Raw genomic sequence first — 115,346 nt, forward strand, 5'->3', positions numbered from 1 at the left:
AATTAGGTACACTTGATAGTTAACTGTACGGAGGCAGTTAATAAGAATTGAAAGTCGTGCTTTCTTAACTAGTTGTGTTGTGTTAAGAGACCAGGTGAGATCTTCAGTGAAATCTGAAAGTTTTCACTCTCTCTACTGCCGTCTGATGAATTAGCAGTGGTTTGCGCTGCTCTGCCCTCCTCTGATACTCCACAGTCATCTCCTTCGTTTTGTCAACATTCAGGGAAAGATTGTTGACCTAAGCTACCTCATCGCCCCCAGTGAATAGATCCATGACAGTGGGATCATCAGCAAATTTGATGATGGTGGTGTTACTGTGGGAAACAACACAGTCATGGATGAACAATTTTCCCATTATCTGAAGGAAATCTGATGCTCAAGTTTGGTGAGTTTTTCTTGTTTGGTGAGCTATTAGAACCTCTGTGATATGAGATACACACACATGGGTTAAACATTCACAAAGGTTAATAATAAAGCATTTGGTAAAATGAGTAGGGGGTGCAGGATATATGTAGCAACAGAAAACAACAATAGCAAATGAAATAAACCAGCTGAACCAAAGTAATGCAAGTACTCTAAGACATCTCTCTATATGTACACTATACCGCCAAAAGTATTCACTCACCCATTCCAATCATTGCTCTGCTGGGCTGCAGGATCTAATATTTAATATTTTTCATTTAATACTATGTAGGGAGCCGGGAGCCAGGAGCTGTTTGAGGTTCAGCCCCAGCGTGAGGGATTGGTGCTAAGTAAGTCTCACAGAGGTAATTTAGTGACTAAAAGAACTTCTAAAGCAAATATTTTTGCATTAAACAGTGCTGTGTTTTCATATGTTCACTGTTATCCAAAAAAAGTTTTTAAATTCCTGAAATGACTGCAATAGACAGCAATAAGTGACTGACCATTCTACTCTTTCAAGGGTCCATGGATGCATGGCAATGAGGGGCTCATTTTCACGAGCCATTCAGTCCCTGTATAAACGGAGCAGGAGCTTGGTTAGCATAGCCTGCAGTAAGTCAGACTGGTTTCCAGTCAGGGTTGGACTTTGCCAGGGCTGACCATTGTCACCGATTCTGTTCATAACTTTTATGGACAGAATTTCTTGGAACAGCCAAGTGGCAGAGGGTGTCCAGTATGGTGGCCTCAGGATTTCACGCATGATGTTGTCCTGTTGGCGTCATCAGGCCGGGACCTCCAGCTCTCTCTGGACCAGTTTGCAGCTGAGTGTGAAGTGGGTGGGATGAAAATCAGTACCTCTGAATCTGAGACCATGGTCCTCAGTTGGAAAAGGGTGGAATGCTTTGTCCAGGACGGGAGTGAATTCTTGCCCCAAGTGGAGCAGTTTAAACATCTTGGGATTTTGTTCACGAGTGAAGGAAGGATGGCGCTAGAGGTTGATATGCGGATTGGTGCGGCGTCTGCAGTAATGCAGACCCTGTACCAGTCTGTCATGGTGAAGAAAGAGCTGAGCCAGAAGGCGAAGCTGTCAATTTACCGGTCAATCTACGTTCCGAATCTCACCTATGGTCACGAGCTTTGGGTAGTGGGTAGCTTTGGATACAAGCGGCCAAAATGAGCTTTCTCCGCAGGGTCGCCAGGCTCTCCCTTAGAGATAGGGTGAGAAGATTGGCGATTCGGGAGAGGGTCGGAGTAGAGCCGCTGCTCCTCCACGTTGAGAGAAGCCAGTTGAGGTGGTTTGGGCATCTGGCAAGGATGGCCTCTGGATGCCTCCCTAGGGAGGTGTTCTAGACATGTCCAACAGGGAGGAGACTCTGGGGAAGACGCAAGACACATTGGAGGTGTTATATGTCTCGACTGTCTTGGGAACGCCTCGGTATCCCTCCGGAAGAGTTGGAGGAGGTGGTGGGGTAGAGGGAGGCCTGGGCCTCTTTGCTTAGGCTGCTGCTCCTGCGACCCGGACCTGGATAAGCGGTTAAGGGTGGATGGATGGATGGACAATGAAGTTGGTCAACCGAAACATTAAAAGGCATTTCTTTGTACTTTTGTTGTTTAAATAAAAGTTCAAGTGGATTAGCTACATGGATACTTTTATTGCATTTTACAAAACTTTGCTGGACGTTTAGTTTGTATTATTATTATTATTAATAATAATACTTAATATACTTAATAATAATAATAATAATAATAACAACAATTCTAATAAACCTGGGCACCAGTCCAACAGGACAAAATAATTAGGTACACTTGATAGTTAACTCTACGGAGACAGTTAATAAGAATACAAAAGAATCCTACAGCCGCGAGGAGCTACTAAACATCAGAACAACAACCCCTACAGACATTTCACCAGTTTTTCTAGTGCCTGCTGCATTATTAGTGCACTTTATAAACAAAAAAGTGAGACGCCGCCGAAGAGGGAAGCAAGCTGGTGTACTCGTGTGCCTTCGCACACGGGGGATGCGTACGCCCCTACCTGGGATTTTCCTCTCCAACGTCCGCTCACTCTCCAATAAAACGGACGAGATAGCGCTGCTGATGAGAAGAAATAGCGACTTTTCCTCCTCTAGTGTGTTGTGCTTCACCGAGACGTGGTTGAACACACACACCCTGGACTGTGCACTCCATCTTGAGGGATTCCAGCTCCTCTGCGCGGACAGACAACGGGAACTTGCCAGAGATAAAACGAAAGGTGGAGGAGTCTGTTTCTATATCAACAACGCCTGGTGCTCCGATGTGACAGTGATTTCCCAACACTGCTCTCCTTCTCTGGAATACATTTTCATTAACTGTAAACTGTTCTACGCTCCACGTGAGTTTTCCTCATTTATTCTGGCCGCTATTTACATTCCACAGAGCGCCGATGTGCACAAAGCTGAGCGTGCTCTGGCGGACCAGATTATGAACGTGGAGCGGTTTTTACCGGACTCCCTTGTTATAATCCTCTGAGATTTTAACAAAGGGAAACTTAGTCATGAACTACCGAAATACAAACAGTTTGTCACATGCCCGACCAGAGAGGGGAACACGTTGGATCACTGTTACACTACAGTGAGTGATGCTTACCGTGCTGTGCCCCGTGCGGCTTTAGGACTCTCAGATCATGTCATGGTTCACCTGATCCCTGTGTACAGACAGAGACTAAAGCTCTATAAACCTGCCGTGAGGGCATATAAAAAGTGGACCAGTGAAGCTGTGGAAGAGCTACGCACGTGTTTGGACACCACAGACTGGGACATGTTCAAGGCTTCTACAGACAGCTTAGATGAATACACAGATACCGTGACGTCATATATACATTTCTGTGAAGACAGCATCATCCCATCACGCCCCAGAATCACTTTTAATAATGATAAACCCTGGTTCACACCAAAACTCAGACAGCTTCGCCAGCAGAAAGAGGTTGCTTTCAGAGAGGGAGACAGAGTCAGCTACAGAGGTGCAAAGTATGAATTTAGCAGGGAGGTGTTAAAGGCTAAATCCAAGTACAATGCTCGTCTGAAGCAGCGGTTCTATGCTAACGACTCTGCCACTGTATGGAGGGGGCTGAAAGAGATCACCAACTATAGGCCCAGAGCACCTCATTGTTCAGAAGATTTCAAACTGGCTAACGACCTTAACGCCTTCTATTCACGTTTTGAAGTCATGGGCTCACACCCCACATCCCCCCCTCCCCCCACACCACAATACACTCAACCACTTTGGATTGCCCATCTGCCCCCTCTGCCACCTTGAGACACTGTGCTGATGAGCTGGCCCCAGTCTTCACGGGAATCTTCGACTCTTCCCTGGAGTCATGCCATGTCCCAGCCTGTTTCAAGTCCTCCATCATCGTCCCTGTCCCAAAGAAACCACGTGCCACAGGACTTAATGACTACAGGCCTGTGGCCCTGATGTCAGTAGTCATGAAGACCTTTGAACTTCTGGTTTTATCCCACCTCAAGTCCATCACCAACCCCCTTCTGGACCCCCTGCAGTTTGCCTACAGAACCAACAGGTCCGTAGATGATGCCATAAACCTGGCCCTCCACTTCATCCTGCAGCATCTGGACACCCCAAGAACCTATGCTAGGATCCTGTTTGTGGACTTCAGCTCTGCATTCAATACTATCCTTCCCACTCTGCTCCAGGACAAGCTCTCTCTGCTCCATGTGCCCGACTCCACCTGCAGGTGGATCACAGACTTCCTCACGGACCGCAGTCAGCGAGTACGGCTGGGGAAGATTGTCTCGGACACGCGGACTTTAAGCACAGGATCTCCTCAGGGCTGTGTACTTTCCCCTCTGCTCTTCTCCCTGTACACCAACTGCTGCACCTCCATCCATGACTCTGTCAAACTGATTAAGTTTGCGGACGACACCACCCTCATTGGACTCATCTCAGACGGTGATGAGTCTGCCTACAGGAAGGAGGTGGACCGGCTGGTGACCTGGTGCAGCAACAGCAACTTGGTGCTCAATGCCCAGAAGACAGTGGAGATGACTAGCCACAAGCCCCCTTGCCCCCCCTTATCCTTACCGACACCCCCATCACCACTGTGGACTGTTACCGGTTCCTTGGCACCACCATCACCCAGGACCTCAAGTGGGAGCTGAACATCAGCTCCCTCATCAAGAAGGCTCAGCAGAGGATGTACTTTCTGCGGCAGCTGAGGAAAGCCAAACTGCCGGTCCAGCTGATGGTACAGTTCTACACAGCCATCATCGAGTCCATCCTCAGCTCCTCCATCACAGTGTGGTATACTGGGGCCACTGCCAGGGACAGACAAAGGCTGCAGCGCATTGTGCGCTCTGCTGAGAAGGTGATAGGCTGCAGCCTCCCATCTCTCCAAGACCTGTACGTCTCCAGGACTGTGGGGAGAGCGGATCGGATTATAGCAGACCCTTCTCACCCCGCACACGGACTATTTGATCCACTCCCCTCGGGCAGGAGGCTTCGGTCCATTCGGACCAGAACCTCCCGCCACAGGAACAGTTTCTTCCCCTCTGCCATTGGACTCAAGAACAATATATAATCACGTCACTTACCTCTTTATAACCCTGCCTTGGTCACTTTACTTGAATTGCACTACTCCACGTGCACTGTTGTATATAGTACTGTTGTACATGCCTTTTGTATTTTTATTCATTCTATCTATATCTTATATTTGCATAGAGTATTTATTATGTGGACTTAATTTTGCATGCCTATTACTACTTGTTTTTATGTTGTACCTTCACGCCAAAGCAAATTCCTAGTCTGTGAATCCTGTTCATTGACAATGGCAATAAAACTTCTTCTGATTCTGATTCTGAATTGAAAGTCGTGCTTTCTTAACTAGTTGTGTTGTGTTAAGAGACCAGGTGAGATCTTCAGTGAAATCTGAAAGTTTTCACTCTCTCTATTGCCGTCTGAAGAATTAGCAGTGGTTTGCGCTGCTCTGCCCTCCTCTGATACTCCATAGTCATCTCCTTCGTTTTGTCAACATTCAGGGAAAGATTGTTGACCTAAGCTACCTCATCGCCCCCAGTGAATAGATCCATGACAGTGGGATCATCAGCAAATTTGATGATGGTGGTGTTACTGTGGGAAACAACACAGTCATGGATGAACAATTTTCCCATTATCTGAAGGAAATCTGATGCTCAAGTTTGGTGAGTTTTTCTTGTTTGGTGAGCTATTAGAACCTCTGTGATATGAGATACACACACATGGGATAAACATTCACAAAGGTTAATAATAAAGCATATGGTAAAATGAGTAGGGGGTGCAGAAAATATGTAGCAACAGAAAACAATAGCAAATGAAATAAACCAGCTGAACCAAAGTAATGCAAGTACTCTAAGACATCTCTCTGTATGTACACTATACCGCCAAAAGTATTCACTCACCCATTCCAATCATTGCTCTGCTGGGCTGCAGGATCCAATATTTAATATTTTTTATTTAATACTATGTAGGGAGCCGGGAGCTGTTTGAGGTTCAGCCCCAGTGTGAAGGAATTGGTGCTAAGTAAGTCTCACGGAGGTAATTTAGTGACTAAAAAGCAAATATTTTTGCATTAAACAGTGCTGTGTTTTCATATGTTCACTGTCATCCAAAAAAAGTTTAAAAATTCTTGAAATGACTGCAATAGACAGCAATAAGTGACTGACCGTTCTACTCTTTCAAGGGTCCATGGATGCATGATACCACACTCTATGGGAACTACATTTCTTGGTTGAATACTTGTTTATGTTGATTATTAATAACAACTCAAATTATTTTCTGAGCAATTGTGCATTTTATCGTATTTTATGTTGGCTGCCGTTTTATGAAAGCAGTAAGTCATTTGAGGCCGTGTGTTGCTGCAACTTTATCACAAGGAAGGGAGTTTTAGGCGCTTCACATTGGCCATTCCTTGGCCTAACAAGACCCTTCCCTGTAGTAAAATCACAGTAACCCACCACCTCAAATGGCTTATTGTGATGAACTATTACACACACAGTGTACATAATACTGTATGAAATAAATCAGTCCACCAACCAAAGATATCCAGCTAACAGCGTCCTGTGGGCAGTGTCCTGTGACCACTGATGAAGGACCACACAAACTGTGCAGCAGCAGATGAGCTGTCGTCTCTGACTTTACATCTACAAGGTGGACCAATAAGGTAGGAGTGCCTAATAAAGTGAACAGTTAGGGGACACAGTGTTTAAAAATTCCACCCAACACACACTAACACACCACCACTACGTCAGTGTTGCTGCAGTGCTGAGAATGACCCACCACCCATATAGCACCTGCTCTGTGAGGGTCCATGGGGGTCCTGACAACTGAAGAACAGGGTAACAAAGTATCAGAGAAACAGATGGACTACAGTCTGTAACTGTAGAACTAAAAAGTGCACGTATACAGTAAGTGGAGCTAATAAGATGGACAATGAGCGCAGAAACAAGGAGGTGGTCAGAACGTTCTGCCTGATCAGTGTAGCTCTTACGCAGGATAAAGGAGGAAGCCAGTGAAAGTGGTCGAGTTATTTGAATTGTCAAAGAGTTTATAGTTTGCTGAGAGGCTGGTGTAAACTACATCTCCCACCTCCAGCTCCAGAGCGATGCCATTGTTTATAAACTCATGGAGGCCGTTGGTTTTATATGCACCAGTATGCATGAGTGTTCGGTCATTCTTATGTAAATTAACAGCCATCGCATTGGAGCTCAGGTAACCGAGAGCTGTGAACCAGAAATAGTAGATTCCCTTCCCTGGAGCTGTGAAAACTCCTACAAAAAAAAAAAATCTCATTAACTTTATTAATAATGCACATTAAAGTTATTTGTCCTCTCCATGGATCACCACCTTATCGTGGTGGAGGGGTTTGCGTGCTGGAATGATCTTAGGACCTATGTTGTCTGGAGCAAAAGCTCCTGGTAGGGTCTCCCAAGGAAAACTTGTCCTAGGTGACAGGTCAGACAAAGTGTGATCCATAATTATCCATCCATTCCATCCATTTTCTCAGCCGCTTCTCCGTCAGGGTCGCAGGGGGTGCTGGAGCCTATCCCAGCAGTCATCGGGCAGAAGGCAGGATACACCCTGGACAGGTCGCCAGTCCATCGCAGGGCAGACAGACAGACACAGACAGTCACTCACACACTCACACCCAGGGGCAATTTAGCATGTCCAATCAACCTGACCGTATGTCTTTGGACTGTGGGAGGAAACCGGAGAACCCGGAGGAAACCCACGCAGACACAGGGAGAACATGCAAACTCCACACAGAGAGGACCCCGGTCACCCGGTCAGGGAATCGAACCCAGGCCCTTCTCGCTGTGAGGTGACAGCGCTACCCACCGTGCTGCCCGATCCATAATTACCCTTATGAAAATAAGAAGAAAACAGGACTTGTGTACCATGCCCGGATCAGAATTACCAGGGCCTCACCCTGGAGCCAGGCCTGGGGGAGGGGTTCCTCGGCAAGTACCTGGTGACCAGCCTTTACCCATGGGTCCCGGCCGGGCTCAGCCCGAAAGAGTTACATGGGACCACTCTCCCGTGGACCCAGCACCCATCAAAGCGGTTCCTGACCAACACTGTATACAGTGGGGCTGGGGGGCTGATGACTTCGGCTGGGAACGTCACCGGACAGTGGAAGGAATACTTCAAGGATCTTCTCAATCCCACCAGCGATCCTTCCCCAGAGGAAGCAGAGCTTGGAGATCTGATGGAGGGTCCGTCCATCATCGGGCTGAGGTAGCCAAGGTGGTTGGAAAAATCCTTGGTGGCAGAGCACCGGGGGTGGATGAGATCTGCCCGGAATTCCTGAGGGCTCTGGATGTTTTAGGGCTGTCTTGGCTGACACGCCTCTGCAACATCACATGGACATCTGGGGCAGTCTCCCTGGAATGGCAGACCAGGGTAGTGGTCCTACTTTTTAAGAAAGGGGACTGGAGGGTGTGTTCCAACTACCGGGGGATCACACTTCTCAGTCTACCCGGTAAGGTCTATGCAGGGGTACTGGAGCATAGAGTCCGACCGATAGTTGAATCTCAGCTACAAGAGGAACACTGCAGGTTTTGCCCAGGTTGTGGAACACTGAACCAGCTTTTTATACTCACCAGGGTCCTGGACGATGCGTGGGAGTTCGTCCAACCAGTCCACATGTGTTTTGTGGATTTGAAGAAGGCATTCGGCCACATCCCTCGAGGGATTCTGTGGGGAGTGCTCTGGGAGTACGGGATGAGGGGCTCATTGTCACGAGCCATTCAGTCCCTGTACAAACGGAGCAGGAGCTTGGTTCACATAGCCAGCAGTAAGTCAGATTGGTTTCCAGTCAGGGTTGGACTCTGCCAGGGCTGTCCATTGTCACCGATTCTGTTCATAACTTTTATGGACAGAATTTCTCGGAACAGCCAAGTGGCAGAGGGTGTCCAGTATGGTGGCCTCAGGATTTCACGTCTGCTTTTTGTGCATGATGTGGTCCTGTTGGCATCATCAGGCCAGGACCTTCAGCTCTCTCTGGACCAGTTTGCAGCTGAGTGTGAAGTGGGTGGGATGAAAATCAGCACCTCTAAATCTGAGACCATCGTCCTCAGTCGGAAAAGGGTGGAATGCTCTGTCCAGGACAGGAGTGAATTCTTGCCCCAAGTGGAGGAGTTTAAACATCTTGGGATTTTGTTCACGAGTGAAGTAAGGATGGCGCTAGAGGTTGACAGGCAGATTGGTGCAGCATCTGCAGTAATGTAGACCCTGTACCAGTCTGTCATGGTGAAGAGAGAGCTGAGCCAGAAGGCGAAGCTGTCAATTTACCGGTCAATCTATGTTATGACTCTCACCTATGGTCACGAGCTTTGGGTAGTGGGTAGCTTTGGATACAAGTGGCCAAAATGAGCTTTCTCCGCAGGGTTGCCAGGCTCTCCCTTAGAGATAGGGTGAGAAGATTGGCGATTCGGAAGAGGGTTGGAGTAGAGCCGCTGCTCCTCCACGTTGAGAGAAACCAGTTGAGGTGGTTTGGGCATCTGGCAAGGATGGCCTCTGGATGCCTCCCTAGGGAGGTGTTCTAGACATGTCCAACAGGGAGGAGACCCTGGGGAAGACGCAAGACACATTGGAGGGGTTATATGTCTCAACTGTCTTGGGAATCCCTCCGGAAGAGTTGGAGGAGGTGGCGGGGTAGAGCGATGCCTGGGCCTCTTTGCTTAGTCTGCTGCTCCTCCGACCCAGACCTGGATAAGCAGTTAAGGATGGATGGATGGATTGACAATTAAGTTGGTCAACGAAACATTAAAAGTCATTTCTTTGTACTTTTGTCGGTTAAATAAAAGTTCAAGGGGATTAGCTACATGGATACTTATACTGCATTTTACAAAACTTTGCTGGACGTGTAGTTTGTATTATTATTATTATTATTATTATTATTATTATTATGAATAATAATTCTAATAAACAGGGCACCAGTCCAACAGGACAAAATGATGAGGTACACTTGTTAGTTAACTCTACGGAGGCAGTTAATAAGAATTGAAAGTCGTGCTTTCTTAACTAGTTGTGTTGTGTTAAGAGACTAGGTGAGATCTTCAGTGAAATCTGAAAGTTTTCACTCTCTCTACTGCCGTCTGATGAATTAGCAGTGGTTTGCGCTGCTCTGCCCTCCTCTCATACTCCATAGTCATCTCCTTCGTTTTGTCAACATTCAGGGAAAGATTGTTGACCTAAGCTACCTCATCGCCCCCAGTGGATAGACCCATGACAGTGGGATCATCAGCAAATTTGATGATGGTGGTGTTACCACCATCATGGATATATGTAGCAACAGAAAACAACAATAGCAAATAAAATAAACCAGCTGAACCAAAGTAATGCAAGTACTCTAAGACATCTCTCTATATGTCCACTATACCGCCAAAAGTATTCACTCACCCATTCAAATCATTGCTCTGCTGGGCTGCAGGATCCAATATTTAATATTTTTTATTTAATACTATGTAGGAAGCCGGGAGCTGTTTGAGGTTCAGCCCCAGCGTGAGGTATTGGTGCTAAATAAGACTCACTGAGGTAATTTAGTGACTAAAAAGAACTTCTAAAGCAAATATTTTTGCAATAAACAGTGCTGTGTTATCATATGTTCACTGTTATCCAAAAAAAGTTCAAAAATTCCTGAAATGACTGCAATAGACAGCGTGACCGACAGTTCTACTCTTTCAAGGGTCCATGGATGCATGATACCACACTCTATGGGAACTACATTTCTTGGTTGAATACTTGTTTATGTTGATGATTATTAATAACAACTCAAATTATTATCTGAGCAATTGTGCATTTTATTGTATTTTATGTTGGCTGCCATTTTAGGAAAGTAGTAAGTCATTTGAGGCCGTGTGTTGCTGCAACTTTATCACAAGGATAAAGGCGCTTCACATCGTGCCTAACAACACCCTTCCCTGTAGTAAAATCACAGTAACCCATGACCTCAAATGGCTTATTGCTACATAATACTGTATAAAATAATACAGTCCTATCATAAAGAAGTGGTACATTGCCCAACTGGTACAATTGGTGATTTCAATCTCTGTAATGTTTTAGCAGCCTCTTGTGGGACAGAGGTAATGAGTGTAGGGTTGTCGGGTTCTGGGACCATATTACTGAACAGGTGCTTACGTCGGTGGAGTATGTGGCGACGTGGTGGTTGAAGGGAGGGCGTTTGAGGGCAAGGTGTTCAGAGCCCTGTTGACCTGTGGGTGGAAACTGTTGATCTGGTGGTCCTTGATTTCACACACCTATCTATCTGCCAAATGGAACAAGTGTGAAGAGTTTGTGTTCAGGGTGGGTTTCATTCTTGATGATCTTCTGGGCCCTTCTGCGGACCCCGGAGGGGTATCTGTCCTCCAGTGGTGAGAGGGTCATTGCTGAGATTGTCTGATCGGCCCTGACCACCAGCAGCAGACACTTGCAGTCCAATTTCCAAAACAAACTGGTGAGAATACTTTCAGAAATGCTTCGAATTGTGGCTGACATGCCAGGTTTCTCAAGATTTTGCAGGTAATGCAGTTGTTGTGCTTTCTTTGCCAGTTGTGCTGTGTTATGAGACCAGGTGAGATCTTCACCGATGCGGACACCAAGAAATGTTAAGGTTATCACTCTACTGCTGTTTGATGAATGTGCTGCTCTGCCCTCCTCTGGTAGCCCTCAGTCATCTCCTTTATCTTGTCAGCATTTGAGTAAAGACTGATGACCTGCCACCGGATTTGCCCGCTTCGGCCTATAGGCTGTCACATCACCTCTGTGAACAGTCCCATGAAATGGTATCACCAGCAAATTTGATGATGGTGATATTTCTGTGGGAGGCAACACAGTCATGGGTGAATGGAGTGTGCATGGGATAATGGTGTCGAATGCTGAGCTGTAGTCAATGAATTGCATTCTCACATAGCTTTTTGCTGTGTTGCTGTTCTACAGCTTCTGTGGGTCCAGCATGTCTGGTATAATGTTCTGAATATGGGCCCAGATTAGTCTTTCAAAGCATTTAATAGCAACTGGAGTCTACAGTCGTTAAGACAAGTCATGGTGCTTTCCTTTGGGAGTGGCCATTCAGGTCTAGGTGTAGGGTGTCCTGATTCTTGCTGAGATAGGGGGGAAGGCTGAAGTGTTAGGGCTACATGGCTCTCCGAACTGAGATTTTTCACAGACGCACTCTATAGAGACTCCAAATGGTCCTTCACTAAAAAAAAAAAAACCTAGTAGTATACTGCTGAAATTTAGCCAGCTACATTTCCCGGTCCACCTTAAATGGAGTAGCAGTTACATTCTGGTGCTGCCTTTTCCATTTAACGTGGAGCTGGAAAATTTGACCGAAAAGCTGACAAACAGAGTTGATGGAGAAATAAGAAATGGGACTGGGCCTTAAAGGTTTCTATGGGTTTTCTTTAGCAGGGTTGTTTGTTCATGATTCTTCCAATTGTGCCCATCCGTCCTGTTGGCTGGTCGTCCGTTTCCTCTTTTGCCTTTAACTTTTCCAAGCATAACCATCTTTTCCAGTGCACTCACATTAACTCAGATCTTACAGACACTTGGTTTGAGAAATGAGTAACAGTCCACTCTTTCCACCAGTCTCTTGTGAAAAGTTGGGAAGTTTTTTTTTAGCATAGCTACAGTTTCTATGCTACGAAGGATCAACAGAGTGAACTAGTTTGCTCCAGTGCCACCCTGAGGCAGTGTGGCATAGATAGTTATGAATATTAAAGAGAAGAAGCTTGCTGACTGTGAAGTAGAATAAACAATTAACTTTCCCTGAATGTGTGTTTGAGTGTCTATGAACAGCATAACTTCATAACAAGTTATTTTTCAGGGACCCCCAAAACTCTGGGGTCCAAGAGATTAATTATGAGGTCCTGGACCCTCTCCAAATTAAGCATGTATTATTATTTTTTTATGTCGTTTCAATGTATTATGGGCCTTTTCTTTGTGAAAAGATGGCATTTGCATCGTCACTGGGGAGAGCTCATGTGCTGTTCAGCCTTACGCTGAGCAGTTTATAGATGTCCACTCAGTGAGTTTGTGGTACGGATAATTTTATTCAGACTTTGTGAAATTTCTGTGTTCAAAAGATGCACAAGACTCAGAGTAAAGTTAGAAACTGATGTAGTACCACAGCAGCTCACTGGAGGGCAGCAGTGACTGAATCCTCAATGAATGGGAGTGAAAAAAGCAAAACAGCAAATTCACCAGCAACTTTTATCAGACTTTACTCAGAACATTAGCATCACTGCTACTGAGAGCTGATTGGTTAGCATTAGTGGTACTGAGTGCTGATTGGTTAGCGTTACTGCTACTGAGAGCTGATTGGTTAGAGTTACTGCAACTGAGAGCTGATTGGTTAGAGTTACTGCTACTGAGAGCTGATTGGTTAGCGTTACTGCTACTGAGAGCTGATTGGTTAGAGTTACTGCTACTGAGAGCTGATTGGTTAGAGTTACTGCTACTGAGATTTGATTGGTTAGCATTACTGCTACTGAGAGCTGATTGGTTAGCGTTACTGCTACTGAGAGCTGATTGGTTAGCGTTGCTGCTACTGAGAGCTGATTGGTTAGCATTACTGCTAGTGAGTGCTGATTGGCATTACTGCTACTGAGTACTGATTGGTTAGCATTGCTGCTACTGAGAGCTGATTGGTTAGCATTGCTGCTACTGAGAGCTGATTGGTTAGCATTACTGCTAGTGAGTGCTGATTGGCATTACTGCTACTGAGTACTGATTGGTTAGCATTAGTGGTACTGAGAGCTGATTGGTTAGCATTAGTGGTACTGAGAGCTGATTGTTTAGCGTTACTGCTACTGAGAGCTGATTGGTTAGCATTTCTGCTACTGAGTGCTGATTGGTTAGCATTAGTGGTACTGAGTGATGATTGGTTAGCATTAGTGATACTGGGTGTTGATTGGTTAGCATTACTCCTATTGAGTACTGATTGGTTAGCATTAGCGGTACTGAGTGCTGATTGGTTAACATTACTACTACTGAGTGCTGATTGGTTAGCGTTAGTGATACTGAGTGTTGATTGGTTAGCATCACTGCTACTGAGAGCTGATTGGTTAGCATTAGTGGTACTGAGTGCTGATTGGTTAGCGTTACTGCTACTGAGAGCTGATTGGTTAGAGTTACTGCTACTGAGAGCTGATTGGTTAGAGTTACTGCTACTCAGAGCTGATTGGTTAGAGTTACTGCTACTGAGAGCTGATTGGTTAGCATTAGTGGTACTGAGTGCTGATTGGTTAGAGTTACTGCTACTGAGAGCTGATTGGTTAGCATTAGTGGTACTGAGAGCTGATTGTTTAGCGTTACTGCTACTGAGTTTTGATTGGTTAGCATTACTGCTACTGAGAGCTGATCGGTTAGCGTTACTGCTACTGAGAGCTGATTGGTTAGCGTGGCTGCTACTGAGAGCTGATTGGTTAGCATTACTGCTAGTGAGTGCTGATTGGCATTACTGCTACTGAGTACTGATTGGTTAGCATTGCTGCTACTGAGAGCTGATTGGTTAGCATTGCTGCTACTGAGAGCTGATTGGTTAGCATTACTGCTAGTGAGTGCTGATTGGCATTACTGCTACTGAGTACTGATTGGTTAGCATTAGTGGTACTGAGAGCTGATTGGTTAGCATTAGTGGTACTGAGAGCTGATTGTTTAGCGTTACTGCTACTGAGAGCTGATTGGTTAGCATTTCTACTACTGAGTGCTGATTGGTTAGCATTAGTGGTACTGAGTGATGATTGGTTAGCATTACTGCTACTGAGTGCTGATTGGTTAGCATTAGTGGTACTGAGTGATGATTGGTTAGCATTAGTGTTACTGAGTGTTGATTGGTTAGCATTACTCCTATTGAGTACTGATTGGTTAGCATTAGCGGTACTGAGTGCTGATTGGTTAACATTAGTGGTACTGAGCACTGATTGGTTAGCATTACTACTACTGAGTGCTGATTGGTTAGCGTTAGTGATACTGAGTGTTGATTGGTTAGCATTACTACTACTGAGTGCTGATTGGTTAGCGTTAGTGATACTGAGTCTTGATTGATTAGAATTACTACTACTGAGTGCTGATTGGTTAGCATTAGTGATACTGAGTCTTGATTGATTAGAATTACTACTACTGAGTGCTGATTGGTTAGCATTCGTGCTGATTGTTTGCTGAGCTGCTCAGCTTATTGGCTGAGTAAAGCCCTTCGTGTTCACCCATATCATGAATGTACTGGAAGCACTCTTAGAAAGTCCTATGAATGGCGTTCAAATGACAGCAATAAATATTTTCTCCCTTTTTTGTTTAGAAAATGAATTCATGTTTTCTGTCTAATGATGATTAAAGCCTTTATAAACGACTGGTTTACACAAATGGCATCTATTAAATTTGGACTCATTCAAGGGCGCCCTCTAGCGCTGACAAACCCAAAGCACACCCACAGCACTCTTCTCATTCCATCACAGAAGTGGAAGCCCCATAAACAAAATGCTAAAGCAGGTTGAGTGATGTCACAGTTGGTTACTCAGTCTTTAATATTGATAGTTGATTGAGTAGTTAATCAACAGTTCAGGACAAGACAAGCCTCATAGTAATTTTAGCACATGTGGTAGATGAGGAAGCCACTAAAACTAGTGCGGAAGAGTGAATCATCATAGACCCCGTAGTTCGCTGGGAGTTTCGTGTACACCTGATCTCCCACCACCAGCTCCAGAGCGACTCCACTCGAGACATGTTTAGCATAGCCGTCACTGCCGATTTCACCCAAATGCATCAGAACTTGCCCGTTTTTGTACAGATTCAGTCCTAGATTGAAGCTGTCGCTGTCATACAGGCTTGCTGTGAAGCGAATATAGTAGACCCCTTTGAATGGAGCTGTAAAGATCCCTGCAGTGGAAAGAAACACAGGTTAAGGCAGCAGGTTCCAGTGTTTCTCAATCTCAGTGGTTGGAACCACGATACAATGTGTTTTACAGTAATTATCAAGGCCTGAAATGATCTCAGCAAGGGATTTTAGAGCAGAGGATGTTATAACAATGGAATAAACACCAAAAAAAATCTGCAGTTTAGATGCATGTGATGTGAGCCATGTTCTTTTCTTCATTAGGCATAAGACCTCTATACACTCACCGGCCACTTTATTAGGTACTAATACTTTAGTAAAAGGTTGGACCCCCTTTTGCCTTCAGAACCGTCTTAATTCTTCATGTCACACTTTCAACAAGGTGCTGGAAACGTTCCTCAGAGATTCTGGTTGGTTATTTGAGTTCCTGTTGCCTTTCTATCATCTGGAACCAGTCTGCCCATTCTCCTCTGACCTCTCACACCAACAAGGCATTTTCGTCCACACAACTGACCTATTCTGATGCTCGATCTGCACTTCAGCAAGTCGTCTTGATTGCCTCTACATGCCTAAATGCACTGAGTTGTGGCCATGTGATTGGCTGATTAGCTATTTGTGTTAACAAGCAGTTGAACACCTACCTAATACCTAATACCTAATAAAGTGGCTGGTGAGTTATGCTTGTTGTGGGGAATTTACTCATTTCCTAAAGCAGCACAGCTAAAGTTAAATGTATACAAACAAACAACGGTGTACCTAATAAAGTGGCCAGTGAGTGTATATCGTTTGCGTTCATTTTGTAACTGTACCTGAAGATGGGTTGTAGGCATTCCCAATGTTTGTTAGGACATTTTTGTAGATCAGAGTAAGCTCAGTGTTAACTGGGCCTCTCGATCCTGCAGGCAGGCCTATAGCAGCTGAGAAAGCCACCTTCTCTGTAACATAAGAATGCACAGAGTTAAAACCACCAAGTGTCTAAACCAGTGTAATTCATTGCTGTAGAAACTGGAATCATCTACAGATCAAGCAGGGTGCTTCCAAAAGGGTAGGTTATATGCAAATGTCTGGACACCCTTATCAAAATGTAATATTTTGTTGATTTGAAGTGAAAAGAAGTAAAGGCAACCTCTGTAGCCAAAAATAAATAAATAAATAAAGCCAAAGCTGAAGCAGAAAAGAGGCTGGCTTCTGCATTGTATAGCAAGACAATGATCCAAAACACACCTCAAAATCCACTATGAATTACATCAAAAAACACAGGCTTTTGGGCTGGCCCTCCCAGTCCACTGATCATCAAAAACGTGTGGCTAGGTCTTAAATATGCCGTGCATATGACCCGGAAAGAATTAAAGAAAATTCCTCTAAAACAAGAAACAGAAAAACTCCTAACTGGCTACAACAAGCATTTGTAACCTGTGATATCTTCCAAAAGGGGAGTAACTGAGGATTCTCAGGGAGGAACTGAGATTCCGAACCCATTTTTTTTTTAAATCAAATAAAATGTACCCATGCATCAACATTCGCAATGAAAAAACTAGTTTTTTATAGTTTGCTGCAGAGATTGTGTTTACATCAAAAATCATATAAAACCTGGGACTATTGCACACAACTGTATGTGTAAACTACTTTCAGAACAGGTCTTGCTTGGTTCGCGTTTCGACACAATCAATATTACCTGATTACAGTGGAACCGTATCGGTTTCATCGGATGATTCATCGCAGGCGATTCTGAGAACAAACCTTTGACGAAACGTTCCATATCAACAGATATTCAAAGCCAGTACGGTGCCGTTCAGACCAGCCCTACAGTTAAAAACGATGGTTCTTCAAGGGTTCTTTAGTAAAGAAAATGAGTCATGAACAAGAACCCACTGTATAATTAAAGTGTCCTTTGCACTGTGAAAGGGTTCTTCAGATCGATGGAGAACATGCTGGAAATGGTTCTATATAGAATCTTTTTGAAAATGTTTCTATATAGCAACAAAAAGGGTTCTACTCCTGCTATAAGCTTGACATTGAGCCTTTCAACCATGCAGAGGGTTCTTGGAGTGTTCATGGTTCTATAGAGAACCATTCTCTTTACTAAAGAACCCTTGAAGAACCAGCATTTTCATCGTCTTTGCGTTTCAACACAAGTGATGTTAACTGAGCATGAATTTGCATTTACTTTCATTGGCTTCCTTCAGTTGTTCCAGTTCCCTCTTCACGGCTGAGAGCGCAACTGCTTGTTCTTCGGGGAGGAAAACAGAAAAGCCTTTTAAGATCATCGATATCTGGCTGCCTGTCATCCTCAGACAGTCATCATTTCTTCAAATAAAGGATTTTCAGTGTTGGGTTAGAGTGACGCTTCTTTCTTAAAGGGATATTTAAACTTCCAATTACTTCAGATGTGGACGTTCAACCAAGACACAGTGTCCACATTGTGCTTCTCTAGTTTCGCACTAAAGCTACAAGTACACTAAGTACATCCCAAAAACCTCTCGAAACCTGCTTAAATTGCTTTCAGGTCTTTACTAAGGTTGTACACTTCTGTTGATGTGATGTAAGACCCCGTTTGAAATGATTTCAAATTAAAACCATGTATTTTTTTTGTTGGTTTTGCTGAACCCCTCCTTCAAGAACATGTAGAGCAGCCAAAGTTAATAACTTGTAATTTACATGGAAGATCTCTTACCTTCATACTCTTTCTTCAAACTGTCCATGTTTCTCCTCAAATCTAAAATATCCAAAATGTAATTGATTACAATTTCACTTTATAATTGTTGTAATGTTAGTTTTTTAATTACCCCGATTGAATCCAAGTCAGGTCATCCCATTGTGTCCCAGCTGTCACAACATAGCTACTCACGAAGATGAAGAGCCCCAGCAATGTCCTTACACTCTCAAAAATAAAAGGTACTAAACTGTCACTGGGTCAGTTTCCCTCTGGTCACTGGGATGGGACCCTCAAAGCTCATCTCAGTCCCTTTAGTCAGGGATCATAACTGAACCATAATCCACTGAAATGATGTGTTCTAAGCTGGACTGACTCCACACGCCCCGCCTCGCCTCCAGGCTTTGACACTACTGCTCTGATATAAAACATTCGGTTTTGAAAAGGAACAAATACCAACTTTTCACCTGGAGGAACTGATTTAAGGTTCACAAATCAGACCTTACAGCCACTGTAGAACCTCTGAGGGAACATTTACACTGTTTGTACCTTGAGGAACGAAAAACCTTCATTTCTAACAGTCTGCTGTATCAAGTCTTCTACAGAACGCAGCAGAAATCAAAAACAAAGACTAATTTTATGATTATTTCTGTGTTTGCCATCATGTAAAGGCCGATTGATGTGTATTAACAGATTTAAAGAAAACCGACACGAGCCAAGAAAAAGCATTAAAATCATTTCAGTCTCCAAAGTCAGTGTGTTGTACTGGAAAGTGACAGATTTATGTATTTCAAATCACCTGTGTCGTCTTTCTCCAAGAGGCTCACTTGGAGCTCAGTCAAAGCGAGTCCTTGCTGAAAGACCAGATCTTTAAGCTGCTTCAGTTCAGCAGAGGAATCCAGTGACTTCCCTAAAACCTCGGTGTCCTGCAGGCTCTTTTGCAACAGCATCATCAGAGCAACAACGACAACAGCGGTTCTCTCCATCGGCACAGTTACTCGCTTTCTTCTCTCTCAGTGTCTGACTGTGTCTTGCTGATCCATAACTGATGTACATTCACCAACAGAGCAGCTGTATAAGAAGATGATGGAGGGGCGGGGTCAGGGGTGGGGCCACAGGGCACCGATTCCTGTAAGCTTTGTTTGGCCCTTTTAAAAAGAATAATAAATCCGACCCAATCCTTTTTTGGTCTGAAGTGAACCGTAACCCAACCTTAACCCTGACTCAGCCTGAACTATGGCAAGGCGCATCTATGTGGATGAGCCAACCAAAAGGGGAGTGGGCCTTTTAGAGGGGGGCACATATGCTAACTCTTTGTGAAGCCCTCGTCCACATTTGTCAGTTACCGGAGTCTTATTTAAATTTATCATTCCACCTTAGACGCGTCTGCAGTCATATATCACCACCGCTTCATCGAAGCTTGAATGGTAATTTAAAAGAGGGGGAATAGGAAGTCAACATCATGCTCGTGCAGAAAATGAGTCTCAGCAGCTGCGTCATCCCAGAGGATTCAAACGACCTAACTGGGTAAAACAAAGTCACTTGTTAGGGATGTTAATAGACACCACACTGCACCATTATTTGGTTGTAGAGTCCACCTCTATTCAGTTGTAGACTGCACCTCTTTTCGGTTGTAGACATTTAAAAGATAATGTGAACAGCCAAACAAACAAGTCGGATTTGGTGAGAAAATCCGATTTGGGTCACTTTTAATTGCTGTGTAAACACGGCGTTAGAGACACAAGAAGCATAAGGTTCAGTTTATTTAATATGTAAAGCCAGCATAAATACAGCACACATTTTCATTTACTTTTATATAGATGCCATTTTTGTTTCTATTCTTTTTTATTGATTTAATGTTTTGTAATAAAATCTTAAGCCAGCCCCTTCATCAAACACAACTGAATGGAGATACAAGGTTTTGTTCCAACAGTAGAAATGTGTACATATTCATAACACACACACATACATATTATATATATATATATATATATATATATATATATATATATATATATGTATGTGTGTGTGTGTGTGTGTGTGTGTGTGTGTGTGTGTGTGTGTGTGTGTGTGTAATTAATATAGAATTAGACTAGAATTACACTACTCATCTATTTACCCTCATTTTTTGGTGGCCCTGGTCTCCAACATGCCTGATCCAGGCAATCAGAGATTTACAGCATGTGAATAGAATAGTATGTTTGGCACTGGAAACAGTCAAAAATGCGAACTGGCCAGAAGCTCTGTCCTAAAATACTGATTCAGAAATGCATGATCAAGAGAAGACTCTCAGAAAGCCTCTAGATGAGTGTGGAGAGATCTGTGAGTGTATCATACAATACAATCATCAGGCCCAACGTTCTGACCACCTCCTTGTTTCTGTGCTCAGTGTCCACTTTATCAGCTCCACTTACTGTATAGCTGCACTTTGTAGTTCTTCAGTGGTCAGGACCCCCATGGACCCTCACAGAGCAGGTACTATTTGGGTGATGGGTCATTCTCAGCACTGCAATAACACTGACATGGTTGTGGTGGTGTGTTAGTGTGTGTTGCGCTGGTCTGAGTGGATCAGACACAGCAGTGCTGCTGGAGTTTTTAAACACCTCAGTGTTGCTGCTGGACTGAGAACAGTCCACCAACCAAAGATATCCAGCCAACAGCGTCCTGTGGGCAGCGTCCTGTGGGCAGCGTCCTGTGGGCAGCGTCCTGTGGCCACTGATGGAGGACTAGAAGATGACCAACACAAACTGTGCAGCAGCAGATGAGCTGTCGTCTCTGACTCTACATCTACAAGGTGGACCGACAAGGTAGGAGTGCCTAATAGAGTGGACAGTGAGTGGACACAGTGTTTAAATACTCCAGCAGCACTGCTGTGCCTGATCCACTGAAACCAGCGCAACACACACTAACACAAAACCACTACGTCAGTGTTACTGCAGTACTGAGAATGACCCACCACCCATATAGCACCTGCTCTGTGAGGGTCCATCGGGGTCCTGACCACTGAAGAACAGGGTAACAGAGTATCAGAGAAACAGATGGACTACAGTCTGTAACTGTAGAACTACAGAGTGCAGCTATACAGTAAGTGGAGCTGATAAGATGGACAGTGAGCGCAGAAACAAGGAGGTGGTCAGAACGTTCTGCCTGATCAGTGTAGCTCTTACACAGGATAAAGGAGGAAGCCAGTGAAAGTGGTCGAGTTATTTGAATTGTCATAGAGTTTGTAGGTTGCTGAGAGGCTGGTGTAAACTACATCTCCCACCTCCAGCTCCAGAGCGATGCCGTTGTTTATAAACTCATGGAAGCCGTGGGTGTTATATGCACCAGTATGGATGAGTGTTCGGTCATTCTTATGTAAATTAACAGACATCGCATTGGAGCTCAGGTAGCCGAGAGCTGTGAACCGGAAATAGTAGATTCCCTTCACTGGAGCCGTGAAAACTCCTACGAAAAAAAAAATATATCATTAACTTTATTAATAATGCCCATTAAAGTTATTAGTCTGATAAAGAAGCTGTTTTTAATGGGGAAAGATGATGATTTTTAATATCTGGTATACGTACCTGTGGCTGAGTTGTAAGCTTGGCCAACATTTGTGAAGACTTTGCTGAAGACCAGCTTAGTCTGAACATCGAAGGGTCCCACTGTTCCAGAATCAGTCAGAGCAGCTGAAAAAGCCACCTTTGGCCTCTCTGAAACCACAGAGGTAATGAGTAACTCTCCACTGGTGTCTCATTAATAAGAATACAAATAAAAGACAGACTTGTATCAGTGACGCTTTGTTTTGAGTGTTCTCTGTAGATGAAACAGACTGTCGGTATCGTATCAGTGATGTAGCACATTCAGTATTCAGTACATTTTCAAGAGATTTTTAATTATATTACGGTTGGTTAGTGTAGTGGTTAACACCTCTGCCTTCTACGCTGTAGACTGGGGTTCAATCCCCACCTGGGTAACCACCCTACACTATACCAATAAGAGTCCTTGGGCAGGACTCCCAACACCACCTTCACCTACTTGTGTAAATTGATCAAACTGTAAGTCGCTCTGGATAAGAGCGTCAGCCAAATGCCATAAATGATGTAATATAAAAATAGTTCAAATGTAATTAACTTCCACACAAAATGTGTTTACAATCTGCTGAATTTGGTTTTTCACTTTGTTTGGATTCCTGTTCAGGTCTGTAGATGTTGAACTGAGAGAAACCGAAGATTAACAGGTTTAATAAGACCATCAACATCCTCAACCAGCTCATACAGACACACTGACACCATCCTGGACCTGGAGCTTCACCGGATTAGGGTTTGGTTAGGGTTAGGATTAAAGCCAGGGTGAGGGTTGAGGCTAAAGTGAGGGTTAGGATTAAAGCCAGGGTGAGGGTTAGGATTAGGTTTTAGTTTGATATTAAGATCAGGAATAAGGCCAAGGTGAGGGTTAGGATTAGGTTTTAGTTTGATATTAAGATCAGGAATAAGGCCAAGGTGAGGGTTAGGATTAGGTTTTAGTTTAATATTAAGATCAGGAATAAGGCCAAGGTGAGGGCTAGGATTAGGTTTTAGTTTGATATTAAGATCAGGAATAAGGCCAAGGTGAGGGTTAGGATTAGGTGTTGAGTAGAGGTTAAGGTTAAGGTCAAGATTAGGGCCAAGGTGAGGGTTAGGATTAGGTTTTGAGTAGAGGTTAAGGTTAAGGTCAAGATTAGGGCCAAGGTGAGGGTTAGGATTAGGTTTTGAGTAGAGGTTAAGGTTAAGGTCAGGATTAGGGCCAGGGTGAGGTATAGGGTTAGGTTTTAGGTTGAGGTTAAGGTTAGGATTAGGGCCAGGGTTAGTATTAGGGCCAGAGTCAGGGTTAGGATTTGGTTTAGGTTGGGATTTTCTTAGTGGAAGTCTACATCTAGTTAATGTAAGTAATGTATCAACAGTACATCTTGAAGATATTTACTCCAGTGTACTGAGATGCTTCACTACTGCTACTTCACTGATATGTTGCTGATGTGTTACTGATAATCTACAAAGGACCACTCCTTAAATAAAAGTGTTGCCACTGTATTCAAGGTAAATCCGTCTTACTTGCGTTCTCAGCTGTTATGAGGCAAAAGGAATAGGTTGCTTTAAAATTCGAATATTGTGTGTGGTTTTAGAAACGACATGACAGAAACACTTAAACTGAAACATTTAAAGGTTTTTCATTATTAAAATACCACCCATGGATCCAAAGTTACAGAGGAATTCCACTAATTTTTCTAAATTTCTGTATAATCCTGTGGTTGTGATACAGTGGGTGAAATAAGTGTTGAACACATCACCAATTTTGTAAGTAAATATATTTGTAAAGGTGCTATTGACATGAAATTCTCAACCGATGTTGGTGACAACCCATCCAACCCACACAGGCAAAGAAATCAAACCATAGATGTCCATAAACTACGTTCTGTGTAATAATGAGAAATGACGCAGGGAAAGTGTTGAACATGCTTACTGAATCGTATTTAATACTCCGTACAAAGGCCTTTGACAGCCTTGACAGCTTCAAGACGCCTCCTGTAGGGAGAAACTAGTCGCAGGCATTGCTCAGGTGTGACTTTGGCCCATTTTTCCACACAAACACTCTTCAAATCCTCAAGGTTCCTTGGGCTCCAAGGAACTGGGAATGCTGGGGATCAGGGTCTTGCTGAAATGTCCACCCTCGTTTCATCTTCATCATCCTGGTAGACTGCAGCAGATTTTTATGAAGAATGCCTCGGTACATTTGTCCATTCATCCTTCCTTCAATTATATGAGGCGTGTGAGTGCCGTATGCTGAAAAACAGCCCACACCATGATGTTCCCACCCCAAACTTCACTGTGTATTATGGCATCCAAAGAGTTCATCTTTGGTCTCATCATGCTCATGTTGAGCAAACTTTGGACATGCTTTTTCTACAGCAGTGGAGTCTTGCGTGGTGAGCGTGCATACAGCCCATGGTGGTTGAATGCTTCACATGTTGCTTTCTTTGAAACAGTTGTACCTTCTGATTCCAGGTCTTTCTGTAGCTCTCCACAAGTGGTCCTTGGCTCTTGGACAACTCGTCTGACGATTCTTTTCACTCCTCTGTCTGAAATCTTGCGGGGAGCACCTGGTCATGGACGGTTTATGGTGAAATGATGTTCTTTCTTGTTCTGGATTACGGCCAGCAGCGCTCACTGGAACCTTCGGTCGTTTAGAAATTCTTCTGTAACCAACGGCATCAGTATGTTTTGCAACAATAAGGTTGCGAAGGTCTTGCGAAAGCTCACTGGTTTTACCCATCATGAGATATCCTGATATTAATTTGCATGAAGTGGCAGGATAGCTTTTTAATTACTGATAGATTTCAGCTGGTGTCATGACTTTCCGTGGCTTTTTGCACCTCTTTCTGCATGAGTTCAAAACTTTTTCCTGTGTCATTTCTCATTATTACACAGAACTGATTTCTTTGCATGTGTGGATTGGATGGTTGGTGAGAATTTCTTGTCAATAGCACCTTTAGAAATATATTTACTTAGAAAATTAGTGACGTGTCCAATACTTATTTCACCCACTGCGTAAAGTCAATCAGAGTGGTCAGGTGTGAAACCCTCAGATCTCTTTACAGTGGTGGTGATGGGAACCAGGGTTCACCATGACGACAACACAAATATAGACGTTTTATTTACCATCCAGAACCAGCAGTGAACCCACATGAGATTTCTGAGACTACATGGAATGATGATGATGGAAAATAGAATAAAGATAAATGATTAAAAAGACATTTTAAGCTAAAACTGACACAAAACAATCATCAGGCAGTGAATTCATAACCATCTCATGTAGGAACTTTCTGTGAGGGAGCTTTTAGAGGTGGACGTCTGGTTCCTATCACCACCACTGTGAACAGATCTGACTCTGTAAGCTTCTCTAGAACACCAAACCGCTCTGAATGGCTCTGTTTACATCTGAACCACTTAATTATTTGGAACTTTTGAAAAGTTGGTGGTGTTTTCTTTAAGACATGTCCTGACGCATTCATTCCACCATGTGATGTTGTGTTGATTACTGAATGCTGTGGCTTCTGTTTCACCTGCATTCTTCTCCTTCAAGTTCTCCAGCTCCTGCTGACTGACCGCAAGTCTGGTTTTCAAAGCTGAGAGCTCAGTTTCTTGTGCTGTAGCAGGGAAAGGGCAGTAGAAACTACTATTCATTAAAAAAAAATCTGCTCCACATCAAACCACCAACACCCTGTGCACAAAAACACAAATGCATAACTAGTGCAAGATCCCTGCTCTTATGTTTTTTTTAGCTATTTATTTATTTCAAGATCCACTCAGGGCATCTTGGGTGGGTTCTAGGAACACCAAGTAGAAAGTACATGGAACTGGAACAGACACCGTTCTCAAAGTTTTCACACCTGCATTCTCTTTCTGCATCTTCACCAATTCCGTCTTCAGCTCCTCTAACGTGGTTCCTTGCTGGTTAACCAGGTCTTTCAGACTCGTCAGTTCAGCAGAGATGTCTCGTTGGATAAATAGGCTGGACAAGCTTTCGGTCTCCTGTGGCTGAGTGTTCCCAAAAGTGACCTGCAAGAGCCACAAGAGCAGCAGAGGAACAACAGCTCCAGTCATTTTAGTGGAAAATGAACCCGTCCTTCAGGTGGAGTGTCTCTCACTGTGCAATCCTTATGTTCTGCCATGCCAAAGTTCAGTGTTGATGGACTTTGGATTTTTGAGCCTAGTTTGTTTGTTAAGTTTGATTTTTTTTGTGTGTGATGTTGTAGGTTTCACATTTGGTTTGGTTGGTTTTATGCTGCAACAACTAAAGTGAACTAAATACATAAGTAAACAAATTTGGTCATGCGTCTGGGTTTGGAGACAATTGCTCAGTTATTTTCATGTTTGTCTTTATTACTGCCAAAAAACAACCTTTCAAAACACAGATCAATTCCTGATATTAACATGGTTATACTTTATATGAATGTCATGATTGGAAGCATCTATACATACATTTATGGTATGTTATAATGCATTCATAAGGCATGTAGGAGCCATTTTTGCACTTAGTTTGATTTGTGTTATTTAATTTAATTTGTTTTGTTATCACTATCATTATCTGCTTCTAAGACTGTGCTCCCTCTACAGGTAGAGGGGGAGTTCCAAATGCATTAATGGACTGGTCTACCTGGCCTCTGGGGGGTGCTGGTACCAGCTGATTCAGTCTTTAACCATGTGGTGCACCTGAGTTGTTTGTTTGTTAGGCTAACAAAGGCAATTCATTATTATACCATTTATTTTGTTTCTTTTTTGTTTAAAATAAATAACCAACATCAGCATCAACTCAAACATCTGCCTGGACCTGGATTTCTTATGCATTGCATGTGTTAAGCAATTATCACCAGTTACTCCCACACTGGATTTAAGCAAACTTTGTTTTGGTGGATCAAAGAACTTTTTGCCAAAACAAAAAGTTAAAGACTATGGCTGTGGATTTCATGAGACAACACATCAAGCAAGTTGGACACTCCAAATCAAGATCCTGAAAGTCTTCAAGTGCTTCACCAGTAAGTTCATTATGTGGATATTTAAAGTGGACTTTTAGAAGAAACAAGTGGAATCATTAACATTGAAGTAGTACTGTGGATAATGAGCTCTTTGAAGTGGAACAGAGGCTCTATTGTGTGCTTTGTAAACAACAAACAAAGTAGTTAACCTAAAGTGTGCATTTCTGAGTATTGGACAAAACTGTTTCTATTGGAATTCTGATTATTGGACAAAACTGTTTCTATTGGAAAGGAAACAAGCTTTGTGAAGCAGAATGGCTGCCTCTGACTCAGAAGCCTCCACAGGCACTGTTTGCAAGGATTTGAATGAAACAGCAAAGTTAAAGGCCTCCAGAGCTGGCAAAATGTCCCATATCACTCGGAGAATGAACATAATCAATGCACTAATGGTGGATGTTGCATATGTGGATGAAGTTAAAGCAAATATGACAAAATTCAATGAAATGCTTGCTGAGTTTAAATCTCACCATGAGTTGTATCTACAATTGTTGAGTGAAGAAGAAAAGATGGAGGATGTGAACACTTGGTACCAACCAAAATTGGAACAAGTAAATGCTTTTCTGTCCAGTGTTACCAAATGGTTATCTGCAATGGAAAATCCTGTTTCCCTCAATGGTGCTCAAATTACATCTTCAGATTTGAAACATACAACTTCAGATGATAATGCTTCAATAGTTTCATCTGTGAGCAAAAGGTCCAGCAGATCTGGAAGATCAAGCACACACAGTAATGGATCATCTACAGCTTCTGCACGTATCTGTGCTGAGGCAGAGAGGGCAGCATTAATGACTAAAGCAGTTGCATTGTCTCAAAAACATGCATTGGAGGAGCAGCAGGAGGAGCTTCAAAAACAAAGTGAAGAACTCAGAAAAAGGAGAGAGACTTTAGAACTTCAATCCGAAATAGCAGCCACAAACGTTAAAATTGATTATCTTAAAAAGGCAGAAAATGGCAACGTGAACTCTTCATCAACCGATGCAATGAATGAATACCTGGAAGAAATGCAGTTCAACACCATTACTTCTCCAATTGTTCGACCTAGGGAAGGGGTCCATGTACAGTTTCCTGTATCACCCAACTCAATGCAGTTTGATCCAATCAGCAACACTGTTCAAACCCAAGGTCAGCATCAGCAGAGCTCACAGCCCTCTGAACAGCCAATCTCTCCAAGCGCAGCTCAACCAAACATGCATCATCAACTTCAAAATGACAGCCTTTACCATATACTTCAAAAACAGAATGATTTGACAAACATTCTTGCAAAGCAACAACTCCTCTCCTCTTTGCCAAAGCTGGAAATTCAAGTTTTTGATGGTAATATTCTTCAGTACAAGACCTTTATTCATTCCTTTGAACAAATGATTGAGAGTAAAACTGACAACAACCAAGAAAGATTGCAGTTTCTTATCCAGTACACCAAGGGTCAAGCACAAGACCTAATTCGAAGTTGCCAACACCTGTCCCCGAGTACAGGTTACATCAAGGCAAAGAAATTACTCAAGGAGCACTTTGGTAATGAGTACAAAATATCATGTGCTTATATTGAACTTGTGTTGTCATGGCCAGTCATTAAAGCAGAAGATCCTAGTGCTTTGAAGGAATTCACATTGTTTCTCAGAGGGTGTTGCAATGCTATGGCAGAAATTGAATATATGGAAGAATTAGATATAAGTTCCAACTTGAGAGCTATTTCACTAAAACTCCCGTATAAGCTCAGAGAAAGGTGGCGTACAAAGGCATGTGACCTGCAAGAAAAGCGTGGCAGCAGAGTCAAAATGGCTGATCTCGTCTGCTTCTTAGAGAAACAAACTAGCATCATATCACACCCAGTGTTTGGTGATATTCAAGAGTCAGGCTGTAACAAAGGAAAACCTAAAGCACCACTGAGACTCAAACCAAAGGACAGTTTCGCTACAAACGTAAACATAGAAACAAAGCAGCAAAGATCCAGAAACTGGCAACCACTACTCATATGTCTGTTCTGCAGTGGTAGTCATGAGTTGGCATCATGTTCATCATTCGATAAGCAGCTGCACAAGCAGAAGATAGCCTTCTTACGGCAGAATGGAATCTGCTTTGGATGTCTTAAAAGAACTGGACATTTAAGTAAAAACTGTTCCAGTCGTCATACCTGCAATATGTGCAATCAGCAGCATCCTAGTGTTCTTCACATTAAAGGAAAGAAAACCGAACAACCAATGCAAACACCAGTCAGCAGTGCTCAGGTTTCTCTCCATGTGGATGAGCACAGTGGGGCCGGCAGCTCTCAAAATTACTCAGACTGCACATTATCCATCGTTCCTGTGAAGGTAAAATGTTCTAAAGGGACTCAAATCATTCACACATACGCCTTTCTAGATCCAGGTAGCTCTGCAACCTTTTGCACAGAAAACCTTATGAACAAGCTTAACATGACAGGAAGAAAAACAAACATTCTGCTTAGAACAATGAGTCAAGAAAAATCTGTGCAGTGTTACGTCATCAATGGACTTGAAGTGTCTGCTTTGGATGGAGATAACTACATTGACTTACCAGAGGTCTTCACACAAAAGAACATGCCAGTGGACACACACAACATACCCAGCTCAAGTCAACTGTCCAAATGGCCTCACTTAAAGGAAATCAAGATTCCCCAGATCAAAGCCAGTGTGGAGTTGTTGATAGGAAGCAACACTCCCAAAGCCATAGAACCCTGGGAAGTAATCAACAGCAGTGGAAACGGTCCGTATGCTGTAAGAACCCAATTAGGGTGGGTTATTAATGGACCAGCGAAAGACAGTAACAGTACTGACAAGAGTGGCTGTCCTTGTGTTACTGTAAACAAAATCTCATTGGAAGAACTGTTGATTCAACAATATAATCATGATTTCCCTGAGAACTCCTCTGTAGACCAATTAGAAATGTCAGTTGAAGATAGAAGATTCATGGAAATTGCAGAAACATCAGTGAAGCTACAGGATGGTCATTATAGCCTTCACTTACCTTTTAGGAAAGAAAAGCCAATTATGCCTAACAATCGTCAGATTGCAGAGCAGCGTCTCTTGAGCCTGAGGAAAAGGTTCATGAGAGATGAAGTGTTCAGGTCTGAATACACTGAATACCTCACAGAAGTGATCAGTAGAGGACATGCTGAAATAGTTCCACAACATCAGCTTGAAGGAGAGGATGGTAAAGTCTGGTACATCCCACATCATGGTGTCCATCATCCCAAGAAAGGAACCCTTAGAGTGGTTTTTGATTGTGGAGCAGCATTCAAAGGTACATCACTGAATTCCGAACTTCTGCAGGGTCCTGATTTGACAAGTACACTTTTTGGAGTAATCACAAGGTTCCGTCTGGAGCCTGTAGCAGTGATGGCAGATATAAAAACCATGTTTCATCAAGTTAAAGTGTCAAGTTGTCATGTAGATTTTATGCGATTCTTATGGTGGCCTGGAGGAGATGTTGGAGTATCTCCAGTTGAACACAGAATGCTGGTACATATTTTTGGTGCAGTGTCATCTCCTAGTTGTGCAAATTTTGCATTGAGACAAACTGCCAAAGACCACAGATGCAGTTTCAGGCCAGAGGTGGCAAACGCAGTGGAGAACAACTTCTATGTTGATGATTTCCTTCGATCTTTGGCCACGGAACAGGATGCAGAGGTCTTTGTGAAAGACGTAACTGACGTAAATTTCATCTAACGAAATGGATTAGCAACAGTCGTGCAGTTCTGTCCTCCATATCAGAGGGAGACCGAGCCAATGAAGTAAAGAAATTGGATTTGGACAGAGACAAGCTCCCAATGGAAAGAGTACTTGGATTGTTATGGTGTGTGGAAACCGATGCTTTCAAATTCAACATCACTGTTAAAAGCAGACCTCACACAAGAAGAAACATTTTATCAATGGTGAGTTCCATTTATGATCCACTTGGCTTTTTGAGCCCTTTCACTCTTACTGCAAAATTACTACTTCAGGATCTCTGCAGGACAAAACATGCCTGGGATGTGGAAATACCTCAAGCTGCTTCTGACAAATGGAGAAGATGGATGTCTGATCTTTGTATGCTGGAAGAGTTTGCGGTGCCACGCTGTGTAAAACCAAGCGCATTTGGAGCACCTATACAGGCACAGTTACATCATTTTTCTGATGCCAGCGAACACGGATATGGTACAGTAAGCTACTTAAGACTCACCTCTAATAACAACGCCGTGCATGTGGCTTTTGTCCTTGGCAAAGCTAGAGTTGCTCCTCTCAAGCAAATAACAATTCCACGTATGGAGCTTACTGCAGCTGTGCTTGCTGTAAAAATGAACAGAATGTTAAAGAAAGAGTTGCAGCTAAAACTCAGTGCCTCAATATTTTGGACGGACAGCCAATCCGTTCTGAAATATATTGCAAATGTAGATACCAGATTCAGAACATTTGTTGCCAATAGGATCTCAATCATAAGAGAGAACACTGGGCTGTCACAATGGAAATATATCGGAACAAAGCTGAATCCGGCAGACATGGCGTCAAGAGGCATGAGTGGCAAAACATTTGTGAAATGTAAGGAATGGATCCATGGCCCAGTGTTTCTGTGGAGGACAGAAGAGGATTGGCCTCAGTACCCCATAGAGTCATTCAAGCTATCGCAAGATGATCTTGAGATCAAAAGAAACTCGACAGTGTACAGTTCTGTCATTGAAAATAAAAATCCTACAAACCAGCTACTCACTCACTTTTCCAGTTGGACCAAGTTAAAGAGAGCAGTGGCGTGGTACTTAAAGGTAAAGAGCATTCTTCAGGAAAACTGTGAAAAAAGGAAAGTGAACCAAACTTCTCCTTGTACACGCAGTCACACCAGGAACCAGAGCAAAGTGCAGAGAGCTCAAACTGGACAGTCCATAACACTGGAGGACATTCTGACAGCAGAGAAAGCTATTATCGTGTTCTGCCAGAAACAGACCTATTCAGACGAAATGGAGAAACTGAGATTGGCAACCAGTAAAGGTCTAAACAAAAGGAGCAGCCTCCACAAACTAGAAACTAGAAAGATGAGGTTTTAAGAGTAGGTGGGCGTTTACAGAGGTCTGCTATGCCCGAAGAAACTAAGCGTCCAATGATTTTGCCAAAACATCATCATGTTTCTACGCTCATCCTACGTGACATACATGAAAGGTTAGGACATGCTGGCAGAAATCACATGCTCTCACAACTCAGAAAGAGATTTTGGGTGGTAAACGCCAATTCTGCAGCTCGAAAAGTCATTTCCCAATGTGTGGTGTGCAAACGTGTCCGAGGAAAGTTTGGGGAACAAAAGATGGCTGACCTTCCCAAGGAAAGGGTAAGAGCTGACCTTCCTCCCTTCAGTAATGTAGGGGTGGATTACTTCGGACCCTTTGAGACAAAAAGGGGAAGAGCCCATGTCAAAAGATATGGAGTGTTATTTACCTGCATGTCAAGTAGAGCAGTACATTTGGAGATGGCTCATTCTTTGGACACTGACTCCTGCATTAATGCACTAAGAAGATTCATAAGCAGAAGGGGTCAAGTAACCCACATTCGTTCAGACAATGGAACTAATCTTGTTGGTGCTAAAAAGGAACTTCAGAGGTCATTGTCATCTTGGAACCACGGTAAGATCGAAAAGATCATGCTACAGAAAGGAGTGCAGTGGAGTTTTAATTCCCCATCAGCTTCACATCACAGTGGGGCTTGGGAAAGGCTGATCCGAATGGTGAGACAAATTATTTGCTCTATCTTACATCAGCAAACCCTTGACGATGAAAGTTTAAACACGCTGCTATGTGAAATTGAAGCCATTCTGAATAGCCGTCCTCTTAGCACAGTGTCGGACGATAAGCAGGATCTGGAACCATTAACTCCCAACCACATTCTTCTGCTCAAGTCAAATCCTGTTCTTCCACCAGGATTGTTTTTGAAGTCAGATATTTATGCTAGACGTAAATGGAAACATGTCCAGTATTTGGCTGATCTATTTTGGAAGAGGTGGACACAGGAGTACCTGGCGCTGCAACAAGAACGTCAAAAGTGGTTTGCCGTCAAAAAAGGGTTCCAGAAAGGGGACATTGTGATGGTGGTGGACAGCACAGCTCCCCGTGGGTCCTGGCCCCTTGGAAGAGTTCTGGAAGTTCATCCTGACTCAAAGGGCTTAGTAAGGACAGTAAAGTTGAAGACAAAAACTGGCATCCTGGAAAGACCAGTTACAAAGTTATGCCTGGTATTGGAGGGCACGGAATCTACTTAACAAAGATGAGTATCAGAACTTTACATATACACTCAATTATGTTTTCTAGATTAAACGTTTAATTAAGAAGTATTGGGCTCCTACTCATTTGCATTTAGTAATTGTTGCATAGGCAATAATTAGGGGCCGGTATGTAGGAGCCATTTTTGCACTTAGTTTGATTTGTGTTATTTAATTTAATTTAATTTGTTTTGTTATCACTATCATTATCTGCTTCTAAGACTGTGCTCCCTCTACAGGTAGAGGGGGAGTTCCAAATGCATTAATGGACTGGTCTACCTGGCCTCTGGGGGGTGCTGGTACCAGCTGATTCAGTCTTTAACCATGTGGTGCACCTGAGTTGTTTGTTTGTTAGGCTAACAAAGGCAATTCATTATTATACCATTTATTTTGTTTCTTTTTTGTTTAAAATAAATAACCAACATCAGCATCAACTCAAACATCTGCCTGGACCTGGATTTCTTATGCATTGCATGTGTTAAGCAATTATCACCAGTTACTCCCACACTGGATTTAAGCAAACTTTGTTTTGGTGGATCAAAGAACTTTTTGCCAAAACAGCATTATAAACATAGTTATAAATATTTATAAAAATGAATTACACCAAATTAAACTTTATAACCAAGTTTATTATACATTATGAATTATTAATATAATGTATTATCAGTAGTGTTAATAACATCTTATACTGTCAGTGCCAGAGAAGTCAGTCCCAGCTTGGACAGCGTAAAGACCAAAATAAAGTTTATTTAAAACCCTGAGATTTCCAGTGTTTTATTTGAGCGTGAAGTCACTGTGGAGTGAAGGCCTGGAGAGGGAGGGGCGAGATAGTCGAGTGCTGTCATTGTAATTTGTTCCCTCACTGGTTCTAACATCAAACTCTAGAACCCTTCACTCTGTAACACTACACTACAGTACAGTGATGCTGAGTTCTGCTGGCGTTCTATTGGATATGCAGTGTTAAGTGAGTGCCAGGCTAACGGTGGTGCACATTAACAGTGGTGAACATTGACTTTCCCACAGTGGGTGAAACACTGAGGGCAGCTCTAGTTTAAACTCTGACATCTGAAGCCTGTAATGAGCTTTATTGTGTTTTAGTGTTTCAGTAAATCCTTCAGTAAATATTTCAGCTTGAAGCCTCAGTCTAAACCCTGGAGGAGGCTTTAGTCCAGTACGCTTCACTTAGAGTGGAAAAATACAGGTTATGAGCTCTTATAATGTGTTATGAACAGTACTTTTGGCAATATGGTGTGTGTATATATGTATACACACACACACACACACACACACAATGTTGAAATACAGGATCTTGACATCCATGTTTATCACAATCAAACCAATAAAAATAACTATTTCTTGATCTCTGCCTCTTAATTATGTGATTGCCAACTTGAATTTAAGCCATTAGATTTCTGATGCTTGGCTAAAAGTACGTTCTGCAGTCCATACGCCAAAATCACATCATTTTCTTCATTATTATAATTACTCCTTTTCTGTAATTGTTAGTAAAGTAGCTCATGCATCAAAAGCAGTGCGTCTCTAATTTGTCAAATGTTAAAACAGGTCAATTGTGCAGACAGAGTTCCTTCGTTTGAGGCAGATCACCATAAAAATCCCGTCCGGCCCTGAACCGAACCAGTTCACTTGAATGTAGACCTCCCCTGAATTTTGGCAGATCAGGGCTCACAGGTGATTTGACATGCACCCAAGTACAGTTGATGCTCTCAAAACTAAAGACACAGCTTGATTGTTCCACACTAATCAGGGTAGGTGCGAAATCACCACCAATGATTCAACTAACAGAATCTATTTGCTTTGAGACTCAAAGATAGGGAGGTACATGGATCACTTAAATGCTAGTCCACTGAGATGCATTCAGATCTGTATGGCTTTAACACTGTATGATGACCTAATACTCCTTAGCACCTGCTCACTAAAGTCCCCCTGTCTCGCTGTCTAAGGTTCTACCTTAGAAACCTTGTGTCTCCAACATGGTAACTTTACAGGAGAAGGAAAAAACCTGCTGTACTTGTAATGCAAGTCAATGGAACCAGACATATTTCCCAGTCATTTTGGGCCGTTTCTTTTAGTTCAATCATCATGAAATTTACACACAATGTAAAGAACAACATGCATTTTTAAATTATGGAAAAAACTGAAAAATGGAGATACAAGGTTTTCTTCCGACAACAGCGTTACGCCAGTGTATGCATTTAACCCAAGATACTGGCAGGAAAACCCACCTGATGAAACCCAGGCATTCTGCCGTTCTGCTATACCACGACCTCAGAGCAGCATTCACTCGATGGTTCTTGGCCAGCCCTGGAGCTTGGTTGGTCATCGCGAGCACCTCACTGTGGTTCAGGCCTGAAATATCAGTCACTGTCCCTGCACTAGGGCCAACTATGACCACCAGGTGTAAAGAGAAATGATCATAAAGAAGGAGGTGTGGCTTTACATGCAAAGGTGGTGTCTTTTCCCTGCGTTTTGATCGAGCACTTTCATATTATCCAGGTACTTCACAAAATGAAGCTGCTTCTGAGTGTAAGCTTGGAGAGCCTGAGACCAGCTTTGGCATCATTTATCCATTCATCGGTTTACTTAACACCTTTTAGATACTTCCTTACAAAAACAACATGAAATCGAAAATAGATTTTGACTCATCCATTTATTGTTGCCTGTCGTTTTGTTTAGACTGTGTCATCATACTTTAACTGGAAAAAGAAAGAACTTGTTCTATCGTCTGATAAGCTAAAAGTCTCCTGTGCTTACATATGTTAAGGTTCTTACTTCTTTCTTTATACTGAAGTCCCAGTATCCGTCATTTCACTCACATTATGAGAAGTCTACAATAACTGCACTGACATTTACTGACGTACTGTATATTAAAAGCCTGAGACTGATAGTTTTTCCACACAGTAGTGAAATAAACATTCATCTTCAGTCAAGTAAATGATGAAGTTCCAGTATTGAAAATGGTTCTACTTTCATGGAGTCACTGTTTTGTGCCTCTGTAACCAAGGAACTTTCAGTGAGTAGCGATAGTTTAAAAAGTCATTTTATTGTTGAGACCCACTTGGAGATTTTGGAGAAACCAAAGTACAATTAGTTGCGATTGAGCTTATAACCTTGTGGCATGTACCCATGTCCCCCCCAGGCGCCGATAACGGCCACAAGAGCTGGTGGAAGGCGAGGCCCAAACTCGGAGCGAAGACAAAGCCCCATGAAGGTGGCAAGGAGAAGAGAACAGCAAGTGTGGGAGGGATGGTGCTCAAGTCCCGGGCCCTGCCTCCTCCAAACCTGCAGCAAGGCCACTTTATTTTGCCTTACGTTTGACCCAGGCGGCCAAGCTGTGGAGTAGGGGCGGTGGCAGGAAGGCGGAGAAACAAGCTCTTGTAGCTTCTTGTGGCAGTCATCATCATTCCCTCTCTGGCGGCTGACGTCCTCCTCCTGCCGTCACTCACGTCCCTCCATGGTGTCCGGGATCCGGGCTCCATCTTCCCGCCAGCTCTTGTGGCTGTCCTCAGTGTCCGGGGGATGGGAGCACCGTACAAACCCATTATAAGAATTGTCTGATTTGACTCTGCAGTGTTATTGGTTGTGACTGGGTTATAGGCTGGGTAACATAAGCACTTGGGAGGAAATTCAAGCTCTTTCTTGAGTAAAAGAGACAGATTTTCATTGTAAAGAACATCAAACCTCCCAGCAATTTTATCACTTGTCTGTTTTGACTTTCACCAAAGTCAAAAGATGAGGAAGCCGCTAAAGGTTGTACTGAGGTCCGTGCCACCCCAGAGCACATAGTTTGCTGGGAGGCGGGTGTACACCACATCTCCTGCCGCCAGCTCCAGAGTGACTCCACTCGAAACATGCTTAGCTACGCCATCGCCTGCATTTTCACCCAAATGCAGCAGATACTGCCCATTTTTGTACAGATTCAGTCCCATGTTGTTGCTGGTGCTGCCATAGGAGCTGGCTGTGAATCGAATGTAGTAGACCCCCGTGACTGGAGCTGTGAAGACACCTGCAGCAAGAGACAGGAACACACCAGTTTAACGAGTCAGTTCATCACTGCAAATGTCCTCTTACATTGTCGGTGTGGATTACCTGTATACGGGTTATAGGCACGTCCAATGTTTGTTAGGACTTTACTGTAGATCAGATTAGTCTCGGCACTGAATGGGCCTCTCTGTTCAGTAGGTGGGCCTAAACCAGCGGAGAAAGCCACTTTTGATCTGCCTGAAAATCCAGAAGAGCGTGTTAGTTTTGTTACCCATCACGTTTTACTGTGTACGCATAAATTTGCATTTACCTGCACTTTCATTCTTTAGTTTGTCCACATCGTTCTTCAAGGCTGACAGCTCACTTGATTGTGCTTAAAGCAAAAACAAAAAAAAAAACTATTGAATAGTGTTGAGGTTGCATTAAATTAAAAGTAGTGTTTTTATCTTTATGTACAAATATTCCCAAAACAAGCCAACACAATAATCACCGCCTCCAAAGATCCAATCCCACCTTCACCACTTTATTGCCATCAATGTTATATTGGTAATTCCATCAAGAGTTGGAAAACAAATTGAATTATGTCACTAAGTCACTAATTACTATTAACTGTCCATTAAGCATTAGTTATTTTATAGTAATAGATTAAGTACTTAATAATTAGTACTTCAGTACCAATGTTAACCAAGTCTATCATTAGTTCATACCTTACTCAGTTACTAAGTCACTGATTACCCTTAACTGTCCATTAAGCATTAGTTATTATGTAGTACCAGATTAAGTAATTAGTAATTGAGTATGATGTTAATTGATCGTTTGTCATTGGTTCATAAATTACTCTGTTACTAAGTTGATTACATTAACCGTTCATTATGCATTAGTTATTAGACAGTAACTGATTAAGTACTTAGTAATTAGTGACTAAGCACAATTTTTAGCTTGTCATTAGTTCATAACTTACTCTGTTACTGATAAGTGCACTTACATATACTTACCATATACCCATACTTGTGCATTAGTCCCATTAAAGATCTATTTATTAATCAAGTGATTTATTCATCTTTATAAATCTACTGATCCACTTGAGGGGTCAGAAAAAAAGCAGATAGTATTTAAAATTTCATGACTTAGTGTCTCAGAGTTGAGATGATAGTATAGCTAGTATCCTCACTTTATTTGAAGAGACCTATATTACTCATTAAAATGATAGTATTATAGTAATTAATGATCAAAACAAAAAGGGCAGTTTGAGCACCGTGAGATAACTGAATATGTGGAGATCAAGGAAAGTGTTTGTGATAAATCAGCAGATTAAGTAACAGGATTATTTTTCAGTAGATCGTTGTGTGAGAAGTAACAGTTATAGACAGTTAATGAGTAAAATATGAACTAATAGACTAAGTCAGTTAACAGCACACTCAATTACTAACTGCTAAGTACTTAAACAGTCACTGAATAATATCTAAAGCACAATTAACACACATATATAAGGGTAATATATAAATATTGATTAATCCATGAGGGTAGAATTAATAACGCATTTGTAAAGTGATATCAAAACTACAGCAGACAGCCTTTCAATGCCGTCACAGACCTGCATTCTCTTTCTTCAGCTCCGCTATCACAGCTGCTTGTTGATTGACCAGGTCTTTCAGACTCTTCAGTTCTCCTGTGATGTCCAGTTGGATGAAAGAGCTGGACAAATCTTCAGTCTCCCCGACACTGTCCTGTAAAAGACACGTGAGCAGCAGCAGAGAAACAGCAGCAGATCTCAGCATTTTTACCAGATGGTCCCTCAGGCAGGCTGTCTTTCATTAGCACTCATGCCAAAGCTCGGTGTGCTGGACTTTGGTCAGTTTTTCAGTCTAAGGGCTCAATGATTCAGCTAACAGCACCATGGAGAAACATAGTAACGTAACTTGTTTGCTTTGAGTCTGAAGGTTGTGGACGTAAAGATTTGTGCTGGCAAGCATTGCCTTGCAACCTACATCACATCAACAGACTAAGCGAGGTAGAGGGGACAACTCAGGCCGAAGGTTAAGAGTATATGTCCATCTAGTTTGACCATGTCTTGACCAAAAGTGGCTTCACTGCAGCGTTTGAGGAGAAACGTCAGCACAATGTGAAGTAGGTTGGGTTAGTGTAGTGGGTAACACCTACCTCTGCCTTCTATGCTGTAGACTGGGCTTCAATGCCCTGCTTGGGTAAGCACACTATACCAATAAGAGTCCTTGGGCAAGACTCCTAACACTGCCTTCGTCTTCCTGTGTAAAATGATCAAATTTTAAGTCACTCTGGATAAGAGCGTCAGCCAAATGCCGTAAAAGTAAGCAGAAATAACTTTTGATATTACTGTGATAAGATTCAACGTCCAGCATCCAAAAAGCCTCACAGCAATACTCAAGTACCAAATGAAAAAGGTAATTAGTTAAGTGTAACAAAAAGTCAAAGATTGTGTGTGTGCCTGAGTGAGCCAGTCCCTAAACCCCTTGTCCTTCTGGGCCATGTTGGGGAGCTGTGATCCCAGTGGTCATTGGGTACACCCTGGTACAGGATTATACCCTGGATATGTCGCCAGTCCATCACAAGGCAGACACACAGACATATACATTTACAGCTAGGGTCCATTTGGCGTGTACAATTAGGTGGGCTGCATGTCTTTGGACTGCAGGAAACCAAAGTACCCGAAGGAAATGCACACAGACCCTAGTCGCCCAGCCAGGAATCAAACCCAGGCCCTTTTTGCTGTGAGGCAACAGCCCTACCCACTGTTTATCCTATATAAATATGTGTGTTACCTTTACTCAGAAACCAAAGGAGTACAAAAACCACCAGTATTAAACCATGATGCTTACACATAGTGGAGTAGTTCTACTTTATTACTGTCCAACCCGGTAACTTTCAGCAACCAGAGATGACTTTAAAAGGGGATCATTTGACAGATTTTGCCAGCAAAGGAATACATCTACTGTCCATTGAGCAGGTCAAATGATAACGTAGATTCGTTGGTGCATTTTGTTTGTTATTTTAAGTAGATTAGTACACAGTGTACCAAATGTGATTATTGGGGTAAAACTCAAGCAGCTTTTTAGCCGAAGGTCTTGCTCACATGAGTTGATTTTCAGTGCAAGCAAGATCAAGCCCCTCAGCAACTCTCTCTCTAGGACTTCTACTCTTTTCACATGGGGAAGATGAGGAAGCCACTGAAACTCGTACGGAGCGCTGAATTATCCCAGACCACGTAGTTTGCTGGGAGGCGGGTGTACACCACATCTCCCGCCACCAGCTCCAGAGTGACTCCACTCGAGATATGCTTTGTTGCACCATCTGCACCAAGTTCACCCAGATGCATCAGATGCTGCTCGTTTTTGTACAGATTCAGTCCTATATTGTTGCTCTTGTTGCCATATATGCCAGATGTGAAGCGAATGTAGTAGACCCCTCTGACCGGAGCTGTGAAGATGCCTGCAGTGAGAGATACACAGAAATGACAGGTAAAGGCCACAAGTTCACTTACCATCCACAAAAGAAGCCTTAGACCCAATTACATCTCACCCCTCAACCCTACCCCTCCGTTTTGCATGATTTGGGACTGGGTGGTCCAGTTGTTGTAAAGATAGAGGGGTGGGGTGAAGTGTTGCGGCTACATGACCCTCCAAACGGAGGTTTTTCAAAAGCTCACTCCAAGTGGAGTGATATGAGGAAAAAAAAAGAAAAACTGGCAAGTTGGCTGCGCAAGCAACCAAAGAAACACACAAACGTATTTTCTCTGTTAAAAAACTGCAATAACTATCATATTATTTTAGTTTAATGTCATTTCAGTGTGTTTTGGTCATTTTTATTCACAGCATAAAAATCGCCAATAGCATGCAAATGTCTCGGTAGCTAGCTAGGCTAACTTTCCCATTCCACCTTAAATAATCCAGCAGTTCTGAAGCCTGAAGCACCAGAATGTAACTGCTGCACCATTTAAGGTGGAACGGGAAAATTCGAACAAGAATCTGGAGAATATCTGACTTCAGCTTCACATCACTGAAGAATTAGGGGGGGTGATAATAAATAACTGCCCCCCTCTTTGAAGGCGTCTGATCCCTAAATGTAACTAAAGCCCAGCAGTGAGGAGCTGAACTTTCCCCTCCTCTGCTGTCCCTGCAGACGGGCAGGGTCGCCTACAGAGCGGCGCTGGTAGCTGTTAATGAAGTGATGCTCTGTTTATCTGAGGGTCTCATTTCAGAGGGAACATCTCAACCACTGCCTCTTTTATCTCAGATCCAAGGGGTGAGGGTGACACTCGAAAACAGTAGGGGTAAAAACAAGAAATGGGATTGGGCCTTAGACTAAAGACAGTTTGAGAACTGCAGCCTTATGCTGTTTGTATCAGTAGCTTTACCTGTGTATGGGTTGTAGGCGCCTCCAACGTTTGTAAGGACTTGTTTGTAGATCAGAGTAGTATCAACGTTAAACGGTCCCCTCTGTCCCGCGGGCAGGCCTAGCCCAGCCGAGAAAGCCACCTTTTGCTTCCCTGTAAAGCCAGAAGAGAAGCGTAGCCATTAAAAATGCTAAACACAATTCTTTATAGCCTATTAACTCGGTGGACACAAGCACCCAATTTCTACACAGCCAACGCCTGCTGTTTAAAAACTCCAGGCCTGGAATGCCGAATTCCTGCACAGTTTGCTGATTTCCCTGCTCAAACACACTCAGCACTTAAATGATAAAGTGTATTAGATGTTTTAGAGAATTCACCAAACTTTGCCAGAGTCCAGTCCTCAGTTCCCAAGACCTGCTGCAGCACAGGAACCATCCACGGATCAGTGACACAATGTTTCCAAACCCATTGGCCTTGAAGCCGGCGGTACACTTAAGGAAAACAATGTTTCACAGCAAAATCCTAACCTGTTGTTGGTTCACTGCATGAAGTGAGCTTCTAGCAGTGCTGAGACATACAAAGGTCGTTTTAAAGCTGCACTATGTAAGATTTGGGAATTTGGGGACCTCCCTGGTGGAAATGTGTAACTGCACTCAACGTGCAGAAGAACATTTCATAACATGGGTCATGCTTCAGACTTCTTCTATGAGTGGCTGATTCTGATGTTGCCAACACGTTGATAAAGAATTTAAAAAGACCTCCGTCAAATCTCGGACATGTCTTCCAAAGAAACTACTACTGTCAACGTATCTTCATCAGTGTAACGTTGATTTTGAGATAATTTGAGACCTAAACATCAAGCTGGACCTTCTTTTTGAGCCTGCGCATGACGTTAATATCTAAAGACGTACGTTACGGTGTCACAACCCAAGCCTCGATTTTCAAATGATTATTTCAGGCTTTGCAGGGCGACTCACAGCGGCGCGTAGCGTAGCTTTAAGTGTCCGGCGGCATTTCGGTTTCATTTTGTTTGTTCATCAACTGAATACCGTGCACAGCCATCTTCGCTGTGTATGCATGAATTTGGATGTACCTGCACTCTCATTCTTCACATCCTCCAGCTCACGCTTCACACTTGAAAGTTCACTTGCTTGCACTTGGGGGAAAAAAATTTAAATAATCAATAATAAATAGTAAACAAATGCTTCTTTTCAGCCTCTCAATTAAAAGTTGAGTTTGACTGCATGTTTTCCTCAAAGAGGAAATCCCAGAAAAGCCCTTTAGCTTTGCTACCCATCAGATTTTACTATGTAAGCATGTTTATACATTTACCTGCACTTTCATTCTTCAGATTGTCCACCTCTTTCTTCAAGGCTGACAGGTTGAGTAACAGGACATGGGGAGTAATTAATGGTCAACATAAAAAGGCAGCTTTGAGCATTGTGAGATAGCTGAATATGTGGAGGTCAGGAAAGGTGTTTATGATAAATCAGTAGATTATTTAAGAGCTCATTAACAGGATTAACACAAATATTAGTAATTTTTTTATATTGCTTTTTATTAGTTCATTTGTGGTGTAATAAGTAACAGTTACACACAGTTACTGAGTAAAATATGATGTATCACACTACTTAAACAGTCACTGAATAAAACCTAAAGCATAATGAACTTTTATATATGAGTAACATATAAATGTTGATTAATCCATGAGGGTAGAATTAATAACGCATTTGTAAAGTGAAATCACAACTACAGCAGACAGCCTTTCAATGCCGTCACAGACCTGCATTCTCTTTCTTCAGCTCCGCTATCGCAGCTGCTTGATGATTGACCAGGTCTTTCAGACTCTTCAGTACTCCTGCGATGTCCAGTTGGATGAAAGAGCTGGACAAATCTTCAGTCTCCCCGACACTGTCCTGTAAAAGACACGTGAGCAGCAGCAGAGAAGCAGCAGCAGATCTCAGCATTTTCACCAGATGGTCCCTCAGGCAGGCTGTCTTTCATTAGCACTCATGCCAAAGCTCGGTGTGCTGGACTTTGGTCAGTTTTTCAGTCTAAGGGCTCAATGATTCAGCTAACAGCACCGTGGAGAAACATAGTAACGTAACTTGCGCATTGTGAGAAAAACAGAAGCTAGGCGGTCTTCAACAGTTCTGTTGATCCCAACAGGAGCATTTTGGGACAATTGTGGACTGGAGATTAAGGAAACGGCCCTGTGACCGGAAGATTGCCGGTTCGATCCCCAGAGCTGACAGCACATGACTGAGGTTTCCTTGAGAAAGACACCTAACCCCCCAGTGCCCCCCAGGCACTGCAGATAGGGCTGCCCACCACTCCAGGCAAGTGTGCTCACTGTTCCCTAGTGTGTGTAATCACTAGTGTGTATGTGGTGTTTCACCTCACGGATGGGTGAAATGTTCCTGTTGTGGGACTAATAAGGGTCACTTAACTTTAACTTAACATTTTGTCATTGTTACTCACTTGCACTACTAATTGTTGGGACCTGATAATATTCAATATGGATAAAAATCCTCCTGCATCAACCGCTGTTGACCATCCTAATGTAAATGTCAGTAGTGAAATCCCTAAAAGCTCTCACTGTCTCTCAGTAAAGCTAAGCACAGTTTTGGAGATTGTTCTATAGATCTCCTTGCAGGCCTTAGCAGAATTCCTTCTCTTGGACACTGGGGTTACTGAGCACTACAACAAAGGTCTGTATCCCTGTATAAGGCACAAAGGATTAAACACACTTCTCCCAACCATCTTGCTCCCACTCCCACTGACACATGCTTGGATAACTGGTCCTCTGGAGCTCATATGTTTTAGAGCTGAAGACGAGTGGAAAACATTCTCCAGTACTACAAGTAGATGCTATGAATACTTATTGATGCCATTCGGATTGATTAACGCTCCTTTCACCCTTCACACCTTTGTGAATGAGATGCTATTTGATATGTTAAGTCACTTATTTGTCATCTGTAAGTAACTTTCTCAGCTCCACCTTTTGCTTCCCTATAAAGCCAGAAGAGAAGTGTAGCCATTAAAATGCTAAACACAATTCTTTATAGCCTATTAACTCGGTGGACACAAGCACCCAATTTCTACACAGCCAACGCCTGCTGTTTAAAAACTCCAGGCCTGGAAGGCCGACTTTCTACACAGTATGGTGAGTTTCCTGCTCAAACACACTCAAAGATTATTACATGCCAAACTTTGCTGGACTCCAGCCCTCAGTTCCCCAGTCCTGCTGCAGCACAGGAACCATCCATGGATCCATGAAAGAAGAATGTTTTCAGATTATCTTCATAATGGTTTGATCCATTGGTTTTTAAGCTGTCAGGACGTTTCAAACGTTTCAAAGCAAAATAATTGGTTTGTTCAAAACCAAGGCCTCCTCTGACTGTGATTGGACTGTTGTATGATGTGGGCTTCTAGCAATGCTGAGACATGCACAGAGTTCTTCTTAAAGCTGCACTATGTAAGACTGCGGAATTTGGAGACCTCCCTGGTGGAAAAGAAATGCGGAAGAACTTTTGGGTTGTGCTGGATTTGGACACGTCTTGCAAAGATGTGAATGAAATAACTACTATTGTCATCATATCTTCATCAGTGTAATGTTTTTGAGACCCTTTGAGGCCTAAACATTGAGCTGGACCTTCTTTTTGAGCTGATAGTACAATATATTATTAGTGAAAGAATGGGTCGCGTGAATTCCAGCGTGGTACCGTGATCGGACGCCACCTGTGCAGCAAGTCCAGTCGTGAAATTTCCTCACTACTAAATATTCCACAGTCAACTGTCAATGGGATTATAACAAAGTGGAAGTGATTGGGAACGACAGAGGGGGGATCATGGTGTGGGGTTGTTTTTCAGGACTTGGGCTCGGCCCCTTAGTTCCAGTGAAAGGAACTCTTAAAGCTTCAGCACCAGGAGATTTTGGACAATTTCATGCTCCCAACTTTGTGGGAACAGTTTGGGGAGTTTGGCCCCTTCCTGCTCCAACACGACTGCACACCAGTGCACAAAGCAGGTCCATAAAGACACGGATGAGCCAGTTTGGTGTGGAAGAACTCGACTGGCCTGCACAGAGTCCTGACCTCAACCCCATAGAACACCTTTGGGATGAATTAGAGTGGAGACTGTGAGCCAGGCCTTCTCGTCCAACATCAGTGTCTGACCTCACAAATGTGCATATCCAGAGGCAGTACAGTTTCATTTAGTTCATCCATCATTTGAATACTTGCCAAAGGTCAGTGTTGCTGGACTTTGGTCAGATTTTGGTCTCAATGATTCAGCCAGCAGCACAATGGAGGTAACGCAGCTATGCACCTTGGAATATGGAAATTGTATTCATGTTGTATATTTACCGTTCTACAGAATTAGTTAAAAAAAAAAAAAATACATTTTTTACAAATTAAGTACTAAGACTGAAACTTTAACAAGGACTATTTTCTGATGTATTTATAGCCAAGGCATTAACACAGATAGTAATAAGTTAAATCATCATTTATAGAGGTGTGTCTGTCCCAAAGCCTAACCCCTAAATTTACACATAACAATATTTTAATTATTAAATTTAGATTTAAATTTTAATGCTGTTTCTGAAATATGGTTTATGTTTTCTTTTAAAGTTGAAAGATTTAGATTGATAATTTTTAATTTGTGAATATAAAAATGCTGTCCCACGTTTTCACAGAGAGCCTGTGGGTGGGGCCTTTTTAGCCACACCCCTGCATGTATCTCATGGCCACATGGTGAGCAGTTAGACCCCATTGTTTTGAAGTAAATGTGTCCCAAAGTCTGAAAATTAGTGTGGAACATTAAAAAATGTTACTATCAAAACACAGATTTTCTGCAAATTTCTGCAATCAATTTTTTTTACTGCTTTCATTTTTTAAAAAAATATGATTTTACTCTGTACAGCTGTTTTAAGTACTGTTTAATGTACTGGCTGCGTTTTCTTCTCAAAACTATCCCCACCAGAACAGTCCCCACTAAAGAACTGGGTAAAGTTTTGGATTGGAATGTTCAATCGTTAGTTTTAATAAAATAAACATAATTAAGGTGCAGAGTCACTCAAGAACAAAAACTTTTAATCGAAAGTCTTTTAAAAATACAAAAATGTGTTTTCAGCTCTGACTTTGAACAAAATCTTTAGAATGAGCCATAAATTTGGTGATTACATACAAAAAGTCGACTGCCCAACGTTCCAGTGACTAACCAAGGGACTATAGATTTTTGGATTTCATTAGTCACGATTTGGTCACGAAAGTTCAGATGGACAAACCCAATCAGACCCTGGAGAGTAAGAGGACAAACTGTGTTACCTGCTAATTTGTAGTACCAGTGCTACCTGGTCAAAAAGTCGGAAAGGTGACAGTTGCCAGGAGGGCAGACAAAGATTTTGCCTGTGAACAGAATCAAACCACGTCACTCACGCACCTGCATTCTCACTCCTGACCTTGATCAAGTCTCTCCACAGCTCTGCCAACACGGTTCCTTGCTGATAAACGAGGACACTCAGACTCTGCAGTTGACCACAGCAGCGCTTTCGGCTGGACCAATCTACAGGCTTCGGTTTCTTGGAGTGCCTGGTGCTGTCCTGTAACAGACAGAAGAGCAACAGCCGAGAAACTACAGCAGCAACCTTTGGTAAGGTTAAAATACAGTCTTTATCTTCAGTAATAACACCACGGATGAACAACACCACACCTTGTTTGCTTTCCGATTTAAAGCTGTGGAGGTACATATTTGTCCTGATAAACAACGTACTGGAGGTCTGCTACCCGACCCAACCCGACAGCCTAATAACAGTGGAAATACACAGTTTTATACTGAAATGTTAATAAAGAAGATTCAGAGGGAAGATTTTTGATTGGATGTGGTTTACACTGAGCGGGAAAACCCACAGAGGATGACCAACACAGCCTGTGCAGCAGCAAATGAGTTGTTGTCTCTGTGGACCGACAAGGTAGGAGTGCCTAATAGAGTGGACAGTGAGTGAACACAGTGTTTAAAAACTCCAGCAGCGCTGCTGTGTCTGATCCACTCATACCAGCACAACACACACTAACACACCAACACCACCACGTCAGTGTTACTGCACTGCTGAGAATAATCCACCACTTAAATAGTACCTGCTCTGTGAGGGTCCATGGGGGTCCTGACCACTGAAGAACAGGGTAACAGAGTATCAGAGAAACAGATGGACTACAGTCTGTAACTGTAGAACTACAGAGTGCAGCTATACAGTAAGTGGAGCTGATAAAGTGGACAGTGAGGGGAGAAACGAGGAGGTGGTCAGAACGTTACGCCTGATTGGTGTACCTTCCTACCAACCCACCCATCAGTGCTAAACCCTTTTAATGACCTTATTTTAACAAACTCATGACTCAAATCGGGCTGGAGTCCAAGTCATATGACTCTGGAGTTTTCACACAGAAACAGTTAGGAATCACATTCCGGCCATGTGTTTCATATCCGTGCACTTTGGGAAGATCCCTGTGATCATTACTTTTCATGACAGGTTGAACACTGACACACTTAGCTTATCTGCCTTGGTAGGGAAGTTGGAGGCCTCTGGAACGGTCAGTCAGCTATGAACCTTATTACCACTCTTCAGACTTTCACCTCACTTCTACAGAAATATAATAATAATAATAATAATAATAATAATAATAATAATAATAATAAAGTGCAGATGGAAACTCACTCAGCTGGAACTATTACTACAGAAAGTTTGATCAACTTAGAAAACACACACACACAAACACACACACACACACACACACACACACACACACACACACCAGGACATGGTTCGAGCTTACAATCTGCAAATATTACCCTCATAAACTTGTTTATTAGTTTATTTCGATCGTCTACATGAACTTCGGCTACATTTTACAAATTTGGCCCAAACGTTCAGCACATTACTGCTGTCAGAAGAAAACCTTGTACCTACAAAACGGCGACTTTACAGCAGAAGGAAAAAACATACTTTACTTTTAATGCAAGTCAATGGAACCAGAATTTTTCCAAGTAATTTTGAGCCGTTTCTTTTGGTCCATTCATCATGAAATTCACGCACAATATAAAGAACGACAGGCACTTTTAAATTAGGTCAAAAACTGAAAAACAACAAAAACGGTGATGCAAGGTTGTGGCGACAACAGCGATATGGTGCAGTGAGAGAATAAACGAGCCGCCTGTGGGATGAGACAAACTCTGACTTTGAACGTGGCGTGGTTGTTGGTGCCAGACGGGCTGGTCTGAGTATTTCAGAAACTGCTGATCTACTGGGATTTTCACACACAACCATCTCTAGGGTTTACAGAGAACGGTCCGAAAAAGAGGAAATATCCAGTGAGCGGTCAGTTGTGTGGACGAAAATGCCTTGTTGATGTGAGAGGTCAGAGGAGAACGGGCAGACTGGTTCCAGATGATAGAAAGGCAGCAGGAACTCAAATAACCAACCAGAATCTCTGAGGAACGTTTCCAACACCTTGTTGAAAGTCTGACAAGAAGAATTAAGACAGTTCTGAAGGAAAAAGGGGGTCCAGCCTTTTACTAGCTAACTAACTTGTAACTTGTGTGTGTCCTCTTATATTATCTGTACAGGAATAAAACTCTACCTTAAGCAGCTTAAACATAATATTAAACTTTAATAACTGAAAAACTCCACAGAAAGCACTGCTTCTTTGGGTTTCTGATGGTGTTGTAATGTGTTTTTGTTTTTTGGTTTAACTGCTTGGCAACGTCTCCCTTCCTGAACAGTAATATTGCGACACATACAACCAGAACAAACAGTCGCTGTTCACATCAGAGATGTTATAAATGAGGAAAGAGGCCACTGGTCGAAATATGAAACGTTCAACTGTCTTTGTCTTTGTTTACATGGCACCATCGCGCCGTCCTGCTGCGCATGTGTTCCACTGGCCTGAAACCGCCGGAGCGAAACTGCTGGTGTAAATCTGTGGCTCTGCTCAGCTGCTCAACCGACAGATTCAGGAGATCCTTTGTCCCCAGAACCATCAGGCTCCTCAACTCTTCAAGGGGGGAGGGGCCTGAATCTGAATCTCATGCTCATCCTGTGTTTCTCTACTGATCTGCACGTATAGACATAGTGCACTTTCTGCATACCTCACTGTGCATCTTGCACATCTGGACATTAGACACTTTATTGGGTTCTATCTATCTATCTATCTATCTATCTACTCAGGAAGGTGAGCAAGTGATGGGAGGCAAAGTGGAAGATAAAAATAGGAAGTTAGATTGGAAGAGGAGAGAACTTTGGGCCTGGTTCTCCTCACATCTCCCCACGTCATTTTTGACCCCTTAAAATCTCAGGCTTATTGCTTACTAAGGCATATTATTGACTAACTCTACATGGACTTCAGTGTGAACTGGCTGAGCTGTTCTTAGGTTATAGAAGAGTGTAATACAACATCCCCGGCCGTGTGAGGAGTTACGCTCCACAGTGACTCCACCAAGTCACTCATCATGTCAGGTCATATGACTTCACTCAGTTATGGTCACCACCACCATCACGGACAATCATCTTGACCAAGAACTTTAACATATCCGACTTTACAGTAACATCAGTCCCGCTCTTTTCCACTTACCCTCACTCCTTCTACAACAGTGACCTCCCGGTGACAGTGACTGCTCAGGCCGCTCAACTTCGAGATTAAGTCCCGTTCACCTCCAAACCTGTCGAGATCAGGGGTGTCGGACTGGGTTCCCTCCAGACCACAGCTCTGCAGAGATTAGCGTTTTCCCTCTTCTAACATTCTGAATTCATCTCATGAAGGCCTTGCTACTTCGCTGATGGGCTTGGGTTTGGTGTGTTTAATGAGGCAGTGCGTTGAACTTGGCTGAGCTTTGGCTCACAAGGAACCCAGTTTGGCACCTGTCCTGCAGACCCTCATCTCTGACATTTGTAGATGTGATAGAACATTGTTAGCAGAACTGAGTCAATACACAGAACCTCAGTGATGCCCATCACTGGTCACAGACGAGGCCCCTCATACTTCTTCCATTTTTGTCCAAAACCATAAAATGGGTTGTTGTGGCCCAGCTATCGGCAGACTTTAAGAGGAACAACCTTGTTGACACTGATCAGTGTGGATTCACACCACTAAAACTGCCCAGTCACACTTTTCCCACCCGATTACTAACATGCGATACCAGCACTGCACATTATAAGGACATATGGAAAGTTTATCATGACTAAAAAGTGTTTGGAATGCATTTCAAAAGCAGTGCATGATGACTAAATTTGTTAAAATGGTATTGAAATGTAATCCTGCATATTTGAAAGCTTTATTCTATCATAGTATTTAATCATATCATAGTATTTTTATTTTATTGACCCATAAATTAAAACTAGTTTTTATCTGGCATTTCGGGCCACTTCGGGACATTTTCTTTTTCAGGCTCGGGTAAGTTTTGGACTTATGTAGTTCAGGTCAGGTCAGATCAGGTGAGGACAGGGCCATTTTTTTTCTGGCTCAGGTCCAGTTTAAACTGAGAACTTGTGCTTCGAGTTGGACTCAGACAGGAAGGCCTTGGTTTGTATTTTTATTCAGGCCAAAAATTTGAAGCCCCAATTAAAGATCTACCACCTGCAAAAATCGGAGGTGAAAATCTTTGGTGCTTGGCACTCGTGTGGCACTACTGAGGATACGATTGTACAAGTAGTTGGAGGCGTCTGAGACTGTTTATTACCACTTATTGGGCCGTTACTTCACTTCTACAGAACTTCTGTGGGACATTTTTGTCAGTCAGTTTAGTAGAAAACTTTACAATCTACAGACGTAATAACTGTGTACCAGTTATATTGCACCTTTGTCACACATTTACTTTTACAAATATTAATCTCATAGGGTTATAAGTTAGTTTTAAGCTTAATTATTGACATTAAGGAAAAAACCTGACATGACATTAGACCGCTCGCCGTCTTTATCCTACTGAACAGGTTTCTAGGCCGGGTCTTGGAGGATTTCCTGCATATCACAGTCAGTGCAACTGGTAGTTTCTGCACACAGCTCATTCCGGCCTGAAGATATATGCAGTTAAATAAAATACATTTCAAAAGAATAACAACACTCAAAAAATGGTACTCAAGTACAGTTAGAAGGTACTTCTGCTTCTTTAGGTCATTCTCCATTCAGAGACGATACCATGTCACAAAGGTTTTCAGGGCCTAAAAAGATGCTCAAAATATCAGGTTCAGCTCAAAAAGTCAGAATGTAAATTCGCACATTTGAGCCCAGATTAAATAACTTTTCCCTCATGATTCTCTGATTTTTCTTATTTTATCCTGTTTCATAGTCGCCCTGCATCTGTTAAACAGCCCCCCCATAAAACCACCTTTTAACTTTGAGAAACATTTAAACTATTGTAGTATAAAACAGTATTTTTAAGAGGTTTAACTTGGGGAATTTGTATAAAACAGATTCATGTTTACTTTTTATATCATTAATGTTAAAAATGTGTTTAAGAATAACTTGTCACAGGTTTTGGTCACTGGTGCTATCAGGACTATTATTCTACAATTTAACAGTATTTTCAGCTCTATTAAAGTCCATTTTTTGGGCCGAGGCCGATCAGAGAAGAAGCGACTCGAGGCCTGAGAAGGCGAGTCACACTCGCTCACTTTTTCATTCATTTGTTAATAATGTTGTTTATCAGGCAGCTCAAAACTTTGTGTCACCAGTGTTTTGTGCTTTAATGGCTGGGTAATTAAAATTTAGTCAAAATAATCTCAAATTATCATTTTTATTACTGATTTAAAACACACAAGGTCAGCTGATCAGCCGACGAGTCAGCCAATTTACAAAATCCTCAGTTTTAACCAGAACGTCACTGGAGTCGCCGTCACTGGAGTCGCCGTCACTGGAGTTACACCACATTCATACAACAGCAGTGACTGTAAACATGCTTGGAATTAAACTCCTTTCTTCATATATGATAATAGGAGATGTTAATGGACATATTAAGAATATTTAGATTTCAGATGAAAGAAACTGATTTTTAAAAATCGAATCTCTTAAAAACAAACAAACAAACAAAAAAACAAAAAAACAAAAAAAAAAAAAAAAAAAAAAAAAAAAAAAAAAACACACCACACACACACACACACACACACACACACACCTACAGTACAGTACTTCTTGATGACCCCACTGTGTGTTCATTGTTTAATTTCCAGAGCAAATGTCCTGTTTGCCAGGGTAGATGGGTAGAAGGGTAGAAGGGTAGCTGTAATTTAGGCCTGGGATCTGGGAAAGATGAGGAAGCCACTAAAACTATTGCGGAAGAGGGAATCGTCATAAAGCATGTAGTTTTCCGGGAGACGAGCGTAAAGCACATCTCCGGCCTCCAGCTCCAGAGTCAGAGCACCTGAAACGTGCCTCGCTTTGCCGTCGCTGTTGTATTCGCCCAGATGCATCAGGTGTCGATCGTTTTTGTACAGATTCAGTCCCATATTGTTGCTGTCGCTGTTGTACGCGGCTGCAGTGAATCTGATGTAGTAGACCCCTCTGACTGGAGCGGTGAAGGCGCCTGCAGTAAGAGACAGACGGGAATTATGGGTTAAGGCACATACATAAGCCATATAACTTTGTGATATTGTTCAGAATTATAAATATTCTGTGCATCTTCATTATGTATAGCATTGCTCATAGCATGTCAGTGGGGAGCCCTCAGGACAGGCTGGGTCTTTACAGATTTCAGAGAAGTAAAAAATGCTTGTCTGTAATTTTTAACAGGTATTGTAACAATTCTCTTATTCCAGTGTTAGGTTTTGGTTAGAAATATAAAGGTTAAAATCCTAAAAACACACAACCAAAAATTGTCTAATTGCTGTGTTTATTTCTCTGTGGTATCTAGGTAGATACAGCCATGCTGCTCTCCCATTGGTTAGGACTTCAGGAGCTGGACTGAAGGCCTTACACTAAAATTAACTGCCAAGAAGAATCAACCAATCACACTGTGATTTACAATGTCACTCTAGGCCCTCTGGAAGTTTTAGATAAGGCGCTGACTGTAAACACGAGCCGTATTCTAACCGGGTTTCAGGGAGTTGTTAGAAATGGGAAACAGCTGGACAGCTGGACTCTTTACTGAAAGATTCACTGAAAACTGATGCATTCAAACTCAAATATATGCTAATGTCCATCACTAGCCTCAAATAAAACACATGGAATGTCTTGTATAAGCTTCAAACCCAAACCTAGACTAGAAGAGTAAAAGATGCTAACATTGTGTTACAAACCCCATAGGGATGCTAGCAGGAATTAGCATCATCACTGTTCACCACTGACACATGTGCAGTAAATCAATCAATACACCTTTTAATTGTCCTCTTGCATCGTTTGTCTTGATAACATTACCTGTGTATGGGTTATAAGCACCTCCAATATTCGTCAAGACTTTGCTGTAGATCAGAGTGGACTCCGTGTTGACTGGGCCCATCTGTCCAGCAGGTAAACCAGCGGAGAACGCCACCTTTGGCATTCCTGTAATTCCAGGACAGAAGCAGAAAAACGGAATGATGCCCATATACACCATTCAGGCCCAGTCCCTTTCACACATTGTCCCCACCACCTAGCCCTACCCCTCCGTTTTGCACGCTCACGTCTGGGTGTGGGGTGTCCCGATTCTTGTTGAGGCAGAGGGGTGGGGCGAAGTGTTGGGGCTAAGACAGATGGATGAGGGGGGGAAAAAAGGAAAACTGGCAAGATGGAGCACAAGAGACCAAAGAAACCCACAAATGTGAGAATTTTCTCTTAAAAATAACAACAACTCTTATTATCTAAGCTGAATGTTGTTTCTTTGTATTATGGTCCTTTTCTTCAGGAAAAGCATTAAAAGAAAATCACTAACAGTAGCTGATCTACCTTTAATAGCTCTATTCTCTGGGGTCGAGACCGAGCCGAGTCTCGCTGGAACGGGTCGTGAATAACGGCCACATGCAGACATGCAGCCATATGCAAAAGTGTGAAAACCTACAGGCAAATTACGTTTTTGTAAAAATACGTTGAGATTTTAGTGCAGTTTCTACTAATTTGCTGAATTCAACATATCAGAGAAACAAAGTAGAGATCATGCCATGAAGCAGATAAGGCAGGAGAACAGTGGATAAAAAGCCCGAATTGTGTATTTACCTGAAATCTCAATCCTCAGCTTTTCCAGATCCCTCTTCATGGCTGAGAAGGCACCAAAAAAAAAGCAAAAAGCAAAGCCTTTTAAATTCTTCAACAGTGATATCCTATAAAATGCTTTAAATCCTTATCATCAGAAGACCAGCTCGTTCAGAAAAATCCAATCTGTAGCTTTTTAGTATTTATTAGAATTAGAGTTGAGTGGTTTGCTGATGAGGTTCCATAACATCTCAGCATCTTCTGTTGTTCCACAGCAGCTCACAGCTCCCTTGCTTGTGCTTGGAATAAAGAAAACCAAGATCTTCAACACCTGTTCTATCAGAGTGCCACTCCAGCTAACATAAAAGCTGTGACCATCGCTTACACTTGCTGTAAACATGCCCACTCACCTTCTGCCGTGGTGCTGCAGTGGTCTCAAAGAGGGGGATTTTCAGTTTTAAAGAGTAAAAGAACCCTTCTGATGATGTATGTTGAAGGTCAAGGAAGTTCTGAAAAAACCCAAAAGCTACAGGGCAGAAACCAGAGGGCAGATATTCTTTCCCAGTAGCGGGCTAATAGGAAAGGAAGCTAGACAGCTAACGTTACTGCTAGAGAACATCACATCTAGCCAGAAATTCACCATCGCCTTGCCTGTGATTGTGTAACGTGTTTCATAATGCATGCTGGGTACTGTAGTGAGAGAACACAGATTTACAAAAACATGGAAATCAAAAAAAGCTGTCAATTGATGAGGCAGTGATGAGGCAGTGATGAGGCAGTGATGAGGCAGTGATGTGCTACACAGGGTGAATAAGATTCATCTGAATTCAAAGCACCACATTTTACAACTGAGAGGCGCCAAAGGAGCCAATCACAATCCAGTTGTAAGAGGGGGTCAGAGTTTCTGACCGTCAGTGGAAAATGGCCCCTTCAGTCAGAGGAGATGAGCCCCCTGAGCAGAGCGTTCTGCGTTCTCCACGTCAATAAGAGTGAACCCGTCAGAACCGTGCAGGGTGATGTTCGTGGGCAGTGAAGCTCCAGCAGCTCAGAGCGTTCGGCGCTGGCTCCACAGCACTGGATGATCTCGGAAATCCCACTGAAAGAGCCGTGAGAGCGGCGACGCCCGACACGCTCAGTCCAGTCTGGGATGGGTTTGACTGTGGAGCTGAGCAGGACTTGTAAAATTACATAAACTTTATGCTCATTTAAAACATCTACAGTTCACTGCATTAAATCTGTAATGACTGACAAGAGAAATAAATAAGATGAATCTTTTTGAAGTCACCCTCTATAAAATAAGATCGTCTGACTGCCTCCCTAACAGCCATGTCAGTCACTGAACCTAAATGATTTTGATTCGGCTGAAAGGCTTCCGTAATGAGATTTTGGAAAACTTTGCCATCATCCGACGTTCCAGGTTTCTCCCCCCAGTTTATTTACTAGATCTCTTACCTTCATTCTCTTTCTTCAAGTTCTCCATCTCCTTCTCATGGCTTGCGAGTCTGGCCTCCAGAGCTGTTGTGGGCAAAATACTCAAAATGTTAGTGGGTTCCTCCACGATCTTCTAGCCCCTTTTTCTCCAGGGTATATTTTGGTTTGTCCGTCTGAATTTCCGTGACTACACTGTAAGGCTAATTATTCAGTAACTGCATGAAATAAATGTACATTCTTATTTATTTATTTGTAAAAGCCCCTCAAATGAACAGAACATGTGTGTAGATCATAAAACATCACTAATGCTTCCAATTTACTGCTGAAAGCCAAAAATCTCCGCCTCTCTTTGTGTTGTTCTCTAAAAGTGATGTTTCCAGAGCAGATCACTGAAGAGACGACGTCTGTTTATAGTTTAGAGCCCAGATTTGGGGAAAAACGGGTCGACTTTCAGTAGAAAAACAAACTGAGTTCAGCTTCTTTTATTATAAGGGTTTAAAATGACGTCACCGTCTATTAGACTGGAGAGAAGAGCTACAGCCTCACATGACGCCCAGCTTCTGAATGGAGCTTATGGAGTATGAACGTTATGGAGAACATGAAGTGAGTTTGGAACCAGAGCATAGGCAAGTTAAAATCATCAAAAAAAGTCTGGTAAATATATGGTTTAAATATATGGTTTAAATATATGGTTTAAGCATATTAAGATTGGTAAAAGATCTTTTTTGCCTATAGCAGGGGTCGCAACCCAAATGATAAGAGCCATTTTGTCCCATTTTAACAAAAAACAAACTACCTTGGGAGCCAAAACATTGTCTGTTTTATTGGTGTAATGTTTGAACATTTTGGCAGTAAATATGTCTCAGTATATGCCAATATCGGAGTATAGGTTAAAAAATATAACAAATTAACCAGAATAGTGTACTTCCTGAAGAAAATGCAGAGGGATTGTGCTGCATAAGCGCTAAGTGTTCTCTAAGGTGTTTCTAGGCAGTTGCCATGGCATTAGATGCGTGTACTCACTGGTTAGAAGGTTGCCAAGTGGATGCTAGTTTTTATTGAAAAGGAAAAGGAATCTATGGACCAAAGGATGAAAAAACGACACGTAGAGGAGTGCAGGTCAGTTTGGCTGTGGAATCGAGCTTTGGGACCTTCCCTGAGTGAGCGCATGCAGTTTTGTGGGTCAGTCAAAGGAAAGTATATGGCTTTTTTGTGGGCCCAATGAATGGACGTAAATGGCAGGACCAAAGGATAAGAAAATGACAGAGGGGTGCAAGTCAGTATGACTTTGGATTAGAGCTTGGGGACCTGCCCTGAGTGAGTAGATGTGCTTTGGTGGCTGTCAGGACAAAAGAAAAAGATTTGAGCTTTGGGGGGTGAAAATGAATGGGACTCTACGGGAGGAATGAGAGATATAAAATAAATAAATAAATAAATAAATAAATAAAAAGACAAACAGAGGAGTGCAGGTCAGTAAGGCTGTGGATTATTTCTTGCAGACCTGCCCTGAGTCCTTTGGGCTTGTATGGGGAGCGAAATGAATGGAAGTCTATGAGAAACGAGGGGCTGTTTGTACAAACACTGTACATCAGATCAAAAAGCTTAATATAAGTACAGCATTCCCGATCAGACCAAAACATTTTGGAGTCGGAATGCTGTTGATCTCAAAAACTGCAGGACGCATTAGTGGACAAAAATCAGGCAAGAGAAGACAAAGAAGAAGGAAGGATTAAAGGTTCATTAATCAGCAGTTCTACATTAACTCCAGCATTTGAGACCATTTACTGTTAAACTGTGTTGAAGGATCAGCAGAGCTTTATTTTACTGTAGAGGAGGATTATTTTATTATTACCTACTAATCAGTTTCTGCTGTGGAGCCACAAGGGGGCAGTAAACGGAAATGCATGTTGCCGACCCCTGGCCTACAGGAAGGGAAGGCGAAATGCTCAAAAACTGGCTGTGCAAAAGTTTGTACACCCCTTGATACAAGTTCACTGGGAACTACCTTGCAACCACCTGGGATAACCTAGCAACCACCTACCAATCACTCTTGCAAACCCCTAGAAACAACCTCAAACACCATAGCAACCGCCTGGGAGAACATCAACTGCCTAGCAGTTGCAGTCTAGAAGTCACCTAGTAACAACCTAGTGACTACGTAACAACCACTTGGGAATTATTTAGGTCTTGTTAACAAGTTTTAGATGAGCCTTCACAACGCACTGCGTTTCAAACCTGTTTCAAAGACGGTGTCAGATCTCACAGCGGAAATGAATTCAATTTTATTGACTTTTCTTTGAACTCCAAAGATTGTATGAGTGTGTAGCTCACCTGTGTTCTCTTTCTCCATGTAGCTCACCTTCACCTTCAGCTCTGCCAAAGCAGTCAAGGGTTGATAGACCAGATCTTTGAGCTGCTTCAGTTCATCAGAGCAGTCCTGAGACTTCACTGCAACCTGCAGGCTGCTCTGCAACAGCATCACCAGAGCGACAGCGACAGCAGCGGTTCTCTCCATCTGCACGGTTTCTTCTCTCTCAGAGAAATTCTAAATCCACACGACCCATCAGCTAAAGAAGTTTCTAAACGTGACCAAAGTTCAGGTCAATGATTAACCTCGCAGCAAACCAATGAGTGAGGTTAATATTTGGCCTACTGAGAATCCCACCAACCTAGCAAATGCATTTATACTTGTAGGCCACACAAAATGATGCATTTCAAAGGGGAACTCCAACAATCTTTCTAAATTTCTGCATAATTTAGTGTTTGAGATGTAAACAGAGTCATACAGTGTGGTTTCACAGCATGTAGAACATAAAGATTGCCTATCCTCCGCTGCAGCACTCACTACAGTTGCAAACTGCCTCTGGAAGCAACATCAGCACAAGAACTGCACATCAGCAGCTTCAAGAAATGGGTTTCCACGGCCAAACAGCTGCACACTAAGACAGCCTAAGAACAATATGTGCAATGCCAAGCGTCAGCTGGACAGGTGTAAAGCGCCGCCACTGAACTCTGGAGCAGTGGAAAAGTTCCCTGGCATGATGAATCCTGTCTTGCAGTCTGAGGGATAAATCTGGCTTAGGAAGATGCCAGAATATTAACTACCAGAATGCACAGTACCAACAGTAAAGTTTGGTGCAGGAGGGATAATGGGCTGGCGCTGCTGTGAAGGGTGATGCTAAAGCTGCAGCTCACAAGACATTTTACACAATAATGTGCTTCCGGTTTTGTGAGGAAGAGCCTTTCCTGTGCCAGTGTGACTGAGCCCCCCTGTGCACAGAGCAGCTCCATAAAGACATGGTATAATGAGTCTGGTGTGGAGGAACTCCAGTGGCCTGCAAAGAGCCCTGACCACAACCCCACTGAACATCTTTGGGATGAACTAGAACGGAGATCGCAAACCAGGCCCCCTCATCCTCATCCTCAATAAAATATTGCTCTAGTAACTTCCAGGCTTTTTAAATGAAATTGATGTGAACACCTGCATTCATAGCAGGCTCTACAGTTACAGACTGTAGTCCATCTGTTTCTCTGATACTCTGTTCTTCAGTGGCCAGGACCCCCATGGACCCTCACAGAGCAGGTACTGTTTGGGTGGTGGGTCATTCTCAGCACTGCAGTAACACTGACGTGGTGGTGGTGGTGTGTTAGTGTGTGTTGCCTGGTCTGAGTGGATCAGACACAGCAGTGCTGCTGGAGTTTTTAAATTTTATTCCACTGGTAATTTGCGACGTTATGACCAACAAGCCAAACTTCAAACTCATTTCAATAAATTGATTTTAAATCTAAGCAACTTTTACAACTGTTCCTACTCGCAAGGAATAACAGGAGCCCGGACTTCATTAAAATGAATCATTTAATAGATTCAATATATTATTATACATGTACAAAAGAACAAGTATAGAAAAGTGTAATGGTTTCGTTTTGACAGACGTGTGGAATTTCTGCTTTAATTAAACAGCGAGGTGGGGGTGGGGGTGTGGGTTTGGGTGGGGTTTTAGTGCTGCCATTTACAAAAGCTTAATGTTGCATGTTCAAGAGCATCAGCGCTGCACATCTCGCGAAAGTGCAGCAGGGATAATACTGAACATAGCCTGGGTTAAACCTAGCACGGGAGGCTCGACTCGCCTCCCGGAGTAGCTTTTATTCTCTTCACTATTTACGCTGCGCAGGTTACACGACGCTAGTAAGCAACTCTTATTAGCAAATATGAGAATATTTATATAGAATGTACCTGTAATACTGAATAAACATCGATAATCTATAAAAAGGAAAAGGGCGTCGAAAATACTGCAGGTTAGCACTGCCAGGCTCCACGTGCCCAACCGGGAGGCGATTCCGAATGCTGATGGTGGACGAGTCTCTTACTTCAATCGGAAGTGAAAACCCTTCAAGACGTTCATTCAGCCGCCTTGAACGAGGAACGCCGCATACATTCTTCGGCACGCTTGCGTACAGTTTGATCTATTGCTTTATCCGTTAAAGTTATATAACTGATAAAACTGCCGTCCGGTCAGCAGACAGATGGACATACAGCAGTGTGGCGGACAAGCTCAGAGCAAAAGCTGCTACAGTTAAAGATAGTGGAGTGCAGTTAGCATGACATGCTAACTACACCCACGTTCAAGGCCCTTACACACCGAGCGCAATTCATCTACGCGCTTCATTCATACGTCTGTAAATGAATTGGAACGCGTGCTTACGGTCGTGTGCAAAAGTGTGTGCACCCCTGGTCAAGTGACGCAAGATAAAATGTGGCCACACAAAACACGGCCTGTGCAATAATATGGTGCGTTTTACATTTTATTTCTCATTTATTTGCAATACGTTAAATTAAGGAAAGAAAATGTGCTTTCAAATATTTTAACTTATGTTCACTTAGAAAATCAACACGTTATAATTTGACTGGGGTGTTCAAACTTTTGCACAGAACTGTAAGTGATATCACTTTTTTTTGTGACCTCACTGTTCAATTCTTGCTAACTTTTGCAGGCCACATGAGCGCCCTCCGCCAGTCACTGTTGTCTCTGCTGTTGGCATGGCAACAACCAAGCTGACGGATCGGCAGTGTCCCAGCAAGGAGAACTTTTTTTGACCAACATCAAAATTATTGGTTTGTCTTCAGGTTCGTCTTGCGTGGACGTCCATCTCCAAAATCAGCTCAAAGTTTCAGTTCCTAAAATTTTTAAGTCCGTTTGTGTGTCCAAAAGGGAAAGTAGCCTTTTGAACGTCACCGATTACCTGTTTAGAGAAGAAAACGAAACCTTTGTTATAAATATTCGAAGATATTCTGCTGGTTTGCTTGTTTTTTCTGGAAATTATTTGCGTCACATTCTGAGTTTTGGTGTCGAAAAAAAAGAGCATTGTGTGTTTAGAACATTTCCCATTTTCTGCGTTGTGGTGGTCGTGCAATTGACTTCAGTCATTCTTAAAGGGACACGCCAGCCAGACTACGAAAAGCCCTTCTAAGGATGTCTCCTGAAGGTGGTAAGGTTTCCTAGAGGGTCACGTTACCATGCACACATGTGCAGCCTTCGATATTTATGATTTTTTTTTTTTTTTTGCTACAAAAAATTAAGCCAGATAGCCAAGGTTACTGCTAGGAAGCAAGAAAACAATTCGAACAGCCCGCAAAACTACACCCCATAGTTGTTACAGTTTTTCAACAGCTGCTCCCACCTTCAAGACGCATCATCAGACGGGAGTTTTCCTAGTCTGTCTGTCTGGAGTGCCCCATTAACAATCGTTCAGGTTCATGCTAACTGTAGGTTTACGATTAGGCTTACTTGGCTCAAGAATATTGCTTCAAGTAAAAAGAAAAAAATTAACATTTTATTCTGAGAGTCCACTGTAGATGCTTTGTTGTCTCTAAAGGCTACATATTTTATATATTCTTTGCATTCGTATAATTTTTTTTATGGATCAAAAACAATTTTTATGACAATTTTCCAACCTCGCTTTATCCCTTAGAATTAAACCGGCTGCTTTTTGTTACTGTCCTTTTAAGATGGATACATGCAAATGAGCTCCATTGCAATTCCCTGCCCTGTATTGTGCCTCATTCAAAAAGCAGCCCAGGATGAAACCCTCCTTCTACTTCAAGGTAAGTGGGTGGGGCTGGGTGTATGTATAGGAGTACGTAGGTAAATGTGTTGGTTTTTGTGACGTCACAAAAACAATGAAATCCAAATGTTTATACAGCTTAGTTTCCATATATGGACTTTCTGGACTGCTGAGTGAAAATATTTTGGAAGTTAATCCCAAAACTGACCAGAGAGCAAGTTAACGATGAACGATCTATAGTGGAATCTCAAAATAAAGTGTAACCAATCAAATAAAAATAAAATAAAAATAAAAAATGAATAGACCTTCAATGTGACAAAGCTGCTGGATTCTTACAATGAGAACTTCGGTATCACCAGACAGATCTGAAAGACGGCTAACAGAACGAGAACAGTCTCCATCTCGCCACTATGGTTAGATCTATGCTTTATGTACAGTATATTAAAATTAATAATAATAGTAATAATAATTATCAGGTCCCAATCTTGCAACAAAAGCAGCAGTAAAAGGGGCGTCAAATTCAGTCAATTAACACAAATAATAAATCTCGGTGCTTGTGTTTGATCCGAGAGTGTCGGGGGTCAGCCCTCGCTATGTCCAGTAATCTCTCAGGTCAATCCTTCACGGGTCATGGGATGTGCTTCAAAAGGTGGGGTGAAAAGGACAGTGGTTCCTGGACCCTAGTGCAATCACATGATTGGTCTTCAAGCTTCCCTGATTGGTCGCGGAACCGTAAGGTTGTGAAGGAGGGAAATAAGGCTTCCTATTGGCTAATGCTCATAATGTTAGGTGTGACCAGGACACAGATGGAGACTACAGCATTGAGTTGTTGCTATAGCGACCAGCAACACTGCATTCCCTTTACAAGTTGGAGGAAGACGGCCACAAAGTCCTTCACCTGCGTGCCTGAATGTGTTTTCTCTATAAATAACGCCTCATGAGGGACTATTAGAAGTGCGTGTGAAGAAGTAGCATCTGACCTCAGATGAGTTACATTGGCGTCCGAGTGCGTTAGTTGATGATATCACACTTTTTTTGTGACATTCTTGCTAACTTTTGCTGGCAACATGAACTCACTCCACCAGTCACTGTTGTCTCTGGTGTTGGCATGGCAACAACCAAGCTGACCAAGCTGTGTCCCAGCAAGGAGAACTTTTTGATCAACATCAAAATTACTAGTTTGTCTTCAGGTTCGTCCTGTGTGGAGGTCCATCCGGCATGGACCGGCAACACGCTGCATCCCTTACAAGCTGGAGGAAGACGGCCACAAAGTCCTTCATCTGTGTGTCTGAATGTGACAGTAAGGTTTCTCTAAAAATAACGGCTCATGAGGGACTATTAAAGGTCCGTTTAAACAAGGAGCATCTGACGTCAGATGAGTTACGTTGGTGTCTGCGCGTGTTAGTTGATGCTCTGCAAGGGGTCAGGGCTGTCCAGGTCTCTGTGGAGCGTACTGTCAAGTTGAGGTAGATTTGTTCTGGAATATTCTTCGTACCATTCCTGTAAACAAACACACAAAGTGGTAAAAACCTGGGGCTGGATTCACAAACGTGTCTTAAAGAAAATCCTCTTAAATGTGATGTGATTTTTCTTCATTTTAAAGTTACGAGAAATTGTTATTTTTCAAATAACTTAGACCAGCGGCAAAGTGACGAAACCAGCAGCTTACCCGACCTACAGTGTTCTATTGCTTTTATACAACCGTTAAATAAATAAAGTAAAAAATGTAAAAAAACTGGGCCGTGAACGCAGCGTTTAATGTTTTAATGTTCAGTTCCTTAACGAGCAGCTTGTTGCCATGTCAGAGTAACGAGCTCCGCCCACTTGCTGCACAGCTGGCAGTTCGTTCTCCAGCTCCTCACACTAAATTCCCAAATGGTCGTCACCACTGAGCAGCTTTTTCAGTCGGCAGGTGTGACAGAAGAACAGCTGAACAACCTGGAATCGGCCAGAAATTAACCCAACACCATTCGCCAAACGTGTAGTCTGATCATAAAACTGCTGCAATATCAAGTTTAGCTCAGTTTTGTCCATTTTTGTCAGATCAATATTAATGTTTTTTTTTTTTTTTGTTTCAGCCAGTCTGTTAAAACAATATTTTGTTTGGCGAATGGTTAAAAAAAAAAAAACGTACTTTATCAGTTCACACGATGGTCTATGTGGGCAAATCAGAGTCAAAGGTTATTTCATTAACAGCACAAGGGTTTTTCTTGCCGTGGGGCAGTGACAGCCGTGGTATATCGTGGATTTTACAACGGCTTCAAACAACTCAGCCAATTAGATTTTAGGACCGTAACCAGATGATGACATACATTCATTGGTCTTCACCGTCTTAGCAAACGAAACAAAATCGTTCTTTAGGTTCAAATTTAAGAAGAGATGAATGTGATTAACCGTAATAAATTATTAGAGTCATGTGACCTGGCGAGTTAAAAGATACACAACTTACCCAGGACCTTTTCACACTCACACCACTCACAATGACGCCTAGCACTAACCTGGATCTCTTCTTCGTACATCTTCATGCTCAGATCACTTTTAGTCCGTGACCTCCGGCCCAGGAACACTAAACTAGAGTGCTGGGATAAAGGGAAAAGCAGCGTTACCCAGCATGCACCACAAAGGGAACATTCCACACAAAACCTTCGCTGTATTATTATAAAGTTACAGGACATTTAATGTGTTCATTAAAAAGTTAATGTGTATATGATTCACTATACATGAGTGCGGTCTCACCCCACTCCTCTCCATGGCAACACACATTTCCTGTAGAGAGCTGATGCTGGTTCCAGCGAGCGAGTGCTTATAAAGTTCCAACGTCTGCAAAGCTTCAGCACGAGTGACCTCCGCTTCGAACACGATACCCTTCTCATCTAAATCAGAGACAGTTTTATGAAAAATATGACCAGAAAATGTACTATTGCTTCATATGCAGTACTGTGCAAAAGTCAGGAAGAAACGGTAAAAAACCTAAAGTACTTAAAGTAAATTACTCAAAGTTAATTACTTAAAGTTAATTCTCTTCTTGTTATTTCTCTTTTTCATTGCTGTCCCTTTGATGCTGCAACACTGAGAACTTCCCCAGTGTGGACTAATAAAGGACTCTCTTATCTCATCTTATCTTCTTATCTCATCTTCTTATCTCATCTTCTTATCTCATCATTTATTTAATCTGCAGTCAAAACAGCCCTTAGGAACAGATTATATACTCAATAAGATAATCCACTTGCAAAATGAAGAAAGTTGACTAAAAGACTAAATAGTTTCGATTAAACCCTCCAGGGAAAATGTGGCTCCTAACAACCACCTGGAAGAGCTGGTAGACCCCAAACCTGCCCCCATCAGATAAACAGCACTGAAAGCTTTGATCTCTGAGAGAGAGGAGAAGATCAAGCTGCTTCAGATCTGAAAACATCCACAGGTGTTTCTGTCCATCCTTCCACTGTGAGTCTGAAAGGACGTGTAGCTGATCAAGAAGAACCTCACTGAGAAAAGGAGACGGACACAAACAAAGAAGCTGGACGATGGACTGACCACCCCAGAGTCCAGACCTCAGCACCACTGAATGGGTTTGATCCCTTCAGAAAATCATCAATCAGCTTCTAAGACTGAACTCTGGAGGCATGTCTGCAGATTCTTTGAGGAGCTGAAAGACTCCTGAGAAGAACGGAAGCTGGAATAAAGGTAAAGAGTGACTCACTGAAAACGTGATATGATAGCATATTTAGTTTTTGAGGCTTCTGTGTTTATTTTTGGTTAAATATATATGTTTCCTACATTTTCATAGAAACAGGTAGCCTCTGACTTTTGCACACTACTGTAGGCACCATTTGCATAAGCACTGTGACATCATAACCATGAAGGGTCCCTAATAAAATACACATGACTATAAAGGTCTCGGTTTCGGTCGTCGTTTTCTGCACTACTATATTGTTTGGACGGTCCTTGTACACCCTACTGTGGGCAGTTCCTTCAGATACATGTGCGTTTTTATTGTATTTAAAAGACAAAATTCTCAATTCTAGCAAAATAAATTTAAGATTTCATCACAAATTGACCTTTTTCCAAAATGAAACGACTGTTGTGAAGGGAAAATTTGACACCCCTGATAAATATGATATTTAAATTGTGTGCAGAACCTTCCGGGTCGTCTAGCGGTTCTCTGTTCTTCCGACTGTAGTTCATCCGGAACACAAAGGCGTCAAGGATAAAGGCCACAATAATCGTCATGACAACCTGCAACAGAACCAGACTGAAATGTGTAAAATCAAACACATTTGCACAGAGAGAAACACACACACACACACACACACACACACACACACACACACACACACACACACACACTCACCATGGTGACAATGTAGAAGGTCATGAAGTACAGTCGGCTCCAATGCGTCGTCTGTGATGTCACACCTTCCTATATGACACAAGCAAATTCTGATCAAGTTATAGCAAAATCATATTTTCTATTAGACTCTACAATTATCCAATTATCAATTAGGTTCAATATTTTGTAAGCGATTCAGTTCAACCACATTAAGATTATCTTTCCTTTCATTAAAGCAGTAGTTTGGTAAAAACAACCAAACTTACAGTCTATAACTGTTATATATGGTGCTAACTGCAGCTCCAGGGCCAAAACTAAACAAGCAAACTTCTCACGTCAAACATGTTTTGGTTGTCACACTGTAACTACAACTTATCAAAGTTTCGAGTTGAAAACTTTAATTTCTTGAAACACTGATTGATACGTCATAATAATGACTTCAAGATGAGTTATTAATCTAAAATCCTGACATTAAAACATATTTTAATAGTCATTATTCTGAAAAAATGAGTAATCTGATCGTTCCAATGTTTAAGAAAATAATCCATTATTTTGAGATACTACGTCAAAACCTGGACTTGCTGCTCTCAGACACATAGAACGTCACTGACTTCTGCTAAAATTCAGCACTTATTTAAGGCAAGAAAACATCCAGAGACGCTTACCATAGTAATGTACCAGTTATTGACGACGGTCAACTCGAACAGGGTCACTGCAGAAACGGACGAAAAACATCAACTCGACTATTGCAAAGTTCAGAGTGTGAAAGCACTCATAACAGGTCTGTGTGTGAAGACGAACCAAAGCTACTGAGAATGTTGTTGAAGTTGTTGAGATAGTAGTACCCCTCCTCCAGGACCGTGCGGTTGCCGATGGTTACGTTGATTTGGCGATATGCATCAGCAACTGTACTTGTACTGAAAGCAGCAAAGACAATTACAGCATAAACACCTGCCAGCATTTTAAAATGATGTAAAAAAAAAAAAAATAAATAAAAAATAAAACAACAAAAACAGAGATAAGGATCTTACTTGCAGCAGTTGGGATAGATGACGTCAGCGAAAAACTCCATCCCGACGATGGCGAAAGAGTAATAAAAGATGATGAGAGTCAAACCTAGACTGGAGGGAGAAAGAAGGGAAACAGAAAGAATATAAAACGAGCTCTGAAACAGGACTAAAACTGAACGTAGCAGGACTGGACTGTTGGTAACTGAGGTCAGACCCACCTGGCCATGCGTGGGAACAGCTCAAACATGGTGTCCAGCACGTTCCGGTAACGCTGCTTGATTTTAAACAGCCTGAAAAGGAAGAGAAAATATGGAGATCACAGGATGGTGACATGTACTTGTGGAACGCCTTCGCGTTTCACTGTCTAACAGATTTAAACTAAAAACTACAGAAATATGAAAAGCTAAGGTGTTCCTATATTAATCCCAGGTGGATGTTAAGATATTTCTATAGTATTCCAGGTGGTTGCTGAAGTGTTGCTAGGCCATTGTTATGGAATCCCAGGTGGTTGTTAAGGTGTTGCTAGGCCATTGCTATGGTATCCCAGATGGTTGCTAAGGTGCTACTAGGTCATTGCTATGGAATCCCAGGTGGTTGTTAAGGTGCTGCTAGGCCATTGCTATGGAAGCTCAAGTGGTTGCTAAGGTGTTGCTTATTCATTGCTGTTATCTCAAGCAGTTAATATTAAGAGAGTTAAGATGCTGCTTAATAAAAATAACTCATTTCTTTTTGTTCTTTAAATCACATCATCATATATATATATATATATATACACACACACACACACACACACACACACACACACACACACACACACACACACACACACACACACACAACAAAAACAACAGTGCTACCTGATGATCTGGTTCTGTTATTTGTTTTTCAAAATAAACACTTATTCATTGGCTTATGTAAAATCTGAATATGAGGTATGACTTATCACTTTAGACTCTGTCAAGAGAGAATCATGATGCATCTTAGACGTGATTATTTTTGCCACTCTAAGTTTGAAGAGAGTTGTGTTAATAAAGAAAACACCTACCGAAGAAGCTGCAGAGGCCTCAGCACCACGATGAAGTAGAAAGGCTCCATCTGGAAGGCCAGAGCAATCAAACCCAGAAAGGCAAAGACAGTCACAGAGAAATCAAACCTTGGGAAGAAAACACAAGGACAGCACATGAACGGAAGCCTGGGTGTCCGAGGGGGACGCGTCAGGGTCTGTCAGTGTGTTTGTGCTCTTACAGGTTCCAGCCAGAGCTGAAATAAGCGACTGGGCCGAGGCCAGTGATCTTCAACAGAACCTCCACGCCATAAACTACAAAAGAAGACGAGCACAGAACAGAATGACTAACAAATTAGAAAACAATCACTTATGTATGAAATCTGACTGAAGTCATCTCTGGTCACATTAAGTCTAAGTCGTCACATTCAACTCATCTCTTTATATTTGCAACGCTTTTTAGATCAAAGTGCTTCAGAAACCAATATCTTCCTTTTTCTCTTAAATGTGTTTTTGAGAAAGATTCTAAGAAAAAGTCTACGTCAGATTCAGGACGTGTTCTTAAACCGCATAATTAGAGCTCGGCAATGTGGCCAAAAACGTCATCACGATAAACAAAACTCAGACTCACATCACGATAAACGCCAAAAATCATTATTATTTTTTTTCAAGTTTGAAGGCTGATTTTACTCCTGGGTGGTCAGTCGCTGTTTTAAACTGTCCTTTATGGTCAGAACACGACAAACACTCACCAACCAGTGGAACATCTCACAGATCTGTCATGGGACGGTGGGAGAACGTGTCTGGTGAGCTGTTTTTATCAGCTGGAAAAGCACAGCTGCAGTTTTTGTAACAGTCGTAATTGAAGAAAGAAAAGATTATTTTATCTGTCTGGTGACGAGACTCGGCTTTCCCGCCATCACGCTAAACGAGCGGCCAATCACGGCGCTGAACGGTTCGGTTTCTCAACAACGTGAACTTAGTACGACCAGCAAACATCAGCTGGCTCTGCAGGTCAGTGATGGATCAGACCAGCTTACTGCCTTCAGTCCTACCACATCCCTGTCAGAGCACATCACAGTCCTCAGACACCAGCTAGCAGACGGCTGGGCTTCTCTACAGTAGCCTGAGGGGTGAACCGCAAGATCAACACCAGACAGAGTCCAACTTTTAGCTACGTTTAAACCGAAAGCGGTGCTTCTGGGTCTCGTTTGACCTGCAGTATCATCAGTTCGCCGTGTTGTCTGATTGACGGAGCTGCTTCAAGTTAGCCAGCTGCTAAAAACAGCTAGCCTGGAAAGATACTGCGCCCCCGCTTTCCAAAGCCTCACAGCTTCCTCAGTTTACTGTCGTTTAAATCAGGGCTGTAACTCACATGAACCACTTCTTACTCTCACTTTCGCTGCTTGGGAACGCACGAATACTGGAATATGACCGGGAGCTGTGACAGGGCTGAAGCTGTGAGTATCAGACGTGATTTAACGCTGATAAAGTTTGTTAGGATGTAGGGAAAGATGTGAGTTCACTGCAGGACAGTTACGCCACTGATCTCGTCACTCAGATTCGGTCACAGGAGAACAGATGGCCGGTCACTCCACTCAAACAGGGAACGTATAACCCCACGTTTGATGTTGCTAAAGTATATTGGGGGACCCATTTTACTCATCCCACCCCTTTTTAAGATCAACAAATAAAAACATTACCACTGCACAACAAACCAATCCAACCAGAAAAGCTGAAAATCAAATTAAGCTTTGAGAACACATTCCTTTCAGTGTGTTTGGCACTTATCAATGCTGTTGTCCTGCAGCCCTTCATCATCGATAAGTTTAATATAGTTAAACATACATAGTGGCTTGTTCCAACCCAGGCTTTAGGCACGTTCTGAGAATTTAAGACCCCCATTAGTAAAGAATAACATATTTAATAAAATGTTAAACAAGTCTTCTTACTGGTCATTGTTTACCTGTAATGTTTTGAAAATGTAATGATTTTTGCTGAATTTCCAACAATAAAAAACAAGTATTCTGATTTTTGTCATTAAAAAATAAATTAAAAAAACGAATAATTATTAGAATAGTTATGATATAGTTATAATAATTATATATATATAAAATTATTATAACTATATAGTATACTGTAATACAGTAATATAGAATATATTGAGCCTAGCAATACTCCACCTGAGCAATAACAGTAAAATAATCATTCAAAAAGCATTATACATCAAAGTAACTAAACTGAGTTATAATTACCAAGAGTCAGACTTACTTGTAAGGAAGACGATGTAGTTCCATGGTACTTGTTGAGACCAGGAAAAGTCACCTGAGCAAAAAACAGAGTATTTTACACAGTCCTCCAAATGGGAAACGGAAACTGAAACTGAAAAAGTCTTGATCTCTTACTGTTTAACATGTTGGTCTCCACCAGAATCCAGACTCCATTAACTGCTACAACAATATCTGCACAAAGAAGAAACCTTATTTCCTTAACCCCTTAAATGGCCACGGCCTAGTGGCAGGCCCAAAGCTTTATTACATATTTATATATCTCAGTTTGCACTGAAGTCACTCATTACTGAATAATAAGCCTTATGATGTAGTAAGTTTAGAATTTTAACAGGTTAAAGAGACTAAAGAGCTGTGACTGTGCAGGAATCACACTGCAGCCTGAGAAAAGCCATAGTTTGCTGCACAGGAAGCTACATTGAAAATGACCAACTAAATGGGTTACTTTATGGATGGTTAAGTACAGTAAACTGCTGGGAATGCTAGTTGGCGTAGGTTAACTTCAGATTAGAGAATATTTCGATATGGCATTTTAATATATTGCCACTTTCCAAAGAAAAACATGCATCTTTTTTTGATTATTACTTTTCTACATCATTTGAGCCTGAAAGCTGCTCTTTACACTGTGTACATGACTCGATCAACAGACGTGCTGGAATAAAATCACTTTACATTAACTTACATTGAGAGTAAAGAATATTTTGGACATCACCTGTAACTTTAAAGTGTTTTTTTTTTTGGGTTTTTTTTTTTGGACAGTGACTACAGGCAAAGCAGTTACTTAGCAGTTTTGCTAACATACGACATTTCTGAGTGTTTCTATTGGTCCATCCATTCACTCAATATGAAGGATGGGTGCTGTTTACAAATGGTGTAAAACCAAAATGAAAAAATGACATTGAGGTTTTGATCTGACAACCATAATGAATAAACCAATTCTTATGACCAAGAACCTCAGATAAGACCACACTAGCAAATTTACAGTACTTATACTTGGCATGCAGGACTGCATACAGAATTTACGTACAAAAAAACCCCAAAAACTTACAGATCGCGTACTGAAAAGCTTTGGACTTCACCACAAGATTGATCCCTGTGGAGAAAGAAGTAAAGCAGTCTATTGATGCGTACTCTTACATTCTATTCTTTATAAAACAATCGATTAAATTACTTCAAGATTACTTCAAAACCGTGACAATCCAAATGCAGATCATGTGAAAATGATAAACCGTGTATAGAAAAGTCTGTTTAAATGTAATAGAATAAAAAGAAACCTTTGAAAATGAGGAAGGCCGTGTGAGGAAGATCATCAAACCAGTGTTCCCCACTACGCCGCGCCTAGCATACATATAAAAACAGACAAATCAAATCAATTGAACTGAAGGAAAATGAACTTAAATCCACGAATTGTAATTCAGTAAAGTACTGTGCAAAAGTAAAAGACCCACTGTTTCTTAAGCGGTCAGTTAAAACAGCCATTAAGCAAGAATTATTCATTTGCCAGATGTTTCTGAGGTGGTTGGATTTAAGACCATCCACTTGTATAAGGAAGGAGAACGTTTTGGAGAAAAGTGATTAAAAGCTGCAGAGAAAATGGGGCTCCTAACAACCACCTGGAAGAGCTGGCAGACCCCAAAACTGCCCCAATCAGATAAACAGCACTAAAGCATTGATCTCTGAGAGGAGAAAATCAAGCTGCTTCAGATCTGAAAACATCCACAGGGGGTTTCTGTCCATCCTTTGAAGAGAAAAGGCAACAGACCAAAAACATTTGCACTACAGCATCAAAGCTGCGCACCTGAGGTTTTATAGACTTGGCAGGAAGTTCGTCAACCAAACAAACTCTACAGCCATCAGTCAAGCACGGAGGAGGATCAGTGCAACTTGAAAGGAAAGGAGGTGTAGAAGCATCTAGAACTGGTGGTTTGGTTTTGAGTGAAATCACCACAAAAGCTGTTCAAATTCTGAAGAAATTCATTCTAGGGCCAAATAATGACCACAAGCAAAGCGCTGAGATGACCAAAACATATTTATCAAACAAAGAAGCTGGTGTTTCCAGAACAATGGACTGACCACCCCAGAGTCCAGACCTCAACACCACTGAATGGGTTTGGATTATTTCAGGAAAGGATCAACCAGCTTCTAAGACTGAACTTTGGTTTGTCTGCAGATTCTTTGAGGAGCTGAAAGTGAGTCTCCTGTAAAGAATGGAGGCTGGAATAAAGGAGAAAAGTGGAGTGCAATATGAATAATTTACTTACTTAATAGCTGCTTGGATTGTAAATTAAATGTAAAAATAAATAAATAAATCATGGTTGGTCTCTGATTATCGCACAGGACAGTATAGAGCGACCCCTTTAATACAGAAGTATCTCCGAAATATTTGTGGTGTACCAGTGTTTACCTTCCATTTCAGGCCCATCACCTCATAGATCTTATAAAAGTCCTGGAGGCTGAAATCCAAAAAGAGTAAATAATGCAAAATACATGACTTTCATCTGAATCAAGCATAAGTGTTAATACACATACATACACACACACACACACACACACACACACACACACACACACTCACTCACCCACCCATCAGGCATAACATGACCACCTCCTCGTTTCCACGCTCACTGTCCACTTTATCAGCTCCACTGACCGTATAGCTGCACTCTGTAGTTCTACAGTTACAGACTGTAGTCCATCTGTTTCTCTGATACTCTGTTACCCTGTTCTTCAGTGGTCAGGACCCCCATGGACCCTCACAGAGCAGGTACTATTTGGGTGGTGGGTCATTCTCAGCACTGCAGCAACACTGACGTGGTGGTGGTGTGTTAGTGTGTGTTGCGCTGGTCTGAGTGGATCAGACACAGCAGTGCTGCTGGAGTTTTTAAACACCTCAGTGTCGCTGCTGGACTGAGAACAGTCCACCAACCAAAGATATCCAGCCGACAGCGTCCTGTGACCACTGATGAAGGACTAGAAGATGACCAACACAAACTGTCTCTGACTTTACATCTACAAGATGGACCAACAAGGTAGGAGTGTCTAATAAGTGGACAGTGAGTGGACACTGTCTCGGTGAGGGTCCAGCGTGTGTGTTCGTGCACACCTGAGCATGGTGGTTCCTGACTGGTTGAGGGCCTTGAAGGTGAGGAAACGGTCGCGTGCGCTCATTCGTGGTCGATAGAAACGTAGCAAACCATCAAACTGTTTTAGCGAGACTCCATCAGGCCTCTAAAACAAACACAGAGCGCAAAGTCAAACGTATTTATGTGACTGAGGAACAGAACAGAATTAACGCAGCCGGAGCTTCCGGAGCTTCTGGAGCTGACCTGACGGCTAACCAGCAGCTGGAAGGCGTGTTCGATGGCGGAGCGCTTGTGCAAAAGGAGGGACTTGAACTTCACCTTCTCCACGCCGTTAAAGGTGTCGAAGACCACAGCCAGAAGCTGCACACAGGAAAAGAAACCAACCAAAATAAACAAACAAACAAACAAATAAATCGAACCTCTCTATTTAATTATACATTTCAGATTTTTAAATTTATTAAACATTATAAAATATTTAATCTCCAGTCAAAACGGCCATTAAGCATAAGTCATTTCTTAGTATCAGGGAATAATTAATATTAATAAAAGAACAGAAAACGACACAGGAGCCTCAACAACCACATAAAATATCAGATGTTTCAGTGTTTAGTGCACATCACATTCAGTGGTGCTGAGGTCTGGACTCTGGGGCGGTCAGTCCGTCGTCCAGCTTCTTTGTTTGGTGTGTCCGTCTCCTTTTCTCAGTGTGGTTCTTCTTGATCAGCAACACGTCCTTTCAGACCCACAGCGCTGAGTGGTCTTCTCACAGTGGAAGGATGGACAGAAACACCTGTGGATGTTTTCAGATCTGAAGCAGCTTGATCTTCTCCTCTCTCTCAGAGATCAAAGCTCTCAGTGTTTATCTGATGGGGGCAGGTTTGGGGTCTTCCAAGTGGATTCTCATATCTAGTCTGATTAGAAATATCTAGCTTGTGTTTAATGGCCGTTTCTCAAGAAATTAAATACACAACAACCACACACTAACGTGAATATGTACAGGTTATTAAATAAATGAATAAATGGAAACAGACCAGGTTCATGATGAAGTAGAGTTCGATGGAGAGATAAACAATGAAGAAAACACACGACCAGCGATTGCGCGAGTACGCCGGCATCATGACGTCAGGGAAACTGCCAGAAACACAAACGAGAAGCGAATCACATGGTCTGAAATCTTGAAATGCACATTTTTATTATTATTACTACTACATGATATTTCTGCATGTCGTATTTTATGGTACTTTTCATTTCTTAAATTGCCAGAAAGTTATAAAAACAGACGTGTCCACATACACAGGTGTGAACGTTCACTTACTTTGCCGTAGTCAGCAACACAAACAAGCTTACGATGCTGTTCTCAAGCGTGTTAAAATACTGTAGAGAGAAGAAGCGGAAACACTGTCAACACTCACTTTCAGAGAAAGGACATGTTTGAGTGTTTGTGTGTGGCCCCGCCACCCAGGGGGACAAGCGCTTTAGATTAGATTAGCGTCGGACTCACGTGGTCAGCTGGATTGGTTGAAAACAGGCAGAAGCCGAGAATAGCGAAGATGACCATGAAGAACAGCAGAAGAAGAAGAATATCTATGAAAGGAGGGAGTGACTGGAAGATCTGGCGCAGGTTTCTGATTTAAAAAAACAAAACGTCTTCATATCAGACAGTATCTACATTTCACACAGTCACACAAAAAGGTTTCATCTTTACGGAACTTTAAAGCTGAAGGCTTTTTGATTCAAATTCAAAGAAACAACAAAGTCGGGAGAAATTTCGATGCCCAGGCCAGGTTTCCACAGCAGGGTACCTGCGTACGGCTCCACAGTAGCGACAGTCCACAAGGAAAATGGGTCTTAAAGCCCGAGTCACACGGAGGTGAGACGTCTGCCGCACCAGGACCACGATCGCCTCGATGAACTGGATGAACAACACACACGTCTGAGACACACACACACACACACACACACGTCAGTATAAATGGGATTTACCTGCATGCTTACCACAGTTCAGGATTCAGTTCCCTAATAAACCAAAAATAGAAATCAGAAATTATTAACGTGAGGAATTCACACATTTCCAACAACTCCTTTATCCACAAGCTAACAAGCCGGTCACGGTGATGCACACCGATCAGGAAGAACATTCTGACCACCTCCTCGTTTCTACGCTCACCAGCTCCACTGACCGTATAGTTTCACTCTGTAGTTCTACAGTTACAGACTGTAGTCCATCTGTTTCTCTGATACTCTGTTACCCTGTTCTTCAGTGGTCAGGACCCCCATGGACCCTCACAGAGCAGGTACTATTTGGGTGGTGGGTCATTCTCAGCACTGCAGTAACACTGACATGGTGGTGGTGGTGTGTTGTGCTGGTACAAGTGGATCAGGCACAGCAGTGCTGCTGGAGTCTTTAAACACTGTGTCCACTCACTGTCCACTCTATTAGACACTCCTACCTTGTCGGTCCACCTTGTAGATGTAAAGTCAGAGACGACAGCTCATCTGCTGCTGCACAGTTTGCGTTGGTCATCTTCTAGTCCTTCATCAGTGGTCACAGGACGCTGTGGGCTGGATATCTTTGGTTGGTGGACTGTTCTCAGTCCAGCAGCGACACTGAGGTGTTTAAAAACTCCAGCAGCACTGCTGTGTCTGATCCACTCGCACCAGCACAACACGCACTAACACACCACCACCACGTCAGTGTTACTGCAGTGCTGAGAATGACCCACCACCCAAACAGTACCTGCTCTGTGAGGGTCCATGGGGGTCCTGACCACTGAAGAACAGGGTAACAGAGTATCAGAGAAACAGATGGACTACAGTCTGTAACTGTAGAACTGATCAGGTGCCCACTGCTCACCTGTCTCCTGGACCAGTTTGACCACCATAGAGCTTCCCGTTGTCCAGGAAGACCCTCCTGATGCTGCTGCTGCTGCACAGACTCAAACTATTTCATCAGAGACGCTGCTTCACCTGCTTTTCCCTTTTCTGTATTTTAATAATGTTTATTAATATTAATATTACTCTTTTGTTATTGCTTTGCCGTCTGGTTTTGAGCAGAGGAGGACGAGCTCCTGAGCTCTGCTCAGTTTAGGTCTTGGTTCCTCTCAGTGTTTCCTCCTCTACTTCTTAGGAAGTTGTTGCTCCTTGCTACTGTTGCCACTGGCGACGCCATCAGGGGCTCGGACCTTGATTTTACTGTAAAGCTGCTTTGTGACAACGTCTGTTGTAAAAAACTCGACTTACTATCACAATAATTCAAAATTTGAAAATAAAACCATTTAAAATCATTAAATAAACCCATTTCTAAGCTGTGATTCTGGGATTTTCCCTAAAGCACATCTGAAATATATTTATAGGGCAAAATAATAAAATCAGAGCTGAATAATAAGATGCAGCTGTGAACTACGGCCCTGTAGGCTCGAGAAAAACAGCACGTCCTATTTTAACTTCTTCAAAGCCGAAGTCGGATTATTACTTGGCATTTTTGGTTAGAATGAATGAAACTACTTCGCCATTTGAGGTGGAATAGGAAATTCGAGGAAATTCAGCTTCCTTAGTCAACTGTCCGATACGTGAAAACATCCCTGACTCAGGCACTCAGCTAAACGGGACAACAGGAGTGTGGCTTGCACCACCTTAACTGCGCTTGTGTAGGCGATACTGTTATGATGGTTGTGCCCAAACCCACACCTATAGTCCATAGTGTAGACTGTACCACCCACTGCTAACTTCAAGATGAACAAAATTCACTTTACATGTTACATACAAACAGAAACTGCACAAAACGTCTAAAACATGCACTTTAATTTAGCCAGGGGTGCCCGTTCCTGGAGATCTACCACCCTGCAGAGTTTAGCTCCACCCCTAATCTAACACACCTGAACCAGGTAATCAATGCCTTCAGGGGCATCTGACTACGAGAGCTAGGTGTGTTGGATCTGAACTCTCCAGAGTGGTAGATCTTCAGGACCTGAATTGACCCCCCCACCCCCACCCCCTTAAGTTAAGCTATACTAACTAGCAATACCACATAAACGAGAAGTTCCAGATAGTCATACACACCTTAACCATGGTTCTCTTGTGTCGTATGAACGTGTGAAAGCCGAGCCATCTGAGTTTCATACACAGCTCAAAGGCCACCATCACCAGCGCCAGCAGCTCCAGAGTGGCATGAACCTGCAACGATCAGAATCACGTGCATTAAAACACAGAGAGGCCCAACTGTGCAATAAAAAAAGTGCATTTTCAAAATACGGAAAAATAGAAATCCAGATCTTTCCGTGCCAGTTTTGTCTGCTTATGGTTTATGGTATATGTGTGTTTCTTTCAGCCACGTCCACTTTCATGAAGAATCATATTGCAAGCATGTTTGTCTGTTTTAGACTGGTTTTTAATGAAAACATTCTATAGATAGATCGATAGATAGGCAGAGGGATCGATAGATAGATCGATAGATAGGCAGAGGGATCGATAGATAGATTTTTACATGCCTATTTTCCAAACTCCCTTTAGAACTGGCTGCCCTGTATTGTAGTGAAAACACAGTCCAGACTGACGCACCTGCTGCACAAGTGGGCACTTTCTTTTCCCCATATGTGCAGCTGGTTGTCATATCAGAAAAACAGTGAACTGAAAACAGACACAGCTTAGTTTCTATAAATGGGCTGCATGAACTGAGGTTAACATTACGTCTTAAAATCTGTAACTAATGTTGCATATAAACACAAAGTATAATGTATAAGAATAAAGAAAAAGTGCCAAAAGTACTTTGGTACCTTGTAGGAGTACGCTGTAAAGGTACCTTGAAGGTGTACCCTATAAAAGGCACCCTATAAAAGGTACCCTGTAGGTGTACCCCATAGATGTACTCTGTAGGGGTACCCTATAAAAGGCACCATGTAGGAGTACCCCGTAGAGGTATACCCCCCGTGGAGGTACTCTGTAAAGGTACCTTGTAAATGTACCCCATAAAAGGCACCCTATAAAAGGTAGTCTGTAGGAGTACCCTGTATGAGTACCCTGTAGGAGTACCCTGTAGGAGTACCGAGCAGAAGTATCAGAAGTACGTTACCCTTAGAAGTACTTTAGTACGACCCTACACCACACACTCTTGGAGACATGGGTACATACATAGACGTCCAGTCTGAGGGAGGGCACTGCAGGGGCTTCAGAGAGAGAGAGGAGCATGAGCAGAGCAGCGGTCAGCAGCTCCATCAGGTAGAACAGGTGATTATGGGCAAACAGGTACGCGCTCAGCGCCCGCGGGCTCCGGGGGTGAGTATAAAACTTATCGTTATTCTCCCCTTCCTGAGAGGAACACACACACACACACACACACACACACACACACACAGTTTAAAATGTTTATTTCAGACCTATTATTCAGTTATTTACATTCCAGATGTGTTAAAATTTTCATAATCATTTTCCCACTACATCGATAAAGCAGATATAAACCCCTCAGGGCAGTTACCAAGCGTTAAAAAATGTAGCTGCACATATGACGGAAAAAAGATCCTTTCAAAAAGATCAATAAAGAAATCAACACGTTTAAAAGCACTCATAACGCCAACAACATGCATCAGAACTCAGACATCTGCACAATGGTGCATGAACACAATCCTACAGAATTAATTCATTAATTAATCTCCCACCATAGACCAAAAAAACCCCACAATATTACATCTCATAATTTTTCACAAAATTGGAACCACTATTCCATCATCCATGACACTTCACAGCCTGAAAATTAATATTTTGATATTCACTGTTATTCCAGGACTGTGAAAGCCTTACAGCTCACTGACTACAAAGAATTCAGCATCTACAGTAAATTATTCAGTAACTACTCTGAAAAATAAATAGTTCCATATGGGACCTTTGAGTTTAAGAGTTTTAAAGAAAAAAAATAGAAAACATGCCTGTATCACTTGTTATATAGTAATATACAATTTTGTTATCCATAATTTTCCTTGTAAAGCAGGTGCACACACGGCTCAATCATTTAAAGAAAACATCTAACTGACTTTTCTGACCAATAATGTGACCTTAATGTGAGTTAAACTGCAATTCATTTCTATTGATTCAAGTCCAGGCATGTTTTTTAGCCTAGACGTCCACAATGTTCACCTCTTCTGGCTCGAGACTCAAAACGCTGGGCCTCCGGCTCGAGACTCAAAACGCTGGGCCTCCGGCTCGAGACTCAAAACGCTGGGCCTCCGGCTCGAGACTCAAAACGCTGGGCCTCCGGCTCGAGACTCAAAACGCTGGGCCTCCGGCTCGAGACTCAAAACGCTGGGCCTCCGGCTCGAGACTCCAACACTGGGCCCCCGGCTCGAGACTCCAACACTGGGCCCCCGGCTCGAGACTCCAACACTGGACATCCCAGTTACTTCTGGCTATGATGTTATGTCCACAGTATGTGTGGTTGGTTGCGTCTGATAACTCAACTACAGGTGGTTCAGAAGCTCCGTGTCAGTAGGTTAAATTACGACAGTGACCGGAAATTAAAGCTGCAGTTCTTATTAGTTCTATATTAGTAGTTAACTCTGTAGGTAGTCTGACCAGAGGAGGACAGTTCCCCCCTCGTGAGCCTTGGTTCCTCCCAAGGTTTCTTCCTCAGCTCTGAGGGAGGTTCTCCTTGCCACCGTCACCCCTGGCTTGCCCACCGGGGGGTTTTACATTCATGTTAAAACTTTGTCCTTTCTGGAATTCTGTGAAGCTGCTTTGGGACAACATCCGTTGTAAAAAGCGCTACAAATAAATTTGATTTGATTAAATATGAAAATGATTCATCTTTCAGCCCAACTTAACACTCACTCAGCAATAATCTCCTGAAATCAACATCTGCATCTAGAACGCTGGTCCCAACTTCAACCCTGACAATCAGCTGATTATGAAGCCTCGTGAAATAAATCTGTTGTGTTGCAGCAGGAAAACAACAATTTTTCCAAAAGCTTGTTCAAAAGATTACCTGCAGATATATCGCTGCTTCCTGGTAGTTCATTTCCCAGCTCTGCCGCAAGGAATTCTGGGATCTAGAGTCTGGGGGTCCAGGAACGCTGACATTGTTCGCAATATTGTAGTTCCCCACTCCATCTGAGTAAAACACAAACAAAAACACATTAAAAACCACAAAAACATTGTTTACTGTAACCGTAGGATGAACTGTGGATCACAGCAGATTTAGAGAAAAGACCTGGTGCCGATTTTTTCTGTACACGTCACGCAGGAAATTACACTGAAATAAGCCATGAAAAGCAGAAGAAAACCATACGGAAAATTAAAAACGCTATTTATTTAATTCATGATGAAAAACTAGTTGAACATTCTGTGCTGCAGACAGATTTACCTGTTGGTCTACCTGTAGGGGTGGGGAAAAACGATTCTTAGATCCATCGTAATGCGAACGTAAACGATTCTGAATCGATTCACAAAAGTCAAAAATCAATTTTCAAAATTTTCATTTATAACGTAATTTTGACGGAACACAAAAGGCTGAACTTGGAAGTGTGGATGTGTGGAAGTGCAGCGCCTGAACAAAAACATGAATGGATGAGCGAGAAATCCGACCGGCACCCTCTGCATTAAAGCCGGGTCGGGTCAGGAGTCACAACCCAAATGTTAAGAAGAGCCACTTTGTCCTTTCAACAAAAATCAAATCACCTTGGGAGCCACAGTTTATGTCCAGTATGCCTCAGTGTGCGCTGATGTCCTAATACAGGCTAAAAAACACACATGAAAACACAGACTTGCTTTGCTCTGCTTTGAGCTTCAGCTCAGCTACAGCCGCTTTTCTCGCATCTCCAGCAGGAAACTTCTCCTCAAACGTTGAATAGTGTCTTGTAAAACGTCTCTCAACATTCGGCTGTTTTGCGAGTCTGACGTCGCTTCTCATTCGAGAGCTTCTTGTTCGATTTTCCTGCTCCACCTTAAATTCTGCCCGAGGCACCAGAATGTAAATGCAGCACCATTTAAGGTGGAGCAGAAAAATTCGAAAGAGAACTTTTTCAGAGGACTATCGAGCAAGAGATGTCAAAGCTTCCACCCGACTCGGAAGTGAATTACAGACTATCGTAATTTCTCTGCCGAGGATTTGTGTCCGTACTCGAGGTTCAGCGTCTCGTCTCGAAGTTATTTTACTGAAACAGCGGTTATGAAGTCACTAAAGAAAACGGGCAGGACGGCTGTAACACGATGCGTGGATGTCTTTTGCCACAGGATCTTATTTCACTGTAACTGTTCACTTTGTCACAGATGAGCGGCAACGGTGCCTCACGTGCTCCAAACAAGAGCAGTGAACCTTCCAGTTCACTCACCACCTCACTTCCATTCGTTTTATTAACAAAAGATATCAGAAGTAAACTCATTATGGATCATTACAAAGACTTTGCTTTAAAACTACCAAGTCCACATACAGTAAGAAAACAGAAATCCTGTATAGAAAAAAAAAAAGGCGCATCGATAATCGTTTCATAATCGCATCACAGCCTCCGAGTTGTAATGGAATCGAGCCGTGAGGTGCCTAGAGATTCACATCCCTATCTACCAGGCTTGAAATTTCTGCCTAATCACAAGTCAGAATGCTGCCGAGGATAAACAAACATACCGTGTGCTTTTACGACTGATCTTTTATTGAGTCGAGTGACTGATGTGACATTTGTCTGTCTGGAAACAGGAACGTCTGCATAACTTTCTGATGAGGAGTGATGAGGTAGGCACCGGATAGCCTTCGTGACGTTTGACCGATACATTCAGGAGCATGAAGCCGCGTCAAAATGTGTTTGGAAGAAAACCGATATCACGTCCAGCATCGCATATAATGCAATTACACACACGTCGAGGTACGTAGGGTTCTTTTTGGTTCTGATTGCTTCACCCTAAGAGGATCAACAACAGAACATTCTGGTCCTCTATCCAGTGAATGTCCCTGTATTACTGAAAGCCATAATCATACTTGTTTATTCAGCACTAGCTCATGAAATTGAGGAACATGAAAGAACAGAGATATTCTGCTTCATACCGACTGAAACAAACACAACTTCCTACTTCACATTAACCTTTGTAGTCCACTGGTCGCAAGGACAGGACATCAAATCATAAAACCATCAATTTACGACAGAAATGCAAACTCCCATTTCCGTTTGACATCCAGTTACTACTGCATGAGCCACAGGGATGCACAGAAACTTCAGCCGCCGAAAACCGAAAGTACTATTTTTGACAGCGTGATGAAGAAGCGAGTAGGAAGTACAGAGATTAAACTCAACTACTTCCCATTCTCCAGTTTCTTATTCTCACTTTAACAATCCAACGTAAACAGTGCAGCATTTCTACTGTGGCACTTCAGCTTCATTACGAATATAACGACCGCTCTCTGTTGTCAAGGACGCTGGAATTCAGGAGCTCAAAGTATAATCATTTGACTGAGCTTACTTTGTGTATTTTATGTAATTTATTATTTTATTTCCAGATTAGTTTCGGTCTTCGGCCGAGTGCGTCCTGAATTTCGGTTTTTATGTCAGCCAAGATTTTTTCTTCTTGGCGCATAACTAATAATCTTCCTTTCTACCAAGTATCTCTCGGTAAACCAGCTTGACTGCTGAAAAACGGAGTGACCTTCTTTCTTTCTCTCTCATTTTTGCCGTTTTTGAAAGACAACGCAAAAACTCGTATTTATTTTAATGAAGCATGGAGCTTTTGTAAAAGGCCCTCTGAGGAGCACTGGCTAAAGACATCCGCTTCATCTGGTACATTAATTACTGAAATGGTAGAAATTCAAAAAGATTCATCCTATTTCAAAATGATTTATTACACCTGTAATGATAAAACAATGCAGCATATTGTACAGTTACGTGATAAAATTTGTGCTCACACCATTTACAAGTGCTCAGTATGAACCTCCTCCAGCTGAACGGACATCATCCCATACTCGATTGAGCATGTCTGGTCACGGCCCTTTCAGTGCCATTTTATTTTACGGTTGACAGTCAGAAACTCTATGACCGCCTCTTTCAATTGGATTGTGATTGGTTCCTAGGCACCTTACAGTTGTAGAAATAAGGCACTCTGAAACGGGACAAGTCTTTTTGAACCACCCTGTATCACCCTGAGCTCGTCTTTGTCCGGCATTAAACCCCTCTTTTGTTTATCTGTCACTCAAAATGGTCATTAAGTATAAGTTATTAATTTTTCAGTGCCAGGAAACGGAGCAGGAATCATGCACAAAAGCTTCCAAAGTCGTGTGTTATATTTTATATATTTCTTTACTTCGGTGCACCTACTGCCACTTTACCTTAGCCGAACAGTTACAGCTGCATCCTCCCAACAAAAGCTGTTCCCAAAGGAGTCACTCACATTCTGTTCGCCTTCAAAAGAGACACTGTCCTTCACACAAAGAGCTACACAAACTGCCTTCAAATGTCTCTCGCGTGCATCCAAAAATGGCAAAAAACAGGCAATTCTGAGAAGATTGGATCTACAAAATTACTCGCATAAGGAAGAAGGTCAAAGGAAAATAAGGAGTTTCCAAACCGGGAACTAAAAAAATGATTAGAACAAAAATGTGCCTCCTAATAACCACCTGGAAGACCACAAAACTGCCCCCCTCAGATAAACAGCTTTCATCTGAGAGAGAGGAGAAGATCAAGCTGCTTCAGATCTGAAAACATCCACAGGTGTTTCTGTCCATCCTTCCACTCAGCGCTATGGGTCTGAAAGGACGTCTAGCTGATCAAGAAGAACCTCACTGAGAAAAGGAGACGGACACATCAAACAATGAAGCTGGACGATGGACTGACCGCCCCAGAGTCCAGACCTCAGCACCACTGAATGGGTTTGATCACTTCAGAAAATCAACCAGCTTCTAAGACTGAACTTTGGAGGTGTGTCTGCAGATTCTTTGAGGAGCTGAAAGTGAGGCTCCTGAGAAGAACGGAAGCTAATAAAAAGGCAGAGTGTTTACAAATGAAGTACAGGAAAAACGTAAGTTTAGTTGTTGAGGCTTCTGTGTATTTGCTAGTATTACATTATTAAAAATGTTTCAGAAGCTGAAAAATTAATTTACACTCACTGACGAAGTTCTACAGGCGAAGAGTGGGCTCTGACTTTCGCCCAGTAATGCAGCTTCTAGAACACGGCATACATCAGAAACTAATGGAGATACGAGCCTAACGTTTTGCTTGCCATCAACTGGGAATGACCGTATCTGAAATGGATTTATACTCCACGTACCGGCACATCCACAGGGTTCGTAGTAAGAGGACGACTGGAAGGGCCACTCCGGTGTCCATTCAGCCCCACTGACATGGTTACCGCCAGCTTCCATGACAACCACTGTAGATGTTCCTACCGGTCGCCAATAGTCAGTCAAAGAAAGAAGGGGCCAAAAAGAGGTAATCACCAAGTGTCAACTGCGTGGCATCCTCTCCATGTTTGATCGCTGCAAGTCCACCTTCGGTAAAAAAAATCCCAAAAAACTCAAATCCACCAGCAATTTAAGCCCAAAAGTCCAACATCACTGCACCTCAGATCCCACATGCCAGCACATCAGTCCACATTTTCCACCTCAAGAAAATAAACTAATACGCTATTTACAAAGAGCGGAGGAGGAAATATCCCAGTGAAAACCTTACAGGAGGTTCCTTTCCATCTACTGGTCCTTCTGAAAGAATTTTGCAATAGCCTGGGAAAAGCAAAGATGTCAAATGGAAGTCAGATCTAAGGAAGCTGGAATGTTCCTGGATGGGAGAGGAGAATGTTCAGTTCTGATATTCCAACTACCCCACCTTCTAGAACTGCCCTGGCCAGATGTTCCTTCTTCACTTCAAGTTGACGTTCTCTTGATCTGGCCCACCAGAAAAAGCTTCTCCCCTATGTCATTTCCCGTTTTCCAGTGCTACTTCCATTTTTTCCTGAAATCCAGCCGTCTTGGTCTTTCCTGCCATCAAACGTTTGGCAAACATGCTTAAAAAAGGCAACAGAAGCTGATTCGGATGTAGACCCGCTTCAGTCCGAGCTTTGATCCAAGAGAACATGCAGCTAAACAAAACCAGGAGTCCTTCTGAGGATGGGTTTTTGGGTTATGCCTCAGTGCGAATTTAATGTGATGCCTTTAGGGGTTGATACGCCTCCGCCTCCGCCTCCACCCGACCCCCCACCCCCCCCAGGAGGTCAGTAGTGAAAGCAGAACACTGCCCAGATGGGCATCTCTTTCACTGAGGAATTGACAGGTTTCTGAGGAACAGAAAGTAGGAGCCACCTCAGATCAAACCAAAGCCCTACTCGTCACACCGCGAACAAGACTAGATTACTAGAATTTTGGTAGAAAGACATAAAGACTGCAGTCCAAAGGTAGAAGACCAACGCAGTGTGACGCCTTCCCGTTACACAAAAAGCAAAATCAAATCACTCGTGCCCTTCCATTGTAATCCTCGGCCGTCACGGTCCACACAAACAGACGTAAGCATCAGCAGAAGGAACCACGTGGTCCAAGTCCTCCTGACACTGGGCTCTCTTCTTTCATTCCATAAATAGCCCCCAGCCCCGTCGAATAAAGCCCCTCTGTCGCAAGGCCAGCAGCAGACAACGAGGGAACATGAGCACGAGCGAAAGAGAAACAGTCTGTATTCCTAGAATTCCTGAAATTTCCAGAAAACTTCCATTTGATGAGTTACAGAACAACCACGTCCAGGTGAACATAAGTAGTGTCCAGTTTTCCGGTCCTCAAACTCAGCAGCAGGACAAAAACATCACGGGGCGTCCCTTAACCAGCAAGCTCTGCTCACCTTTCAGCCACGGCAGCATTGTGCGCGTGTTTGTGGGGGGTGGAGGGTGGGCGAGTGGACAGGGGCCACAAACAAGCGCGGCGTCAACCACTACGCTGACACAGCATGTTTGGTCGTGTGCAACAGACTGCTGTGGTGGACACTCAAACACATGACTGCCACGGTCAGGAAACTTTTCTCTTAAAATGACGGTGCTCATTTACTTAAAACCCCTCCCATCTTAAAGTAACAGTACCGCATTTCACTACACCGCGCCTGTGTTTACATACAGAGATTTCCTCCAATCTGATATACATTCTGATCACAGATCAATATCTGCTCTCTGTGTACATGCACACAAGTAATCTGATCCAACATGATGTGCATGGGTGGAGAACTGATTAGAGTAAACGTTACCATGACAACCAGCATCACGTGAGTCCAGTCAGAGTGAGATGAGCAGCAGTGAGCAGTGATTGTGTTTCTAACTGCTTTAAAATGATGTCAGACTCAGGAAAACGTTCCTCACATGTCCTTATTAAAGAAGGCCGAGAGGAAGACGTCGTGCTCTGAGACGCATAAGCTGGACGTCCGTCCCACCGCCGTCTTTTAAAGATCAGAGCATGAACTTCGTCTCCTCTGCAGACCAGTTTCTGCTCCGCCGTGTTGAACGGTATAAACTCTCACTGTGACGCGACGCTCATGCAGAACGGACTTAAACTTTCCGATAGGGAATGTAATCGGATACAGGCGTTTACACGGATATTATTCTTCTACTCATCGGATTATTTACAGGATTACCCACCTCGATCAATCAAATAGGCTGGCCTGAATTCAACTCGTCTAAGCTGTTTACATGGACATATTCTGTTCCGACCGAAATATTAGTCAGATTATCAGATTATGGCTAATGACAGCTAAAATAAATATTCATTTCATTTTAAATGGCCCAAATCAGAGAAAACTAAGTCAGTGTGTAAATAAAAGCCTAAATTTACATATGTGGCAAAAATACACAAAGGCAGCCCACAGAGAAACCAAGCTGCAAAAACAGCCTGTTTCGAATTTAACATGTTTGTGACATCACAAAAACCAATGCATTTATCCACATTTGTCTTTTTAGCCAGTCGGGCCCCGCGCACTCATACTGACGTTACTGAGCCTAAACTATAATAAAGCCAATATAATAAAGCCAATCAGAATAGGGGTCATTTAATACGCCAGTCTTAATTCACATTATCCATTATCACTTATATTCACATTAACCATCGTTTCAGGCATGTGGCGTGCTAATGCTAATTACAGCACTAAATTCAGTTTGGCCTGTATTAAGTTAAAAACACCACGTCTGATGTTTTACTTTATGAATATACTTATTTCTGCATGTATGTATGTATATTGTGGTGGTGGAGATCTGGAGCTGCCATGACGACTCCCCACACAGGTGGGAACATCTTAAAATGAGCTCTCCGGTGATCAGCAGAGTGGACGCTGGCCTCCAGGCCAAGGCCGCGCCAGAGAGAGCGAGAGGAGAAGGGACTCCTGGAAAGCCGACGTGAAGTAAGCCGTTGCGGATTTAAGCTGCGGTTTTGTTTTGAAGAGGTCTTCAGAACCTCCCTCTGCTTTAGGGCCCTAACCACGCACGCAACAGATTCAAGAACCACTCACAGTTCACTCCATGTGAGGAGGGGAAACGGAATTCCCAACAGAACTATGAGATTCCCAGAGGTTTAAACTGACTGCAAGTATAAAAGAGGTCAGTAAATCTGAGCACAACAGTGGGGTTAACTTGCATTTGCACACCGACGGCACTTACTGACAACAGTTTGTCCAAGTGTTCCCAAAACCATGCGGCGATGTCCTTCGCAGCAGCGTGCTGGGTTTTAATTCCGTGCCAACAAAAGTAGAATTGAGTTGGGTTTTTCCGTATTGCACTTGACTTGCTCCTCAGAGGGTGAACTACATAAAAGTCTTGCTTTCCTGGTCATTGAGAAACCCTGACCTTAAATGCCTGGAATGTTTGCAGATATTTGAACACATTCATATCGTTGTGGTCGGAACCAAACCCCGTCTCCAAAACGGCGACTTTACAGGAGAAGGAAAAAACCTACTTTACTTATAATGTAAGTCAATGGAACCAGAATTTTTGGTCATTTTGGGCCGTTTCTTTCGGTCCATTCATCACGAAATTTCCATACAATGTAAAGGGCAATGCATACTTTTAAATTACTCCAAAAACGGAAAAACCGCAGATACGAGGTTTTACTCCTACAACAGCGATATGCTGTTTATGATGACCTCTACAAGCTTTTATCAAGCTAATATTTATATGAGCTTATCCACAATTCCCTACACACCCAGTCAAACCACACACGTTCTTTAAATGCACACTCAATCACTCTCTGCTGAACTAAAACTGGGGAAGAAACAAAAACATGAAGTGTGTCTTTACGCAGCTCATATTTCTTCCCATAGGTTAAACTCAGCAACTCTCACCTTGTTCAGGTAAGCTTCTCGTTATGTATCTAGGCCTATAAAAGCAAGAGTTTAAAATGATCTGTACTTTCCCTCCAACAGCAAAACGTCAAGAAAACCCACCTTTCTATCTCTGTTCGTTAATGACGTAGTAAAGGCCTTTGCTTTCTCGGTGCTATTCCATGCATCTCCACAATGAGGCGCCAAAAACAGTAAACAAAACCTGGAAACTGATTCAAATGTTCAGCTCAGCCACCATAAAATACAGCACAGGGTCACATGGGGGTCTTATTAGGTCAGTAAACATAGTTTTAAGCAGATGAACCGACTTGGTGCCACTAACTGCGTCTGTAATTACTGGATTCACTAAGAAACCACTCAGTAATAGAGCTCGTCCAGCGTAGGAGACACCTAAGCCCCGGCTTCTGTTAACCCTCATTCAAAACGGCACAATACTCCTCTCCCAGGGACGGAGAGTCCATGAATAACGACCACGCTGAAATCACAGACCACACTCTGCCCGTCTAAATGAGCTTCCAGCAGGGAGAGTTATTCGTGAAGACAGAGCTGAAAATGTTAAATTCATATCGATCAGATCGCGATAAACGTCAATTCATTACTTCTTTAAAGTCTCAAGGCTGATTTTTGCTCCTGGGTGAATCAGAACACGACAAACGCACCAGCTGGAAAAGCACAGCCGCAGGCATCTGGCCTGGCCGGCGAGCTGAATCAGCTGGATAACAGATAAGGGGTCAGGGGTCGCGTGGTCAGGGGTCGCGTGGTCACCGTCAGTTTTGCTGAAATCGGACTAAACCAGGCCGGAGATCAGCAACTTTTCCATGCTTTTCCCTCATGTTTGAACCAGGGCCCAACCAACATGACGCTCGACCGGACAGGCGGTAAGATGTCGTTCATGTTCTCGAGCGTGCTGTGGACCTCGTCCGAAACCTGAAAGGGAAATTCTTTCAGAACATAAACGAACGTGTGAGCTGTAAACTGACCGACTAGCTGACCGACTCTTTTCAGGACAGTGAGCTGAACTGGGGGCCACTTTGATGGTGGAGTGTGATGCTAGAGCAGCTCTGAGCCCCTAAACCTTAAAAAATCAGACGTTTTATCAACCATTATCCTTCCGCTCGGTGCTAAAGGGAAAATCCACCAATTTTCCAACATTTCTGAATAAATAAGACCTTGAGATTTCACTGTAGAGAAACGTGCGAACTCGGGTTTCTTTACAGTGGTGGAGATGGGAACCAGGGGTCGCCATGACTACAGCACAAGCAGACACTTACTTACTATCCAGAACCACCAGAGAACCAACACGACTCCTAGGTTTTCCCGGGAATTCTGGAGGTGATAAATCTGTAACAGTAAGGGGTTTTCTGCCTTACACATGCTGCATGGGAGCTTCTCGAGCTGGACGTCTGGTTCCAATCACCACCACTGTGAACAGTTCTGACACCAACCCGGCCTGAACGGCCCGGTTCACATCTCGGCCAGTTAATTATGCGGAGCTTGTGAAAAACGGGTTCCTCTTTAATACAGAACATGGGCGGAGCTCCCCTGAACAGCACTGACAAACCGCGTGTCCCACTACAGCGAGCTGCTTCGCCTCGTCTCTCGGACGGGAAGCGCGATAGTGAATCACACGTTCATTCCGTCTTTGCGTGAGACGCAAGTGCTCGTGTGCTGTGGCTGTTGAGAAGCTGGCTGGCGATGTGAGACCGCTCGGTCAGGCTTGGCTGTCGCTATAGCGCCCCCTTGCTCTGACGCGCAGAATGAATGCTTTATGAAAAGCGTCGTGACATTTTTGAAGGCAACCACGCGTGAAGCCCCGTCTGCGCAGCTTGAAGCGTCTGCGTTCGGGTCCCTGCATGGAGAACGTTTCGGGCCCAAGAGTTGAGCTGGCTGGACGAAGGGTCGCCGTGGAAATGAAATGCTTTCACGATTTAATCGCTAATTTAACTGCTCGTAGAGACGGTCGCCATTCAACAATTAAATTTAGATTCATTTTTTATTTACTTAAAACAAAATTCAAACTAAAATCCAGATAAATTTTATATATAAAATTAGAAATTTTATTTGGTTATATTTTATTGCTGGGGTGACCGCTGGGATAGGCTCACTGGGAAAAGCGGCTTAGAAAGTCTGTGTGTGTGTGTGTGTGTGTGTGTGTGTGTGTGTGTGTGTGTACTTTGCACATGCTTGATTAAAAATTAATAGGAGTTTTTTTATCTTCTGTATTAACAGGCAAGTTCATTAAAACTGATTTCTTCAATGTTATTCATCTATACGGTCTTTAGTGCTGGTAAATAAATAAAACAACATTAAGCCAAATTTAAAACCTAATATCAACATAAAAGGCATTTGGCAAAATCTGGACTAATTTCATAATCGATTAATCGATTAGCAAAGCAACTAATCGATTATTCGACCGTCATGTCAGTCGCTGGTTGGACCCCTAGTTAAAGCTCAGGTTCATGCACCACTAAACCAGAACGAGCTGCACCACAAACTGGTTTTAACGTCGAGTTTAAGCAGCTGCTAAATACTCACCCCCCCTGAGCAGGGGTCCGTGTTTCTGAAGACCACCAGAGCGAACACACAGAGCACAAAACAGACCGATAACGTTTTCGGTTAACCCAGCTGAACGGGTTCTAGATAGCACCCAAAAGGGTTCTTCTATTGTTAAGATGCCAGGCTTGTTTCAAATGGAATTGCCAAGTAGAACCCTTTTCAGAAAAACGTTCTATTTAGAGCCATCTACAGCACATTCTCCATCAAGGGTTCCTCACCCTTTCGTAATGCAAAGAACCCTTTAATCATGGAAAGGGTTCTCTGAATGCCCATGGCTCTACAGAAGACTTGTGTTTAATAAACAGCCCTTAAAGAACCATCATTTTTAAATGTGCAAGAACCGAAGAACCCCTTGAAGAACTGGGTGCTATACAGAACCATACACAACACATTCTTTGCACGGTGAAATGGTTCTTCAGATGGATGAAGAATGTGTTGTGTATGGTTCTGTATAGCACCCAAAGCGGTTCTTTGGTTCTTGCACATTTAAAAATGATGGTTCTCCAAGGGCTGAACAAAGTAGTCTTATATAGAGCCATGGGCATTCAAAGAACACTTTTCAAGATTAAAGGGTTCTTCAAGGGTTCTTCAGTGAAGGAAATGGTTTTGTTTGGAGCCACAAGTCGTATATCGAACCGTTTCATGGTTAAATGGTTCTCTGCACGGTGAAATGGTTCCTCAGATGGGCAGAGAACCATTTCACCATGAAACCGTTCGATATACAACTTGTGGCTCCAAACAAAACCATTTCCTTCACTGAAGAACCCTTGGAGAACCCTTTTCATTACGCAAAGAACCCTTTAATCATGAGAAATGTTTCTTTGAGTGTTCATGGTTGGTTACAGAACCATTTCCTTACTAAAGAACCCCTGAAGAACCTGGTTTTTAGGAAATAAAGGTCGAGGTTCTGCCCAGTTCAGCGGCCAGGTCAGCGCAGGTCAGCGCTGTGCACAGCGGGCAGGTACTCACTCTCCTCCGGCCGCTCCGAGGCCTCCTCCCCCAGCAGACCGCTGTTGGCCTCGTCCCATGTTAGAATGAGCGGCACGTCGTCGTCCATCTCCCCGCAGCGGGCCGATGGAAAAGCGCCGGGAGCCGCTGCGTCGACCGAGTGGCCCGGCCTAACGGCCGGCGGGGCCGGTCTCCCAGTGGTCAAGCCAACTTAGGTGAAGTTTGGACATTGGGGGGTTTAGCACAGCGACCTCCTTCAGCTCCTCCACCTCCTCCAGCTCCTTCAGCTGGACACGAAGCTCACACACAAGAACACGCAGGGCCGGAAAGTCCCGCTGAGGCGCCGTTTAAACCGGATCAACACGAGCTAAACCGGCATAACCCGAGATAAGAAGGAAGAAAGCCCCGTTTAATCCCCGGACTCTTTCGCGGGACGCCGTCGGAGCGCGTTCAGACCACTTATCCCGCCTACACGCATAAAGCGCCGCCACATATTCCAGCTTTTCGGCGTTTTATCCGCTAATCCGCCTTAAATTCAACTCTCCAACAACAAACACGGGACTTTCGCACAGCGTAAACAACAGCGACGCGGATACGCCTGGCCTCCTCACGGCACGCGCCGCGCTTTCATAATAAAAGCCCCCTTGGGCTGAACCAGGGCGCTCTGTGGATCCAAAACCGCAAGGCTTATTAAGATAAATTAAAAAGGGTGCAATAGGAATTACTTACTTAATTAATTAGGCAATACTGAATAGAATCGCACGTGAGATAAGAATTCACCGTAACAGGGCTGTAAATTTCATTTTCATTATTTTAAAGCCTCGTGCCAACCAGCGCCATAGCAACACACGTCAGTACACAAAGTGCTCGAAGTGTCCCGGTGGCAAAGTTTTCCATTTCGTGTGAACGAAACTGCAGCGATGCTTCTACAGACTTTGGTCCTTTTTATGTCTCGTCAACTTCGTCAGTAACGTGAAATCAATGTAATCCAGCGAGCCGTGGCTTCTGAGACCGCGTCGGTAGCGGCTGCGGACTGTAAGCACTGTTTTATAGCGTTTGCCCTTCTGACGTGTAGCTAGCCAGCACAGCTGGGCAGGGCTGATGAATTATATCTTTAAAAATCAGGAAAAAATACGTGTGAAGCCTTTCAGCGTCGTTTGTTTGCCTCCTCTGTTTTTATTTCATCAAAAGCAGAATCTTATGCGCATTAGGTTAACCCAGTAACGAGTACTTAAAGGGGAACTCCACCGCTTTTTCAAAATTTCTGTATAATTAAACAGTTAAGATGTAAACAAAGTCATTCTGGGCGGTTTGGTGTGAAATGCTTTGTTCTTGAAAAACAAACCATGTCAGAGTTGTTCACAGTGGTGGTGACGGGAACCAGACGTCCACCTCTAAAGCCTTCCTCACTAAAAGTCATTACATGAAATGGTTATGATTGTGCGGCCTGATGTCTGAGACGCTGTTTTACAGTGGTTTTGTGGTGGAGTTTTGGTCTGAAACTAAATTTAATCAACGTGTTTTAGTCGGTGCATGGAGGAGGGATACATGACAGGGGCTCTGAGGCAAAATAGTCCTCAAGTTGCCGTATTTGCATTGTAGACAGTGGGACTCCTGGTTCCTATCACCCCCACTGTAAACATCAAACCAATCGGACTTGGTTTACATCTCAGCCACTGAATTAGACAGAAATATTGAAAACTCGGCGGAATTCCTCTTTCATGTTTACTTTTTTCCCAGATAAAATGAACAAACGTAAAAAAATAAACATGGCTTAAAGTGTTAGGTCTGCTAACTGTTCATCTCACGCGCCACAACATAAACGTATTTGTCATCTCAAATGACAAAATGCTGAATTTTATGACAGCTAGAGCCTTTTTTGCTCTAACTTCATGGATCCGTATGTGGTTCCACACTCCAGTGCCCTCATAACGTACAAATTCCTTCCACGGCAGTTACTGTGTAATATGTTTTAAGAGGTTACAAGAAGTTAAAATCTATTTATTTATTTATTTATTTATTTCATTCCATAATTTTGCATCCCTCTTCTTCTCAGAACCATTCGCACCCATGGCATCGCAGTCACCTGAAGCGCCCCCTGGTGACGAACTCCCACCTGTGGCCCTCACGCCCGTCTCCCCAAACAAGCTCTCACTGAAGATCATTGACCCATCCAGGAAGAAGCTGGTGTCTCCAGAACCGCAGCGGATCGTAGGTGTTCTGGACGAGTGCATCCGTAAGATGGAGCTGGTGGCCCTGCTGCCCTCTGAGCTGACCCATCCTGAGAGCCTCTCTGTGAGCCTGGGAGGAAAAGCTGTCGGGTTCCTCACCGAGCACTTGCGTGTGGTGAAGGAACGCAGGGCCCTGACTGGGGACACGGAGGAGGAAGAACGGGATGCAGCCACCAAAGGAGCGCGGAATTCACTGCTGAACCTTTTGCGGCTGCTGAGGGGTTGTCCTACCGCGGGGGCGGGGCTTAAAGGGGCGGGGCCAATTACAGAAGACCGGAGAGGGGTGCAGGAGCTGGTGGCCGGGTTACAGGAGCTCAGAGCGGTCGTCTTGGAGAGGCTCCTGACCACAGCTTCAGAGGAGAGGGAACGCAGCCGGCACATTCAGGAAGTCAGCATGCGTCACCGTAGCAACCTAGAGGTGGTCGCTACACTTGAAAAGGAAGTTGCGGCAGCAATAAAAGACAAGGATGAGGAGGTGAGGGACGGCGGGCCCCATGTCCAAAACAGTTTTCTATTATTTCTATTATTTCTACTATTTTGGACACGGCCCTACTCAATACATAGTGCAATATTTAGGACTGTGCCCTGTTCACTATATAGTGCACTAGTTTGGATAATGCCCTATTGGATGTCTGGGCCATGGCACAATCCTACTTGACCAGTGACATGATTTCATTTTTCTATTAATATTATTAATTATTAATATTAGCCCGTTTCACAATGCGCTACACTCCACTACAGTTTTTTATTACGACCCTTTTAGTGGTTGATGTTGACCTTGATGTTGACCCCCCCTGCCCTGTTCACTACGCTCTCAGATCAGCAAGCAGAACGAGGCGATTCGGCGGCTGAAGGGTTCCCTGCACCAGAAGGAAAAGTCTTCAGAGGACTTTGTGGCTCGGACGCAGAAGGAGGCTCAGAGGCAGGACGAGTCGGATCAGAAAACCTCGGAGGGGAAACAGACGCGCCTCCAGCAGGAGGCCAATCAACTGCGAGTGCAACTAAACAACCTGATCACTGAGCACAAAGAAGCTGAGCTGGCACTGCGCAAGGTGTGTGTTCACACTGCCGCTCATATGATATTATATAATACAACATAACATCCATTTAAATGCTGCAAATACCGGAAGTCATTTTAAACGTTTAATTCAACATTCCAAGCATTTTAGGAACATGAATGACCCTTCCTAACAATGAAGTTATTAAATGATAATAGAATGTAGTTTATTTATCTATTTATAGTCATTTGTGGTCAGTTTATTCGGTCTGTACTTTGATTCGTTTTATTGGGAATATTATTTTTACTATAACTTCATTCTTCATAGTTATAATCATAATATAATTAGGATGAGATTTAGGTTTTATTGGCCACTTGTTTCCACTGTGTTATTGTTTATTACTGTGTTTATTAGTCATTCTCATGTTATTGATGGTATTTTTCCTCTGCAGAAAAAATACAAACTGGAGACAGAGATAGAAAACTGGATTCAGAAATACGACACAGATATGGGAGAAAAACAGGTGATGGGAAAAAAACTCTTATTCTCCAGGGTGTGTTTTGGTTTGTCCGTCTGAATTTTTGTGACCAAATCGTAAGGCTATTCAGTAACTGCATGAAATATGATTTATTTATTGATTGATTGATTGATTGATTGATTGTAAAAGCCCCTCAGATGAACAGAACGTGTGTTTTATGATCTCCACATTTCACTACATGCTCACAATTTACTGCTAAAGTCCAGAAATCTGCGCCGCTCTTTGTGTTGTTCTCTAAAAGTGATGTTTCCAGAGCAGATCACTGAAGAGACGCCGTCTGTTTATAGTTTAGAGCCCAGATTTGGGGAAAAACGGGTCGACTTTCAGTAGAAAAACAAAGTTCAGCTTCTTTTATTATAAGGGTTTAAAATGACGTCACCGTCTATTAGACTGGAGAGAAGAGCTACAGCCTCACACGACGCCCAGCTTCTGAATGGAGCTTATGGAGTATGAACGTTATGGAGAACATGACCAGGCGCGGTTTGGACCCACCGGTGGTCCCGAGGACTTTTGACTACAGCATGCAGTTTGCAAGATGCTAATTGGTGGGCTATACGCTTCCACTGTTTAGCAACATTGGCCTCATAGCTGCAGTACAAAACTGAACACTACTAAGCTCAAAAGACAAAACATCTGCATAATTAACCCCTAAAATGGCCAATTTTAATACGCAGTTCTATAACCTAATAACCAGACAGCTCGATCAGATTGTACTGAAGTCCCTGTAGTTCCTGAATAATAGCCCCAGCGTGTAGGAATAGTGTGTAAGAGGTTCAGATGTAACCAGTCGCTCAGAGCGGTTCGGTGTGAAACGCTCTGTTCTACAGAAACGTAGAGTCAGAACCGTTTACAGTGGTGGTCATAGGAACCAGACGTCCACCTCTAAAAGCTCACAGAAAGCTACTATGAAATGGTTCTGCATGCTGGCTGATGCCTAAGACTGTCTTAGGAGAAGGTTTTCGGCTAAACCTTGTTTTTTAAGATCCATCCCTGGTGGCTGTGGATAGTAAATAGTGTACTATATTTGTGTTGTAGTCATGGCGATGCCTGGTTCCCATCACCGCCTCTGTAAAGACACCTGAACCATTTGACACCAAACCCACTCTGAATGGCTCTGATTACATCTTACACACTGAATTATGCAGTAAATTATTGAAAAATGCCCTTTAATGTACATCTGAGTGACTGTACGCTTTGTATGTGTGGTTACGTGAGCAGACGGAGCTGGAGGAGATGACCGTGATCTATGAGGAGGAGAAGGCTGAGCTGAGGGAGCTGCAGGAGCACTATGCTGTTCTAGAGCTGGAATACTCGCAGATCATGGAGGAACGCAGGATAGCGCAGGAGAAGAAAGAGGAGGAGGAGAGGGAGAGAGAAGTGAAGAGTCACGCAGTCGTCATCATCCAGGCCTTCTGGAGAGGACACTGTGTCCGCAAGGTCATGAAGGCCAAGGTCAAGAGCAAGAAGGCAAAGAAGGGGAAAGGGAAGAAGGGCAAATGAGTCAGAGTGTATAAACACTGTGCACACTTACAGAGTTCTGACCTACTCGTAAATAAAAGTTTTTATTTCGTCAGCCTACAGGCCACAGCTAACATCTGCACCACGGCCCAGTCCTATTTCTTAGTTTTACCCCCACCCCTTGTTTTTGAGTGTCTCATTGAGTTATGAGGGCAGTGGTTGAGATCATCCTCTGAAATGAGCCCCTCTAATAAAAGAGCATCACTTCATTATCAGCTACTAGCGCCGCTCTGTAGGCGACCCTGTCCGTCTGCAGGGACAGCAGAGGAGGGGAAAGTTCAGCTCCTCACTGCTGGACTTTAGTTACATTTAGGGATTGTACGCCTTCAAAGAGGGGGGCAATTATTTATTATCACCCCCCCCTAATTCTTCAGTGATGTGAAGCTGAAGTCAGAGATTCTCCAGATTCTGGTTCAAATTTTCCCGTTCCACCTTAAGCAGTTCTGATGCCTGAGGTGCCAGAATGTAACTGCTGTACCGTTTAAGGTGGAACCAAGACGTTAGCACTACTAGAGATTTCTTATGTTTTTTCTGAGAAAAAGTACCATAATACATTAAAACAACATTAGTATAATGGTAACCATCATTTTTCACCGAGAAGTGTGGTTGGTTAGTGTAGTGGTCAACACCTCTGCCTTCTACGCTGTAGACTGGGGTTCAATCCCCCACCTGGGTAACCACCCTACTCTATACCAATAAGAGTCCTTGGGCAAGACTCCTAACACCTCCACCTTCACCTCCCTGTGTAAACTGATCAAACTGTAAGTCGCTCTGGATAAGAGCGTCAGCCAAATGCCATAAATGTAAATGTAAGATTCTCACGTTTGTGGGTTTCTTTGGTCTCTTGCTCAGCCACCTTGACGGTTTTTCGTGTTTTCTCCTGACGGTCTGTTTGGAGTCTGAAACACCTCCGTTTAGAGGGTCGTGTGCCCCAACACTTCGCCCCACCCCTCTATCAACAACAATCAGGACAACGAACAGAGGGGTAAGGGTGAAGTGGTAGGGGCGAGGGGTGAAATGGGATTGGATGTTTTCTGAGGATGTGAGTGAATTATCTACTATAGTCAGCACATCTTCAGTATGATGCTGATTTTGAGATAATTTGAGGCCTAAACATCGAGCCAGACCTTCCTTTGAGTCTGTGAAGTTAATACATGAAAAACGTACAATTAAGCAACAGAACAACAGGCCGTGTGTTACTGCGAAACAACGTCACGGCTGTGATTTGGAGGCCGTAGTTCATCACAGCCGTGATGTTATTGGTGATAACTGACTCCTCGAGTGCTCTACTGCTTCAATACAGCAGTTAAATAAATACAGTAAGAAATGAATAAACTGGCAAACAGTGGTGACGATAGTTTGGGAATTTAGCGTCGTCTCGTCTTCAGAGTCGGACTGTCGGTCAGATGTGGTCTTAACAGTGTCCGTTTTCTGTTTGAGGCAAAGTAAGAAGTAAAAACGTTCAGATGGCTTGAGCGTCTCCTACAGCGGTCAGAGTCGTTGCTTAGCAACAGCGTCTCAGTGGAGTGAAAGGTCTGTGATTTTACGGTGAAACAACAGCAGTTAGAGCCTCTCAACCAATCAGCTCGTGTGGCCGGAACTGACTGTTACATAATGTGGTGTGAAAACTCTCAACCACATTATACAACAGTGCTTGCTGAGCAGCGTTTACTCACCGTATTTTTGCCTGTTTTTATTCTCCTAATGCTACTTCTATCAATATTAAAACAATCTTACATAGTGCAGCTTTAATTCTTCAGTTCAGTTGCCGTATAATTGTATAGGAGATACATTTCTGTTTGTTGTGAGAAAGGTTGCTAGGCATGGCTGTCAGGTAACGTTGGCCGAGCTGCAGTAGAAGGCCTAGCAGTGTCTAATGGCATTTCACCATCATTTTGCTCTAACCAGCTTCAGCCGTTTCATGCCGTCTTCCAGTATTTAGACTTTTGGATGTAATAAAACTGCAGAGCGATCCACTGAAATTCCAGCCACCCAAACATTCTGTCCGAAAATGGGGAAAAAATGTGGAGCATCGAGAGAAGATACATCATGACTACAGGTTTGATAGCACCTGAAAACACGGCTCGATACCCAGAACACAACCAAACAGGAGCAGGAGTCCCGTAGGAGAAAGTTCACAAATGACAGGAAACGTGCAAAACGTCATTCACAATCATTCATTTTTTCCTAAAAGTATTTTTTGTATTCTCTTGTAGTTTTTGTGGGTTTATTTATTCAGAAGCATAAGAAATGATTTCAGATTGAGTTGAATTCTGGTGCTGCAATTCGAGATTTCATGACTTACACCCTGCAAAAACATGAGCTGACAGGCCAGGACACAAACATACAGCCTTTAGCCCGGCGTGGCACATGCGGGGCTGCGGTGAGCTCCCTTGCTCAAAGGTGTAAATAAGTGAGCACATCAGCCACAGAGAAAATGCTGCTGCACATTTTAATGCAGTTACTGTTCATCATTATCATCTAAAATCACTTAGCAGAGATAATCCAGGGTCGTCGTAGATGAGAGTGGAGAATCCCAGACAAACCTGCCCCCCCCCACCTTCTCCCAGCTCATTCCAGCGGAGCCCGAGCCGCTTCCAGCCCAACTTGGAGATATAATCCCTCCAAGGGTCTCGTCCCAGTAGGCCAAGCCTGTTAAACCGCAATCAGGAGGCGTCCAGAGGGCATCCTGATCGGATGCACGAACCACCTCAACTGGCTCACTGAGGAGGAGTAACAGCTCTGCTCTCCCAAATGGCCGAGCTCCTCCACCTGTCAGTAGAGTGTGGCCCACCACCCTGTGGAGAGGCTCATTTCCGCCGCTTGTATTCGCGATCTTGTTCTTTCGGTCATTACCCACAGCTCATGACCACAGGTGGGGGTCAGGATGTAGACTGACCAGTAAACAGAGCTTCCCCTTATGGCTCCCCCAATGTCTCACGATCCCTCTTCCCATCACTTGTGAACAAGACCCCAAGATACTTACACTCCCCCTCCGGGGGCAGGTCTTCTTCCCTCACCTGGAGCAAGCTTGCCATCTTTTTCTGGGCCAGGACCATGGACCATGCATACTGTTATTTGCGGAATTTCTCACATGGGAAAAAAACGTAACATAAAGTGGCCTGTGAAAAAGTTATGGCACCTTTTATACTTCATGCCCCCCCCACGTGTTAAACACACACAGTAAACAGGAATTGCTCATCACTTATTTACACTTAAAAAAATCACAAGTTGCGTTGTACGTGTTAAATTTCGCTTTCAGCCAGGAATTTGCATTTCAGCGCATGACAATTTTCCAGATTGTACTGTCTGCCGACGTCACTTCAGACTTCAGTCGATTCAGGTTTAACTGTCTGAAAGTGATGCTGTAAAGCTCCACTGAGCTGAATGAGTCCGAGTGAGTGATGAACGTACGGCGGCCCAGGAGGATCAAACGTTTATCTTAATATGAACACAAAAATATGAATCCCCTGTAAAAGTCTCCATATGATGAGTCTTAGGAAGCCTCGAGGAGCTTCACTCGTGGTCACTGGTGGATCTGTTATCAGTGTCTGACCTGAGATCACGAACGATATCTGCCCGATCCTGGATATACAGCTGGATCTGGAAACAAAAGCAGATTTATTTTAGCCATTAATGCTTAGGTGGGTTATGTCTGTCATCGTTTAGTACCTACACGTAATTATGTGACTGCGAGACGATGAAATGGTGACACAGTTCTCTATATTTGCTTCTCATTCCATATCGGACACTTCCACGGTCTGGACTGAAAATCTGCACTTTCCAAATTATTTCCCCACTTGAGCCATTGCTACATTAAGAAATGCATGATCTCTACAGGACGCAGAAAAACTAATTCATGCTTTTATTACCTCAAGGCTGGACACTGTAATGCCCTGCTGTCTGGACGTCCAAGCAAAAGCCTCAACAAGCTTCAGCTGGTCCAGAACGCTGCAGCCAGAGTCTCACAAGAACCAGAAAGTTTGACCAGGTCAGCCCAGTTTTATCAGCCCTGCACTGGTTACCAGTTAAATTTCACACTGATTATAAAATCCTATTACTGACCTATAAAGCTCTAAACGGACTCGCCCCTCAGTACCTGAGTGACCTTCTCTCCCACTATGAACCATCACGCCTACTTAGATCACAAGGTGCTGCTCACTACTGGTACCTAGAACTAATAAAGCTCCATCAGGGGGGCGGAGCTTCTCATACAAAGCCCCCCAGCTCTGGAATAATCTTCCTGTTAATGTTCGGGACTCAGACTCAGCCTCAGTCTTTAAGTCTAGGCTAAAAACTTACTTGTACAGTGGAGCCTTTGATGATTAGTCTCCCTGTCAGGTCTGGACCTGCTGGAGTCTCTGCTGCTCTGTTTTACTGTAATCTGTGGTCAGCCACTCTTTACAGAACTGACTCTGTGTTTTCTTCCTTTCTCTGCCGAGTTGATCAGCTGCCCGTCCTGTGTGTCTGATGCTGCCTTCTTCCCTGATCGGGTGCCACTGCTCACCAGCCATCGGCTTGACCACCGCTGTTGCTGCATCATCATAAACTGCTCAATAAAATCCCTCACCTTGTCCAGCTGCTCCAGAGTGTCATCAACATCGACCCCTTCAGCTCCTCCTGCGACGACGCCAGTCAAGTGATAAAGATTCAGGGTCACAACTTTTATCTGGCCCAACAGAAGCGTCTCTTTGGCAGCCGTCGCCTGGATGTGATTCCATGCGGATTCCTGTAATTAACACGAATCTCTATTATTAACCAACATTATAGCGACGAAGGTGCTTATTATTCATAACTATAGCAACAGCGACACTTATGTAATGTAAATTAATAACAGATGGTCCTGAAATATAATTGACTGGGCCACATATGAAGCTGTGTATCCTCCTGGGTCCCCCTGGGTTGGGCTGGAGTCTATCCCAGCGCACACTGGGCGAACCTTGGGGAGGTCACCAGTCCGTCACAGGGTAGTCACGCAATTATTTGAGTATCTCGTACTTAATGACCGTTTTGACTGGACCTTTTTTTTCTAAATACTCGTATTCACCAGCCGAGGGTATTTACACTTAAATAGTGCAGCAGACTGACAGCAACAGCTCTAGACATCTAAAGATTACGAAATGAAGCCTCAGAGCTTTGTGTCAGAGGATCAGAGCAGAAACAGGTCGTACCCATCTGAGGGCCTGAGAGAGGATGGTGTCCAGTTCAGTCTGGAGCTGTGAGAGTCCGTTGTTGTAGTGCAGTAACGCCGATCCTCTCTCACTGACGTACCTCCTCAGCTCCACACCCTCCGTCTCCCTCTCACTCTCCACCTCGCTCTGCCGCTTCAGCAGCTGCTCCCGCGTACAAACCAGCGCGTCGAAGCGGCCAATCAGCTGCCCGACATCCTCAAACTGAGACACCAATCACACAGACAGTCACGGAAATGTGCGTATGAATATGTATGAATGTACTGCTCGTCAGTTTAAGGCAGACAGAAAAAACTTACTACCGAAAATTCCTCGCTCGTTTCTTTTCTTGAATTTATTGAGACTACTTCCCATCCTCTGTTGTTGATCCTTATTCTCTTTACGACTGATATACGTAAATAAACTCTGTTCTGATTGGCTCCGCTGTATTGTGATTCTGAGTTTATGGACGGCTGCTCCAATCCATTTGCTTCCCGACAGCCAGGAACAGCACAACGTTTAACTGTTTTTCGTACATCTTGCAATCCAAAAAACTGAAGACTGTCTGCTGGAACAGGCTGAATGGGTGGGGCTAAACTGGTGCAGGCTGAATGGGTGGGGCTAAACTGGTGCAGGCTGAATGGGTGGGGTTAAACTGGTGCAGGCTGAATGGGTGGGGTTAAACTGCTATAGGCTAAATGAATGGAGCTAAACTGCTGTAGGCTGAATGGGTGGGGCTCAACTGCTTTGCGTTCAATGGGTGGGGCTAAGCTGGTGTAAGCTGAATGGGTGGCGCTACACTGGTGTAAGATGAACGGGTGGGGCTAAACTGGTGCAGGCTGAATGGGTGGGGCTAAAGTGCTGTAGGCTGAATGGGTGGGGCTAAACTTAGAAATCATTATGGACCGGAGAGTGGACAGTGTATTGTGAAGCTTTATAAATATTTACATAACATCCAACTTCTTTCTATTAAAACAGTGAGGACCAAAGTGTTTTTTCTTTGATGTGGTCCTTTAAGATTAGCGACTTTACTGGAAAAATGTAGCATGAAGTTATAATTTCTCCTCATCCTTCATAAAACGGGTACTTTACCTTTTTCGAGGCCTTGAGGACGTCATCTAAGAAGCTGCAGTAGACTCTGTTGCGGTTGACTCGCCCCTGCAGCTGCTCTTTCTTGGCCAGCAGGGCGGCGATGTTTCTCTGTAACTGCCGCTCTTCCCGCTCTCTCTCTCTCACTACAGCTCTCTCTGCCTCGGCCTTCTTCAGACCCCGCGTCTTCTTAGCATCGTTCTCCTACAGAGAGACACAGATGTTCATTTATACAGCAGGTAGTTCCGATCACGCAGGCTGATTGGTTAAGAAGCGTAACATCACAAGTTTTTCACAAACACTGTAACACTCCGCTGAGATGCTGTTGCTAAGCAACGACTCTGACAGCTGTAGGAGACGCTCAAGCCATCTGCACGTTTTTACTTCTTACTTTGCCACAAACAGAAAACGGACGCTGTTAAGACCACATCTGACCGACAGCCGATTTGGTCCGACTCTGAAGACGAGACGACACTAAATTCCCAAACTGTCGTCTCCACTGAGCAGCTTTTCAGTCGGCAGCTGTGACAGAAGAACAGCTGAACAACCTGGAATCAGCCAGAATTGAACCCAACACCATTCGCCAGACGTGTCTGATCTTCAGAGTCGGACCAAATCAGACTGAGCCATAAAACTGACCCAATAAAACACAGAAAAGCTGCTCAGTGGAGACGCCAGTTTGGGAATTTAGTGTAAGGAGCTGGAGAACGACCTGCCGGCTGAGCAGCGAGTGGGCGGAGCTCATTACTCTGACGTAGCAACAAGCTGCTCGTTAAGGAGCTATAATTAGGAGGAAGGAACTGAACATTAAAACATATTAAACGCCAGTTTATTCATTTCTTACTGTATTTATTAAACTGCTGTAACAGTCGACCACTGAATGTGCTTCTCTGTTTATAACCCGATCATAATCGGATTCCTGCAGTTATCTGATATTCAGATCATATAACAGCACACTGATTTCTTAGATCAGAGTAAGGTCTAGAAATCTGATAAAGAGGCTGGATTTCAGCTCAGTACTCAGATTCCTCAGTGTGAGCTCTTACTCTGATTTCTTTCTCATTTCTCGGTCTGAGCATGTGTGAAAACAGACAGTGGTGCCGGAAATAAGCAAGAGACGCAGCAAAGCCCTTTTGGAGCGACGCTGAAACTGAATACATGCTTAACGTAATTAAGGATTTAAATACTCTTCATCTTCTAGACGATGTTTGTTCATATTTTTAGGTAAAGTGGTGCGATACTTTTAAAAATAAGCCTCTCATGAAGTTTGAGATTTACGTCACGTTTACATCTCGTCCTCTTCTGTGAGTTCGGCTGGTTGTAAAGCAGAAATCTGATTACTGTCTGACTCATGTAGACCTGGAGTTTCCTCATTATCTGATTACTGTCTGACTCCTGTGGACCTGGAGTTTCCCCGTTATCTGATTACTGTCTGACTCATGTGGACCTGGAGTTTCCCCGTTATCTGATTACTGTCTGATTCATGTAGACCTGGAGTTTCCCCATTATCTGATTACTGTCTGACTCATGTAGACCTGGAGTTTCCCCATTATCTGATTACTGTCTGACTCATGTAGACCTGGAGTTTCCCCATTATCTGATTACTGTCTGACTCCTGTGGACCTGGAGTTTTCCCGTTATCTGATTACTGTCTGACTCATGTGGACCTGGAGTTTCCCCGTTATCTGATTACTGTCTGATTCATGTAGACCTGGAGTTTCCCCATTATCTGATTACTGTCTGACTCATGTAGACCTGGAGTTTCCCCATTATCTGATTACTGTCTGACTCATGTAGACCTGGAGTTTCCCCGTTATCTGATTACTGTCTGACTCATGTAGACCTGGAGTTTCCCCGTTATCTGATTACTGTCTGACTCATGTAGACCTGGAGTTTCCCCGTTATCTGATTACTGTCTGACTCATGTAGACCTGGAGTTTCCCCGTTATCTGATTACTGTCTGACTCATGTAGACCTGGAGTTTCCCCATTATCTGATTACTGTCTGACTCATGTAGACCTGGAGTTTCCCCATTATCTGATTACCATCTGACTCATGTAGACCTGGAGTTTCCCCATTATCTGATTACTGTCTGACTCATGTAGACCTGGAGTTTCCCCATTATCTGATTACTGTCTGACTCCTGTGGACCTGGAGTTTCCCCGTTATCTGATTACTGTCTGACTCATGTGGACCTGGAGTTTCCCCGTTATCTGATTACTGTCTGATTCATGTAGACCTGGAGTTTCCCCGTTATCTGATTACTGTCTGACTCCTGTAGACCTGGAGTTTCCCCGTTATCTGATTACTGTCTGACTCCTGTAGACCTGGAGTTTCCCCGTTATCTGATTACTGTCTGACTCATGTAGACCTGGAGTTTCCCCGTTATCTGATTACTGTCTGACTCATGTAGACCTGGAGTTTCCCCGTTATCTGATTACTGTCTGACTCATGTAGACCTGGAGTTTCCCCGTTATCTGATTACTGTCTGACTCATGTAGACCTGGAGTTTCCCCGTTATCTGATTACTGTCTGACTCATGTAGACCTGGAGTTTCCCCGTTATCTGATTACTGTCTGACTCATGTAGACCTGGAGTTTCCCCATTATCTGATTACTATCTGACTCATGTAGACCTGGAGTTTCCCCATTATCTGATTACTGTCTGACTCATGTAGACCCGGAGTTTCCCCATTATCTGATTACTGTCTGACTCCTGTAGACCTGGAGTTTCCCCATTATCTGATTACTGTCTGACTCATGTAGACCTGGAGTTTCCCCGTTATCTGATTACTGTCTGACTCCTGTAGACCTGGAGTTTCCCCGTTATCTGATTACTGTCTGACTCATTTAGACCCGGAGTTTCCCCATTATCTGATTACTGTCTGACTCATGTAGACCTGGAGTTTCCTCATTATCTGATTACTGTCTGACTCATGTAGACCTGGAGTTTCCCCATTATCTGATTACTGTCTGACTCATGTAGACCTGGAGTTTCCTCATTATCTGATTACTGTCTGACTCATGTAGACCTGGAGTTTCCCCATTATCTGATTACTGTCTGACTCATGTAGACCTGGAGTTTCCCCGTTATCTGATTACTGTCTGACTCATGTAGACCTGGAGTTTCCCCATTATCTGATTACTGTCTGACTCATGTAGACCTGGAGTTTCCCCATTATCTGATTACTGTCTGACTCCTGTGGACCTGGAGTTTCCCCGTTATCTGATTACTGTCTGACTCATGTGGACCTGGAGTTTCCCCGTTATCTGATTACTGTCTGACTCATGTGGACCTGGAGTTTCCCCGTTATCTGATTACTGTCTGATTCATGTAGACCTGGAGTTTCCCCGTTATCTGATTACTGTCTGACTCATGTAGACCTGGAGTTTCCCCGTTATCTGATTACTGTCTGACTCATGTAGACCTGGAGTTTCCCCGTTATCTGATTACTGTCTGACTCCTGTAGACCTGGAGTTTCCCCGTTATCTGATTACTGTCTGACTCATGTAAATGTGTTGATCAAAATCTGATTTTCTGCAGTTATCGGATCATTAAGTGCATGAAAACACGCTGATCATCGTAACGCCAGAATGTGTAGCTGCAGCCTCACTTTGAGGTACTTGTCAAACTTCAGTAAAGAGTCTTTGAGTTTTTCTTCTTTTATCTTCAGCTCTTCTCTCCTCTGCCTCAGACTCTCTTTCTTCACCTCAAACTCCTGAAGAGGAACACAAAGACAGACATACACACACTTCAGGCAACAATTCGTCAAAAAAGTCTAATTTACAACATTTTTCCCCAATTTTTCAACACAGATCGGAAGTTTCACGCTGGACCTGCGGGGCTAATATGGCTAACAAATAATGGACCATTATATCCCACCAAGTCAGCAGGGTAGCACGTTTGGTACCAGGCAGACCTGAGTTATCGCACGGTTTGTTGCTTGAACATAAGCTAATGCATCACTTACAGAGGACACATTTAAATACCATATTTCCTCATTTCCTGCTAATTTTAATGCACAACGTTTATTTATTTGGAAAAACATTACATTTGAAAGGCACCAGAACTTTTGCACCGGCCACATTTTATGTTTTATTTTTTCTCAATATGTTAAATTCAGCAAAAAAAACAGTATTTGTTTATTAAATGTGCAGAAGTGTGTTCTCAGTAGAGGGTGTGTTCGCTTATTTACACCCAGACAAGCAACAGCACACACAACTTGACCAGGAGCGCCCAAACTTTTGCACTTTTATACACGACCGTATCCACAAACCTGGACGAACATACATCAGCATCACTAAATACACCTCCAAAAGACACCTGGATGACTCCTCCTTTAGGATTTGGGGGGGGGGGGGTTGTGTAAAATTGATATTTTGCCAGATCATTTCAAAATTTCATTTGGGGGCAGTCGTGGGCTGGAGGTTAGGGGGAGCTGGCCCTGTGACCGGAAGGTCACCGGTTCGATCCCCAGCACCGTCAGTCCATGCCTGAGGTGTCCTTGAGCAAGACACCTAACCCCCAACTGCTCCCCGGGCACCGTGGATAGGGCTGCCCACCGCTCCGGGCAAGTGTGCTCACTGCCCCTAATAGGTGTGTGTGTATTCACTAGTGTGTATGTGGTGTTTCACTTCACGGATGGGTTAAATGCGGAGGTGGAATTTCCCCGTTTGTGGGATTAAAAAAGTATCACTCAACTTATAATAAACTGATAAACTTGTAACTGGTTTAAAGTGAATTTCACTGTGTTTCTACCTCTCGCTGAGTCCTCAGAGCAGCGTCCGTGTGCTTTATCTCTCGGCGTTTGTCCAGCAGGCGCGTGGCTCCAGTGCGGAGGTCCTCCTCTGGTACGGGCCGACCGCTGGACACAGTCAAAGACCAGCTCAGTTTAATGAACTTTAGGCCATACAAGTGCAACATAACACACAACAGAACAGACGCTGCACTCAAACAACATCATTTTAACTGGTTCAGATGTGAGCAGAGCCGTTCAGATCGGTTTGGTGGGAACGCTCCGTTCTAGAGAAGCTTACCGGGTCAGAACCGTTCACAGTGGTAGTGATAGGAACCAGACGTCCCCCTCTAAAAGCTCCTCACAGAGAGTTCCTACATGAGATGGTTATGAATTCACTGCCTGATGACAGAGACGCTGATTTGCGGTGGTGTTGTGACAAAGTTTTGGACTCCGATGTGTTTGAATCATTCCTTTTAAGCCATTCACGGCGGAGGGATAAGCTTGAGGCAAAATAGTCCCCAAAAAGAAACACATTTTTTCAGATTTTCCACTATTTAATCATCATCAACGCTCAATTTTAAAACTCAGACATCTCAAGTAGGTTCACTGGTGGGTTTGGATAGTAAATAAAACGGCTGTATTTGTGTTGTAAACGTGGCGACGTCTGGTTCCTATCACCACCACTGTGAAGACATCTGAGTGTGTACGTTTCTCTACAATGAACCATTTTACACCAAAGCTCTCTGAATGACGGTGTTTACATCTCAAGGAATGAATTACTGAGCATGTTGGAAAAAATGGTGGAATTCCCCTTTAAGCACGTCTCTACCGTAGAAGCTCTGATTTGAGCTGTTCAGGCGAGCTAAAGTGAGCAAAACGTCCGAATGAAATCTCGGCGCTTTAGAAATGTTCTTACCTGCAGAGCTGCTGCTCGAAAACGGTGCGAAAGCAGTCCTTCAGACTCACAGCCATCTTTTATTCCTCCGGGGGAAACGTCGAGCTTCAGCTCTTCAAACTTCTGGCTTTCCTGCTGAGTCGTTTCCACGGCAACACACACATCAGACACAGCGCCTCTGCCGCCCTCCTGTGGTTAAAGCGGGTCATTACAACTCAGATTACAGGAGCTCACGTTTCTCCTCTTTCCACGGTGGAAAGTTCTAGATATCTTTTGCGTTCTGCCCTCGGCTTTCCTCTTTTGTCAGTCAGCCTGGTTCCACGATATGTTTTAGCCCTTGCAGGTGTTTCTGAAGCTCTTCATACGTTTCATGTTTCAAGATCAAGCGCTGCGTTTCTTAATGTGGCGCTGATGAAGCTGCCTTGTTATGATGCACCAAAGATGTGGAGCTTATGAGTATGAAATGTGATTATTACTCAGGAATTAAAAGCACCTAAAAACACATTTATTTACTATACATGCGCCAATCAGCCATAACATTAGAACATAAAAACTCCATTTCTCTGCAGGCTTCGTTACCCTGTTCTTCAGTGGTCAGGACCCCCATGGACCCTCACAGAGCAGGTACTGTTTGGGTGGTGGGTCATTCTCAGCACTGAAGTAACACTGATGTGGTGGTGGTAGTGTATTTGAGGGTGTTGTGCTGGTACGAGTGGATCAGACACTCAGACCGGCACAACACACAGTAACACACTACCACCACGTCAGAATGACCACCCAAATAATACTTCTCTATAAAAACTATATGTATACTGTATTATCAAAAGTTTTCACTCACCCATCCAAATCACTGAACTCAGGTGTTCCAGTCACTTCCGTGGCCACAGGGGTATAAAGCCGAGCCCCTCGGCCTGCAGACTGCTTCTACAGACATTAGTGAAAGAATGGGTCGCTCTCAGGAGCTCAGTGAGTTCCAGCGTGGTGCCGTGATCGGACGCCACCTGTAGTGGGGTCAGCGGATGCTGAGGGGCATAGTGCGCAGAGGTCACCAACTTTCTGCAGAGTCAATCACTACAGACTTCCAAACTTCATGTGGCCTTCAGATCAGCTCAAGAACAGCATAGAGAGCTTCATGGGTTTCCATGGCCCAGACATTCTCCGGAGTGACCAATCACGCTTTTCCATCTGGCAATCCGATGGACGAGTCTGGGTTTGGCGGTTGCCAGGAGACGGTACTTGTCTGACTGCATTGTGCCGAGTGTAAAGTTTGGTGGAGGGGGGATCATGGTGTGGTGTTGTTTTTCAGGAGTTGGGCTCGGCCCCTTAGTTCCAGTGAAAGGAACTCTTAAAGCTTCAGCTCCAAGAGATTTTGGACAATTTCACGCTCCCAACTTTGTGGGAACAGTTTGGGGACGGCCCCTTCCTGTTCCAACATGACTGACCACCAGTGCACAAAGCAGGTCCATAAAGACGTGGATGAGCCAGTTTGGTGTGGAAGAACTTGACTGGCCTGCACAGAATCCTGACCTCAACCCGATAGAACACCTTTGGGATGAATTAGAGTGGAGACTGTGAGCCAGGCCTTCTCGTCCAACATCAGTGTCTCACCTCACAAATGTGCTTCGGGAAGAACGGACAGAACTTCCCATAAACACTCCTAACCCTTGTGGAAAATGTGGGATCTCACATGTCACTCAAGTTCAAGTGTGTGAAGCCAGACAAGCCAATACCTTTGGGCCTATAGTGTATATATACAGTATATATGCACATACACACTGGCATTAATGGTGTTTATCAGTGCCCACTGCAATACTCTTCTCACTCCTGTCATTACAGGTTTTGCCCTTTCAGGGGCAGCGTTGTGACGCTTTAGTTCCAATGGGCCTCTAAAAGCCTCAGTGCTCGTTTATGTCAATAAGCCGAATGTATAAATGTTTCACCTCTTTATAATCAAATAAATAATTCCGCTGTGTGAAAATGCGCGAACACAGAAAGCATCTCTGCTTGATTAGCCGGGTCAAATGGACTCGAACAAAGCGTGTTAATATAAAGTAGGTCTGAGTGTTTTTCTATGTTTCCTTGTTTGGCTTTGTGTGTGTGTGTGTGTGTGTGTGCGTGTGTATATGAGAGTGTATGTATATGACTGTGTGTGTGTGTGTGTATATGTATATGTGTATATATATATATATATATGTGAATGTGTGTGTGTGCGCGTGTGTGTGTGTATGAGTGTGTGTGTATGAGAGTGTGAGTGTGTGTGTGTTTGTATATGAGTGCGTGTGTGTGCGCGTGTGTGTGTATGAGTGTGTGTGTTTGTATATGAGTGCGTGTGTGTGTGTGTGTGTGTATGAGAGTGTGAGTGTGTGTGTTTGTATATGAGTGCGTGTGTGTGCGCGTGTGTGTGTGTATGAGTGTGTGTGTGTGTGACTGTATGTATATGAGTGTGAGTGCGTGTGTGTTTGTATATGAGTGCGTGTGTGTGTGCGTGTGTGTGTATGAGTGTGTGTGAGTGTATGTATATGACTGTGTGTGTGTGTGTGTGTGTATGAATCTTTAATGAACACTCTGTTGTCCCTCTTCCTCTTCCACTGTCGCTCACAGTGCAACCACAGCATGTTAATAACACCAGGATAAGGAACGGAAGTTTCTGGCACGCTTGTAAACGTCGAACGTCGCTTTTAAGTCTGAATTAATATTTGAAAGCGCTCCTTTAATTTGCTGGCGCTGCTGTAGAATCCACACCCTGAGAGGGTTAATGGGGAGTTTTGGGGAGTTAGTGACATGCTGGCTTTGAGGTGAGGACGTTTTTACTTGGTCCTCAGACAATTTTCTACGTTTAACCGACTGAATCTGATCTGACAGTTTCTGTAAGAGAGTGTTTCTGTGGAAACGTCCATTTTTGTGTCCCTAGCGTTTACAGATATACTCCACTTAAAACCATGTTTGGGTTACAGTTTATTATATAGTAGCTATTTTAACAACTACACCTCCTTGAATATTAGTTTTTAAATCTATCTAGAACTCCAAGTACCAACACTTTCAACTTTAACTACAATAATCTATGCATGACTATGAAATAAATGATTTAAATGCCAAAGAAATCAAATAAATATTATAAAATATATAATGAGTCCCCAGGAGTCGAGTCTCTGGTGTTACCGCGCATCAAAAAATCTCTTATTTTGAAATAAGTCACACCGATGATGTGGTGATCATGCATTAAGGAAACCTTTGAAATGGTCACTGAGGTCCTAGTTAGGCTCACAGGTCACTAAAGGTCATGCATGGGACAACGAGCAGTGGATTTTTTAGTAGGGCTGCAGTTGCCTTCTCCTAGGCTAGCTAAGATGAGAATCTGGGAACGTAGAACCCTGGGAACATACAGCCCTAAGAACATAGAGTCTTGGCAATATATGGCCCTGAGGACATAGTACCCTCAGCATATAGAACCCTGGGAACCTAGAGCCCTGGGAACACAGGAATCTGGGAACATATCCCAGCTGGAAAACCCCATACAAATCATTCATGATCATAAAAGTGTTTCTGTTGGTTCCTGATGGTTTTGTAATGTGTTTTGACTTTTTAATGGATTGATATCACAATCTAAAGGATTCTCATGGTGTAACAGTTGACTAGTGGGTGATTCTAAATGCATTTGGTGGTTTCCTAATGGGATCTAAAGGTGTTCCACAGGAACCTAGTGGTCTCTACTGGAATGCATTAAGTCAATTCCCATTAGAAAGCAAAGCCATTATGTTTGAAACTGAATAGTTTCTAATGGTTCTTTTTCAACAGACATAACCCACAGAGCATTGAGAACATAGGGCCCTGGAAAGATCCAACCATGGGAACATAGAGCCCTGAAAACATAGGACCCTAGGAAGAAAATTCCTTGGGAACATAGAGCCCTGAAAACATAGGGCCCTGGAAAGATAATTCCATGGGAACAAAGAACCCTGAGAACATAGGGCCCTGGGAAGACAGTACCATGGGAACATAGAGCCCTGAGAATATAGAGTCCTGTGAACATAGAGCCCTGAGAACATAGGGCACTGGGAGCATAGGGCCCATGAGCATAGGGCCCTGGGAGGATAATTCCATGGCAACATAGAGCCCTGAGAATATACAGTCTGGAGAACATAAAGCCGTGAGAGCATATGGCCCTGAGAACATTGAGTCATGAGAACATAGGTTCCTGGGAAAACAATTTCATGGGAACATAGAGCCCTGAGAACATAGAGCCATGAGAATATAAGACCCTGGGAAGATAATGCCATGGGAGCATAGAGCCCTGAGAACATAAAGTCCTGAGAACGTAGAGCCCTGAGAACATTGAGTCATGAGAACATACGGTCCTGGGAAGATAATTTCATTTGAATATAGACCCCTAAGAACATAGAGCCCTGAGAACATAGGGCCCTGGGAAGATAATTCCATGGGAACATAGAGCCCTGAGAACATAGAGTCCTGAGAACATAGAGCCCTGAGAACGTAGAGCCCTGAGAACATTGAGTCATGAGAACATACGGTCCTGGGAAGATAATTTCATGGGAATATAGACCCCTAAGAACATAGAGCCCTGAGAACATAGGGCCCTGGGAAGATAATTCCATGGGAACATAGAGCCCTGTGAACATAGAGTCCTGAGAACATAGAGCCCTGAGAACGTAGAGCCCTGAGAACATAGAGTCCTGAAAGCATGCAGCCTTAGATACAGAGATGAGACTAACTGCATTAGTCTAACAGTATGAGCTCGTCCCTGTTTTCTGAGGTCTACGTTCTCAGGGTTTCATGTTCCCTGAGCTAATTAGCTCCCTGAGGCTAAGCTGGCCAGGACAGATGAACTTCCCCGGAATAAAGAGAGAAATGAGCAGATTTTTCACATAAACAGAAACATTAAATACTGGAAGCTCAGATTGGGTCCCCAGTATGCAGTTTGGTCAAATGTGTGTTTCGCTGATGTTTCAGACGTTTGTTTCGTTACTGTTAGCATTGGAGCTGTGAGGCTCATCTGGCTAACAAGTGATGTAAGCTCACGTTGGCTGATTAGCATGGTGCTAACTGCATGTTTGGATCATCACAGACTCAGACTGTGTGATGTTTATTAACCTCTAGTAGACTTGATAAAAGCGACTGTGTGATGTTTATTAACCTCTAGTAGACTTGAGTAAAGCGACTGTGTGGAGATGTTCATTAACCTCTAGTAGACTTGAGTAAAGCGACTGTGTGGAGATGTTCATTAACCTCTAGTAGACTTGAGTAAAGCGACTGTGTGGAGATGTTCATTAACCTCTAGTAGACTTGAGTAAAGCGACTGTGTGGAGATGTTCATTAACCTCTAGTAGACTTGAGTAAAGCGACTGTGTGGAGATGTTCATTAACCTCTAATAGACTTGAGTAAAGCGACTGTGTGGAGATGTTCATTAACCTCTAGTAGACTTGAGTAAAGTGACTGTGTGGAGATGTTCATTAACCTCTA

The 115,346-nt window shown here is 43.2% G+C and overlaps 8 protein-coding genes across 11 annotated transcripts; 1 reads left to right on the plus strand and 7 right to left on the minus strand.

Moving 5' to 3' along the window:
* Positions 1–15,426: 15,426 nt before the first annotated feature.
* Positions 15,427–19,451, minus strand: LOC108443760 (complement C1q-like protein 4). Its single transcript, XM_017724605.1, has 5 exons — positions 19,216–19,451; positions 18,438–18,479; positions 17,931–17,993; positions 16,573–16,698; positions 15,427–15,807 (listed from the first exon to the last, which is right to left on the minus strand). Exons 1-5 carry the CDS (start codon positions 19,400–19,402, stop codon positions 15,518–15,520), a joined length of 708 nt encoding a protein of 235 aa, XP_017580094.1. The 5' UTR covers positions 19,403–19,451; the 3' UTR covers positions 15,427–15,517.
* A 1,999-nt stretch (positions 19,452–21,450) lies between these two features.
* Positions 21,451–26,101, minus strand: LOC108443759 (complement C1q-like protein 4). The gene is made up of 4 exons (XM_017724604.2): positions 25,825–26,101; positions 25,498–25,581; positions 21,983–22,111; positions 21,451–21,863 (listed from the first exon to the last, which is right to left on the minus strand). The coding sequence occupies exons 1-4, from the start codon at positions 26,036–26,038 to the stop codon at positions 21,580–21,582; spliced, it is 711 nt and encodes a 236-aa protein (XP_017580093.1). The 5' UTR covers positions 26,039–26,101; the 3' UTR covers positions 21,451–21,579.
* A 9,752-nt stretch (positions 26,102–35,853) lies between these two features.
* Positions 35,854–39,907, minus strand: LOC108443764 (complement C1q-like protein 4). Its single transcript, XM_017724611.2, has 4 exons — positions 38,801–39,907; positions 37,517–37,579; positions 37,312–37,443; positions 35,854–37,228 (listed from the first exon to the last, which is right to left on the minus strand). The coding sequence occupies exons 1-4, from the start codon at positions 38,982–38,984 to the stop codon at positions 36,948–36,950; spliced, it is 660 nt and encodes a 219-aa protein (XP_017580100.1). The 5' UTR covers positions 38,985–39,907; the 3' UTR covers positions 35,854–36,947.
* A 160-nt stretch (positions 39,908–40,067) lies between these two features.
* LOC108443763 (complement C1q-like protein 2) lies at positions 40,068–43,900 on the minus strand. Its single transcript, XM_017724610.2, has 5 exons — positions 43,359–43,900; positions 42,908–42,949; positions 42,669–42,731; positions 41,597–41,728; positions 40,068–40,671 (listed from the first exon to the last, which is right to left on the minus strand). The coding sequence occupies exons 1-5, from the start codon at positions 43,540–43,542 to the stop codon at positions 40,385–40,387; spliced, it is 708 nt and encodes a 235-aa protein (XP_017580099.1). The 5' UTR covers positions 43,543–43,900; the 3' UTR covers positions 40,068–40,384.
* An 8,804-nt stretch (positions 43,901–52,704) lies between these two features.
* Positions 52,705–59,033, minus strand: LOC108443775 (complement C1q-like protein 2). Its single transcript, XM_017724631.2, has 5 exons — positions 58,486–59,033; positions 56,176–56,238; positions 54,748–54,789; positions 53,974–54,099; positions 52,705–53,143 (listed from the first exon to the last, which is right to left on the minus strand). The coding sequence occupies exons 1-5, from the start codon at positions 58,667–58,669 to the stop codon at positions 52,848–52,850; spliced, it is 711 nt and encodes a 236-aa protein (XP_017580120.1). The 5' UTR covers positions 58,670–59,033; the 3' UTR covers positions 52,705–52,847.
* Positions 59,034–61,701: 2,668 nt separating this feature from the next.
* tpcn1 (two pore segment channel 1) lies at positions 61,702–93,349 on the minus strand. Of its 2 annotated transcripts, none has more exons than XM_017724613.2 (26): positions 92,714–93,349; positions 80,902–81,026; positions 79,059–79,235; positions 77,991–78,104; positions 75,734–75,864; positions 75,433–75,556; positions 75,247–75,305; positions 74,963–75,062; positions 74,175–74,291; positions 73,952–74,076; positions 73,253–73,301; positions 72,123–72,186; positions 71,897–71,941; positions 70,966–71,022; positions 70,832–70,885; positions 68,803–68,875; positions 68,603–68,710; positions 67,776–67,847; positions 67,579–67,668; positions 67,349–67,464; positions 67,213–67,259; positions 66,569–66,637; positions 66,357–66,453; positions 64,954–65,090; positions 64,716–64,796; positions 61,702–63,717 (listed from the first exon to the last, which is right to left on the minus strand). In XM_017724613.2, the coding sequence occupies exons 1-26, from the start codon at positions 92,799–92,801 to the stop codon at positions 63,619–63,621; spliced, it is 2,418 nt and encodes an 805-aa protein (XP_017580102.1). In that variant the 5' UTR covers positions 92,802–93,349; the 3' UTR covers positions 61,702–63,618. The 2 variants fall into 2 exon arrangements, with proteins under 2 accessions (XP_017580102.1, XP_017580101.1); XM_017724612.2 differs by lacking the exon at positions 92,714–93,349 and adding an exon at positions 85,161–86,003.
* iqcd (IQ motif containing D) lies at positions 92,784–98,059 on the plus strand. Of its 3 annotated transcripts, none has more exons than XM_017724615.2 (5): positions 92,784–92,907; positions 94,749–95,398; positions 95,742–95,975; positions 96,373–96,444; positions 97,678–98,059. In XM_017724615.2, exons 2-5 carry the CDS (start codon positions 94,763–94,765, stop codon positions 97,957–97,959), a joined length of 1,224 nt encoding a protein of 407 aa, XP_017580104.1. In that variant the 5' UTR covers positions 92,784–92,907; positions 94,749–94,762; the 3' UTR covers positions 97,960–98,059. The 3 variants fall into 3 exon arrangements, with proteins under 3 accessions (XP_017580104.1, XP_017580103.1, XP_037389330.1); XM_017724614.2 differs by lacking the exon at positions 92,784–92,907 and adding an exon at positions 93,524–93,727; XM_037533433.1 differs by lacking the exon at positions 92,784–92,907 and adding an exon at positions 94,186–94,654.
* A 2,480-nt stretch (positions 98,060–100,539) lies between these two features.
* Positions 100,540–110,013, minus strand: cfap73 (cilia and flagella associated protein 73). Its single transcript, XM_017724608.2, has 7 exons — positions 109,889–110,013; positions 108,993–109,098; positions 107,848–107,952; positions 104,238–104,438; positions 103,149–103,370; positions 102,548–102,706; positions 100,540–101,580 (listed from the first exon to the last, which is right to left on the minus strand). The coding sequence occupies exons 1-7, from the start codon at positions 109,942–109,944 to the stop codon at positions 101,494–101,496; spliced, it is 936 nt and encodes a 311-aa protein (XP_017580097.1). The 5' UTR covers positions 109,945–110,013; the 3' UTR covers positions 100,540–101,493.
* Positions 110,014–115,346: the final 5,333 nt, after the last annotated feature.

The sequence above is a fragment of the Pygocentrus nattereri genome, chromosome 23, assembly GCF_015220715.1.
Source record: "Pygocentrus nattereri isolate fPygNat1 chromosome 23, fPygNat1.pri, whole genome shotgun sequence".
NCBI lineage: Eukaryota > Metazoa > Chordata > Actinopteri > Characiformes > Serrasalmidae > Pygocentrus > Pygocentrus nattereri.

Excerpts from the sequence above, each read along its gene's own strand:
- LOC108443759 (XM_017724604.2), bottom strand. The coding sequence starts at position 26,038 with ATGACTGGAGCTGTTGTTCCTCTGCTGCTCTTGTGGCTCTTGCAGGTC. Across the intron at positions 25,582-25,824 it reads GATGCAGAAAGAGAATGCAG|CACAAGAAACTGAGCTCTCA; the intron begins GTGTGAAAACTT and ends TCCCTGCTACAG. Across the intron at positions 21,864-21,982 it reads AGCTTACAACTCAGCCACAG|GAGTTTTCACGGCTCCAGTG; the intron begins GTACGTATACCA and ends TTTTTTTCGTAG.
- LOC108443763 (XM_017724610.2), bottom strand. The coding sequence starts at position 43,542 with ATGCTGAGATCTGCTGCTGCTTCTCTGCTGCTGCTCACGTGTCTTTTA. Across the intron at positions 42,950-43,358 it reads GCTGAAGAAAGAGAATGCAG|CCTTGAAGAAAGAGGTGGAC; the intron begins GTCTGTGACGGC and ends TCAACCTGTCAG. Across the intron at positions 42,732-42,907 it reads TCTGAAGAATGAAAGTGCAG|TGCAAGCAAGTGAACTTTCA; the intron begins GTAAATGTATAA and ends TTTTCCCCCAAG.
- iqcd (XM_017724615.2), top strand. The coding sequence starts at position 94,763 with ATGGCATCGCAGTCACCTGAAGCGCCCCCTGGTGACGAACTCCCACCT. Across the intron at positions 95,399-95,741 it reads TAAAAGACAAGGATGAGGAG|ATCAGCAAGCAGAACGAGGC; the intron begins GTGAGGGACGGC and ends CTACGCTCTCAG. Across the intron at positions 96,445-97,677 it reads CAGATATGGGAGAAAAACAG|ACGGAGCTGGAGGAGATGAC; the intron begins GTGATGGGAAAA and ends TTACGTGAGCAG.
- tpcn1 (XM_017724612.2), bottom strand. The coding sequence starts at position 85,254 with ATGGAAGCTGGCGGTAACCATGTCAGTGGGGCTGAATGGACACCGGAG. Across the intron at positions 66,638-67,212 it reads ATAACTGGTACATTACTATG|GAAGGTGTGACATCACAGAC; the intron begins GTAAGCGTCTCT and ends TGTGTCATATAG. Across the intron at positions 63,718-64,715 it reads TGTACGAAGAAGAGATCCAG|GAATGGTACGAAGAATATTC; the intron begins GTTAGTGCTAGG and ends GTTTGTTTACAG.
- LOC108443764 (XM_017724611.2), bottom strand. The coding sequence starts at position 38,984 with ATGCTGAGATCTGCTGCTGTTTCTCTGCTGCTGCTCACGTGTCTTTTA. Across the intron at positions 37,444-37,516 it reads ACTAAAGAATGAAAGTGCAG|GCAGATCAAAAGTGGCTTTC; the intron begins GTAAATGCAAAT and ends CTGGATTTTCAG. Across the intron at positions 37,229-37,311 it reads TGCCTATAACCCGTATACAG|GTGTCTTCACAGCTCCAGTC; the intron begins GTAATCCACACC and ends CTCTTGCTGCAG.
- cfap73 (XM_017724608.2), bottom strand. The coding sequence starts at position 109,944 with ATGGCTGTGAGTCTGAAGGACTGCTTTCGCACCGTTTTCGAGCAGCAG. Across the intron at positions 107,953-108,992 it reads CTCTGAGGACTCAGCGAGAG|GAGTTTGAGGTGAAGAAAGA; the intron begins GTAGAAACACAG and ends GTTCCTCTTCAG. Across the intron at positions 104,439-107,847 it reads AGTTTGACAAGTACCTCAAA|GAGAACGATGCTAAGAAGAC; the intron begins GTGAGGCTGCAG and ends GTCTCTCTGTAG.
- LOC108443760 (XM_017724605.1), bottom strand. The coding sequence starts at position 19,402 with ATGGAGAGAACCGCTGTTGTCGTTGTTGCTCTGATGATGCTGTTGCAA. Across the intron at positions 17,994-18,437 it reads TTTGAAGAAAGAGTATGAAG|AACAAGCAGTTGCGCTCTCA; the intron begins GTAAGAGATCTT and ends TCCTCCCCGAAG. Across the intron at positions 16,699-17,930 it reads ACTGAAGGAAGCCAATGAAA|AGAAGGTGGCTTTCTCAGCT; the intron begins GTAAATGCAAAT and ends CTTATGTTACAG.
- LOC108443775 (XM_017724631.2), bottom strand. The coding sequence starts at position 58,669 with ATGGAGAGAACCGCTGCTGTCGCTGTCGCTCTGGTGATGCTGTTGCAG. Across the intron at positions 54,100-54,747 it reads GCTGAGGATTGAGATTTCAG|GAATGCCAAAGGTGGCGTTC; the intron begins GTAAATACACAA and ends CTGGAATTACAG. Across the intron at positions 53,144-53,973 it reads TGCTTATAACCCATACACAG|GCGCCTTCACCGCTCCAGTC; the intron begins GTAATGTTATCA and ends CTCTTACTGCAG.